The sequence below is a fragment of the Cydia fagiglandana genome, chromosome 7 (assembly GCF_963556715.1).
Source record: "Cydia fagiglandana chromosome 7, ilCydFagi1.1, whole genome shotgun sequence".
Lineage (NCBI taxonomy): Eukaryota > Metazoa > Arthropoda > Insecta > Lepidoptera > Tortricidae > Cydia > Cydia fagiglandana.
In genome coordinates this window covers 21,084,899-21,206,794 of record NC_085938.1, presented here as the reverse complement: position 1 = coordinate 21,206,794, position 121,896 = coordinate 21,084,899, and the positions used below count along the sequence as shown (strand labels likewise).

Genomic DNA, 121,896 nt, shown 5'->3' with positions numbered 1-121,896 from the left:
TACTATACATATGTATTACCTAAGTACTAATATTAAATTAAACGAGTTTTAGTGGTAGGAACCTAGGAAGGAACCTTGAAGTGCGCCGTAACTTCTTTACTGCGAAAGCCTAGATTTTGGACACTTGTGCTTATTAAAATAAACCCAAAGTAGTCTGGATTTGTGGGCGTATCATACTAATCTGTGGGTTAACCGTGCCTTTAAAGGTCTTCATTGTACATTAGTTGTCAGAGCTTACGGTTCTTAATAAACATAGGTATCACTCGCACACCTCTCGTCGAAACGCAGCCGTAAGGTATAGTTCCTAGTTTTGTAACTGTGCCCGAGCTAATCCTATTGTCTATTGTTAAGTAAAACCGCTCGTGCCACGTGCCACAACCACCTGCATAAAAACCTGCGTAATTCGGTTACTGAGTGCCGGCGAGTCGAACACTACAGAACCAGTCTAAAATGTGTCATTGAGATGCGTAACAAAGGCGCGTTATCGGAGAGCGCACCTACACTGGTTTTTTGAGCGGTGGACTAGCCCGCGCTCAGGTGCCAAATAGAATGAGTATGACCCTTTTTTGCAGGTAAGTAGCACGTGCGGTTTTACTTAACAATAGACAATAGGATTAGCCGCCGGGCTCTGTTACAAAACTACGCACTATAGAGTCAGCGTGCGCGGCACGCCACGTGCGAGCCGTGCCTTAAAGGTCTTAATTGTACATTAGTTGTCAGCGCGGTTCTTAACAAACACATCCTTCGCAACACATCCTATCACATCTCTGGTCGTAACGCAGCCTAAGTCGAGTTTCGCGTGGCGCTGAAGCATCTCGGCGGAGAGCGTGCGTGGCGGCGCGCCAAGTGCAAACCGTACTTATCTTAATTGTACATTAGCTGTCAGCGCTTAAGGTCGAGTTTCGCGTGGCGCTGCAGCATCTCGGCGGAGAGCGCGTGCGGTGCGGCGCGGCGCGAGGAGCGCGTCACGTGCGAGAGCTGCGTGCGCGCATCGTGCCCGTGCGCGTGCACGAAGTGCCCGTTGTGCCGGAGCGCGTTCATCTGCAACATACGCTGAGAAAATGAAATGGCTAGAAACAAAAATAATATAGAGATGAAACGGGGGAGGGGGCCAAATGACCAAACGAGATACACTTATAGAACTTTCAGTATTAGGTGTAGCAGAGAAAGCGGTATTATTGCTTGTCCTTGTCACAGTCGCACTTTTTGTTTGTTCCCCACCATAAATTTAGTAAATATATGGTGGGCAAGGGAATGCAATCACGCACTAAGATTGGCGATTCGAGATCTCGCACGAAAAATCTGAATCGAGATAGGGTGTTTCGAGATCTCGACCGTCACACTTTCGAGATCGAGATTAAACTCGACGGGATCGAGATTTGACAAAATAATTAAAAATGTGTTATTTTGAGTAAAAATCTCTAAGAATTCCGTATATATTACTTATTTAGAGTACCTACGTCATGTTTTATTTTGAAGATCTTCAAATTAATCAGCATTTAATAAAAAAACTACTATTATTAAAAAAAAACTAATAATATGTATGTAGCTCTAATTTGCATGTAATTATGAAAAAGTGGTATTAATTATTTTAAATTTTACAAAATTGTAAGCAGAGGCAGTAACATGGTCAGTTGATATTTTTGACAAGCACTCAGCAACTTAGAAAAAAAAGTAGGGTAAGCGAGCAAACATCATAAATAATTGTGACTGGGTATGTTAAGTTCGTCCGATTTTTCCGCACAGAGCGCGCCTCATTGCTTTTATCGTCAGCTAAAGCCGGCCGTATACAATAGTACTGCCTGAACAACATGAACCTAAGGTCAAAAAGATTACTCAAAACAAAGTAATTCACACGGATCATTCATTCAATCTCGTTCGAGATCTCGAAAATATTAATCAAGATCTCGACCGAGATTGCTAAAATCGAGATTTCGTGTCAACGAGATTGAATCTCGAAAATTCGTGCGAGATCTCGCGAGATCTTGAAATTGCGAGATCGAGATTGCATTCCCTATGGGCAACAAATAACCCGATTGAATTACGTAGATTGTTTTTGGTATATTGTCAGGAAAGTTAAAACGTGTAAATATTGTCGCAATGCGTATGATGTCTTGTCCCTCACGGAGGCACGCGTATACCACTTCTATAGGATGATACCTTCTACGGAAATAAATAAGTTTTTGCTGTCTACAACCGACTACCGAGTGACTTGGCTCGGAGGGAGCCTGCACAGTTCGTTGTTAAAATCAAAGAAGTCAACTAGGTTAACATAAATTGATATAATTAAATTTATTAAAAGTAAATATATAACATGCGTTTATATTGACTACCTATAAGACACTTATTTGAAAACAAATTAATACTTGGTTAAAACAACCAAGAACGTTTAGCAATAATTGCTTGTTTGTCAATTACAAAGTGTTGGTTGTATTTGTATTCGACTAAATAAATTTTAACGAAGCCAAATTGGTACTTTAATTGCTAGAGCTTATTTTTTCCGTGTATATTATGAGGATAATACTTCACACCATTACAAACACACCATTTTTTGATGCTTATAATTTAAAAAAAAAAGCATCTATTAGCTAAGATAATACTTTTTCTGACCGGAAAGTGTCGTCGTTACCTGGTTAAAATAGCAAATAATAATATAAATTGGTATTATTAAATCTGTGACCAGTGCCCACGTTTCAAAAGTGCCCGTGTTTCAATAAAGTTAGTTTCAATTGTTCAGGCAAAGGTCTGTTATATTCAATTCCATTTTCCTCGAATTATTTAATGTAATGTTTCCCGCATTATTTAATTTGAAACTCGGAAACATGTTTAAATTATTTTGATTGCCTCATACAATAACTTGCGTTTTGTTTATAACTTTATCATAAACAACGTGACAATAGAGTGCTTACTGGCTTTACAGTAGAATTGACACATGAGGCAATGATGTTCTCGCTTGATTATATTGTTTAATTTAATTTTAGTTTTGGACACTTGGAGACCTTATACATCTCTAAGTATTTATTTTTTATTTAATTTGGTTTTTATTTTTGATTGTACATACCTATATTTTGAATGTTTCTGACACTTAGAGACCTTTACATCTCTAAGTCAACTTAGGCTAGTAATTATGATTAGATTAGATTCATTTATTTCTTATTCTAAATATACATTAAATTTCACATGTCAAAATAGAATGCATTTCACAAAAAGATCGTCACAACAAAAATATCAATGTGAAGCTATACTGCCTTTTTATGTAACATATGAGCACAAAATGCCGTGTCTTACAGCTACATGTTATTACTATTTTAATATTTATATAGGCCGGTAGCTTGAACATGTCATGCTCGCTTAAAAGTCTTTGCTTACGGTGGCGTCGTTGATCGGGTCGCCACTTTCCCGAATGAAGGTTGAGGGAGGCGATGGCTGAGATACGCGTCATACTCGTGAACGGGTGCTGTTTGTGGAGACTGGTCTGTTTAAGCTAACACGAGCTATTATACTAAGTAACTTTATTTTTATTAATTAATTACAGTGAGACGCCTCATTCTGCTCTCGTATGTTTCTTTTCTCTTAATGAAATGAATGTATTAATTATACAGAATATTGACTCTTGGAGACCCTATACATATCTAAGGATAACTTGATAAACTATATAATCTTATAGTTCTGACACCTAGAGAAGAGACATTTACACCTCTAAATATTATAGTTTTTTTTGTGTGTTTTGTATCTGTATTTTGTATGTAATTCGACATTAAGATACCATATATGTACATCTCTTAGTAATTGTAATACGTTAGATTGAATTGTTAGTTTTATTTTATAAAATTGTTGATGTTATTATTTTTGCTTGTATGTAAATTCAATGTTGACGTGTAAAAGTGCCCTTGTGGCCTATTTGCTGAATAAATGTTGATGTTTGATGTTTGTTTGATGTTTACGAAGGCTGCCCTAAAAAGATCGGGAATTGAAGAGAATTTGCATTCAAATTAAATAAAAGTATGTATTTTTATTATTTTTCAAAGTATTCTCCCTTCAATTCCTTCAAACCAGTTTTTAAAGCAGTTGTTATTAAACTCTGAAGTGGAGGTCGACTGCTTCTTTTTGGCGTCTGAAAACGCTAACCAGTCTAATCACGCAACTTATGATTGGTTTTCGGGAATGTAAAACATCGTGGGGATTTAAATCGGGGCGGTATAGAGGAAAAAATTGTTGTCCATCGTATTTTCTCGGAAACGGTCGTATTCTTGTCACGCATCGTCAGTACTTTTTATACTGAGATTGACTGAAATAGCAAGACACATTCGTACGTTTCCGTGAAAATTCAATGGAAAATAATTATCGAACGAGCGAGCAAAGCGAAGCGAAGTTCTTACATTCGACTTGGGACACGCGGCCGGCTAGCGGCACGTCCCGGCATTTCGATGTTTTTAAGCTGAACTGTCAGAGGATAGTTTGATACTCAAGAACTTAAGTAAAACCATTTTGAATTAGCAAGACAAAAATAAAATAATATAAACATAATATAGGGATTTGACATTTGACAGGAAGTATTTCAGCTTAGCACAGATACAGTTTATTTTAATTTCTATGGTGACTTAAATGCAGGGGAGGGACAATCGTATATAAAGCCCTTTATTCGAAAAAAACAACGGGTTGCACTCCGGGAGTGCCGACAGAAGTGAAAACTCAATGACTAGTCCAAAATGTCTACAGCACTGTATGTATAATTGACCCATTGTAAAGTTACCTACCGTAACAAAAATTGTAAAGTTACCTTGCAGACCTCGCATCTAAATATATTTGGTCATGATATTTTGAGTTTTATTCACCAGTACTAGAGTTCACTTTTATTAGAGATTTCATCAAGATGTAGCTTTATTGAATTATATTTGAGTGATATAAAGTTAGAATGTAACTGTGAGATCCTCGTATTTCAGCCCGTACAAGATTAGAACATTGAGCTTTATTGCATATAATAAAAGTCCAGTTTTAAATAATTGACCTGATTATGATACGTTATGCCTAAAGTTCTTTGGTGAATAACATTGTCCGTGACACATGACGTCAGCGTTACGTTACGCGTTACGCTGAATCGAGTTTATCATTTTTTCCCCACCTCAAAAAGTGCTCAACGCCGCTAAAGAAGTTTTCACTTCAATAAAGATTGTAAAGATTCCATTCTGGTTTTGACATGCCTGATCATCAGCTTCTAGTTTTATAGGTTATTGAAAACCCTTTAGCTTTGAGAACCCTACCGTAAATTAATTCTTGTTCTGCGATTAAATCTTGCAATACTTCCGACATTTTGATGTTTAGCCTTTGAAAATTTACTGAAATTTCAACTTGAAACTCGGAATCTCTTCTCTTAGGAAGTTTTGAAACTTACGAAAACTACGAAAAATTGGCTACATATACCCATGGTATAATATACCCATATTATAATAGCTCACGACGGGAGGAATCTAAAGAAAAGTGTAACAATTTTGTTTGTTTGTTGAGTTGGAGGTAGGTTTAGGTACAGGTGAGTGAGGTGATGATAAAAGTATTTCATCAAAATGTTTAATTTACTGCCTTAAGGGCCTATTTTAGATTTAAGCTAGTTATTAATTTATTCAGTATTTGTACTGAGGTACCTCTGTATATTAAAATTGATGCTTTCGAATATTTTAGATTATTTATTGCTGTTCTCTGATATTCTTCGATATTAATGTATTATCCTGTGAGTTCAATTAAAATGATTAACATTTGGCGTTTTGGCTACTGTACATTTGTAGCTTTATATTTGTATGTTTATTCATTAGTAATGATATATCTATATAAATAATCGTGAACCGCTTTGACGGTAGACCTAAATGAAATTATGCTCAATCGAAAGAGCTTGAAAAAATATCACTTTTGAATCGAGAACATGTATCCGCAAAATTCGTATTGTCGAGTATTTTGCATTTAAAAGTGAAAAAATTTCGACAAAGAATGCAAATGTTCAATTTGTTGATTGTCATTTGACAGCGTTTGTTGCGTTTAGAAACTGCAAACATGCTTACAAGTTAGGTTGGTCGTTTTTTTTTTTTTAATAAAAAGCAAGACGAATATTACTGTTTATTTGATGACTCCGGTATGTATAATGGTTATTATTTGCATTAAGTTTCGTTTCATATGGATATGTATACCGGTATAATTATTACATAATTTTTTTTAAGCCAGAACGTGCGATAGTCTGTTACGGCTTTTAAGACGATAGCAACACTGCCTAGACGTCAACGACGGCTGTTATTCGAAAATACTTTATCCGGTACTCCAGACGTGATAAAAACCTGTTAAATAGTGTATTGTGTGTGTTACCAATAAAAAATAGTCACCGAACATAGTGCAAAGTGCAAACGCCATCGTAACGTAACGAGATTTGAACTTCAAAGCGTTCCATGGGAGTATTGTGTTTAGTATTCAAAAATTCGACCTATGCCGCCGTGGCCCGGTGGCAGAATGGCACAGGCACCTGCTGCGATAGCAGAGGACGCTGCTTTGATTCCAGCCTGGGGCACTGGAGGCCTTGGTCACTTTTTAGGGTTCCATACCCAAAGGGTAAAAACGGGACCCTATTAAATACTAAGACTCTGCTGTCCGTCTGTCTGTCACCAGGCTGTATCTCAAGATCTCATGAACCATGATAACTAGATTAACTAGACAGTTTAAATTTTCACAAATGATGTATTTCTGTTGCCGCTATAACAACAAATGCTAAAAACAAATTAAATAAATATTTAAGCGGGGCCAATGCAATGCTAGGCTGGATATGACCGATGAAATGAGTAAATTTTTATTAATATGTTTTAATATGACATGTTGGTGGCAAACAAGCATACAAGGCTGTTAATGCCGATGGTAAGTGGGAGTTTAGACTAGACCTCTGCTTCTCCAAGGGACTCGCATTGCTGACCGGTTACAAATCTATTACACTCTTAAAACATTTAAGCGGGGCCACTGCAATGCTAGGCTGGATATGACCGATGAAATTAGTAAATTTTTATTAATATGTTTTAATATGACATGTTGGTGGCAAACAAGCATACAAGGCTGTTAATGCCGATGGTAAGTGGGAGTTTAGACTAGACCTCTGCTTCTCCAAGGGACTCACATTGCTGACCGGTTACAAATCTATTACACTCTTAAAATATTTAAGCGGGGCCAATGCAATGGTAGGCTGGATATGACCGATGAAATGAGTAAATTTTTATTAATATGTTTTTATATGATTGGCCGGTTTTTCTTAGTAGGTATATGACATTTATTTCAGATGTACTTCATTGTCCGTCTGTCTGTCTCATGAACCGTGATAGGCCTAGGCAGTTGAAATTTTCACAGATGATGTATTTCTGTTGCCGCTATAACAACAAATACTAAAAAGTATGGAACCCTTCGTGCGCGAGTCCGAACCGCACTTGGCCGGTTTTTCTTACAATAGTAGGTATATGACATTTAAGGCTCCGTCACACAGGCGCGTTTGGCGTCGAGCGTGTAGAAAGCCTATTTAAAAAAAAACGACTACTGTCACTGCTCTGCAAAGAGGATAATAATCACTATCTGCAGTGGCGGATTTGCAGTCTTTGCCGCCCTAGGCCCCAGGCCTTGTAGCCGCCCCTTGCTCAGCATCAGCACCCATCATATTGACTACATTTAAGTAGATCAGGCAACGAAAAGGTATAGAGGGAAATGCTTGAGACACATTTTTAAATTATAGTTAGACCGTAAAAAGTCTGCAGAGATTTTGTTAGCCCACGCAGTGCAAGTGTCATTTTAAACGTCAAACTTCTATGAAATTATGACGTATAAATAACACTTACACTGCGTGATGGGCTATCAAATCCGCTGCAGACTTTTATTGGTATGACTATAGTAACTTTTTTGGACTCGTTAGGAGGTGAACATATCAAAAGTCCCCTTGAGCGGGGGTAGGGGGGTTGGGTTTGAAGGTCACATTTTTTGGTTTTTCGCTTATTATATGTATCTAAGAAACCAAACGTCCTTGTGACATGATCATAGGAACATAGGTTTTACGAAAAAAATTAGCAATTTACTTATTAATTTTAAGTGACAGTTTTACCAATAACATTGACTTTTTGTGTACCTACAAAAACATTCAACATTTTTTTTGCTTATTTTCTTGAAAACTGCTAAACTATTTATCCTAAAATTATAAAAAAAAAATGAGATTCTTACAATGAGCCCTTTAATTTGATATATAACACGATATAGTTTGAAAAACTTTACTCTTAAATTTACTCATTTACCCTCCAAAATGGCCTCCATATTTAAAATTCATTTATTTACGTTACACGTCCATCTTTGGGTCACAAACTTACATATGTGTGCCAAATTTCAACTTAATTGGTCCAGCAGTTTCGGAGAAAATAGGCTGTGACAGACGGACAGCCAGACGCACGAGTGATCCTATAAGGATTCCGTTTTTTTCCTTTTGAGGTACGGAACCCTATAAACGGGGAACAAGGTGCGAAGGCGTCAACAATCTGCGAAATCGACATCAAGCCCCCTCCAGACTATGCGCGTGAATCGCGGGCGAAGCCGGCAACGCGAGTGTGGAGTCGATTTCGCTGTCTGCGAAAATCGACACCACACTCGCGTTCGCGGCTTCGCGCCGCGATTCGCGCACGAGTGTGGAGGGGGCTTCACAGTCGCGTTCGCGGCTTCGCGCACTAGTGTGGAGGGCCCTCAAGATATCGTAAAAATTGTAGCTTGTAGCAAATTTAACCAAATTTCATTTTGTATAATGATCATGTCGTTAGAACACATAGTTTCCGAATCGAACTAGAACCGACATATGAACATATAAGCGAAAAACTATAAGTCAAAAGTGATTCAAGCATTTTCCTCTATAGGTACCTTTTTATGAGAATTCGTTGCCTGGCCTAATTTTGAGTTATTTTTGTTATCATCAGCGAATTTTTTGCCACATTTTGCCGCCCCTAATATCTCGCCGCCCTAGGCCCGGGCCTACTGTGCCTTATGGGAAATCCGCCACTGACTATCTGTGTAAGATGACAGATGCATTATTGATGGGAATTAAAACTTATTTTTCAGTTTAAATGTTTGTGACTACAATACTAACGATGACACGGCACCAACGCGTAAAACAAATATATAAACCTATGCCAAAAATCGTGAGTATCTTCAAACCACATAATTGTTTCAACTTTCATTATTGTTTTGTTGTTGATACATAATTTCTCACATAATTTTGTTACTTGGACAAACCTTGCCACAATTGTTGGTTTATGACAATAGTTCCCATTGTATTCCATATGTGAGACCCATTACATGTTACAAAGTTCATAGCTGATAGCGCTGAACGTCTCTTTGGAAGTACTTAAATACATAGAAAACATCCATGACTCGGTAACAAATATCTCGGCTCATCACACAAATAAATGCCCTTACCAGGATTCAAACCCAAGACCTTTGGCTTTATAGGTAAGGTCACCACCCACTAGACCAGACGGGACACAAATTTTATATACAGTATACTCAGTTGTATTTATACATTTCAGAATGGAAGGAAGAACCTTGAAGGAATGTGCTTGACAAACTAAAGCGAGATGAAAGTGAAGTTAAGTCACAAAAGTAATTCAAAGAAACTCTTGAGTTTAAGAACCAGTTGACTCCACTCTGATTATATGATCCAGTGTGAACCAGTGCGAACAACTACAGTGTATGGTGGACATATTTGATATTTGTGTTTTAGACTAACTTCAAAGAATCAAACTTGAGGCTTATCAGTGAATTGAATGAAGCTAATTTTTTAATAATAAGTGATCTGAGTGATGTGAGTGGATGCCGAAGACTGGGCAAAGTGGAGAAGACTGAGCAGGAAAGCAGACCCCGGTGCTAGGCCGGGAAAACACAAGGTTTAAGAAGAAGTAATCTCTGGAGTCAATGTAAGTTGAATATAAGATTAATATATATATATATATATATATATATATATATATATATAGTATATATAAAAAGATATATTTTATGCTGATTCAAATAAAAGTGTAAAATAATAACTTCAGAGTTTGACTTAAATAAATCGTCAGGTGACAACTAAAACAAAATTAATTACTGCTACAATTTCAGAGTCATAGTGAAGCTTAGTACATAGTACCAAAACAAGGTTGATTTTTAGATTCTGCACCCAAAGGCTAAAAACGGGACCCCTATTACCACATTACTAAGGGTCCAGTCTCATTTCTACAGATTCCTATCACAGATTACCAATTCTACAGATTTTCAATTTTACAGATTCCCAAATCTACATAATTTCAATTTTACAGAAGCTTAATTCTACATAATCCCAATTCTACATAATTTCAATTTTACCTTAGGGGTGGCCAGGTGGAACGCTGGGCCTTCAGTAAGAAGTGCATATACTTGGAAAAATTCGACCTATGCCGCTGGGGTCCGGTGGCCAAATGGCACAGGCACCAGCGGCTATAGCAGAGGATGCTGTTTCGATTCCAGCCTGGGGCACTGGAGCTCTTGGTCACTTTTTAGAGTTCCATACCCAAAGGGTAAAAACGGGACCCTATTACTAAGACTCCGCTGTCCGTCTGTCCGTCCGTCTGTCTGTATTTCATGATCTTATGAACCGTGATAACTAGACAGTTGAAATTTTCACAAATGATGTATTTCTGTTGCCGCTATACATACTAACAAATTAAATAAAAAAAATATTTCAGACCCAATATATATTAAAGCCAATACTAGGCTGTATATGACCGATGAAATGAGTAAGTTTTTATTAATATGTTTTAAATGCCATGTTGGTGGCAAACAAGCATACAAGGCTATTAGTCACTAGAAAGACTAGATCTCTGCTGTGTTACAAATCTATACACTTTATTAGGGTTCCGTACCCGAAGGGTAAAAACAAGACCCTACTATTACTAAGACTCCTCTATCCGTCTGTCTGTAGGTTGTATCTCATGAACCGTGATAGCTAGACAGTTATAACAACAAATAAGTACTAAAAACGGAATAAAATAAATAAAGTGGGGCTCCCATGCAACAAACGTATTTTTTTGCCGTTTTGTGCGTAATGGCACGAAACCTTTCGTGCGCGAGTCCGACTCGCACTTGGCCGGTCTTTCTTAGTAGGTATATGACATTTATTTCAGTTTACTTCACTGTTCGTCTGTCTGTCTGTCACCAGGCTGTATCTCATGAACCGTGATATGTAAGTAGCAACAGAAATACATAATCTGTGAAAATTTCAACTGTCTAGCTATCACGGTTCGTGAGATACAGCCTGGTGACAGACGGACGGACGGACGGACAGCGAAGTCTTAGTAATAGGGTCCCGTTTTACCCTTTGGGTACGGAACCCTAAAAAACCTAACGTGGGTTAGATTAGGTTTTTTAGGGTTCCGTACCCAAAGGGTAAAACGTCCGTCCATCCGTCCGTCTGTCCGTCTGTCTGTCACCAGGCTGTATCTCACGAACCGTGATAGCTAGACAGTTGAAATTTTCACAGATGTTTTATTTCTGTTGCCGCTATAACAACAAATACTAAAAACAAAATAACATAAAGATTTAAATGGGGCTCCCATACAACAAACGTGATTTTTGACCAAAGTTAAGCAACGTCGGGAGTGGTCAGTACTTGGATGGGTGACCGTTTTTTATTTAGCTTTTTTTTGTCTTTTTTTTTGCATTATGGCACGGAACCCTTCGTGCGCGAGTCCGACTCGCACTTGCCCGGTTTTTTATTACATACATATTTGTTTTAAGATATATCGGAATAGTACGTTTAGAGTTAAACTGGTGTACTGCCATCTCGCCGAAATATTTTTCGCCTAATTTCACTTCCCAACTAACTTATTGCAGTACTTTTAGTTGGCAAACCAATGCTTAGCATATTATTATTTAGCATAATTTTTATTTGACTACAATTTTATTTAGCAGATGTTCATTTTACCACGATTTATTTAGAAAAATAGTCACTAAGCAAATGTTTTATTATACCTAACTATTTATTGTTACATAACGTTTGCCAAAATTGAAACTTCGCATACTTTTTATTTGATCACAATTTTATTTAGTAGATGTTCATTTTACCAAAATTCTTTAAGACAAATAGTCACTGAGCAAATGTTTCAACTTAGCTAACTCTTAATTGTCAAAAAACGTTTGCTTTATTTATACTTACTTTTCATAATATATTTTGATGGCTATTTGACCTGTTGGTGGCTTTTTTTTTAACAAACGTATCTACATATTTCCATGGACGGGTGCCACTACGCTAATAGATTTGATGACTGTACCAACATGTTTTAGGTTAGATGACTGCAATCCTCAAGAAAACGAACTGTTGCCAGAAAAGTGGGTTAGGTTAGGTTAGAACTGCGACCCCACGAAAACAAACTGTTGCCTCAAAGGTGGGTTAGGTTAGAACTGCGACCCCCGAGAAAACGAACTGTTGCCAGAAAAGTGGGTTAGGTTACGTTAGAACTGCGATCCCACGAAAACAAACTGTTGCCAGAAAAGTGGGTTAGGTTAGGTTAGAACTGCGACCCCACGAAAACAAACTGTTACTTGAAAGGTGGGTTAGGTTAGGTTAGAACTGCGACCCCCGAGAAAACGAACTGTTGCCAGAAAAGTGGGTTAGGTTAGGTTAGAACTGCGACCCCACGAAAACAAACTGTTGCCTGAAAGGTGGGTTAGGTTAGAACTGCGACCCCCAAGAAAACGAACTGTTGCCAGAAAAGTGGGTTAGGTTAGGTTAGAACTGCAACCTCGAAGAAAACGAACTGTTGCCAGAAAAGTGGCTTAGGTTAGGTTAGAACTGCGTCCCCACGAAAACAAACTGTTGCCTGAAAGGTGGGTTAGGTTAGATTAGAACTGCGACCCCCAAGAAAACGAACTGTTGGCAGAAAAGTGGGTTAGGTTAGGTTAGAACTGCGACCCTACGAAAACAAACTGTTGCCTGAAAGGTGGGTTAGGTTAGGTTAGAACTGCCACCCCCAAGAAAACGAACTGTTGCCAGAAAAGTGGGTTAGGTTAGATTAGAACTGCAACCCCCAAGAAAACGAACTGTTGCCAGAAAAGTGGGTTAGGTTAGGTTAGAACAGCAAGTCAGGCCGACGTTACTCTACCTCGGCGTCTTGCTTGACAGCAAGTGGAACTTTAAGGCTCACTTTGAGCGCTTAGCACCCAAATTACTGCGCGCGGCGGCGGCCTTTGGGCGTATACTGCCCAACCTGGGAGGGCCCAGGGCCTCATGCCGCCGCTTATACACGGGTGTGTTGCGCTCAATGGCACTTTACGGTGCCCCAGTATGGGCGGATTCCCTCAACAGCCACAACATTGCCCAACTGCGACGACCGCAGAGGGTAATGGCGCTGAGGGTAATCAGAGGATACCGGACAGTGAGCGCGGCAGCCGCGTGCGTGCTGGCCGGTTCTCTGCCCTGGGACCTGGACGCGAGGGCGTTCGCGGCGCTGTACCAGTGGCGCGGAGAGGCGCGAGCCCGGGGTGACCCGAAAGCACCTCAGGAGGTGGCGAAGCGGCGCACCGAGCTGCTAAAAGACGCGACGGAGATATGGGTGCAGCGGCTCGAACGGCCGAGGGCTGGCACCCGCACTGTAGAGGCGGTGCGCCCTGTCCTTCGGGACTGGGTTGAAAGACGCTCCGGTGTCCTTACTTTCAGACTAACGCAGGTACTGTCGGGGCATGGCTGCTTCGGCAGCTACCTGCACAAGGTTGCCCAGAGGGAACCGACACCGGAGTGTCACCAATGCGGAGCCGACGTAGACTCGGCCCAACACACACTGGCTGAGTGCCCAGTTTTTGGCGAGGAACGGGAGGCGTTGGTCGCCCAGGTAGGTCAAGACCTTTCGCTGCCAGCCGTAGTTCAGGCCATGCTGGGCAGCGAAAGTGCGTGGGAGACTGTGCTCACGTTCTGCGAGCACGTCATGGGAGACAAGGAGGCGGCCGAGCGCGAACGGGAAGTCCGGGCCGAGGCTGACCCAATGCGCCGCCGCCGCATAGGCCGCAGACGTGCCGCTCACGAGCGGAACCTGCCGCCCTGATGAGAGCCAGCGGGCGGCGGACATGGGGGCGTCCCCGCCCATGACGCTGGCTCCCGAGATGGTATGCGCAACCTCGTGTTCCGGAAGCGCTTCCACAGGGAAGATCACTAAAAAAATAGGGGTATGGATCCTAGTCAGGATAGCCGCTGCGGGGTCGCGGACGCATTGCGCGAGCTTCCCCGTAACCCCGCAACCATAGCGGCGAGAGGACACCATGGGGTTTAGTGGGTAGTGGGGCCTCTTTACAGCCCTGAGTCCCACATAATCGTCCGGGTTTCTCCCAGGCCCGGCGGTATGCGTAGACGCATTCCCCATGTAAAAAAAAAAAAGGTTAGAACAGCAACCCCCAAGAAAACGAGCTGTTGCCAGAAAAGTGGGTTAGGTTAGGTCAGAACTGCGACCCCACGAAAACAAACTGTTGCCTGAAAGGTGGGTTAGGTTAGGTTAGAACTGCGACCCCCAAGAAAACGAACTGTTGCCAGAAAAGTGGGTTAGGTTAGGTAAGAATTGCGACCCCACGAAAACAAACTGTTGCCAGAAATGTAGTAAACAAAATTACTACCTCCATCATTGAACTGCACATCTCGAAAAAACTACCTACGTAACGAAATAAAATGCTACTCTAATTTGTACCATGAGTAGTTGAGTACTATATTATTAGGGTATTTAGTAGTATGCATCACAATATTAGGCGAAAAATAATTTATGCCTATCAATACATTCGACATAACAATAAAAGACATTTTGAAACATGACCAACTAAATATTTTGCCATACAATAATATTGTAAATAATCATTTGCGACATGTTATATATGCGAAACATTGGTTTGCCATCTGATAGTTTTGCCAAATGATACTATGGGAAAAATAGTTTGGGAAGTGATAATTTGCTGCCACATATTAGTAAACCGAAGTCTTAAAGTAAATAATTACTCAATTCAAAATTAGTACCTATTATTATAATTTATTTTACCCGAGCGAAGCCGGGTTTTCATCTAGTAAATTTAAATTTACATGTTGTTTATACTTAAACCGCTGAAGAAGGTGAAACGATTGTCCATTTATCCTGTCTTTGGGAAAATATTTATTGTACCCCTTTTCTGCAAATAAATTCTATACACATTCAATATTACAATTTATATTGCCTATCACTCTGAATTTTCTATATTGCTTTCCTAAATACATTTTAGGCCCTTCAGAAATATCAATTCACAAGTTGTTGTAGACAAAAATTGTTATTTTACGTTTGAGGAGCTGAATCAATCATTGCATTTAAAGCCCCTCGGCAAAGCCTGAAAAGATTCTATTTGGACCTAATATAGTGATGCCCACTACACTTACATATTATGATGATAATAATGTGCGTAAATGAATCATCACGCTCCGCGATTGTTGTGCCATTTAGGGTCCTAGCTAAATTGGTTGTTCAATACTTACTATAGAATTTCCAATTTAGTAAGGACCCAAATGGCATACCTAACAATCCCGTGTGGTGATTGTACATTGTATTCATAATCAAATAAAATGTTAGTAGGTAACTGTTGTTGTTGTGTTGTTGTTGTTGTTGTTGGTAGGTAATGTTGGTAGGTAAATGTTGGTAGGTAGGTCATGTCAACGACTAAAACTTCAATAAATTGTTTTTAGAAACGCTAAGCAATCCTTCGTCCTTTTATTGACGGAAATGATTTTATGTATTCAAAATAAAATTTGTTGCGTCATTGACAATATTTTCGGCCATTTTTATGGTAATGGTTTATAATTGCGAAATATTGTGTTCTTCCTTATACTGGTGACATTCAACGACTTTCAATGTATGGAGTCTCCTTCCAGTCAAATGAATTAGTACCACTTTATATCCGCAACATGGCGGAGGCTTAATAAAATCTTGTCACGGTCTAAAAGGCACCTTGTATTCTTCGTCTGACTTTATGCTTAGCTGACGAAATCACACTCAATTTTATTCTTGGTGAAACTCCAAATACTTACATTTTATTGGCCATGTCAGATAAGTGATCGGGATCGGTTTAGCATAAAAATTCGTTCTAAATTCAAAGTCTGAAAAGAACGATGTGTAAACATTAATTCTACTTCGCCTTTTTTGGCAATAGACGAAGAACATTTGTCTAAATTCCAACTGTAAATGTTATCTGTCTATGCTTTGGATCGACAAACAAAACAAACTTTGTATTATTAATCTCCTTTATTCACCATTCTTCTTAGGCTAGGTTTTTATAATATTTTATAATGTACTATTATTACTTGTTTGTCCTTTCCACATCTCGGGACCATGGAATCCCGGACTTTTGAGAGGCGTACGTGGGGCCGAAGCCAACAGCGCAGAGGCCCTTTAAGACACTTTAATCTAAAAGCAAGGGATACACGTGGCGGATACCATCCCCGAACGCACAATGTGATACATCCGGAGATGGTCCCCGCCAGGTGCAAAGACTATTGCAGTGCAGCACTTTTGTGCTGCGATGGGAACTAAGGTCATGGGCTATAGATTTGAAAGTTGGATGGACTGGATAATGGGCTATGGGAGAGACTAGCGGACACCTGCCGTGACAATCAGTCTCAAAATTGTAAATGACAGGTGGTGACTCGCCAACTCATTGAGTGGGCCCCGCAATGGCCGCACGCACAGTGCGACAACAGGGCAACACTTTGGAGTGGCTGTAAGGTTGTCGAGAGGTGAGTCTGCGGTAGCCAGATCCCGGTATTCCGTTCAGCAGGCCGCCGGCGTTATGACATTTTACACTTCCAACCTGGAGCATAGGTCCCGCTCTTGCGACTCCACTCTGGCCGGCCAATTAAGGCAAGCACAGAGGTGAGGGCCAGATGACAGGGCCCTCTGGAATAGGGGTCCGCGGTGTCGCCACTCACCGTCAGCTCGCCACAAGCTGCCCCCGCGGGGGTATTATTACTATTATTAGATTGTCCCATTAAAATTAAGTAATAAATCAAAGAACGGAATAGATCGTACATAATAATACCGGTATTTTTGTATGGACCAAATACCGGTTTCCGACCCCTGTCAACGGCATTCACATTTGCTGGGACGTCAGTCTTTCCGTGACCGTAGCTGGTGCAACTCAGCTAAAACGTCGGACTTTAAGGTAAAAACAATGAAATCGTATCGCGGTAGAGCCGTTTGTGTAATTAAATATGTCGCTTCAGAAAGTCAAAGAGGTATCGCCTCCAGTCGCTGTCGGTGGAGCCTCACCTCTTAAAATTGGGTATTAATTAATTTAGTTAGTTACCTGAAGATAGCACCGCTTATGAGGCTCGTGATAGAGCTCGTAGTCACTGGACGAGCCCTCGGGCTTCTGCGTGCAGCGCCACTGGAACAAAAATATTTACCTTAAAAGAGGGCTTAAAGTGCTCCCGATGACGCTACTCGTTATGGAGCGGTGGAGCCGGCGATATCTGAGGTTAATATTTTTTTATGTTTAGGTACTAAGTCAAGTTTGGTGTCATCAACTAACTCTAAGAAGTAGACCATACCAAATTTATTTTCATCTTAATCGATTCAGCGGTTATTGATCCCTTAAATCCCCACAAGACACTACATCTACAAGGGCTAGAGGCGCGGCGCCAGGAGAAGTTAAATTGGGATTCGGATATATACATAGGATGTATACGTGGGTACTTAAACTAATAACGCATAGACAGATAGTCCCCATACGGTGAACCTGCCAAAAGTGAAGCCGAAACACGATGGATGTGTGCGTGCGATGCTCGTGTTTTACGCTCAGCAAACACACATATATACAAAATATGTTGCCAGTATTCATTTACATCTCTCAAAGTAGGGGATTTTTAACAACATCCACACTTGGTTATTAATAATTAGAAAGTGTGTAGATTCGACTTTGTAGCAAAAGCTTTTTGTTTATTTTGGGATTTATTGCATTTCTGTACTTTGTGAAATAAGGTTTAAATAAATAGCTGATAATTTTTTACTATTTTATTTTTATTCAACAAAATAAATGTGCATAAAATAATAAGCATACATTTAAATATGACAGAGCATATTCGACTGTGTTTAGTCGGTTTCCAATGTTTCCATATTGCGTAATTCCGATTTAGTCTAATTTTTTCCTTCCATCTCGCAGACAGCAGATCAGTCAGAAAACTGAAACGAACATTACACATAATAAAAATAAGAAAAAAACTAAATACCTAAATAATTAACTTAATTATAATTTTCTACAATTATACAATGAAATTCAATTGAGCGTATTTATTTTAGAATGTAGACGTCATGTCCCATTTGGAGGAAAAAATATTCACTACACTGGCAACATTTAGGAGAAATGGCAGCTGACGAAAATTTGGATTTTTGTATTTACGATTATGTAAAAATATCACCTTAAACTCGGTACTTACGCGTGAAATGTAATATCGGGCGGTTTGTTGTTATTATATGATGTGTTGTGACACCCATTCACTGTACAGTCGACGTCAAAGAGATCTTTACGACTAACGTTACAAAAAAATATTTACACGACTTTATTGTCATAGCATTTAGGTCGTGTAAACATTTTTTTGGTACTTTGGCTGTAAATTTCTCTTTGACGTCGACTGTACAAACAACCATCTTTCCTGTAGTTTTTGATTTTTAAACGGGAGGTGTACACACACCGATTTGACTTTGAGTACTGCGACGGCCGTTCGAATACGACGATACGAGTGTGACGTGACGTCGCACTTGAAATGGCTTCACTAGGGGTGTACGGACTAGGAATCTATGCCTTATAAATCTATGCGTGGGTAATTAATATTTAGTAGTAGTAGTAGTAGTAAAATACTTTATTGTACAAAAAGAAACATAAAACATGAAAGAACACACATAATTAGTACAAAGGCGAACTTATCCCTTATTTATTTTGTGGAATTGAATTTACCTGTACAGCTGTACAGCTCTAGAGCTAATTCGTAATTTAATTTAAAAATTTAAAATATTCAAACGATCTGATATCAGCACGATATCAGTATTGTATATCGCTCGAATACTCATACCCATAATAAGGCAACACCAATCGGATTGAGTGTAATGAATGGGCCTCCTGTCGAGATTGTTATCTTATTATTTGTGAAGACGAATTCCCAGAAAGCGGCGTAATAGAAGAAAATAAAAAGTAAGTATGTCGCGACGCGCGAAACTAGCGAGGGCAGGCGTGGCTCACTCCGAGATTTCGTCGCTTTGCTACAGGTAGCTAAAAGTACATCAGTTCGACCCCAATTTTGGGGTTTGCCATAAGCCGCACGTGGCGCTGTCGCCACCTAGCGGTCATATCTGTGCTGATCGTGACAGACCCGTTTAGTTAGAGAGTGAGTCTTCTGAACGGTAGTACTATTATTTATTCTGTGGCGAGGGTTGATATGGCCGTCAACTTTTATCAACATTTTGCTTGTCATCCCTCGGCTATATCACTAGCTATTTTATACTAAAATTATTTTGCTATGGTATGCAGGGTATCGGCATGAATACAATTGAAAATAAATGAAAATTAGACATGTTTTCATTATTTTGTTCTACCTATACAACTTTAACCTTTTAAGGTTTTGATTGTCGTCTGCTCTTGCAAATAAAGTACCTATAGTTTTCGTGAGATTTTTTTAAAGAAGTTGCCCTTGATTATTCATCGCATGGTTAAAACGTGTATAAATTCAATATAAACTTAGAGCTTTTATTATGAAAACCGATTCTGATTTACTAACAATTTGTTGCGAGTTTGAGCTTGTATAGGACCTTGATTATCGGTCACGCTGATTGGTGTGAGCGAAAAGCACTAGGAAGTCGTTCCATTAGACATCTCGCTCGCGCTTGTTCGTGCGCGTGAGATGCATTACGGGCCGTGTCAAGGACGTGTCATAACAAGACCAAAACAATAACAAATTTATTTAGAGATGGGCCGAATATTCGGAATGCTCGTATTCGGCCGAATTATTCAGTTAAAATGCCGAATATTCGTCAAATATTTTTTATTAATTATTTGTCCCGTTGCAACTCTCTTCCATCAGGTTACGTTTTCCCGTACCTAGTCATTAAGACGTTGAATTTATAGGATGTTTTGATTATTTGGATGACATACGAATATTTACGAATGTTAAGTATCCAAATAATCAATTGTGCAATGGCGAGCAATAGCGAGTCCCTTCAAGTCTCTTTTTTAACTAAAAAAATAATTGAAGAAATATTCGTATGCTCCTGTCAAAAATTTGTCATTTATATTGCAATCATAATAAATACATGTTTAAGTTGAATATATATGGAGCAGATCGGATCTGCTCCTAAGCATACCAAAGGTTAAAGTGCTAAACTTAGAAAAAATGTCTTCAAACAATTTTACGAATTTGCCGAATACGAATTCGGCAAATTCCAAATGTAAAATGCCATTTAACAGATTCCATCAGGGACCGTTACCGGTATTCTGACTACAGGTTATTATTGAGGTATAACCGGTGTAATTTGAATTTGGGTATTTATATCACTTAAGCTCCGAATAGAGGTATTCGAATACCGGTATTCAATAGTGTTATCGGTTTAGCCAATTGACAACAAATACCACTATTTGATAGTTTACTCCTAAAGCTATTACCGGTAATAAGTAAGTGCCAATACCGGTTGTAGTAGTACCACGATTCGTTCCTTCGCTACTCGTCAAGGACGTTGTCCGGCCCGCTTGTAAAGTTGTAAATACTTAAGATTCGGATTTTAGAATGCCCGTTTTCATGTTGCTGGTGAAATTAGCTGTTAGGTGATGATTTTGACGAATACATTTTTAATAGCGTTCATTTGATTCTTTTAATTGTTTTTTAATTGTTGATTTAATTGTATTTTATTATGTATGTAGTTTATAATCTCAAAGATATGAGCGCCGATTAGACGTGCGCGCCGCCGCCATAAGGAGTACGCGCGCCGCCGCCATAAGGAGTACGCGCGCCGCCGCCGCCGCCGGTAGTTTAACATTCGCGCCGAATATTTTTTTATAAGACAGTATTATCCATCGTTAAAATATGTAATAGGTTATAGTCCGATAAGAAATAGTTGAAAATTATTGCGGGCGCCACTTCCTACGTAACTCTCACATTTTTGACGTAAAATACTTACTTAAAAATGGCAATAATTACGTACTTACGGAATTTTTCTGGTTATATAATTGAATTTCTACTATTTTATGTCGCACCAACACCATACTAAGTCATTATTTGTCTTATTACAACGTAATGAACCAAATAGATAAAAAAATATTATTACGGATTTTTTTTCCTGTGCGTTCATCAAGACATCAAGAGACGGACCCGATTTCATTTAAGAAAGTTCTTACGAAAATATTGATAAAATTACATGCATTATTGTATACCATTGTTCAGATGTTGCTGCATCCTACGATACCCCGCTAAGTTTGATTTAATGTTAATAAAATGACGCCAATGACTGGTAAAATTTTACCACCTACGAGCTATAAACTTTTTGGAAAAATATAAAAATAGTAGGTTTTACTTTAGTTCATAACATAAGTTGACATTATCAGTAAGTGTATTTGTAATTAAAAGCAATTATTCTATATTAATTTTAAAAAAAACATGATATTGACAAAAAAAAACCTTATGCATATAAAGTACTGTATATTCGGCAACGTCCAAAATACTAGACGTCTTTTCATTATGCAGCGTATCTTTTTATTTACACCGAACCTGGCAACATCCAACATATTTGTCATACCTATGTTTTTTTCGAAACTATTATAAATAGATTTTTTTCATGATTTTTCTACAATAAATAACCACATACCTAATAAGATAATAACACCGAAAAAATGATACTAACACAGTTTTTTAAGATTTTTTTCCCTTGTCGATTTTAGGGTTAAGCATGACTTTTCATTATACGTCTTAATATTGAAAAGTTGAAAAATTCCACGCCGCCGCCGTGGATTTTTTGGTGGCGCGCCGTTGCCCAATTATTTTCGACCGGCGCGCACGTCTAGCGCCGCCCGATAGGCATTTAGCCGGCGACGGTTCGCCGGTCAAAATTGGTTGGCGGTGGCGGCGAATCGGCGGCGTAGCCTTGAAAACTTGGTTTATGCGAAGAGAATTCAAACCTTTTAATTTCAAGGATTATTTATTGAATTATGGTAGGAAAAAAGTTTTTCATGCCATGAACTGTAGATAAGCAGCACAATGAACATCTTTATATTGTGAGGTTACTGTTAATTGAATTTATCACTAATTCACTACACCTTATAAAACAAAGTCTCCCGCCGCGTCTGTCTGTAACTATATGAATGTATGTTCACGATGAACTCAAAACCTACTCAACTGATTTTCATGCGGATTTCAGCTATCAATAGAAAGATTTTTGAGGAAGCTTTAGTTTAGGTGTACAATTTGTTAAGGTTTTGTGTTATCCGTGCGAAGTCAGTGCGGGTAGCTATAGTCAAATATAATAGTTATTATATGTACGTATCGCCAGGAGAGGTGAATGATTACACACACTGCTCGCACAGAGTACCTACTAATCGCAAAAATAGTATGAATGAATCAATGAGTGAATGCGACTTAAACGTACGATATTAAAAGCCTATAAAAAAAACCTTCAAGAAACTTTTTTACAGTTGATATCAACTTGATATTGGTACGAAATACGGAAGCCTAAAAAGAATATTAATTTCAAAATCTCACTGTCATTACATGATTTTGTTGTTGTGTGCGTGACTTCAACTATCGTGCTCATACCTTTACATTCAATTGTTGAGGATATGTTCTGGAATAGACGTATTAGGTTAGACTCCATATCACCTATTTCTTATTCATTGACATTGCCTGGCTACCGAATCGCTAACTACTGCCACATGTTTAGCTTAAGCATAGACAAGAGAAAGCATGCAGTCTAATATATATTAGCCAAAAAAGTTATATATCCGAACTTAATATAAGGTGCTAACAAATTAGCTACCAATATTTTTACAGCTGATAACACTCGACTCCTGGAGTATATTTAAGTATGAAACATTTAGGTTTTATGATGTTCTTTGAGAAAATTGGAAAACAAATTTGCTACGTAAAAACACCCTGTTAATGAGATAATTAAATGAGACCTCTTTTTAACTGGCCACTTCACGTTGATAAATGAAATGACACGTTGATGATAATGACATTTAACACAAACAATTGTTGGCAAAACAGAAAGTGTTAAACATCTTGTCAGTTAAATCATAGACAATTATAGTAAGCATAGAGTGCTCACTCCATACATCAGTTTTGGTACCAAAAAGACTATTATTTTCGTAATTGACATTTAGCATCGAGTAGCGGAATTATCAGTACCGTTACTTGATACTAGATGTCTCAAATGTCGCGACTCACGAAAATTGTATTGAACAACTATTTACAACTAATATTAAAGCAGAAGGAGTTGAAAATAAGTTCCAGTTAATCCTTGTTTAATATTCGCTGAAAGTTGTTGAGCATTAGACTTTTCGGTCGGTGCAACATCTATTGTCAAGTAGCAGTACTGATAATTCCGTTACTCGATACTAATGTTGACTACGAAAAGAATAGTATTTTTGGTACCAAAACTGATGTGTGGAGTGAGCATGAGCACTCTATGTATTTTTTCTTTATGTGGTTAAATGCACGTAATGATTATTTTTAATTAATTTTATTAATATAATTTTAATTTATTTTTTAGTCGGTAAATAAAACAAAAATATAATATGAAAAGTTTTCTTGATTTCTATTTAAAGTCAACTGTTTTTATATAAAGTACCATCTCTTAAAATATCGATACCTACAGCTTGGCAAAAAAGAGTAGAAATTAAAAAGTGGCAACATTGTAGTGTCGTCCCTTTCAAATCAATTTATATAAGAAAACGGGACGACACTACAGTGTTGCCACTTTTTAATTTCTACTCTTTTTTGCCAAGCTGTAATTTGTTAGCACCTTATATAAAAGCAATAAATTCCCGATCAAACTAATCTGCATAGCATTTGCAACGACAACGTGTGTAAATATCATCGTTAATGTCAAATTTCTATGAAAATATGACGTTTATATTATAATAACACTCCCTCACTTTGTTCTGTTCAAATCGGTGCAAAGTTAGCTTAGACAGACTCTAGTATCTAACAGGTCACGCCGATGCCACGGCGATAGCGCAGTGTCGGCAGCGGCGACGCGAAAATTTTGGCGGCGGCGGCGGCGCGAAAATTTTGATGGCGGCGGCGGCGCGCCGGCGCGGCGCTCATATTTCATATGGAAATGTTTTCTGGGGTTAATTCTTTTCATTAATTCATTCATTAACCTCGTGCTTTGAAACGGTCGCAATTTCGAACCACTTGCTACGCTCGTGGTTAAATTATGAAATATTTCGCTTGTACTGCGATCAATATTAGCATGAGGACTTAACAACAACTTTAACCTCTTGTCGCAAAGTTTTTGGTTACTCTTTGATCAAGTGCAATGAATACCGGTATTAAATACGATAACCATTACCGGTATACTGAATACCTGTTATTATTGAGGTATTAATGAATACCGGTATTTCATTATGTCAATTAGTGTAGTTTAGCGATAAAGACAAAAACGGAATGACAGCAATACCTCTAATTCGAATATAGGTATAACATTTTAACCGGTATTCGTTTGACAGTTTATATACAGGTATTTAATAAAACCGGTTATACGGTCCCTGGATTCCATACAACTATAAAAAATACCATACCCATAATATTATAATGAATGTATGGACAAGTACGAACAAATACACGCGCGAATGATAACAAAATGGCATTAAATATTTAGATATTTTTGACGTCAAAATGCAAGTTCGAACTGGCCTCTTTGTTAATTAAAAATAGGGGCTCCGCCAATTCTTGTGATTCGTCGCCGGGTCTTACATAAACCAGCCTTGAAAAAGGCCGGGACGCCGGGATAATTGGAAACTACAAGTAGAAAGATAGGGTACATGCGTCTTCTATTAATCAAATTGTCGGCGCGATTCGGGAAATGAATTAGAGACTCGGCTCGATTCGGGAAATGAATTAGACACTCACTAGATATGAAATAGTAAAGATATGTGACGTTCCACTGCAAAAGGTACCTTATGGCGGCTGGCGCCGCGATTCGGGAAATGAATTAGAGATTCACTAGATATGAATTAGTGAAGATGTGTGACGTTCCACTGAAAAAGGTACCTTATGGCGGCCGGCGCTGAAGTCGCATAGCGCCTCAATAATATTGGAGCGGCGTTAATAATAGCGTAAGCGCCAACCGCCTTAAGGTATCTTTACCCGTGGGACGTCACATCTTTACCATATCGTATCTAGTTAATCTCTAATTCATTTCCCGAATCGCGCCGACTAACTAGATACGATATAGTATAGATATGTGTAATCATATCTAGTTAATCTCTAACGGCGCGATTCGAACTTTAAGATATCGCGCCGTTAGACATTCACTAGATATGAAATATTCATATTTATTATTAATAATGTACACATTCCACGACAAAAGGTACCTTATGGCAGCTGGCGCTTACGCTTATTATTAACGCCGCTCCAATATTCAGTCGGGGTAATGGTACCTTTCGCAGTGGAACGTCACATATCTTTACTATATCTTATCTAGTGCATCTCTTATTCATTTCCCGAATCGCGCCGTAAGTCATTTCCCGAATCGAGCCGTGAGACTAGGACTTGGCGATGGATATATCGAAGCTCAGTATTATTTTGACGTCAAAACGGTTCACATGACTGACACATCTGACACGTATGACAGTTATCCCATCTCCATAAATATTATAAATATACCCCGCCCACAGCAGCTTTCAATACACAATACACAATTTACTGCTATAAAAAAATAAAGATATTATAGATAACATAAAGATAAAAAATTGTTTATTCAAGTAGGCATATTACAATGCGCTTATGAACGTTAAATAAACCTTTACCGGCTCCAACCGTACACCTCTGCCCCAAGAAGATTTAAATCCCCCCTCAATTGGAGGAGGGTATCCCAATATGGGACCGGCAACAAACTCGGCGGGACATATATTTTCAAAACATTATTGCATCTTATAATTAACATGCATTACGAGTAATTAAGAAAAAAAAAATACAATGTAAATTACTATAGAATTCATGCAATTACACTCAGTGAGTACATAACTTTATATAATTTGATGTAAAAAATAAACATAAAGGTACATGTATACATGATGTCATATATAATATAGATATATATAATGTCATTTAACTTTGATTGGCTAAAATAAAATTCTAGTTACTTTACTTATTTAATGGCATCCTAATAATTGCACTATATTCCTTCTAGTATAGTTAATTGGGTGGTTAAGGCTACCCAGCCTTACCCTACTCATGACAGGGTATCGGAGGTCTACAATCGAGTTCCCGAAACCCCGCCAACAAAGCGCGCGGCGGAACACAGTAGGGTTTATTTATAGTATGTATAGTGAGAATGCGTTCTAGATGTATCAGTTACTTCGGCAAGCAATATCCGTCGTTTAGTTCAGCTGTAGGGTTGATAGTTTGCGCCACGCCTGGCACTGACGTTTAATTTATCGCCCAAGGCCTCAAATCGGTCAGCCACTCCTTGTCCGGATCTTTTGTGTGCACTAACAGCTAACCATATGACACGGATAATAGAGTAGGAAGTATTTATTGTTTACCATGAGTTTAACGCGGCCTTAACCCTTAAATGCATAGTGTTGCCAAATGTCTACAAAGCATTAGACAGCTCACAGTTTTAAAATAAAAAGGCTTACGTTCTTGAACGCACCTCTATACCAAAAGTCAAGTAATAGGGTGATGATTTAATGGTTAAATTTACGCATTATTTTTAATTTATAAAAATTACATCCGTTTTAAGACGAAAAGTCGGCAAGCTTGGAAAAATCCACAAGTTGATAATTTTTAGTATGTGATTTGATTTTGAACGGTTTTTTCGGGGTATGTAATCGGGGTATGTGTCCAAAATTATAAATAAAAACATGGTTGGTATGTAATTATTTTATATTTAAAAACTTTATCATAGGAATATCACAAATAGTGTAACTTTCTAATGGTAGTAAAAAAATCATATATCTATTACTGAAAATTACATTTTTACTTAAATATGATTTAGCCAATTCAACTTCTAACACTGATTTCGACGCAGTGAAAATCGAAGTTATATTTTTTTTACAATTTTTCCTAGAATCAGCAAACAATTATGTTATGTGATACATATATTAATTTCCATTTAAGGATTAAACGCTAGCGACTGCCTCAACTAAAACGCAGTGCATCATAACTACTTGCACTAATGTTAGTACGAGAGAGGCATTATGAGCTAGGTTTGCGCTATTTAGTGAATATGTCAGTCTCAAACTCGTGGTAAGGATAAAGATGTGGGTCCTATACCTCTCGCGTCTACTGATGTTCCCTATGACAGTTCATTTTTAATATGGAGTAGCTGTCACGTAAGATGTTTGAAGACATTTTTTTTCAAGTTTAGCACATTTTATATCGCTAGTCTTTGAAGACATTTTTTTGAAGTTTAGCATTTTTTATATCGCTATTCTCATTAAAAAAAGGATATCGGGTATATTTGTATTCACGTCACATTAAGCTGGAAACAAATTATCGGACGCGGCTGACGGACGCGGCTGACGGGCGCGACATAAAAGTGTGCACAGTTGTTCGGGACGTGGCTTGCGGACGCGCAACAACGCTTATTTTTGTAATCCTTTAATTTGAGATTATACAGTAATTCCTTGTTGCGAACACACTCGATAATTCTTTCCTCCATTTTTACCGTACGCACGTCCAAGCTCTCGCGTAGTCCGCGTCCTTCTGGCGCAGCGACGCGTCCCGCACCCCGTGCATACTACTGCATACCGTCCGCGGACGTTTTCGGCTGACAGGAACATCCAGCGCGCCAGATTTCTGTCGGACGTCCGAAGGCTCAAGGTCAGCACAAGGTTACGTCCACGGCTTACCTCCGATAGTTTGCACAGTTCAGTGTACATTCATTATCTAGATACCTATAAGTCGCGGCTGTGAGCCGCGTCCGTCAGCCGCGTCCGATAATTTGTTTCCAGCTTTACTCGTAATATTCAATTAAATCGTTCTGACGATTGAGTACATAAGATTTTCAATAAGCGTTTCTCCGGTCCGGGGATGTATCGCAAGTAAACAAACGCAGTAATTTGGTCTCATTTCCCATTTCCTTTATATTTCCTCTTCCTCGATTTAGATGTGTATTGATACTGTATTCCAATCACATTAGAGTAACCGAGAGTTCGACTCAGCCGGCTAGTGAAATAGAAATCACGACAAATGTTGTTTTTATAATAAACTCTAGTTAAATACTTAGATCTAAAATAATTTACTCCAATTAAGGCGAAATTAGAGTAATAGAGATAGATGCCCGCAATTTGCGAACTTCGATTTTTGCCAGCCTCGATTTCAATCAGCGTATAAGCATATAAGCATTGCCATACAACGTCGCAATGCAGACCTTCTGAGCACACTTCTTATTGGCAGCGATTATCCGATATTTAACACATTCAGGGCCAAGAACCCGACAGTCGGGTACACTGGTCGTAGCGACTACACACATGTAGCGAAACCGTAGCTTCGCGCTACGAGCGTAACCCGTAGCAATTAGTAGCAATGAATATGTAAAGTTTATAAATATTTTACATTTCAAATCATCATTTAAAAAACCATTATACCAGCCAACATAAAGAAACAACTCAAAATTTGCATCAAATTGCTTTGCTTTTACTTGTGGATAAAATGCAACTTCCTCATTCGTTTTTGCAGTATAAAGACAGCTTTTAGGAGCTGGTGTGGTAAAAATATATTGGTTTGTATTTTGTGAACGCCGAAATACTGCGATATAAATTTTAGTAAACGAACAAACCTTATTAGGGATATTACAAAAAAATGTATATTTAAAAATATTTTTATTAAAAAAAATACTTATCTACTGGTTGGTTTGAAGCAAAAGCTCGCCTACGCATGATACACTAATGCTGAATAGCAATGCTCCAAACATATCCTGATTACTAGAAATAATAACAAACCAAACATATGTTTGCGGCTTTCCAAAAATAAGAGAAATAACATTGCACTTTTATTTACGTGTGTTTATTTCACTTGCCAATTTACCTTTAGTTAAAATTATTATATAATTGTGACGTCACTACCGGTCAGTCCACCTCGCCTGACGAACATAGAAATGGTCAGGATTGGAGGGCTGATTATCTAATAAAAGACCTTGCAAATTCCTCCAAATGTCCTCATTGAAGCGACGATTAACTTTATTATCTGAGCAGCCTTAGGAGTAACATCATAACAGCCTGTCCTTACAAAAGTATCCTAAAAAGAGAATTATTGTTATTTGTACCACCATCGGGTGCTACGTACTACTAATATTACCAAAATAACTAAAGTGCTGATGGTTTGAAAAGTGAGATGTATCTATAAAGTTATAAATAAACGATAAATATGAGTATTTTACAAGGAATTTTCTTTTCTACACCGAAGACCTCAGCCTTCCCTACTATAGGTACAAATTACCACGAATAGCGCTCAAAAATTAGCTGAGCGCTAACATAATATGTATTATAGTACCTTCAAAGCTGTGGGCAAGGTATCAATAACGCCTTTGTCTGGACAAATCCCCATTAGGGCACAAAGAGAAATATACCTGTCGAATCGTGGGCGTAAACAATACGTACAGAGATAAATTCACATCCAAAATCTGGGTTTAATCCGGTGTTACAAACCGTAATTATAATGGGATTGGCCATTATGTCATTGATATTATCAATGGTAAAGTACCTATGCAGATAAACGAAATTACTCGTATTTATTTCAGTAAAATTATATTCTAACACTTTATTGAAAAATGAAAACTTTACATTTATACATTATATGGGTACATAGGTTAAAATATATAGTAAAATAAGAGTATGAATACCGTAATTAACTATTACAATAAATATAAACGAATATCTATCAGTTCTGTCGCGATAATCCCGTTTCTCGGAAAGATATTGACGCATTTTCGTACAAAAACCATTACGATTACGATATAAATGATTTGATTACATCATTTAGATATATGTACATAAATATTTCATATTTCTCGGTAAAAGGAATTGAAAAAATTCTCATTGATAGGTTGCTTTTACACCATGGATGAAAATTTTGATAGGATTTAGTTTTAAGGGATTGTAGAGGGAAATTGTATTTCAAACATAATACTGTAACGTTTCTTTTTGTTAAATACGTGACTCCGACCAGATATTTAAATTTTAATCAGGCAGGCGTACCAGAAATTTCTATTAAGCTCACACCTCACACCCACGTCCACAATTAGATGATCTAATACAGGTAACTACTATACTAGTTTCCTATTCCTAGTTTGATATCGACATATGGTTTTGTACAATTGATATTCTTGTTTAACACACTCGGAATAAAGTCCATATTTAAAATATCCTACCCAATCGTTTGATTCTTATAATATAAACTTTAATATTATTGAGCTAAGGTTGAAAATCTAAACAGGGACGAAGGTGCACTGATACATCAGGGGCCAAATTCGACATGTACAACCTTGGAGGATATAACCAACAGAGACGCCATGTCTAAAATTTTCCGTACAAAATAGTCTGCCGTTTTTTGCGGGGGAGGGGCACATCAAATGTATAGGTACGTCATGTCAGATAAACGTCAGTCCATACATATGGTTGACATGAGGTTGACCATTGGCCGCCTATTTCCGACAGAGGGGAACGCCTGTTAATGGCGGCTCCATTGTTAATTACTCCGAGTGTACAACTGTCAGATTTCGCATCCACGTCAAATCAACAGTTGATTTTATTCCATACTGAGTGTTGATTCCATCAACGGTGGATAATATTATTTGGTACAACCAAAACTCAACTCTAAGCTAAGGGTGGTTCGGTTTGGTTTGCTTGTCACCCTAACTGTGGATTGTTAATGTCAAATTTTGACATTGTACGTATTCGAGAACTTATGATTTTTCCCACATCAACGGGAGATCAACACGATACGTCAAACGTCGCTTGTCGAATAGGGGTCATTAAGCAATAATTTGATCGTCGGGCTTGCTGCAAACTGCTGTGGTCAATTTTGAAACGTTCCGCACGATTTGAGAGTTACGAAGTTCGTGTTTAGTCGCCCCGGGCCCCAAAATAGGATCGGTGGCAATCTATATCAGCAGGTGCATTACGAGTACGAGCATTTATACATTTTCGACTTAAAAAAAAGTTTTTTGTCAAAATAAATTGTTCTTTGATATAAGCTTTTCTTTCAACAGCTAGGCAACAAACACAAACATAATAAGGTTGGCTTGTTTTATCGTAGAGCACCTTTGGCCACCTCTGGTGTCCATCATCAAATCAGCTCGATGGCACCATATTCCCTGTCACCCAACTTGAGGAAACAATGGGAAACGGGTCTAATTTAGCTTGCAAGATTTGACCCGAACATACATACATCCACATGCAAACATTCAAGAAGCTGGAAAAGACGGGGCCACATGACACACATAATATATCACTATTTGCCGTAAAATTGGTATGGTGGCAGACACTTCTGCCACAAAGCAGCTGCCGCGTGGACCGCTTTAAGTTTCTTGTCATCATGCCCACTATAGGGTTTAATTTTTAACAAGCATAAATGTCTGCGAACGATGCTATTAAGCTTAGGATAAATTTAAAAGTGGAAAAATTACTGCATCTTTCTTAATAGCATCGTTCGAAGACGTTTTTGCTTGTTAAACATTAAATGTTAAATTAAATTAGTATGGGTAGCACATCGTAACTGGTAAAATTCCAATATGACTTGGAACTCCGGTAGCCTTTTAAGAAGTCTAACACTCTTGACTTGCGGTAGATGTCGCTAGGGTCCCCTTGACCCATAATACGGTGGAAAGATTTGCTGGCTGTGGATGAGGTCTTGGTGGCTCAGATGGCAGAGCGAGTATCGATCAGATGGAGTATCGATCCAGAGGCCGTGAGTTCAAGTCTCACCCAAGACAGTAATTTTTCCACTTTTAGAATTCTACACTATAGGGTTGATCATGGAAGTTTACTACAAAACTGTATTTACCGTAAACTTAGTTTGCTGGCAGACGCTCCTGCCGCACAGAAGCTTCCTCGCCGAGCGCTGGAAGTTTCTCGTCATCATACAGTACACTATGGGGTTGATCGCGGAATTCGCGTGTCCTGCATCAAATTACATCAAATTAATCATAAAAAAAGCAGTGGTGGCCGAGTGTATATGACGTCTGACTTTCAATCCGGAGGTCGCGGGTTCAAATCCTGGCTCGTACCAATGAGTTTTTCGGAACTTATGTACAAAATATCATTTGATATTTACCACTAGCTTTTCGGTGAAGGAAAACATCGTGAGGAAACCTGCATACATCTGCGAAGAAATTCAAAGGTGTATGTGAAGTCCCCAATCCGCATTGGGCTAGCGTGGCGACTATAGCCCAAGCCCTCTCGCGCATGAGAGGAGGCCTGTGCTCAGCAGTGGGACGTATAAAGGCTGAAATGATGATGATGATTGTAGTATACGTGCGAAAGAGATGCGTATATCTGTCGTCTCCTGCGCACGAACACGGACTCTGCGCGTCTGCAAGCGCGCAGTCGCATGTGAGACGAGGAAGCTGAGTCGCGTCACGTAGCGTAGCTGAGGAGCCGATATTCATTATTGTGTAGTGGAACTAGTGGATACAGTGTAGGTAATAACAAACACCAGAATGATGAATCATAAATACTTAATTGGGGACAATTTTACACAAATTGACGCAGTCCTAAAGCAAGGTGTGTACAAAAATATACTTATAATTTGATACAACTGTTTATTGTTACAAATATTTTAAAAAAGATCGACCAAACCGTTAGCCAGGGTAAACGCCGAACATGTCTTCCATAGTATGAAAAATAACATATTTTCAGAGCAAATTACGCAAATTAGGGAGCACTTTTGAATAACCATGCCTTGGAAATTATGTTAAGAATTTAAAAGTTTGTCAACCAAAATTAAATTGATTAAGTCTTCAAGAGGAGAAAACGAAGTAACTTAAATAAGGAATTTTAAATGTCATTTTATACTAGACATACAATTTTGAAGACTCAAACTTGCTTTTACGCGCTAACTTTTTAATAGCGCTTTAAGTAAGTCCAGCGGGTGAGCGGGGGTTAACGAAAAATTTTATGAGCAAAGCGAACTGCCGCGGACACATGCGATGGATTTTACCCGCGTGCACCTGTGTCAGCTAGCGGCACCTAGCGGACACTCGGACAGGACACCCAGGATCGGCAAATCTCTGAAGTTAGCATCTATAGGCTGCGGTGGTCGCTAATCATCAGTAACGCCGTATAAAATAGCGGCCATCATAAATATAACTCACCTAATAGTAAAGCGTAAGGCAGGAACATACTGAGGTCCTTGGCGTTGACCACGTACATATCCAGCAGCAGCTGCATGATGTTGTATGGGAGCCAGCAAAGAGCGAATAGGACGGCAAGCAGCAGTAGTATCCACGCCACTCTCTTCCTCTCTTTCATTAGCCTAAGGCCCTGGGTACAAAAAAATATATTGAGGGAGCATTGTTGAAACCAGAATGCTTACAGAATATAATAAAAATCTCGGAATACTAACGTAACGTGCTTTGCATTTGTTAAACAAAAAAGAAAAAAGGTTCTCTAAATCGTTGCCGAAGGCGAATACGGTCTAATGAATGAATTTCATTTTACGATTACGACTTAATGAGTTTTCTAAAGTACATCTCCCCAGAGAAAATCTTTTTAATATTGTAAGCTTACTGGTATTATATAATGTAATAGGTATTAGCTATGATGCCACTGGAAGGGCAACCCCACACTAGTCGGCGTCGGCGTCTAGTATGCGCTATGGAAAATGGCGTCGCAGCGCAGTTGCGCCAACGTTGAGTCAAGCCGAGCAGCGATAGAGTTGACTAGACACCGACACTTAGGGGACGCTACTGTGGAGTGGCCCTAAATGTTGCATTGAGGCCTTTTTAGGGTTCCGTACCTCAAAAGGAAAAAACGGAACCCTTATAGGATCACTCGTGCGTCTGTCTGTCCGTCCGTCTGTCACAGCCAATTTGCTCCAAAACTACTGGACCAATTATTAGGGTTCTGTACCTCAAAAGGAAAAAACGGAACCCTTATAGGATCACTCGTGCGTCTGTCTGTCCGTCCGTCTGTCACAGCCAATTAGCTCCAAAACTACTGGACCAATTAAGTTGAAATTTGGTACACATATGTAAGTCTGTGACCCAAAGACGGATATGTAACGTAAACAAATAAATTTTAAACATAGGGGCTACTTTTGGGGGGTAAACCATAAAATTAAAAATCAAAGTTTTGCAAACTATATCGTGTTGCATATCAAACGAAAGAGCTCATTGTGAGAATCTCAATTGTATTTTTTTTTAATTTACGATAAAAATTTTAGAAGTTATTCAAGAAAATAGACAAAAAATGACCATTCCCCCCCCTCTATCTCCGAAACTACTAAGTCTAAAATTCTGAAAAAAATACACAAAATAGTCCTTTACCTAAAGATGACAGGAAAACCTATTAGAAATCTAGAGTCAAGCGTGAGTCGGATTTAAGAACAAAAATGCGGTCTAGGTTTTTTTAGGGACACAGCCGCAATGGTTTAAGTGAAACGTGATGTAGACAGCTATTGCGAAGGCCCTAGGCCGATATCCGCATAAGGCCGAAGATCCGGAGCTTCCCGAAGAGGCGTGCCTTTAGCTTCAAGCGTGAGTCGGACTGAAGATAAAAAATGCGGCTAGGCTGTATCTGGCACACAGCCGCAATGGTAATACTTGTAGTACTGATTGATTGGGTTACTACTTACTAGGTATTGTCACGTGTTTTAAAAAGCACTATACAGGGTGGCCAAAAAATAAAGTAAGTGAATTCCCGTTGCCGACGTGCAACCCCGAAATAGCGAAGAAAAATTTGGCTGTTTCATACGTTTTGGCTGGTCCGTTTTCTATGGGAGGATACATTTTTTTCGCGATTTTGGGTCCCATAGTAAATGTTGCTCAGTAGGTACGAGTATAATCCCAAACCCTCCCTGGCTACGGGAATGCACGTATTTTTGGCCACCCTGTAGGTATTAACTCTCTTCGGCCTTCGATTTTAAAACACTTGCGGAAGTTGTAGGAAGCGCGACCCGTCGGACGCTCCGAGTGTTCAGCTCTACGCGGAGCTCGGTCTTCAGTCTTCGCATTTAGACACTTGTACTCTTGTTCGGCATTTAATTTCCTATCTAAGCTACTTTGTATATTTGCAGAGATATAAGCCACCACGCCAGAAAACTTCATCTTACATGTGTTGAAAACTTGATCGACTCATTCGGGTTTTTCAAGACGTTTCACTCACGTCATGTTACACGTACAAAAAAAAACTGTCGAAAATTGTGAGATGTACGGAACCCTTGAAACGCGAGTCCGACTCGCAGTTGACCAGTTTTTTAATATGGTCTCTGGTTATTGTTGCAGTTGCTATGCGCGGTGGGATAGCGGCGCACCCATTGCAGAAGACAAAAAGGATTAAAAAAACCGGGCAAGTGCGAGTCGGACTCGCGCACGAAGGGTTCCGTACCATAATGCAAAAATAAAAAACAAAAAAAAAGCAAAAAAAACGGTCACCCATCCAAGTACTGACCACTCCCGACCCGACGTTGCTTAACTTTGGTCAAAAATCACGTTTGTTGTATGGGAGCCCCATTTAAATCTTTATTTTATTCTGTTTTTAGTATTTGTTGTTATAGCGGCAACAGAAATACATCATCTGTGAAAATTTCAACTGTCTAGCTATCACGGTTCGTGAGATACAGCCTGGTGACAGACGGACGGACGGACGGACGGACAGCGAAGACTTAGTAATAGGGTCCCGTTTTACCCTTTGGGTACGGAACCCTAAAAAAGATGCTGTATAAACTGACCTGTTGCATACTGACATTTCCCTCGTCAATGTCAAACGGCGGCTTCACGGAGCACAGCGTCCGGCCCATGAACGCGTATGATAGTATCGTTATTGAGCCTGCAACAAAAAACAGTACAATTATTACATTGATAAAGGAAACCCCCCCTTTTTTTTTGACTTTGGGAAAATGCTTTTACGCATCCCGTCTCGAAGGGAGCAAGACGGGTATGACGGACTAAAGGGCGAGACCTACTACCGTCTAAAAACCCAACGAGTGCCACTCCGCCTATAACGGAGCGGCGCAGGATCGCGGTGAGCATTCAACTGTGACGCTCCAGCGGTAAAGGAAACCCCCTACGCTATATGACAAAAAACCCTTTTAATGCCAAAAATGCCTTACATCATTTTGGAAAAGAGCTGATACTCTTCAATCTGCTTGATTGATTTATATTAAACATAGCCAAGAACCATCGAAAGGAAACTCGTTCTCACGTTAAAAAAATCGCATCGAATACAGTCATGGACATGATATATTCCTTGGTTTATATCGATGAATACTCCATCTGTTGGAGAGCTACGATGCCTCAGACATGGGACATTGGCGTCGAACATACAACACCCCTCTTTTTGCGGCAGGGGTTATAAATATGTATTTCGAAATATCAAGCCAATTCGATTGTAACCTGGCATCGGAATACTTGAATAATGTTATTTATTTATCATGCATTGCGCTCTTAATTGTACATTGTAATGGCGATGGACCGGCGAGGCGTACGATAACTAAATAACATGATTCAAAATATTTCAACATCAGTCTGATGTCAGTGCACGTTCGAATTGGCCTTTATAATTATCTTTCACGTCAAATGATGGTCCACATGATAATTCATTTTTATATGGAGTAATTGTCACGTAAAATGTTTTTAGATATTTATTGAAAGCTTAGTAAACAACAACATTTAAGTAGGTAGGTACCTATTAATAATACGGCGAGAACATGTTTATTTCATGAGTTATTTTTATGTAAATGAAGCTAACCTATAAGAGACTTAAGGGAACTTTTATAGGGACCAAAATTCTACGCGAGAGGTATAAATAAAGGAAAAGTAACGTACTTTACAGTTTGATTCCGTTTTGGCGCTCAGACTAATACAAAAAATAAAATAAATATTATAAGACAATTTTACACATGCAGATTGTCCAAGTTCCACAGTAAGCTCAGGCTTGTGTTGTGTGTACTAGACCCCGATATATAATAAATACTTATTTGTAGGTATATAAAACACCCATAACACAGGAACAAATATTTGTGTTAAACACAAATAAAAGCCTTTACCAGGATTCAAACCCTGGACCTCCTGCTTCATTACCGAAAAGGGTAGTAGTAGTAGGCCGTCGTATTTAGATATATTATCATACCTGTATAAGTGTGTACATACATGTGATTTCAAAATGAAACCAAATTGAGATTAATTTGGCATTCATTTCCTCTTAATGATAATTTTACGAGCGAAATTATCATGTAATCTAGTATTTCTCGTCAAAATTGATATTCCTGCGATATACTTTAATTATGGTTTATTAAAGCCTGACCTGTAATATATATGATCATTGTCAAGAGAGCGCTGTTATTCTCATTGTATACGGCGACAGTTCAGTATAGTATGAAAAAAATAGTGTCAGTTAAATTCCGCAACATGTGATCATTATACACGGTGTAACATGAGGAAACCGAATAATTTTAACAGCGTGTTCCTGATCATATTTAGAGACAAAAATGTCCTATAAACTTTTTTGAAATTCACCTTGTTAAAACAAGTTTTTATTGTTACATAGTGTAAAAGGCCTTTTTGGTGGTGGTGTAGCTGCTATGGGACGTAGTCTAAATATCCTGATTGATAGATGTCAAAAAGTGACAAGTAACACTTTGCAAAAAGTAGGTTTTATGAAAAAAATTTATAAATCTGTTTTAAGTGACAAGTTTACAAATAATATTTATTTTTTATGTACAAATACATTCAAAAAATTGATAAAACAAAACAAAATTTTTTTGGCGAAATTGACCTAAAATATTCGGTTTCCTCATGTTACACCGTGTATATATTGCTTAGGTTTTAGATGTATATTGTTCATGTAAGGAAACCCGCATCCTCCTCTCAAAACCTCCACTCAAATATGTCATTATAATACGGGAAAGTTTAGACAGGGCCAAATACTTTAGATTCCCAACGGACAAAATGCTCCCGGGCACGGGATATTTGGTGACTTGTTCACATTTATCTGCACCATCATTCTTGTAAGGTAAACGTTCCTAAAGGACATAAACAGGAATATAAAACTAAAACTAACTACAATTAAAATAACTAAAACTGAAAATTAAAAAAAATACCTATCAAATACCTATATTATAAAAACGAAAGTAACTCTGTCTGTCTGTTACCGGGTCTCTATTATTTCCCATAATATGTATATTGTTTGTCCGCATTTTCGTTAGTCATAATTTGGTGATTCTCAGAAACGCTTAACTTTTCAGGATTGCCATAAAACAAATCTAACCTAACCGATCTATAGGATAACCTCACGAAAATCCTTACGAAAAAGTTAACGATTTCAGAATTAAGACTAATGACAATCTGACAATCATTAATTATGTTAAACAAAGGGATCCGGTCTCTCACATACCTCTTCACGCTTAAACTGCTGAATCGACTTCGAAAAGGTATGGTTGGAGATAGTTTCAAGGCCAGGGATGAATAGAAATATTAATAAAAAATATAAATTTCGGCTTCAGATAATTTAATTTCAATGATCGTGTTATTCTAATGCTAATGAACATAACCGGAGAAACGCGCAATACGCGCAACATAAACATCATAAACAGAACTCAAAGTACTAAAACATCAATTAACTGAGGGGCCGATTCGGATTTTGAAATAGATATCTATTAGATATCTTTTAGATATCACCAAGATACGATAACGATATTTTTAAAATCTAACCTGTCAAATTTGACATTTGCGCGATTCTGGAGATACTCTTGAACGATTTCCACAGGATATGACTTAGAGATCCATTTCACATCTAATAGATATCTTACTCTATATAATAATGATAATTTCATTTCAATGATCGTGTTATTCTAATGCTGAACATAACCGGAGAAACGCGCAATACGCGCAACATAAACATCATAAACAGAACTCAAAGTACTAAAACATTAATTAACTGAGGGGCCGATTCAGATTTTGAAATATATATCTATTAGACATCTTTTAGATATCACCAAGATACGATAACGATATGTTTAAAATCTAACCTGTCAAATTTGACATTTGCGCGATTCTGGAGATACTCTTGAACGATTTCCACAGGATATGACTTAGAGATCCATTTCACATCTAATAGATATCTTACTCTATATAACGTAAAAGTGACATTGGTTGACTGAATTGCGCTGCAAAAGAGAACTAGATGATATCTAAACTATAACGTATCTAGAATGGATCTAGTACGTGTCGTCTCTTGTGAAAATCTTGAAGTTCGAATACGGCAGTGAGAGTATGAAACAGCTACCATCACACACGACGCTCACTGAACGTGATTGCAAGGACATTGCCACCATTGAGTTATAATAACTACGTCGTTGCTAACAATAGTTCAATGATTGCTACAGCGTTATCTTATCTTATCTTATCTTATTGTTTTCGGGGGCCCTTGCGGATACACTTCGACCCATAGGGATCTTTTGTGCAGTTACCCCCTAGAAGAGATCCGTCAACTACTCAAGAGCTTTTCCCACCATATCCATGTGTCGGATGATGGAGCTCATGGGTAGCGTTTTAAAGTCCTTTGGTTCCAGGTATCCTGCTCCAAAGTCCTTCATTCTTTGTCTGGCGAGGGCGTGACATTCACACATTAAGTGTCTTACTGTCTCTTCCTCTTCGCCACACATACGACAATCGGTGTTGTCAGAGTGTCCCATCTTGGCCAGAAATCCTTTGACCCCGTAGTGGCCAGTAAACACCCCCGTTATGATTTGGAGTTGTCTTTTGCTAAGTTTCCAAAGCTTTTTGCTCCAGCCGGAGTCTATTCCTTGCATAAAGAGCTTTGCATGCTTTAGACCCGTCAGACTATCCCATTCTTCCTGGTGTTTAGTCTTGGTATGGTCTTTAATAGCCGTTGTGATGGTTCCCTGTGAGAGCCCCACGAATGGTTCCGGACCTATAAGGTTACTTACAGATCCGGCTCTGGCGAGTTCATCTGCATTTTCATTGCCTATGAATCCCTCGTGCCCTGGGATCCATACCAGTTGCACCCTGTTTTGCCTTCCAAGCTGGTTCAGAGCTTGGACGCCATTATATACCAGTCTAGAGTCCACTCTGGGAGCTTCGAGCGCTTTGAGAGCGGCCTGACTGTCGCTGAGTATATAGATATTCTTCCCTTGGGTTCGCCTAACTATATTCTCATGAACACAGGCAATTATAGCGAATGTCTCGGCTTGGAAGACAGTGGCGTAATTGCCCATGCTTATGCTACTACTAAAGTCATTTGCATAAATGCCTGCCCCCGTACCAGATTCTGTCTTAGACCCATCTGTGTACCATATAATGTCGTTTACATCAGAGATTGGTGCTTCAAGACCTTCGGTCCACTCAGCCCTTGTTGGAATTTTAACGTTAAAATTCTTATGGAACACAAACTTGGGTTGCATCTTATCGCAGCCCATGTCCGTAATCCTTTCCATGAAATTGTCGCATTCCATGTTTGTGTGTTTGGTCTTTGGCTTGCTATCGCTCCAGAGTCCTGTTAGGGTCAACCTGTGTAGCGATTTCCGCGCCTCAGATTGTATCACTAGGTGTAGCGGCGAGAGGTCTAGCAGTACCTCCATCGCCGCTGTTGGCGTCGTTCTAAACGCACCAGTAATAGCCATGCATGCCGTTCTTTGTATTTTCATAAGGGCATCCCTGCATGTGCTCTTTAGTGTCCTTGGCCACCATGCCAGGCATCCGTACAAGATGATAGGCCTTACCATCATGGTATAGATCCATCTTAGTACCTTTGGGTTTAGACCCCACGTTTTGCCATAAGCCGATCTACACATTCCAAACACTCTAAGTGCCTTGGTGGTTGTTAGTTCGACATGCTTTCTCCAGTTCAGCTCTTTATCTAGTGTAACGCCTAGATATTTCACTTCATTGGACATTTCCAGTACCCTTCCATAAAGCTTCAGCTGCTTCATGCCATTAAGGGTCTTTTTCCTGGTAAACGGTATTACTACTGTTTTGCCTGGGTTTATGGAGAGTTGATGACAGTTGCACCATCTTTCCACTTGCTTCAGTGCTTTATTCATGATTTCCGATACTGTTCCCGGGAATTTCCCGTTTACAAGAATCACTAAATCATCTGCGTACCCTACCGTATGTATTGGGCCTTTGTTTAGTTCTTCCAACAGTGAGTTAACTACCAGACTCCAGAGAGTTGGTGAGAGAACCCCACCCTGTGGACAACCCTTCGTAGCCGTAGCTAATATTTCATCTCCCATAAGGGAGGATTTTATTAGTCGGCTATTTAGCATAGTACCAATCCATCTACAGATTGTTGGTTCTATGCCATGTTTAGATGCTGCAATATTGATTGCCTGATACGTGGTGCGGTCAAATGCCCCCTCCACGTCTATAAAAGTGGCCAGACATAGTTCTTTGTTCTCTATCGCCTGTTCCGCTCTGGTTGTCACCAGGTGTAGTGCCGTTTCAGTCGATTTACCCGGCTGATACGCACACTGCAATTGGTGCAGCGGATGCCTCTTAAGAGGACCATCCCTTATGTGTCTGTCTACCAGTTTCTCCAGTGTTTTGAGGAAAAACGATGACAGACTTATCGGCCTGTATGATTTGGCTTCTGTGTAATCTGCTTTGCCTGGTTTAGGCAAGTACGTTACCTTTACCATCCTCCACACACGCGGTACGTGTCCGAAGGCTATGCACGCTCTGTACAGTCTACCTAAGTGCGGTATTAGTACATTAGCGCCCTCTTGTAGTAGTATGGGGTAGATTCCATCTGGCCCCGGGGCTTTGTATGGTTGAAATGTGGATAGTGCCCATTGTATCTTATCGTGATCTACTACCTTTTTAGACGTGTCCCAGTTGTACCTGGTCGTGCTGATGGATTGTTCCATTGCACCGGTTGCTACATCGTCCGTTACGCTCTGATGTATTATCGAGCCTGGGAAGTGTGTGTCACACATAACTTTGAGGGTTTCTAGCCCCGTTTCAGTCATTCTTCCGTCACTTCTTCTGATGGAAGTGAGTGGAACTGACTTTGTTGCAGCTAGTGCCTTTGTAAGTCTCATGCCTTCCGGTATGGACCTGATTTGATCGCAATGGTTCATCCATGCTTTCCTTTTTGCTTTCCTCACAGCTTTGCTGTATTCCGTGAGTTTTCGCGCGTAATGCTCGAAGTCATTGGTCCTTTTAGCATCATTGAAGACAGCTCTGGTTTCCTTCCGGAGTTTTGCAATCTCCGGGTTCCACCAGGGCACCTTCTTCGCCAGGATTTTCTTTTCCGGGCAGTTGTTTGTCCAAGCTGTATAGACAGCTTGTGCTATTCTGTCTGTTTCAAGTTCTATGTCAATAATAGAGTTTAACTTGCCTTTAGGGTCTCCCAGTTCCACCTCCAGGTCACTTTTGAATGCTAACCAGTTGGTGTTCCTGGGATTCCGTTTGCGTATAGTTTCTAATTGGATTTTAGTCTTATACCTGAAGCATATATATCTGTGGTCCGATAAAGAAATCTCCCCAGAGACATGCCATGAGCTAATCTTATTACTCGCGTTGTTGGACGCTAGCGTTATATCAATAACCTCCCCCCGCCTTGCATTGACGAATGTCTACAAATACAGTACGTAGCGGCCCCCTTTTTTCTATATATTTCGTTAAATTTCAATAATCATGATTATTTAGCTGTGGCGCTAGTGTGCACGTTGAAGGGCTCTTAAAGAGAACGAGGTCATATTTCTCAGGGAATACAGATGACGGGAGCGCATTCCATTCCTTAGCCGTCCTTACCAAAAAAGACGAGGCAAATCGTTTTGTGCGGACAAATGGTGCGGGCTTAAGTTTATTGCAGCGGGAATAAGGGCCCCCCCACATCTAGCGTCTTTCGAGCGTCGGCGTCGACGTTCGGCCATAGAGTTGTAGACGCCGACGCTCGAAAGACGCTAGATGTGGGGGGGGGGGGGAGGGGCTAAAGGAACTCACCAGGAATAGCGTAGACGAGGGTGAAGCTGAACATGCCGAACTGTTTCCGCGCGTCCAGCTCCCCCCACTCCTCCGTGCAGAAGTGGACGTCTCTCGAAACTATCTACAACAAACACAAATATTAACCTTACAAATATTCAGTCAGGCGCGCCTAAGCCACACGTATCCTTTAGTGATCGCCAGTATCGTAAATATTACTAGGGTTTTCGTACTTATGTAAACTTCAACTTCACAATGCAGTGCCAACTTTGCCATGATAGTGTGAGTGATACCATTCGTTGTGGAGGCTGTGTAGGAAATGTAGGCTATTACTATGCGGGTATATCCGAAACTGACAACAGGATGCTCACCGCCAGCCGTAAAGCAGCATGGAGATGGGGATGCCCTATGTATGTAGGTGTAAACAAGGAGCCTCACGGCCACTAGAAAGCAGACTAGCGGATTTGGTACAGGACATAAAGAACATAAAAACTCCAACGATTTCTGTAGCAAAGTTGGATGAGGGCACTTCGCGGACATTTCTCTGACATGGGAAATGGAAAAGAAAATTCCGGGGTAAAGTAAGGGTTGCCTTACTTTTAACTTTCAAGTAGCCTATAAAATGAGATGTCCAAAAGGGACCAGTGGTTTCGACTGAACAATATTGAGATCAAAAGGTGTGCCACTTAAGAAAAACGAAAATCTTAGACTGTGTAAGTGAGGCGGTGAAATATACGGTAAACAAAGCTAGCATAGGTACATTACATATCTCGGGTCCCCGCATATTTATAACTCAATAAATCTGTGCATCGTATCCTGATGGAGGAGTTCTCTTGTTGGAATTACATTTTATTCTTTCTTTTCAATCTTCTTTAGTTAATTCGATTTAAAAATTAGTTACTCTGCCTTTGGCTTTTAATAGGTATAGTGCAATAGTGCTAACCACCAATAGTTTTTGTTAATCTGTATTTACTGGTGATAACCTGTAATTGGCTTTTTGTATCATATTTATAAAACCTATAGACATGTTGTTGGATCTCCGAATAGTAATAAATAAATAAATAAAATATTCACAAACATATCTTACAGTAAAAACCGGCCAAGTGAGGTTCGGCTACTCTGGTCGCCATGAGCAGTGGAATAAAGATGAACGTAGCGGCACACCACAGCAGTAGCAGCAGGACCGCTTGCGGCCAGCTCGGGAGCCGCAGCGCAGTAGGCGCGGCTTCTCAGTATGGAGCGAAACATATGGGGCCAATTAATGATTCACGGAAGTTTTGTTAATAAAATAACTCACCGAAACGTTCAAAAGGCCTTTAGTGATGACAGGTACAGCTTCTCTTTGCACAGTGGCCACCTTGAGCAGTGGAATGAAGATGAGCATGGCGGCACACCACAGCAGTAGCAACAGGAGTACCGCCTGCCGCCGGCTCGGGGGCCGCAGGCGCGGCTCGGGGGAGATGGAGAGCCAGCGGTCGACGGACATCGCCGCGATCGTGAATACGCTCGCTGCCACGGCTACACCTGTTGAAAAATAATTTGGCTAATGTAAAACATTCCCGCACCCAAAACCTCGGGGTATGGTCAATGGTCAAGTCATGAGTCATGTTCGATTATAATAATACAGGGTAATTTTTGGACCGTTAGCCATATTGTGCGAGCCGATTAGGTAGGTCATACTGAAGACTTTTTCTATGGGACCGACCCCAAAATCCCAAAAAAAAAATTGTCCTTCACATAGAAAACGTCGACATCCACTCGACCAAAATGTATGAAAATTTTTTGTCATTTCGGAGCTAGTCCCATAGAAAAAGTTGTTCAGTATGGCCTATCTGATCACCTCGCACAATATGGCTAACGATAGTAAGGATCCAAAAAATTAATGACCCTGTAGAATACTATTATTGAATAAATATTATCTTATCTTTATCCTTTATCTTTATCCTTTATTCTATTTTGTTCGATTCGATTTGTGAGATTCTGTTTTGTACGAACGTTGTTACATCGTCTCAAAGCTTTCACATTGAATACATCACAAGTCTGCATGCATTGAGTAGGTACATAAGCGCATTTACACTCGTAACATCTTTGTTACATTTACATAAGCATGTTTGCGGCATACATTTACATCCACAGCAAAAGACGAAATGTACGCTTGTATTTCGAGTTTTAGTGCACAACCGTTCGTAGTTTCAAGCAAATTGTTTGAGAATATTTGCGTTGACGGAAATAGAGTCGGACCAATATAATTCTGCATAGTGTTACTTACCAGATACACATTTTGAATGACCTGTCAAAATTCCTGATTAGCGAATATTTAAATATCATTTTGATATACAATACATACCTTATGCTTGAATTGCCCTCCTTATCCTATCTGTATTTTTACGTAAATTTAAATTTATCTCAGGTTTAATAAGGGCAGCCGGGCAGCCGCGCACAAAATGAATAAGCGTGGGTATGATGATATGAGTAAAAGTATGATCGAGTTATTCATGAGTCTTTTTGATTAGGTAAGACTTCTGTAGGGTTCGGGTCTCTGATGTAACTCGATCTACGCCCTTGGCCTTTGATCACAGACCACCTCAAATACTAGATAGCCCATACGACAATCGCGGACACCAGCACATAAGCGCTCCTGTACCGATTTAGTATGTGTGCGCGATGATTTCAGTTAAGCAAATACCTACGACCACTAGTGTAAATTAGGAATATTTATAAAAAATTACCTTTAGAGTGTAACTCTAGGTAGATACAGCATAAAATGGTGTAAAATAAAACTAAGTTGTCTTGCTCGGATAGTAGTATTTTACAAGTAAAGTTGCACCGAGTGGTAACCTTGTGCTCTTTGTAAATGCTTCATATAAAAAAATAAAACGTTTATTCACAAATCTTGCTAACAACCACTTACAACTAAAATAATAGGTACATACATTCTGCCAAACCACAGATTGCGGTGTCTGTGTCTGTGTAGTCTGTGACTGTGATATAATTTTATACGTTGCCCTTTCGCTAAACAAATCCGAAGTAATCAGTCCAATTGTCGTTTGATATTCAATATTTCTTTTTTATATTAACAAACTCATTCTCTGTGATGTTTTTCTTATACGACGTCGGTACAAGTCACTCGTTATTTTGTCTAAGTCTTCTAGAAATAGATTTTCGCTGAAATCATCTCGGATATGGGTATGTTTGGTATCAATACATGCAGTATTATGCCTTGAACACAAAAATATGAATTACAAGCGCGAAAATGATGGGTAGTATCTGTGACGTCATAAAGTCTGTGGTGCAAAGAAAAATTCTTTTTTCTTTTAAAGATACCATATTCGGGTGGCAAAAAAAAACATATATATATGTAAAATATATGTTTTTGTTATGAAACGTAGTAGATCTATTCTTATTGTCTCTAAAATATGTTCATAATTTGTGTATGACTATTTATTTCTGAACAAATAATAATAATAATAAAAAGACGAAAGGGATGTGACGACCCCATCGCCCGCTGGTTTTACCAGTGCAATCAGTCAACGCAGGGCAGCTTGTGGCGAGCTGTTGGGGATTAGCGACCTCACGTACCCGAGTGCTCCTGGGGAGTTCTGTTACCCGCAAGGAGGGTGGGTGGGACAGGATTCTCTGCCTCTGGCTTGCCTTAGCCGGCCGGCCAGAGTGGAGTCGTTAGAGCTATAAGCTCCAGGGGTGGAAGTGAAATATGCATAAGACGCAAGTTGGCACAGTGGCTGTTAACAGCCACTGGGTAGAAAGCGGCGCACACCTCTCGACACCCCTGAGCCGCTCACACCGGTGTTGCCCTTGAGCCATCCTAGATGTCGCTTTTTGTGGGGGCCCATCTTGTGAGGGCGAGTCACCGTCTGCCGGAAATAAATTGCATACCGTTTTATTAGGCAGGCGTCCGGTTTTTTACCCCATAGCTCAGTACTTAGTCCATCGCTTTCACCCAATAACCTAGTTCATTTTAGATTTCATCAACTCTCAATAGCCCTTACACCCTGGCGGGTGCTGCCTCTGCGTGCGTCCCATGACACGGGTAAGGGCAGCATCCGCTCGGTGTACCCCTTACATTTCATTAAAGTGTCAAAAGGGCCTCTACGTGTTGGCTTCGGCTCCGCGCACGCCTCCCAAAGGTCCGGAACACAATTGTTCCGTGATGGGAAAGACAAAAAAAGAAAAAAAAAGACGAAAAATAAATAAAATTAAATAATAATAAAAACTCACTATTTGGTCCAGTTGGTCTAACAAATTAGAAGAAAACGTCCAAAAATGCAGATTGCAGAGTTGATTTTAAACTGCTCTAGATTGAAAACAACTGAATGGATTATTTCAAAATACTTTTATTTTAAAATACCAAGTGCCTGTGAAGACGTATATTATATCCTCTTTATAATGTTCAATTATGGATGTCAATTGCAGCTACACGTCAATTTCTTTAATAAAATGAGTGATGACCTTGACATAGTATGACAGACCTTGCATGTAGTTGGCGATCTTGCAGACGGTCTCGCCGTAGAACCAGACCAGCGTGACCGCCTTGCTGAGCTGCAGCGGCATGCACACGCCCGTCACCAGCAGGTCCGCCGTCGACAGGTTCACCAGGAAGATGTTTGTTACGCTGTTGACAATAAACATCACTCATTATCATCCTAATAAAGCACTACACGATACGCGCAAGGATTTTTGATGTTCAAAAATCCTTATTTTGCATTCTGCAAAAAGATGGTCAGAGTAGAATAAGGGTGATGTTCCGATATCAACTGCATTCAGCATCTGTTGCGGTCAATATTGTCGTTGCTGTATTTGTGTAAAAAGTGTGTGAAGGAATAAATATCATAATCGCGGCAGTGATGCGGCGTTGAACGTCACTCATTTTATCAAGAAAATTTACAGCGGATTTTATTTATCACGCCGCAACAGTAGAACAACAGTGCAACTGCAGTTCACATCCGAAAGTCACCATAAACCACCCTGTGAGACAATCGGAGACTATACGCTACACTAATTAAAGGGTCCCGCCCGTTACCAGACCCCTGCACTCTCTGGTCATATCAGGCGGCCTGCCGTCCCAGGCCAATAACGTCTACACATACACACTAGCCGTCGAGAGTCGTCAGTTTTCGCCCCAAGACCACGAACTGTCCGACCGATATCTGTCGACGCATACAGGCGTATTCGGGAAACGAGATAATTGCAAGATTAGAGACGAACTAGAGATTTTGGGGATTTTAATTAGATATTGACTAGATGTGACTTGGATATCTAAGTCATAACTTGTGGAAATCGTTCAAGAGGACGTCCAGAATCGCGGAAACGTCAAATTTGACATATCTACCTTACAAATATCTTTAAATTGTCAATATCGTAACTTCTTGATGTCTAATTAGCGGAGTCAGTTATGAAGTTGACCCAAATTTTTTTTATTAAGCTATGAGCTTCATCGCATATGATCTTTGAGTAATTCTAAGCATTTCAAGCCTGGGAGGCAATAAGGGGAGGGGGGGTACAAAGATGGCCGCCACCCGTCATCATTCAAAAAAATCTGTTCTGGTCCTGGTGGCTACTAGGGCAAGTTTGGTATCATTTTCGTAAAAACCGGAGACGTAGAATTCATTGCTGATATTTGTTTTTTTTAGCTTCATAGTAATTTTACAAGAAAAATGTAAAAAGATGAAAATTTAGGATGGAGGTTTTTGCTTTGAGAGCTAATAACTTTTGTATAGTGGCCAAAAATATCATATAAAAAATACTATAATAAAGCGTAATTCATGCAGATTCTAAACATATACACGTTGAGTAATATCCTACTGCAAAAAGATGGTGAAAAAATTATTAAATGACCGCAGCGCGGGTAGTTGGACTTTCGTTTATCTTGCGGACCGTCGTTTATCTTACAATATGATCGAGTACGAGTATCTACGTAGGTATGCTTACTTTGCTAGATTTTATGATGACGAATAAAATACTTTCATCCAGACATAATTCATCATACAGACATAATTTTATGCACTTTAATTTTAATGCACTTGCAACGATTTGAGTGGGGCCTAGTGTTATTTGACCGGTGTTTTCTGTAAGGTGGAGGTAAGTACGTACTTTCCCAGTTGGGCTCTGCTGGGATAGATCTGGAATGACATTCGCTGTGCTGTGCCCTACCACACAAAGCGAGATGACATTCACAGTGCCCATACCTCTCTTTTGAACGTAGTTTAAGGATATACTCGGGTCCAAAATTGGGTCCGAGAAATAACTATTATGAATGAAATTATTCTAATGAAATAGCGCTCTTATTTTTGCTGATAATACTGAAACACTATTTATGAGAGAAATTGTACTACTTAGGAAGAGGCAAAATATTTATTTTCACGATAATTTTCATGCTATAACTCACTTTAAGTAATTTTACTTGTTGTTTTTAATAAATAACTTCAACCGGCACATAACATTCATTTGGATCTGATTTGGTTTGATTTTGTTTGATATTTTACATTTAATATTTGCTTCAGGTTGGTGTGATGAAAAATTCTGTGTTTCACTCGGCGGCAAATTTTGTTTAACCCTCGTTCTTTGAAACCCTTACAACGCTCAAGATTCCATTTTTCGAACCACTCACTACGCTCGTGGTACAATTTTGAAATCTTTCGCTTGATCGGGTATCAATATTAGCACGAGCGGTTAAACAACAACTTTGCCCCCTTGTAAAACAAATAACTATTATGCTGAGAGCTTACATTTAGAAATCATAACAGCTATGTATATTTGTCATACTAATATAGGTTATGCAAGTATGACTTGGTGACAAACCAACGAAGCCCCGCCTCGCGGCGATATTTCTAGCTCACCGCTGGGCGAGTAACTATAAATATCGCCGTGTCTCTTTTATTTACACGGGAGTGCTTATCTTTTGTTCGTGTTTATAGCCGATAGCTCATAGCTTACTAGCTCGCGGTGGGGCCAGTGCCTATCGAACCTAACTTAACCCAACCTGAAATTGCGGTTGTACATGATCTTATTTGTTAAGCGAGCCGCCCTCCTCTTTAGACATGGGGATACCTGTGTGTATTTTTTTAACCTATACCAGAATTATGTCTGTCTACTGGAAACTGCGGACATTAAATATACAGAAAGCATTTTATTCGTCATCATAAAATCTAGCAAAGTAAGCATAGTTACCTACGTAGATACTCGTACTCGACCATTTTGTAAGATAAACGACGGTCCGCAAGATAAACGAAAGTCCAACTACCCGCGCTGCGATCATTTAATAATTTTTTCACCATCTTTTTGCAGTAGGATATTACTAAACATGTATATGTTTAGAAGCTGCATGAATTGCGCTTTATTATAGTATTTTTTGTATGATACTTTTGGCCACTATACAAAAGTTATTAGCTCTCAAAGCAAAAACCTCCATCCCAAATTTTTATCTTTTTACGTTTTTCTTCCAAAATTACTATGAAACTGAAAAAAACAAATATCAGCAATGAATTCCACGTCTTCGGTTTATACGAAAATGATACCAAACTTGCCCTAGTAGCCACCAAGACCAGAACAGATTTTTTTTAATGATGACGGGTGGCGGCCATCTTTGTACTCCGCCCTCCTCGACTAGACGCACGCTTCTTCTCGCCTCCGAGGCTAGAAATGCTTAGAATTACTCAGAGATCATATGTGATGAAGCTCATAGCTTAATAAAAAAAATTTGGGTCATATATGGCAGCGATCCGTAACTGACTCCAGTAAATAGGTATCTAATTCATTTTCCGAAACGATCCGATACTCTCGGTTAGTATTAGGCGTCAAGTCAAAACCTGAAATGGAACTGTCAGTCGGCCCGATTCGAACTTTGAGATATGTCAGTTAATAGATCTGGAAATGATATAGATTAGATATGTCACATCTAATCCATGTTGTTACTGAATCTATTAATTGACATATCTTAAAGTTCGAATCGGGCAGTGAGTGTGACCTTATGCGATTAACTGACTGACTAATATCATGAAGCGAAGCTCAACCCAACCTAGCCGAAGGTCAAAAGATTATTAAAGGGTTGGAATCTCTCATATATTACCTAGCCTTGAAATTCTTCAAATACCCTAGTATTATGAAACCTATTTGGAAGTAGGTATTTTGACGCTCATATAAATCCAATATGCTTTAAATGAGATGTCCTTATGTAAATATATTATTGGTAGGTTACCAATATTTACACATACTGAAATTGTTATTTTGTTACATATTTACATAGTGGCTAACAGAATCAATTTCAATATAAAGGGATCGATTCATGAGCAATCAGCAACAGTACATCTAATTTGCTTCTTTGAAAACTTGGTAGTAAACTTCGAAGTAAACCGATACGCCCCGACCGAGAATATGACGCTACTTTCTGGGTAGATTACCTCACGATAGATCTATTTAACCCTAATGATTTAAAACGTTTTTGGTCAAAATATCTAGGAAGATATGTAGGTAGACAGATAAAAATATATACAGGCTGGTTAAACAGGTTCAACAAAAGATACTTAAGAGTCGCTACCGTGGGCCATCCTGTTTTTACTCGCTCATTAAATTGTATCTCATGTATAAAAGTGTTTTTGCTACCATAAATATGAATTTGTTACTGTATCTTCAAACCTATTTGGTAATCGTAGCTTTGTTAATTTTAGCTTTATATTCTTTATATTGTTACTTAGCGCTATATTATATTGTACATTTATCAGTAGGTAACATAGTAATCTGTGAGATGTTGATCTTTTACTTTATTAATTTTTAATGTACTCTATTTCTGTATCTAAACCCTGTATGTTACTTAAATATTTTATGTCCCAAATAAAAAAATATTAAACATGATAGTCCAGTCCGGGTAGCCAGAAACGACTATACATATTTTTGACTTTTGACGAATTGAAGAGACAAATTGCGTGATTGGTGGATAAGCCCGATTGTGCTCTATCGAATGTGCGGTGGTGATCAATTTATCTTGTTAGCAAACTTGTTTTATTAAGCGTGTTTTTCGGTACATTATGTTTCAGAAGTGCTTTTACACGCTGTTTTACTCACTAATATTCGGAAATTTACGTGAATATATATCTCACTTTTATATATTCAATTATTCATGTCGCCGAGGGCTTGGCAGATGTAAATTAAAGCCGACCTTTGTTTTATTTTGTTACGCCACGGCTTCAAACGTTAAATGCAGGGTGACCTGATTTTATTATTTAATTTGTAAGTGAAATTCGATGGAGAGGAAGAATCAGAAAAATTTATTTGCAGTTTGGCAATTTTACTGGAAAATAATGTGAGATTTACAATACTTTGTTGCCTTTTGTAAATCCGTACAATAGTATAGAGCAGCATTTCTCAAACTATGCAGAGCGAATATTACCTATAGGTATGCATTATACTTATGCCAAATGGTGAAATTTATCACGTGGGTCACAGCCCAGTAAGCTTTAGGGACCACTGATACAAAGGATGATCCATGTTACAACGGTCCGGATTCAGTTCACACCCGACTGACCCGACCCAAGTCGAGGCGTTCGACACTTTACATTTTCTATAGAAGTTACTTCCGAGCTTCGGCGGTGATCACGTAACGATGGAAAACGGAGTTATTGGCTTAGATTATTTATTTCATGAAAGGGAAGTATGAACGTTTTTAAAATTTTCTAACAAAATCATTCGCATAATTGAATAACACTGCTCACGGTCGAAATTAATTTTATGATTAATTAGAAAACCATATCAATTGTTAAAACAGAATCTATTAATTTTTATTCATCGCGTAAAATCGGGTTATGAAACTTGTGAAAATTCCAGTAACCGTTTACGTGCGCAGTAATTAGTCATTTTCACCGAGCCGGCATTCCAAACACGATCCATGCGCGAGTCGAATGATGTGGAATGATTAGCCTAGCCAACGAGACGATCATACATCGACAAATGAAAAGAAATAATATTTTTTTGTTAAAATTTAATATTTGATTCAAGCTTTTATAGTTGACTGCACTTTTCTTTCAACAGGTAACTATTATATCAAGATAACACAAAAAAAAACAAACACAATCCAGTTGCGTTGTTTTATACAGAAAATTCTCAAGTGTGCTAATTGATTTTTTGGCAACCGTATTGAAAGAAGCGGTACGAGTTTTCATAAACCCCGCTCTCTGAACCTACGGCACCTTAAAACAAGCATTTTTTTCCATATTACTTCGCTACCTTGGTTATTCCAAAAAGCTCGATTCACTCGATTGCCCCAACAGCCAATGATAACACGGTCCGAAGCGGCGTGATTGATAGATTATAATTTCTTGGGAGCGCCAGTCATTCTGTGATTGGCCATAAATTCAACAAGTCAGGATCAGTCTACGCAGGATTATCGGACAGATATTTTCCGTACAGGAATTTAGGTAATTTGACAGGTCTGTGGCCGGAATCCGAAGTTTTCGGTAATGAATACTGAAATACTTATGTACTTTAGAGTATGCGGTGGTATTTTAGGGATTAATGATGACGGATTATTACTCACCTTTCAACCTTTGGTTTAATTAACGAATAACAATTTTCACGTGCCGCGATTTTGACACAACTTGTTTGTTTATTGGAGAAGTGGCAGCCTCAAGGGCCCTTGCCAAAATACAGTAATAGATCACAAGTAAAATATTTCATTATACAAAGTATTAATGCATGATGTACGGTGATAGGCCTCCACGATGCACTGGAGGATAGCTGGAGCAGCAGTACAAAGCGTAATGGCGGCCGATACCACGAACCGCCGAATGATGTCCAAGAATTGGTTACTTATTCGTATTGCCAGAAGAATTCTTCATTAACTGCACCCGTCACACTTGCTATTCACTGCATAATATGCTATCTAAATTATAAATTAAACAGCAAAATGTAAAAAATAAATAAAAATGTCTGGAGCACGATCCGTCATGTTCTAAGGATCATTCGAAAGTCCTCCGACACAACTTGGCTCCTGTTAACTGAATTACAACATTTACAACTAACACGTGTCAGCTGTGTGTTGCTATAGTTTACCTTTGTACCAGTTGTAAACCATAGACTTTCAAAGTTGTTTATACCTCAGTAAACTCAATTTAAATGTCAACATTTCTAAAATCAGCCCAGTGGCCAGAACCGGGGCTGCCCTAGTAAGTTTTTCTATGCGTTTTTGGTTTGTAACGCGTTTATAATGTTTTTTCAATTTTTTAATGGCTGCACACATCCACATTAGTTCACTGCATAAGCTAACACAACCACAACAACAGCATTAACTAGCAAAAACCTCTATGTATGGGCCTTAGAAGCCTGAAAATAAATGCTTTGATTGATTGATTGATTGAAAAACAAAATAAAATATTCTAAATGCTTACGCCGAAGAATTTTGAAGTTCAACCGGAAACCCGATTGAGGACCAGCAATCTAATACCCACTGACAGTTCTGGAGTTACAAGCGTCAAATAACGCGCCTAAAATAATACAACCTCCAAATTTAGAACTCAGTTATCCGATTACGTATTTTAGATTACAATGTTGTTTGTTACCAATCAGGCAATCAGATCTTTCTATTTTCAATATCTAATTCAATTACCTATCAATTTACTTATGTAGTTCCAAGAATTCAGCTATAAAATACCCGGCTCACGGTTCAGTCACCAAACTCAAACGTTTCGAAAGACTAGACCTATTAAAAATTTAAATGAAGGTACAAAATACTGCGTTTCTCTGTAGCCACTACGCAGTTATAACAGGTAGTATTTTGTTTACAAGGGCAAAGATGTTGTTTGTTCGGAGCAAGTGAAATACTCCAAGATTGAATCATAAGCTTACGCTTGAGTGGTTCAATAAGTGGAAACTTGAGTGCTGTGAGAGATTCAAGGCACCGAATGATGATGATGATGACTTAGATGATTACTATACTATTATTACTGACATTAAAAATGAGATATATCATTGTATGTATAATGAGTTTCTTAAAATATCCATTTGAATAACTTTGGTTCGTTTTATTTTTCGTCTTCAAAGCAAATACAAACGTTCTTATTATGTGACGGCTGCCTCTTCCAGATATTCAAATGACTGCTCGTTGTTTTGACAGAAATGACGAGTGTTCCAATTTTAAATAAATAAAATACCAGTTTCTAGCGTAGAGTCTGTACGGAAAGAGAACAGTCGTGGAATGTATGGGGCCCTATACAATATACATTCGACTGTTCTAATCTTTTCGAATTGGGCAGGTCCTAGGTACCAGTCATCACAACACTTTCCTCTAGGCTAGGGCATCAGACAAAAAAATAAAATCTTGTGGCGTGGCGTAACTAGTTGGCGTATTATGGATGGCTATATTCACGTGATAAAATAACTGTCACTTTTTAACACTGCGGGATTGAAAGTGACGGACAACGTTTTATAACGCTGTCACGTAGACAAGAACGTCCATCTGAACTAAGTTAACTGATGGTGACATTCCATTTCTAACCGCAGCTGCACTACCGGTACTGAACGCGTCGCTGTCATTGGCAATTTCCATAGTAATTTGAACAGTATTGCAGCTGCAGTTGGAAATGGAATGTCACTCTAAAGGGTAACTTTCGGATGTCAACGTAAGCCTCTCGTCATTTTTTTTGTATTTTGCTCATTAATGTTGTTTAAAGTGTTATATTGATAGTCTGTGTGTATTGGGCCCCACACATTCCACGACTCTTGTCTTTCCGCATAGCTTTTTATGCAGTAGGTAAACCGATGGAAGTGTGTATTAAGTACATTGATAATCTCGAATTGCGTTTGACTATTCTTTTATTTATATTACAAATAAAGCTTAAATATAATGGTTAGTATTATCAAAGTATTATACACTATAATAAAATTATAATATAAAAATTACATATTTTGTGTTGTAAAAAGTAATGAAATAAATGCATTTGTACCTATTTGTTTAAATTAATTAAAATTGGAAAAAAGTGAAGTAAAATCAATCAATCAATCAAATTTTATTTGCTATAAATAAGCACAGTTGCATGCATGCAAATTAATACAGTTCATTTCGGTTATAATAATCAAACAAAAAACCTACAATAATAAACACAATGAAGGAAAGCAGCCATTTCTTTTCTTAAAACTGAACTGATATCATATTGAAAGTTTTATTTTACGCCCAAGTCAAAACAAGGCATATTGTAACATGGCTCCAGATGTGACCTAGTAAAGGTGAGAGTTATTCCTAGAAATTGGTATGTCACTACAACAGACTTGTTATTGTTTTGCTACACAAGTGAATCTTGTACTCGTAACAGGAGCAATATAATGTTACCTACTAGGTATACAGACTATACAAGTATACAGTTTAAGAAGTGGTATAAGTTCTTCAAGTTAGATTGTCTAAAGTCCCCAGGCTTCCTTGGCTGGCCCAAAAACCTGTATAAACCTAAAGGTTGTCGAAGACTTATCAACGTCCTCGTCACGTCACGGTGTGTGGGAATCTTTACTAATACTCGCCCACGTTCAAATTAGCCAATCTCCGAGCGTGTATAAATATTTACATAGCTGATGAAAACGTGATTGACGTGCCAACACTGCATGATCAGTCGAGATAATGGGTCGCCAGAAATACGGAGACGCTTGGCCGATGAATTAGTGCCTGCCGTACGGTGCGAAAGTACTAAATAAGTAAGTACCTAGTAAGTACCGTAGGGTCTAAAGAAAAAAGTGCATTAGGTACCGTTTCGAAATACTAACAACTCTTCTTGGGTTATTTCAACTCAGAATCACGAGAACTATTGATTAAAGCAAAGAAAAAAGTGTTCCCAGTATTTCATTTGGTCATAGTCAAATATTTTATTGAGTTTTATATGTACATTTGATGCTTATTTTAAAGCTTAAAGCTAAGTACATTTTCAACATGAACCCTGAGAGGGTGTAGAACCCTGGTTGACAGAAATAGTCCAGAAAGGGAAGCAGTTATTAAAATAAACTAAAATTAAATTAAAATATTTTGACGAAGAAGAGTATTAAGTATCTTTTAACGTACCTATACGAAACATTTTAACGTTCTGGAATTTTGGTATACAGGGCCAATATCGGATGTTAATAGGTACTAGTAGGTATTGAGAATCGCCCGACATTGAATGGCCCTAGTCCCTATAAACGGGGGTCAACAATAAATGGTTTCCAAGATTTAAGTAATAACATGGTAAGGCTCACGGTCTTACCCGTAGTAGGTACTAATTAATTTAAACAATTTTCAAATGTAATTTCTTTTGTTCCGTTCGATTTTAAAACAAAAGGAATTTCAGTCTAAATTTAATTTATTATTTTTCACTTATTTTCAAATGATTGGTGGGTCTTAGGAGAATATGTTTTTAATTGTTTTTAAAAATGCCATGCTGTTAAAAATGAACATCAATAATTATGTATGAAACTAATGGTAACATTCCATTTCTAACCGCAGCTGCACTACCGGTACTGAACGCGTCGCTGTCATTGTCAATTTCCATAGTAAAATTGACAGTAGTAGTAGTGCAGCTGTCGTTGGAAATGGAATGTTACCCTAAGGGTTATTTTATGAAAATATCTTTATTTCAGGCAACTAGCGGCCTTTAGAACTGGAATATATTTAAAATTTACAAAGCACTTTATTTTAGCGATGGTTTTTACGCAGCCCCGCAGTGTCAGGGAGCCGGCCGCGGAACCGCCGGGGCTTGACACGACCCTTCAGTTCAGTCGGAACGCTTACCACAAAAGAATTAAACTTCGCATTGTATCCAAATTCCAACTTCGCGACCCTCAGGACGAATCCGGATTTCATTCGTACATACTTTACGATGTCTCCGTCCTTCCTAAGGAAAAATTGGATTGCGCGTTTCCGGGTGGTTACCACATGAAACAAACGTTGATTGCGCGTTTCCTGGTTATTACTACACAAAACAGCGTCTTGGGATAATGTCCCTCGTTACATACAATAGATACAAATACTTAAATATAATTGAAAAGATCTATAACTCAGGAAGAAGTATTCGTGGATAACACACAAGTAACTTAGGTAGGATTAGCAATGTACAAATTGCAGAACATTCCCAAAAAGCGGAAACGTTCTCGAGAATGTTCTCAGAACATTCCTGCAACATGGAAATTATTGTTTAAACAAGAGAATATACTTGAAATAAAGTTTAAATAGGCATAACTTAAAACTAAATGTTATTATGCATATATTATTGTCTATTACAGTTAGCTATTTTGTTGATGTGATAAGTTTACCAATAAGTTGCTTAAATTCTCACTGTATTTCAGAGAACATTTCGACTTACGACAATTTTTTCCAAAAAATTTTTTTTGTTTCATTAGAATCTAGAGGCCTCTGTCTCCCGCCATGCCAAATATCAGCGCGCTCGGACCAACTTGAAAAAAAAAAAAATCGGCCATTTTGATTTTTTTTAATGCAGTTTATTATGTCTCGGGGCCCTCTATGACATTTGGTCGAGCACCCCCCACCTATCACGCACCGTTTAAAAGTTGCCATACAAAATAAAAGTGGCCAGTTTTCCCGCAATTGTAGCATTTTTCCAAAAAAAATTTTTTCATACGTATCTAGGGGACCCCGAGATTCCGTGACCAAAATTTCAGCGCGCTAGGACAAAATTAAAAAAGTAAAAAAAAAGTCGGCTATATTGAAAAAAAAATGGCGGCGTCAAAAACTGCCAGGGTCCGTCTATGACATTTGGTCGAGCACCCCCCACCTAAGTCTGACCGTTTGGCCGGGCCGTCATACATTTTTCTGACCGGAAGCGGACGACCAAAAGTCGGAATTTTCTGGGGGTAAGGACTACACCTAAACTATCGTGAATGTTCATGGTATAAACTACGATAAATAAATAAATTCTCGTCCTCGAGAACATTCTCAGAAGTTACCGAGAATTTCTCATGTGGAAAGTTTCGCAACTTTGGAAAGTTCTCGTGCGTGCATTGCTAGGTAGGATATACTTTCTGGGTATCGCTATGATAATTATCTATGTTCTACGAAATAGTTGGAGGAAGTATTCATGGAAAATACACAAATAACTTAGGCAGATACTTCTTACTTATAACTCTAAAAATAATCTGTGGCCTATGAAATAGTGCTCTCTTGTATGTGAATATTTTGGGATAAGTATAATCAGATCCCACCAAAAACATTCTGTAAAAAACTAGCCAAGTCTCGATGGAGCTGCTTGTTTATCTCTAAAAAGTAATGAAATCTAGACAAAGTCGTGCCAAGTCTAAGGTTCCTTACTGCAATTTCTTTATTATTATAGTTAATGTTGTGTGACTTGGCCGTTGAAGGGTACAAAACCAGGTGCTCCATGACACCATTGCACCAATCTGTCGCCAGAACCGCTACCCATTGACGATGGAAAATTGCCACTTGGAAAACGTTGATTCAATAACCAGTCAATTGTAGGCTTGATAAAGCTGCGTATTTCAATAATACTTATGTATGGGCGAGCCTGAAACAAACACTTCTTTTTGGTGCAATGGCAGATTGGTGCAATGGTGTCATGAAGCACCTGGTTTTGTACCCTTGTGTACCCTTCAACGGCCAAGTCACACAACATTAACTATAATAATAAAGAAATCGCAGTAAGGAACCTTAGACTTGGCACGACTTTGTCTAGATTTCATTACTTTTTAGAGATAAACAAGCAGCTCCATCGAGACTTGGCTAGTTTTTTACAGAATGTTTTTGGTGGGATTTCACATCTTTTTGTAGAAACGTGGGCATATTGATTTATTTTATTAGATTTTCTTATTTAACACATTTTTTTTCTTTTTAGGAGTAGTTTTTTTATTATTACAAATCTTTCTTTTCTTTTTTTCCGGTTCTGATTATTGAACACTAGCAACAGTTTTTCGTATTGCCCATTCATTAAATCTAATAATTAAATAATAATCAGTAATCCGTCACTAATCATCATATAATGACTTGGCAACCGCACATAATGCTTTACTCGTACCGTACTCGTAAATACTTATGTGTAATGCTCAAACTGCAATTAGCGCTAGCGTTATGTTCAATTATTTTTAATAGGTGACGATGATCCTTTTGTCATTATGCAGCCGTGCGATGGCCAAGTCATTAATACGTATTACAAATTAAAGATATCTTATTGATACGGTTTTAACACCCCCTGGCACTGATTAAAATAACCGACTTGGTTTCACATTACATCTCAAAACTTTTTTGTAGTAGGGTCAGTAAGGTCATTTAGCATGCACTTTAGTCTCAGGCGATGCCGCTTGGCACGATTGTTCCTTAGGTCAAACAAAGTTGATCTGGCCCGGTAGACAGGAGATCGTACCATGCAGACCCCCCAAAAAGGGGGGGTGAAAGGGTCGGCTCCCCAGGTCCAATCTATGCTATATTCCTTCCTAGTCTTAGCAACTAGGTCAAGTTATATATCATTTTCGTATAAATTAGGGACGAGAAATTCATTTTTGAAAGAATTATTATGCCTTTCCATACAAAAAAATGATTTTCGTATAAAACATGAAAATGTTATGTAATTTTTTGTGACAATTTTGGATGGTACAATCACAGTGTGACGATTTGCACTAAATAAAAAATTGGACGATGTAGCCCATGTATTCTTTATTCTGGAAAATATCACTTTAAAGTAGGCATTCATACATTTTTTTGTAGTAAAAAAATAATATATAGCGCGTGGCGGTAACGATTTCCATACAAATGGAACTATGCCCAAAGTCAAAGATTAAAAATGTTTACTAAAACACTGAATTTGGCATTTTAAAAGTTTAAATATAATGTTTGAATAATTTTTCCATGCGTTTTTGGCCTTTTTTGGTACAAATTTGTTGTTTTTATTTTTCTTCTATACAAACTTTCTCCCCCCGATTTCCCCCCTTAAGGGTAGATATTTTTAAATTTGTTTTTAAAACTAACTTATACCTTTTGTAATTAATCGATCTTCAAACTTTCAGGTTAAAATTTTCAGTAGTTTGGGATCTACATGTGTTTGAGCTAAAGACATTTTATTTCATAACATCCCATACATTATAATATCTAACAAAACTCTGCTTACTTCCAGACATCATACAATCTAAACCCCTGAAGATATAAAGCTGAAAATTTCAACATCAATTAAATGCAACAGGTTTAAGTTTAAGATAAAATAAAATTTTATAAAATCAACGATTAAGGGGGCCAAATAGGGGGGAGAAAGCTTGTTTGGAAGAAACATCAAACATCAAACATCAAACATCAACAAAAAAAAAACAACAAATTTGTACCAAAAAAAAAGCAAAAACGCATGGAAAAATTATTAAAACATTATATATAAACTTTTAAAATGTCAAATTCAGTGTTTTAGTTAACATTTTTAATCTTTGATTTTGGGCATAGTTCCATTTGTATGGAAATCGTTACCGCCACGCGCTATAATTTATTTTTTTATTACATAAAAATGTATGAATGCCTACTTTAAAGTGTTATTTTCCAAAATAAAGAATACATGGGCTACATCGTCCAATTTTTTATCTAGTGCAAATCGCCACACTGTGATTGTAACATTCAAAATTCTCACAAATAATTACATAACATTTTCACGTTTTGTACAAAAATATTTTTTTTTGTATGGAAAGGCATAATAATTATTTCAAAAATGAATTCCTCGCCCCTAATTTATACGAAAATGATATATAACTTGCCCTAGTTGCTAAGACTAGGAAGGAATATAGCATAGATTGGACCTGGGAGCCGACCCTTTCACCCCCCTCCCCCTTTTGGGGGGTCTGCATGGTACGATCTCCTGGCTACCGGGCCAGATCAACTTTGTTTGACCTAAGGAACAATCGTGCCAAGCGGCATCGCCTGAGACTAAAGTGCATGCACTTCCATATATTTGTGTTCCTTACTAACCCTACTATTGTAGTAAAAGCGTTGCGAGACTTGCACCTTTTTACATGTAATGTTTTTGATGGGATCTCATCTCTTTTTGCAGGCAGTCCTTCTTTTCGGGTACTCATACCCATACTATGTATACACATATCATAACTAAACATATCTTCATTCATACTCACATCGTACATCGTAGTGTACCTTTACTTTACTTTACCTACTATTTGTAGGAACTGCAACAGTAACTTTGTAATATCATATATTTATATGGGATTACAAACTTACTTATGCAGTTCTTAGATCTTTAAAACGTGACTGATATTGCAATATTTTTAGGTTTTCCCTTTATGTGGCCATTAAACCCTAACTCTGTACCAAATTTCAGCTCTCTGAGTTTATGGGAAGTACTAGTTCTATTCTGATGATCATGAGTGAGTTTCATGAATGCGAAACTTTGCTTTCGCTTAACTTCGGAACTAAATGACCTACAGACTTGAAATTTTAGATTTTAAGTATATGATTATAGCTTACTGGATGACCAAAATTTCTGCGTTCTGGTCTTATCCAGAGGTTCTCAAATAGGGGCCTGAAAATGCGGCGAAATGGTTCCAGTAAAGGATGGTATGGTACGGCAGTGTTTGCTTCGCGCTCGACTTGGCGGGGGCACTGCCGTGCCCCCCGATTAACAAAAAAGGTAAGGTAGATTTAGATGTATTAGGTATTATGCAAGCAAATATGCGAATTCTAAAAACACGAACTCTTCTCATAGTATAACATTTTAAACTCTTGCGTCTTGTACACATCATATTTTGATGATATGATGATATTATATTATATGACGGGTCTACCACGTTTAAATTTCATTATTTCATCTGCTGGATTCCAGTGTAGAGACTGTGGTCACGAATGACTGACGTCCCAGCAAAATGTCAACGGATATGTAGTTAAACAACACTAAAACACCCGAAGTTAGTTTATATCCTACACTTAATTTTGTTATCCCAGGCCCTTGAAAAGTTGTTGGGTTACCTTGTTAACGACTTGTTTTATATACAGTTTTGACACATACTCCAAGTTAGTTCAAAACCGGACGGTTGTTACTCATATCATATAATACATAATCTAAGTAGGTCGCCAAGTTAAGTAGGGTTCAAATTGGCAAAGTTGTGGTCAAAGTGCCGCTGTGGGGGGACCGGACGTGCAACTCCGGAAATATGTATAACTAAATATGTATAACTAAGGTTTATATTACGTTTATTCACGACAGTGTTGATTTTAAAAGTTCACTGGTGTACAGTCGACGCCAAATATTTGTTTACATTTTACGCCTTATTACAATGGAGTAGGTAAGGTGCAAAAGTGTAAACATATATCTTAATGACGTCGACTGTACATGTAGTTTAATGTATTCAAGTCGGTAATTATTGAACCATATCTTGCTCTGTAGGTATATGCCAGAAAGGATTAAGTTCACTCTTAATTAGTAAATTGCATTAATTTTAGGTTAGGGTTTTTACAAAATTTAAAAAAATAAAATAATGACACCTACAAAACAATACAAAGTACCTACATATAAACACATTATAAAAAACCTAATCTAAGATGCTGCCAGCGGCGCGGCGGTGCAGAGCCCAAGCTGCCGGTGGTTGGGACGTAGAAAGAGGAACCCTATAATGGTCATTTAGACTAATTTAGAGCAGCGGTCAGCCACGTTTTAACAGCTAAGGACCAGATAGCAGTTAACTAAGTTGAAGTAAGCCGCACTTTGTTAATATTTGTGTCTTTATCAGACATTGTCGTTTCGTTTGTCAATATTATATACAAAATGCCTGTTGCCCACCGCTAATTTAGAGTAATAGCCGAGTAGGTAATAATAGGGGTGGCCCTATTTATAGGTACCTATTATATGTCTTGTAATCCATTATTCATAGAAATAGATTCGATAATCCGTTCGACCTTCAAGATAGTTTTAACGACTTTTTACTATGTGGTCATTTCCGTGTTTTGCGGTAAACCTAACAATTGCTTTTATATTGTGAAGTGAAGTGGTCAAGAAGAAAACTTAACGCTATATCGCGTCATTTTGTGACTTGAGACCTATTTTATTTACACAATAGCTACCTAGGAAACCCGAGCAGAATATAATGGAAATGACCCAGCAGAAACTAATCTCACAACAAACAAAACTTCCGGCGCGGAATTCATTTGCCGAATACAAAAGAAAATTCCACGTCTCAATATTTCCTTTGACCTGGTGTCAGGGCGCGGAACCGGTATTTTTTAAAAACCGGTTTCAAGGGTTCCGCACATTAAGTACCTACCCAATTTTTAACAATGTAGTTTTTTATGTGGAATGTGAATGAAATGTCTTTAAAAACCCGTAGTGGACGGATCAAAAACTAAAGTATTTAAGTCCGACTCACGCCTGACTGCACATTTCTAAGAGGTTTTCCTACTGTGATTATAGGTAAAGAATATTTCGTGTAATTTTTTTCAAAATTTTAGGCCCAGTAGTTTCGGAGATAAAGGGGGGGGGAAGGTTGGAGACAGACAGACGCACGAGTGGGTATAAGGGTTCCGTCTTTCCCTTTTGAGGTACGGAAGATAACAAAAAGAGAATTAACAAAAATGTCTAATTATCATTTATTTTCTATTGTAGGGTGTATTCGGGTAATACCGAATGTCGGATAGTTCCGAAAATCACATGAAAATCACCCTAAATTCCATCATAATAAAAGTCTCTTTTCGGAATTATCCGACAGTTTTCGACATTCGGAATAACCCGAGTAAACCCTAATAATATCGTTACCCTGCATACCATAGCAGTATAATATGTATTAGTATTAAAGAGCTAGTGATATAGCCGAGGGATCTGACAAGCAACTTGTAAACAGAAATATATTTTTAGAATATAATAGAAAAATATATTTATTTGTCGTAAAAACATTGTACACAAAAACAAACACGTACTTAGGTAGTTAATTAATCACAAATAGCTAATTAATCACTAATATCTACCTACACCAAACACGAGTAGGATGCCGATGAGTAGGACACGCGTGGATAAGCAGTCTATTAGATGCGGCACTGGGTTTCAGGGCATATCTACTAAATTAAAAAAAATAAAACAGAACAAAACAGAAACATCTCTGTTAGGTACTGTTTACAGGGTGTATGTAATCGTTAAGTGTAGCCAGGCGATAATTCCGTAAATATAACAGATATCAGAAATTTCAAATTTATATCGAAAGTGCGTTACCCAATGAGTAAAATTACATTAATAACTTTTTTTAAATAGAAGCAGAAATATCGCAAACATTATCTTCAAACCCACCCGTACATTTAGTAGGCGACGCCGACGACTCACCCCTCAAAGAACGTCGGTGTCGTAAGAGATAAAACTGCTTGAGAATCATTATTTGTGATAATAAACTGTACTAAAATGTCGCAGTAAATGTTTTCCGGAAAATTGACAAATTTGTAGCTGACAATTATTGTGTGCTACATTAAATTGTAATAATAATTATACATATACGTAGAATTGTACCTACAATTTAACAAGTCTCTAAACGTGTGTCGCACCCTCTTGCTACAGTTGCTACTATACGAATACTAATAATTGTAGTATATTTTATCATATTTAGCGATTCCAACTCTTTGTATATATTACCTACCACGAAATATTTAGTTTAAGTAGCAGTGATAGTGATCCTAGGTGTCATGAATTTCATATAAATATAATTATAATGTAATTCTTGCGTATTGCGTATAAAAATAACTTCAACATTAAAGAAGCAAAATAAATTGTTATATATGTATGTGTAGTTGTAACATTACAAGTTTTCGCTTAATATATTTACAAATTAACAATTCTACAATTATGTAGCTGTCGTGACATACCTTTATTCTTTGTGATACGCTTTCACAAAACCGGGCAAGTGCTAGTCGGACTCGCGCACGAAGGGTTCCGTACCATAATGCAAAAAAAAAAAAACGGTCACCCATCCAAGTACTGACCACTCCCGACGTTGCTTAACTTTGGTCAAAAATCACGTTTGTTGTATGGGAGCCCCATTTAAATCTTTATTTTATTCTGTTTTTAGTATTTGTTGTTATAGCGGCAACAGAAATACATAATCTGTGAAAATTTCAACTGTCTAGCTATCACGGTTCGTGAGATACAGCCTGGTGACAGACGGACGGACAGCGAAGTCTTAGTAATAGGGTCCCGTTTTACCCTTTGGGTACGGAACCCTAAAAATGACATATTTGTATACTGCAGACTTGTAACGAATACATATTTGTAATTATTGTGGTACATTTTTTGTTTACAATTTAACAATTGTGTCGAATTGTACACTTGTAAAGTTTTGTGGGATAGGGCACTGCACTACTGTTCATTTTACTATGGAAATTGATAATGAACAGCGACGCGTTCAGTACCGGTAGTGCAGTTGCGGTTAGAAATGGAATGTTACCAGTTTCGCGAGTCGCGCCATATTTTTTCTTCGTAATTTATATTTGTATTTCCGAAGAATGTGGTATTTCGGCTATTCCGTGGGAATCTGCCGAATCCTACGCCGGAATAGGCGACGCTACAGAAAACTGTTTCGCCAAAATGATTTTATTTAGCTTTTAAGATTTTTATTATTGTATGTATGTTAGTTTGTGATGTATGAAGGCTATGGGCCTTAGTTGCCTGAAAATAAATGTTTTAAATTAAATTTAATTATATGGCTTTACAAGCCCGCTTAATTTTTTTACAGTGGCATAGCACAAGTTATATTCAAATAATAAACAAAATATTTATTATCATAATTATATAACAAACTTAATACAAGTGCCTAAAAAATAAATTAACTAAAACTAAACCTAACAAAAAAAATAAACTTCCCTAAAACCTACCTTCTAAGCCTAGGCCCCTCGGCAAGGTGCCCATCGCGCAGGCAGCATTCCCGCGCTGTATAGCGATAGCAATCCTTTGCGCGAGAAAGCTGCCCGCGCGAGAGTCCCCTGTTGCCTCCCTTAACCGCTTACCTAGCTCCTTAAGGAGCCCACGCGCTCCTCTACCCCACGGTCCGAGTGTCTCGACGCCAAAAGCTACGAACTCGTAGTTGGCGCCGAGACAGCTGTATTTATGGGCCTTAGCTCGCTCTCGGGCGTCCGCCGCTGCCCCGGCATTTCTGCTCGTTGCTTGGATGTAGGACGCTGCCAACGTGTCGGCGCAGGTAGCGTCCCACACCAGCGCGCGGCCCATTCTCCATGGGATTAACGACATCCCGTCCGGGCGCTTGCCATCGTCCCGCGCGATCCGGGGCTCCAGAGCTGCGGGGACGCCGGCACTGACAAGAGCCCTTCTGAGGATGTCGTTGAGGGCAGCGTGGCGAGACAGGCGGCCGGCGCCCGAGGAGCAGGAAAGGCCATGGTGGCCAAGCCGGTCCACTTGGGCCCCACAAGAAGCGCAAGTGTGGTCTGTGCATATGTCGATTCCGAGCCGGAGACCAGCGGCTATGCGCAAGGTACCCGGGTCAATTAAAGTCCCCGCGTTGGGCGAGGGATAGGCGTGAAGCCAGTGATATTCATATATTTCATTATCTACCTAAATAGCATAATTTAGCGCTGCTATGTATGCCGACAGTCTTGGTATTGAATGCCTTGAAAAGATTAACATAAATATTGGCTTCATTTCAAATGCTGTTGTTCGCCCGTTTTCAATCCGACTGCCATTGTTTTCGCTAGTATTTATACCATCGCCCACACTGACAGTTTGTAAACCTTATTACAAAAGGCATAAGGTCCACGGATCGACAGTTAAGTAAGAGTTTTGCTGTGTTTAGCTGTCGGCAGATGGTTTTATTTATTTACATTAGTATTAGTATTTTCTCTGGCATTGTGCTTTGGGGGCCTTTTAGATCTCTAATGTATAATTAAGCATAGACACTAACTACATCTAATATAAGTATATTAAGTATATTAAATTGTAGAGACGGACCATTTGCAATAACAACTCCTTAGACTGACTATACCACGTTACGATGACAAACAAGCATACGGTCCGTCTGATGGCAAGCGGGTACTACGTCAATGGATGCCTGCAACTCAAAAATATCACATGTGCGTTGGGTACCCTTTAGAAACCCTAAAGTATACTCCTTTTTTGAAGAACTTTATACTTAGAGAGAGAGAGAGAGGATATTAAATAAATAGAATTATAGGTACTAAGAAAAGTCTGCAACGTTTTGATAGCATACGCAGTGCAAGTGTTATTTATACGTCATAATTTTATAGAAGTTTGACGTTTAAAATACCTAACATTTGCTCTGTGTAACTGTGTGTGCTGTCAAAATCGTTGCAGACTTGTCATAATGTAACTTCTAAAAATATTTCGCAGTGTTGTTGTAAGCGCAATTTGCAGTAAATGCCAACATTTCAATCCGAATACAAATCGGATTACGGTAAATCCGAACCATTGGCACATTCAACAGGGATATAGATGAAATCCTTATAAATGGCCTCGAACACACGGCACACACAGTATACGCAGACATATATATACTCGTATCGACCTATCGACGGAGCAAGGAAACCTAATAAGTAGTTCAAAGGAGTCAATATAAATATAATTTTCTTTATTTCCCTTTTTCTGCGTCAAAGGAAGCATTAAGATATAAAGTAAATCTGTCTATACAGTCAACTAGTTATTGCTGAGATATTTGAACATGTTACATTTAAAAAATGTACCCATATAATATTAAGTATAATTTCGCGCCCTTTTCTCCCTTTGGGTACCGGATTTAATTCGACAACGTACGGTATACCAAATTGTCAATGTACGTTTTATCTATATGTATATTCGTATGGTATAACCGGCTGACGATATTTTTTATTCACAAAACGGGTTTTTATGGTAACAGTATCAATATAATTTTGTATGAATTGTATACTTAATTTATCATTATTGACTGGGTATATATCTGCGGCCGCAACTAATGCCTCAAGATTCGATACATGGCTCAATATGCAATAGCTAAAGCTCATTCCTGGAGCAATATAAAATATGTAGTAGCAGAACTTCGTCGCGAGACTTGAATCTTTTTACATGTAATGTTTTGATGGGATTTGATTTATCCGATCCCTTATTGTTGACTGGTCCTACATTTTGTTGTCTGAACGTTTGTTGTTTTGTTTCAGGTTCGATTGTTTATTGTCATTCAATATTTTAATTTATTTGCCGTTGTCTGTGTTTTTGATATTGACTGATGATTGATGAACGATTTTATCGAGGGACAAAGGAATATGGAAATAGGCATTTAAACGGGAGCTTTTGAACGGACTTTGATCTTTGTCTGATTATTTTAACAATGGTAGGTATTGTTAGCTACAGAGCTAAATGGAAATTAACAGCTCTTTCATTGATTGAATCATCTTTTCATTCGTTAAAATTATATCTTCATTATAATGAGCAGATATTTGGTGGTAGGCCTAGATGTTCTGATAAAGAAATAAAAAGAGATACCTAAGTAGGTACTTGTTTGATTCTTACAGGAAAATAAACTAAATATAAACCAAACAATAAATTAAACCAGATGCGCGATCTACGCTCGCACTTACGATCATCATATCAGTTTTATTATTATTTTGTTATTAGTCTTCCGATACTGTACAGCGCCATACAGTGTGGGAACGCTGCCAGCATAATAAGAACTTTTGGGCCAGGCAAGGCCACTCCTGTCGGCAATTCATAATAAAAGTAAAACTACTCCGATCCATAAATATCCCGTTTTTACAAGCTTTTATTTATAGGCCAAGTAATAAGAAGGTATAGAGGGAAAAGCTAGGAACAGAATTTTTGACTCCGTAACTTTGTTTGGACTAGTTAGGAGGTGAACATATCAAAAGTCCCCGGCCGTAGCCCCGGTGCTGGTGCTTGAATAGTTTTTGAGATATCCGCTCTTGAAAGTTTATTTAGGGCTTTCAATTTTATCTTGATATCTACATTAGTGAAGCTGCTAGGCCGAGTTTGGTATCATTTTCGTATAAATCGGAGGTGCTGAATTCATTTTTGGTATCACATTGATACCATTCCTAAGAAAAAACATATAAACTTTAAACAAATAACTTTATTTTTAAATTCCTCTTCACGCTTAAACCGCTCAACCGATTTAATTGAAATTTGGTATACAGATATTTCAAGTCCCAAGACAGGACATAAGATACTTTTAACTCAATAATCATGCTTTATGGTTGTGAAATGTCCCAGATACCGCTGGAGTGACGAAGCCCAAAAAGACCTGTCTGCCCTCGGAATACCCAACTGGCGTGAAGTGGCGCAGAATAGGGCAGAATGGCGCTCTCTTGTGTCAGACGCCAAGATCCTCTTTGGGTCACTGAGCCAGTGATGTATGTATGTATGTATGGTTGTGAAATGGAGTATGGGGGGAATTCAACTTCATCGACGAAACTGAATTCCTGAGGTTAATACTGCTTAAGGTAAGGTTTGAAGTCATGTTTGGTATCATTTTCATCTAAATCACAGATGTATACCATCCTAAATTTCATCTAAGCCGGTTCAGCGGTTATTGATTCCCCATACAAACTTCCACCCCACTTTTCAGACCCTTAAAAGATGCTTTTGGTTATAAAAACTATCCTATGTCCTGTGTCGAGACTGAAACTATTTCTATACCAAATTTCAACCAAATTGGTTCAGCGGTTTAAGCGTGAAGAGGGATTTAAAAAAATATTTTTTTGTAAATTTTGGTTTTACTTTGAAATAGTGTCAATGTGATACCATAAATGAATTCAGCGCCCCCGATTTATACGAAATTGATACCAAACATGGCCTAACAGCTTCACTGATGTAGATATCAAGGTAACATTTATTTTATTTTTTATTTTTATTTTTTTTTATTTTTATTTTATTCATTTTAGGGATAACAAACAGCTATACAATACAGACAATACAGTGTTACATTTAGAGTAGAATTAAAATTAACTTAATGCATAACCAACGACATTATCCACGGAGTACAACAAAATTATGCAATGGTTGGCACAAAAAAGGGAAACTGATAATTATTTGATGTACATTGTAGGTACCTACTTATTTAAACAGGTCAAAATTATGTGCTAAGTTAGTGACGTCATGCCTTATAAATATAACAAAAATATGTAATGAAAAAGTTTGCTTATATCAGATGCAGATACAAAGCTTTAAATCCCAAAATAAACTTTCAAGAGCGGGTATCTCAAAAACTATTCAATATATCGAAAAACTTGACTGGATAAAACTTGTAACTAATTTTATCAGCTTTCGGTTTGTCTTAGTAGTCATGTCGCTAAGACGCAAAGTTTCCAAGATATCAATGAAAAACCGAAAAATTCGACCTTCTTACCCCCCTCTACCCCCTAGCACCGGGGCTACAGCCGGGGACTTTTGATATGTTCACCTCCTAACTAGTCCAAACAAAGTTACGGAGTCAAAAATTGTGTTCCTAGCATTTCCCTCTACAACGTTTTTTGAGCATCCATTTCCTGACCTATTAGTTTCACCTGACCGTTGTCTGTCTGTCAGGTCTGTCTGCCTGTCTGTGTGTAATCAAATCTTGCAAGTTAAATTTGATCCACTTCCCGGTTTCCGATTGAGCTGAAATTTTGTATGCTTGTATAAATCGGATGACAATGCAATATTATGGTACCATCGAGCTTATCTGGTGATGGAGACAGGAGGTGGCCATAGGAACTCTGTGATGAAACAACGTAACCTAATTGTGTTAGGAGTTTTTAGAAATGTCTCGATGAGTATCAGTTGTATGTCGTAAGAAAAGTACAGTCAGCGATAAAAGCGTACAAAAATGAAATTTTTGAAAAAACTTAATCTTGTTTGAGTATCAAGTTCTGAAAAAAATAAGTACACCACTCTTAACTGACAGTTCGTAAACCTTATTACAAAAGGCATAAGGTCCACCGATGGACAGTTAAGAATGTTAAGAGTGTTGCTGTTTGTACAGCGTAAAAACTTATTCATAAAACTTTACGGGCCTGATTTAGTTAAAATTATGCTATATCCCTTTCTTACAAGTACATAAGTCATAATTTTTTACTGATAAGGACAAACGATTATTAGCAAGTTGAGGTTTGTAGCGCGTTTATGAATAAGGGGGTATGTGTCGGAGGCATTCGGATGTCTACTTTATATTTAGTTCAGATTTATATTTTATTTATACAATTTTACAACTGCCGTTATGCCATGCGTAGCTGGCATGGGTAATAAACAGTGACGTGGGACGGCCATCAATCTGAACCGTACAGCAATTCGGATGAAGCCTCTGATGGAATCACGTACGCCTTTTAAAATGAAGAAAGGTCGCTGAGCATGAGGAATTTAGTACACTGACCGGCCTGTTCCAATCTCTATCGCACGCGTGTAATATATTGCTGCCGCCGGCGGTCAATGACACTGTGCCAGCGGGAGGTCAATATATAATAAAATTAAGCGCGCACCCCAGCTACATACATCACCATTGCTAGTAGCTCGGTACTTAGGTATCTTAGTGATGGTGTGTAAAAGTCTGTGACAACCCTACTGTGTTCAGCCCCTTTCCATAATGGGTCATCTACTTAGCATATTAGAAGAACGTATTATGTATAACATTTCTTCTAACAAACTTTACTACTATTTAATTGTCAGCTGGCTGACGGGATAAGCCTTATTATCCGATAAGGTGACAGTCCATTTCCAACGACAGCTGCATTACTGTTCATTTTACTATGGACATTGACATGTGGCGTCTCCTCTAGCTGTCACTGCCAACGCCGTGCCACAATATTCTAACAGATGGCGTTAGGAAGCTAAGAACGCACAAACTACTAAGAAGATACTACGTCTAGTCCTCACGATGTTTTTCCTTCACCGAAAAGCTAGTGGTAAATATCAAATGATATTTCGTACATAAGTTCCGAAAAACTCATTGGTACGAGCCAGGATTTGAACCCGCGACCTCCGGATTGAAAGTCAGACGTCATATCCACTCGGCCACCACTGCTTGTGCATGTTAATGGATTAAAAAAGTGCCAACTAAAATATATGCATATTAAACAGGCTGAAAAAACGGCAAAATTAGACGTTAAAATACCTTTGTGTATATTAAACGTATTGATTTTATAAAAATAAGCATAGAAGAATTTTGAGATTTTTGTTTTTCTAAACCTACGTCTACAGTGGCGCCAAATGGTGAGCACAATAAACGGTAGCTCCCTTTACAAACTGTTTCGCAATATTGACGTAGAGTTTTCAATGGCTTCTCGTAATTTAAATGGAGTTTGTTTTGCACTACAATGGGCTACGATTTCATTCGGTTAAATTTTTTTCCTGTTGTTATCTGACTTTTGTCAATATTTTGTTGGAATTCATAATACTTATACCTACCGATGTGAACTGAAATTTCCACATGGAATTAATTTCAGCTAAATTACAATAATAATATTGGACTAGTCTTGATGGCTGCCTTTATAGGAATGACGATCGTTGGCCGATCCGCACCCCGTTCCATCTGACAGCAAGATCAGATTCTAAATTCAAATAGACTGACTTGCCAGACACTGATCAAAAAGGCTGTAAGCTGTAAAGCTTTACAGAACCTACCATGTAGCTTATTTATTCATCGTATGGTTTCGTTACATGTCACTGGATACAAAAACTTTATTATGCTAGCAACTTATAATTAAAATTTCGCCCTATTCAGCTAAGCAGCCGCTTATAGAGGTGGCCATAGGAACTCTGTGCTAAAACAACGCAATCTAATTGTGTTTAGGTTTGTTAAAATTGTCTTGATGACTATAAGTCGCCTGTTGAAAGAAAAGTACAGTCGGCGATAGAACCTTGTATCAAAAATGAAATTTTTGACAAAAAACATATTAAAAGATTCACCCATATTCGCTTGAAATAACATAAAAACATCTTATAAAACTTACTTTTTAGTGTAGTTGCACTTCACAGCAACAACGATGAGCAGTACGTTAGCTGCGAGCGACAGCAATATGACTGGCACGTAAAGCGCGATCAGCACAGGCTCCGGCCGGAACAAGATGTCCAGCTCGTCCAGCTGCCCGTCCAGCACGTCCAGCAGCGACGAGTTGCGCTCCAGCGCCAGCCCTATCAGTGACACGTTGGACACCATCTTTGGTTTGTCATTTTTCACTACACTTGCACTATCGTTTAGACACTTTGTATGAATGTTGCATTTTCATAGTTGTTGTTACTTTTCACTTCAATTGGACACTTGGTTCTGCGATACTCGAAATTGCTACAAAAAATGGAATGCTGACAAGGTACCTACTGGTCAAAAATATCCCATCAAAAACATACAAGTAGATTATTTTAGTCCGTGCGAGAGGATATTAAACAGGCAGTTCAAAGAAATCGATCGCCGTATCGCAAACGCCTGGAAGAGCTTCTGGTTCTTGAAGACGCTAATGAAGGGTAACCTTCCACTCTCTTTAAAGCGCAAACTAATCGACATGTGTATCCTGCCTATCCTCACCTACGGCGCCCCAACATGGTCTCAAACTGAAGCTGAAAAGTCTAGACTCAAGGTTTGCCAAAGAGCAATGGAACGCAGCATACTGGGTGTTCGTAGAACCGACCGTGTTAGAAACACCGAACTGCGTTCCAAAACCGGCATTGTGGATGTGGGCAGGAAGGCCGCCAAGCTAAAGTGGGACTGGGCAGGGCACATCTGCCGAATGCACCCGGAGCGCTGGACCAAATTAGCTACAGACTGGGTCCCACAGGACGGATCTCGGGGCAGAGGAAGACCAAAACGGAGATGGCGGGACGACCTTGACACGTTTTGTAAAGAGTGGCGGGAGTATGCATCGGATAGGACCAAATGGCGGGAAAGAGGGGAGGCCTTTGCCCAGCAGTGGGACACTCCTACAGGCTAATAAAAAAAAAAAACCTAATGACTTAGTAGTACACACACGACCTACATTTGCAAACAATATTTACTTGAGTTTGAGGTTTTTTCTATATTTTGTTTTTAATTTTCTCCTATTTATATAAGAGTTCTAAGATTAAACAACATCTGCACTAAAAGTTTTATCTTAATATAACTTTCCCTGAGAGATATTTTAACCCGCCGTTCAAAATATCATCTTGTTTACACCGAGTAAAGGCCAGTGGCACCAACAACAATTAGCGGACTGATCAACGTCACTCACTCACTCAGAAGTGAACTGTGAAACTTCCCACAACGTCCTGTCTTGACAGTGACACTCACAAAATTAAGACGAATCGATTGACGTAAAAATCATTAAAATCGGCCCACGTATTTGCTGTCGCATAAAATAAGCCGCTGTTATAATAGTACCTACACAAGAATTTACGAACGAGTGTGAATTATAGCCCGAAGCCGAAGGCGAGTGCTTAATTAACACGAGTTCGTAATTTCTGTATCGCCCGTGACACACACGTTTTTCTAGAAAAAAAGGAAAATACACAAAACTTCTGCCTTATTTTGTACGTACCTACATTAGGAGCCCTCAGTGAAATTTTACGGACCGCATCGCCAAGCAAGTGTGATGAAAAATACATTAAATACGGGACTAGATCGAAATTCAGGATTCATGGACCGCATCGCCTACATGTAATAACACCTTTTACGAGCAAGTGAGACGAAAAAATCGTTCACGCTCTCATTTTCGTTGCTAGAATTTGTAATACAAACAAATTAGAACGAGTAGGAAGTTTTACATACAAAACTTCTCTTCGCTCTTTTTACTTTGTATGTATGGAAAATTAATCATGTCGTTTTAAAATAGGGCGTAAGTCCGAGTGGCCTCGTGTGATAAGACTCTTTTTTTTTCATTTATGATAATTATAAAGTTTCATGTTTCTCAACTGCTTAGCCAAAAATGTCTTGTTTACAGCTAGAGTTCGGACTAAATGCACAACAAAGGTATGTTATTGTACACAATGATATGTTACATTAAAGTTATTTTTTTACCCCCTTAGAGTGAAATTCCATTTCCAACTGCAGCTGCAATACTGTTCATTTTACTATGGAAACGTCAAAGCGCTAAAAACTTGAATTAGCTAACAATCGTTTATCTTTATCTGACATTTTGTCTTATGTATTTGTAAGAAAGGGATAAAACATAATTTAACTGAATTAAGTAAGTATATTATAGCAATATGTATATTTGAAATATGTAAAATTTATGTTTTATATTAAATTTTTCGTACTTTAAATTTTCTTGCACCTATTACTGCTTGTTATCTGTTTGGCCCGAGGGTTAACTGGTACAGAATGCCTTCTGGCATTAAGTTCGTCTTTTGTACAGTTTATACTGTGCAACAAAGTTCGAATAAATAAATAAATTAGGCCCGTAAAGTTATATGTATAATGTAGGTAGTTTGATCCAACTGACTTTCAGCCGTATTCGAACAATGAGATACGTCAAATACTAGATATTGAAACGATATGGATTAGATATGTCAGTGTCAAACAAGTGTCAAAATTGACATTTCTTCAAACAAAAACGTCACTTTTGACACCTGTTTGACACTGACATATCAAATCCATATCGTTTCAATATCTCACTATTCTGTTCTGTTTCTGTTTGACGTATCTCATTATTCGAATACGGCTGTTTTTTAAGTGCTGTAACTGCATGCATGCGTGCATTGCTACTCCATTGACCTACTGTTTTACCAACACTGGCACTAATTGTTCGTTAATTGCAATGTGATTGACATACGATAAACATAATAATACGGAAGGATCGACACTGGGCTTACGTGGGTGGAACTAGACTATTAGTGCTGATTCAAGAATCAAAGATTGCTAAGGATAATACAGGGTGTTTGGTACATCGTTTGCCAAATTAAAATGGCAGATTGATTGAGTCATTTGCTATGTTCTCAGGCCTAGAAATTTTTAATTTTTTGCAAATATTTTTTTTCACTTCTATGACAGTTTCAAATTTTTACTTGCGTAGTAGTAAAAAAAACCATGGCCAATTTTGTTTTTCTTGGCATGAGAAGATAGCTAATGACTCAAGCTATCTGCCGTTTTAATTTGGCAAACGATGTACCAAACAACCTGTATTTATGTAGTGTACATTCAAATTTCTGACCCATTTTGTTCCTTGTCGCAGTGACAATCAATATGAAAGTCGCTTTAGATTAGATTTCACATTATTGTCACTGCGACAAAGTACGAAATGGGTAGGAAATTAAATTATTCGACTATAACTATACCGGGTGGCCCTATAACGAGAGCAATAAATATGTATGTAATCATACTGACCAACATTTGTTCAGAGAGTTTTAAAAATATCTTGTATATTCATTTTTAGTACACAGTCATTAAAGTTTAGTCTGCGCAATGTTTTGACAAGCAACGTCAATTACAATGATGATAGCGTACTCTGAAGATTTAATTACATATTTTATTTATAAACGAATAAGACAATAAAAAGACAAATAAATAACTTATGAAAGTTATGAACTAAATATGTCTATGAACAAAACTAAATTAAAATTAAGAACCTGAATATATTTAAAATTAAACAAAAAATATAAAAACTACTGAAAGAGGCCTCCACGCGCTACTCCCAGCGCAAAGGTGCCCATCACACTCCCTACGTTACCGCGTTGAATTGCGATGGACAGCCTTTGCACCAGGAATATCCCAGAGCGCGGGTCGAGGCCCCTTTCTTGCAGGCGGCGACCTACTTCCCTAAGGAAACTTTTAATTATTAATTTATATGAAAAATGGGAAGCCTAAAGACTTGTTAAACAAAAGTTTTATTGTTTGAGGAGTAAAATATATGTATGTATAATGTTTTAATTGTTTTCTCATGTTACAAAACCGTTCCGGTATATCGTTCGTTTATGAAAGTTAATTACTTTTCCGCTTCTAACTCTAAAGAAATCGAAAAAAGTCAAACGAAGGGATCGTTGCGTTTATATACATCAAACTAATAATACATAATTCTTACAAATCTTTCACTACACAAAATAACTGTGCCTAACATAGGTAAATCGAAATACGTAGTTTTTATTAAATAGGTATGTATGTGGGTGTGTGTAATTATTCAATTTGTGTGTTTTATTGACAGTAAAATAAATTGCTAACTTAAGAAGATGAATATAATATAGGCAGGGATAAATAAGTAGATGTATTCATTCAAATTGAAACGAAACTCAATAAAATGTGAAAGCAGAAAAAAGCAATATCCTAAAGTAGGCACAATAACATGCCAATTGGAACTTAGGTACCTACACTGACATTAGAATTATATTGTAATCATATTATTTAATTTATTGTGCGTGTCGCCCACGCCTATATAAGTAAGGACAATAACGAGCGAAATGCGAGATATTTGAATGGCACCAATTACTTACATGTCAGTCTGATATCAGTGTACGTCCTAATTGGCCTAGGTGTCGTAGGAATTATCAGTTTTCTAGGAAAATGTAACAGATTTACTGAATGTTTATGAAAGGTTGCCTCGTTGTTATACTTTCTTCCATTCGTTAGACCGGCAACACAGACAAGACCTCCACCAGACTCAGCATAGTCGCGCTAACCCCTCTGCCACGCATACGGTAATTTTACTCCATGTTCGAGTTGAAAGTGTCTTTGTGTGACGTCCGTCTCTTTGAACGGACCAATCACGGCACGGGACTTCGCTCACCTCGTCCCGCGCACCCCCGCATTTTTAGCATCATCGTTTGCATGAAATAATTGCTCTAAACTCGGCCTTGAGGTTTCCTGGTCTATGACCGGCAATGATATGAGACTTGACGATTCTCATTAGCTTCTGTCAAAACCGAATGGATAGGTACATGCATGAAAAATAACCAAATCAAATTCAAATGAACGTTACTAAATATTTAACATTCAAATACATCACATAAAAATCAATAAGGTAATATTCTTTAATGTTTAGGTATTCAATAATAGTAGGTATTGTAAAAGCAATTATAATTTTTAAAAATTATACGAAGGTTCTATATTACATCATAAATTTATCGACATTGACTTATACTAAATTTTATGTTTAACAAATGATAATCCCACGCCGACGTCTCTAAAAACTTTTAACGAGCAGTCCTCCCTACCTATATCGGGTGTGGCCTGTAATATGAGCAAAAAATTAAACTGTGGGCTGTACTCCTCATACTGACCAACATTTGTTCAGCAGCTTTTAAAAATGACCTGTGGTTTGATTTTTAATACACTGTAAAGTTTATTCTAAGACGCAATGTATTGCGAATTTTGTTATGTTTAAGGCGTGACAAGCAACGTCAATCACAATGATATGGCGTGGCGATGGCGTCCATTGAAGGTCATATTTATTTTGTATGAAAAACAGTGTCACCGCTGAGCTGGCTGAACAAAAGTGTCACCGTTTGAGCAGTACAATCTATGTTTTAATTATTTGCTCGTATTACAGGCCACGCCCGGTATACTTACCCATGCCGTAATCGGCAACGGCGCTCTGGCTGAGATAACTACCGGATAACGATATCCCTTAACTAATCTATAGAAATACTTCAAAAGCCGTTCCGGAAACTCTTTAGCCCCATTTATTATTCAATGTTCCTTTCATCAGATATCTAATTGCCTGTTCAGCTCGCAATCAAATCAGTTCTAAACCCTGGGAGCCTATTCAGAGTTTCAGGTGGTATTAGAAAGGATCATATCCATTACGATTGATAACACGAAATTACTATTTGAACAGACCTTCTGGTCATTGTATTATTCTATTCTATTAATAGCCAGTTTAAAAATCGAAAACTGGCGTTATGCTAGCTATAATAATAACAAATGATAACAATACCACATTGCTGAGAATTTATCAAGGGCTCTTCCCTTTTGGGGGGGAGGTTATCGCCCGTGACCTAAGAATATTTCTAAAGAATATTAGAATAAATATTATTTACTTTTTACTAGCGTAACGCAATTGATAGTGGAAGAAATCGAAATGATTTATTTGATCTGAACACAATACTAAAATTAAACACATAAATCAAGATAAGTACAATGAGCAAACAACAAAATGGTTCGCATTATTCATCATGTACCTATCGTGGTATCTTGTGTTATGAAGTAAGTATGTACGTTTTTGACTGAATTGGTATCGTTTATCTCTGAAACGTTTCTTAGGATCGTTTATACATAATAAAATTGTAAACTCTCGTCAGTTTATGATCTCGCTAGTTAAATTATAAACTGATAGCAGTTATAGTTCGTTTTTCTTAGCATTAGAAAGAACTTGGAAGAAGGTAAGCGATCTTGACATATCTTTTAATTGAAAAACGCTTTTTTAAAAATCAATAACTATTACATTATGAAAGCAGAAGAATCTAAATGATCGTATTAGATTCATAATTTTTACATATTTGCCGTAGGTAACTTATTTTTAAAATGTGTTTTTCGATTAAAAGACACATCAAGATTGTTTACCTTATTTCTAATGCTAAAAACACGAACTATAGATTACAAACTAACGTAACCTAACCTACGTTAGATTATAAACTAACGTGTGCAGAACTTAGCCACCCTGTAAGTATAAGTATGTTATAGTTTGTAGATTTCTAGTAAGCGCCGACGGCTAATCTTTTGTCTATTGCTAAGTAAAACCGCTCGTGGCACGTGCCACAACCACCTGCTTAAAAATCGTTCGTTCACTTTACCCGGGTAATTGACTTACAACTCCTATGGAAATCGCAATAAGATTCAAAATGAAATAATGGATACATATTTTGTTAGGATGTGTGTGGTCCGTTCAACTCGCCGGCACTCAGTACTACGGTTATTGAGTGCCGGCGAGTCGAATGCTACAGAATCAGTCTAAAATGTGTCACCGAGATGCGTAACAAAGGCGCGTTATCGGAGATCGCACCTACACTGGTTTTTTGAGAGTTGGATTAGCCCGCGCTCAGGTGCCAAATATAATAATTAAGACCCTTTTTTGCAGGTAAGTAGCACGTGCGGTTTTACTTAACAATAGACAAAGGATTAGCCGTCGGGGCCTATTAGAAATCTACAAACTATACAATGTATATGTACAATTGTACCTACATACATACAGGTTGGCCCAAAAATACGTTGTAAAAAATATTAGGAGCATTATAATAGAACAATCATATAACTAAAATAAAACGTATATTATTATGTTAGTGTGTCGTTTTCAACGAGTAGCAAATATTTATCCTCTCCTGGAGCTCATATGGCCAAAAATGACAATATTATTGATAATCTCAAAGGGTAAACAAGTTTCAGCCGGGTGAAGTGAAACGCATTAACTTTTTGTTTACCTACACTACACTACTGTGTTGTCTACTTCTACTAAAATAAGGAAAAACAAAAAACCACGAAATGAAATTTTATTTAACTAGTTGTGCAATAAAAAAATAAATCTTATACGTTTAAATAAGCAGTTCTTGTGTATATTTAATATATTATATTTATACACTTCGGGGCTCTCGAAAACGACTCTAACAATTTCGATGTATCGGCGGCGAAAAATCGATCTAGTTAGGTCTTATTTCTGGGAAAACGACAATTGTACACAGATCGACCTAGTCCCAAAGTAAGCCCAATAATGCTTGTGTTTGTTAGGTACCCACATGATGAAAGTTCAATAACGACGATAGATATAATAATATATGATAATATTGATAATATCCTGAATTCAAAATTTTCCCGTATACCGAGTACCGCCAAACCTTGCAATTACTTATTCAGATCACCGAACTATGCAAAATAGGTAGCTTAATTAACTCCATTGTTTACCTAAGTATATGTGACATTGTGACTCGTTTAGTAAAATTTGGCATTTAAGATAAGGGCTATGTATCTTTTTAACTTTTAGTACCTAAAGCGGTTGATTATGTGTTATTATCAGAGTGCGATTAAAAAGTTTAAAGTGAGAAAACTGCACGTAATTTACGTTTTAATCGTAATTTCTGTTTGCTTTATCTTGATTTCTTAAAACAGGGCCTTATTTTAGAAATTGAATAGTTTTAAAATTCAAGAGAAGGTATTGTGTTTATATAAGTATGTATTTGCGTTATTAATTAAAAGTATAGGAAATATTTAAGTTTTAGCTAAAGTATTTTAGTAGCGTATCCCCTAATAACAGGTATTTATAAAGTCAATATTAACTATAAACTTCTTAAATTTATGTAGTTTACTGCAACCAGCAACTGCATTGCGTATCGGAAATTGCAATCAATAAACCTGCAATAAATTTACTAACACAAACGTGTAACCACTTTTTACAAATGTAAATACAATGTTACATGACAATTCACTCCCGATCGCGAACATAGAACGAAAGCCACGAACGAAAGTTGACGCAATGGTAAACACGCCCGCTTTTCGTCGCTGTCTGAGATCAACTGAACACGCTGGGCGATGAGAATGTTTTCGCTTCATCTTGCAATTGCAAACAGGGATGTCGAAATTTGATTCCGCACAGTTAAAAAAAAAGGATTGAGTGTGAATTCGTTTAACTCGTGCACCGAGGGTTCCGTAAAATGTTTCAATTATCTTGGTAGTTCTCGAGATATTTGACGATGTGACAGGCTGAGAGATGGACAGAGTGGGAAATATGTATTTCTCATTGGTAGGTACGAAATTAACCCTCATAATACTTCGTGACTTTTAAAAATCTGCGACGACAATTTTCGCTATTATTTACTATTCGTAGTATAATATCATCAGTGTCAGTAGTGTTTCCGCTTTTAGACTATAGTTAAAAGTATTATGTTATACTTCTTATTGCACTCACCTTTACATTTTGCTGCTTGACCCTATGGTTGACTGGTAGAGAATGCTATGAGGCATTAAGTCCGCCATTTGTAGGTACATATACATATTCAAATAACGATGCCTTATCACAACTCGATCAGTTTTTATCAGAGTTTAATTCATTTGTCCAACCCACTAGGTACAAATTAACAAAAAAAGTTTTAATTAGCCAGCCTACACCTGTTTCTAATTTCAATGCTTCTTCGTAGTTGGCAGTCTCTAACTAAATTAACAACCTTATGTAGGTAAATGCAAAGCCTTCGCGCTCCTTAATTAAAATCAGCAATTAAAAGTTCGACGAGGTTGTGTAATACTGTTTTTAGGGCATTTTTTTGAGTGATAGAGAAAAGTGGGGTAAAAGCGGGACCTTTGTTGTGAACCGGGATTGTTTATTATTTCTATTATTTGTTCCTCCATTTTGGGTTTCACGGGCCTATAAATCCTGGTCTTTTGATAGGCTCGCGTGGGATATAGATCCAACACGTAGAGGCCCCTTGGAGAGCTTTAATGTCATGTAGAACGCCTGCTGGAACCCGTTCACAGGTGGAACAATAGACATCCATGAACCGGTCGCAGCAGGCATTGGGACTATTGTAGAAAGAGTGAACAGTATACCGGTCTATTGATTAAAGTTTGGGTGGACAATGGGACTAGGCTATTGTAGAGAGGTCGGACACTACCGTATGATAAATAGATTTTCGCATCTACCTTATTATGCCTAAGTGGTTTTCATTCATGAATGAGGTAAGCACTCGAAGCTTTTTTATTTTCTTTACAGTTTAAAGATGAACTTTAAGCCAGCAAGTCAATGGCAGTAAGTAATTAAGAGATTTTTTGACCTTTACCCGTACCTATATTTCAAGTCTCCGATTTCTCTGAATTTGTTTTCCATTAGTTAGTTGCTAGAGCTGTATCCGACTTTAAACCTTCCTTTATTGGTCTACAGCAAATAAACAGCTTGTTTACAAACGGTATCATGCTAACGTTCTACAAGCTATTTCAAAGTCGTACGATCTCTTTTCGTATGGTGGAACGATGGCATAAGTTCGTCTCGGAGGCGCGAATTGAAAGCGAAGTTAACGTGCGTATTATACAATCTTGTTAAGAGGGCGTCGAGGAGGGTAAATTTTCAGATTCTGTCAAATTACCCCATTTCACACACAAACGCAGCTCACACACACTACCTCAATTTACTGGGACAGGTCAGTGACCCCTAATGTTTTTTTAAAGGTGCTGTTTCGAGTTTAGTGTTAACTACGGACCTTCTTTGAGGAATTTAAACTGTCAAAGCTTTCCTTTGTGAGAAGACAGAGAAAAATCACTTTTTATATATAGCTTTCCTTGTTTGTTCATGTCATGTCATAGGTATGTGACGTATTAGGTAATTAATTATTTTCGTTGTTGACTTTTATTTGTATTAAGATAGGTACAAACGGCGATGCTCTTAACTGTCCATCGGTGGACCTTATGCCTTTTGTAATAAGGTTTACGAACTGTCAGTTAACAGTGTGGTCATGGGCGATGGTATGCGGTTTGTAAACATAGTCCGAATTTACCTACTCGAAAAAAGTGGACTATATCTAAAATGATCCCCTCATTAGTTATAGGGCTTGTAATATTTTTTTACAACTAAAGACGCTTATTATATTTCACTTATAACTTAATTGATAATAAGGCTTTAAAAACCTCTAATAAAATTCAGGTACTACATATACTTGGTCAAGCAGATCTTGTCAGTAGAAAAAGGCGGCAAATTTGAAAAATGTAGGCGCGAAGGGATAGCGTCTCATAGAAAATTTAAATTTCGCGCCTTTTTCTACTGACAAGATTTGCTTGACCATCTATATGTACTACATTTATACTTTTGTAAGTCAGTAAGTGATGCTTATCGGGAAATCAAAGAACTCATAATTACCTATATAAAAATAATTAAATTTACTATTTCGTCTCACGTTCAATAAGGCCCGGGGCCGGGCCTTGTCACCCGCACAGACAGAGGGCCTTTTTAGCCCAAGTACAAGTTCAAGAATAACAGAGAATATAGTAAGGATAATTTAGTTTATTTATCTCAATTATACAATTTTCACACAGGTAAAATGTACATACATTTCAGCGTGTAGGTACTTATCATCTAACGATCGTTTTTGTTATAAAAAAATATTTATTTATTACACTGTGGTAAACATGAGAACAATATGTTATAATCTAGTTCCTTTTTATCCTATTCAGTTCACATACATTGTTCGTGGGTAATAAGGCCTACAAAATTTCCCTTTAGGCCTTATTATCCTTTATCTGGAATTAATTACGCCTTAAATTTAAAATGGTATACAGGGTGGAAAGATAAGTCGGGCCCTGGAGGGAGCCTTAAATCCTTAAGCTGGCTCATTTTACTTAAAGGAGACATTCCTTTATTTTTAAAAAGAAACAAAACTGCATTAAAAGTATTTTTCTTTTTTTATTCAATTTGGCTTGTCAAACGAAATCTTAAGTACTAAATATTAGATTTTATGGATATTTTGTACGACAGACGAGTGTAAGACCTAATGTTTCTTGGAGAAATGTTATCATTAACATTAACTGTATCGACTAGTAGAATAAACTTGCGAGTTTTTATTTTTTGGAATTTTTAGTCGGTTCGAGTCCCGGGCGAGGCAAGCGAGTTTTAGAAAATCTTTGAATGCAGTTTTGTTTCTTTTTAAAAATAAGGTATAATTAAGGTAATTTCCCTCCAGGGCCCGACTTATCTTTCCACCCTGTATATTAAATTAAGGCCTAGATTCATTTGATTGTTGGCATTTTGTTTTATAGTTTCATGTGATCCACGATGACGCGCTGATTTGGTAAATCTAACCTTTAATAACATGGCAATACAAGTCAAGGCACGCGTTTTCGTGAATGACACGATCTATACTTTGCATTTGTAATAGGTACAAGATTGTAATATAGAGTGTTTGTTACCTAACTTACTGAAACAATCGATTCCAGGTATAAGACAATTTATTCTCAGAAGAATATACATACCTATACAAACTTCACTTTTAGAATTGATTTAAATTGTACTACATCGCAAAAGCTTAGTTTGTGTTTCGTAACGATAATTGTGTTAATAGTGTTAATACCTTACCTACCTTACGATGCTCCGCAAACTCCTGCATCTTTTAATACCACTGCCTTTTGTTATCGTTGTAACTTTTGAAAATGTACAGTCTCCCACGAAAACGATCTGATAAACATTTTTAATGTTATAAACCTACAGAGTTGGGATGGCAGTAAGGCTGTCGTTCATACTACTTTATACGGGCCCGACACTATCATGAATGACAAGACTTATCATAACATTCCAACGTTTGGTCCAGTTCGGTCATGACATTACAAAATCTCCTCAGTGAGGAGGCCTCAAACACTTATCAGTATTTTACAGTACTGCTTACAGCTATTTAATTGTTATGTTAACTACTATTCTTGAATGCTGGGCCTTGTTACCCGTCGGGCCTTATATTCCTCACCTAACTTTAACCTTAAATTTCTCTGTTGCCTTTAAGAGGAAAAATAGGAAAAGCCTGATTCGTTGTAGTCTAGTTATCTGGCTTTCGAAATCACTCGGTTTTATAGCTTGAGCATCGATTTTTTTATATAAATTTTACTAAACGCTGACACTCGTTCATCTCATTTTAGGTACAACTTTGCATAAGTGTATTTATTATATTGTAAAAGATTTCAGATTTTCAAGGGTGATTCGTTGTAAACACACTCTTTGGGATAATAATGACATTTATTATAATTTTTTTTATCAAGAGATGTGAACGCTAGCGACTAAACGGTGACTGCCTTTTCCGCTGATTTTGCTCGACACAAACGATTTATAAACGGCAACTAAGCCACTAGTATTGGGTTGCCTATGATCATTTTTCCGTGAATGTACTCGTAAACCTCTATCCGTTAGTATGCGATTCATTAATGGACGCACCATCGGGATACTGTTCTTTAACAGGTAATGTTAATAATCAGTGAACATCTTTAATTACGCTCAAATGCTTAAGTTTCAGTACAGGTAAAAGTACATATGAGCTGTACTTTTAATTGTTAGTACAATCGGCATCAAATAGATAGTGACGGCCAAAGTGACCAAATATAGCTATAGGATCTAAATGTGGACGAATAAGGCCAGGTGAAGCATATAAGGCCCACCTTTATTTTAACTGAAATAGTTATATTAATAATCAGGATATTATTAACAAATCAATTCAATATAGATTTCTCATTTGTTCATGTTTCTTCATATACCAAAATAGTTATATAAATATTCCAGCGCTTTTGAAAAATACACGTTTTATAAAAAAAACCGGGCAAATGCGAGTCGGACTCGCGCACGAAGGGTTCCGTACCATAATGCAAAAAAAAACAAAAAAAAAGCAAAAAAAAAAAACGGTCACCCATCCAAGTACTGACCACTCCCGACGTTGCATAACTTTGGTCTAAAATCACGTTTGTTGTATGGGAGCCCCATTTAAATCTTTATTTTATTCTGTTTTTAGTATTTGTTGTTATAGCGGCAACAGAAATATATCATCTGTGAAAATTTCAACTGTCACTAGCTATCACGGTTCGTGAGATACAGCCTGGTGACAGATAGACGGACGGACGGCAGGACGGACAGCGAAGTCTTAGTAATAGGGTCCCGTTTTACCCTTTGGGTACGGAACCCTAAAAACCATACCATGTTGGTTCGGAACCGGGCCTTGTTACTTGCACTGACAGTTGAACACTGACTTGAACAGAAGTTCAAGAATAACAGAAAATATTACCGGGCCTTATTAGCTTTTATCATGAATTAATTTCATCTTCAATTTAAAATGGTCTATAGTAAAATACGGCCTACATGAGTAATGGAAAAACAAATTGTATTTTATTTAGAAAGTACTTATATGTTGTTCATAATCTTCAGTAAGCTGACTTCTAAGAGTCTATCTATTATAATTAATGTAGATTGACAGTTTACTTAGCAAATTGTACTTTTATACCTTTAGGTTTTATGTCGGAAGTATTTCAGCCAATTTGTACTGAAACAAGCATTTGAGCGTAATTAATGATGTTTATTGATTGTTAATCTTAAATATACCTATTATGTAGGGCACTTAAATTATTTTAGCGGACCGAGCGGATATGTATGTTTGTAGACCACTTATTTATTTAAATAATTAAATTGTAATTCATTCAAAAAAAGGTTATTAAATGAGGGATATAGATACCTCACCTACCTTATTACAAAGCATTACAAAAATGTCCAAAGGCCAAAGCCACGCTGATAAGACATAAGACCTCATAAATACCTATAAATAAACGTTCACTGAAAAAACTTTAAGGCATTTCTGAAAAGTAATTATTTTTCGTTACTGAGTTATCGTTTTGCACCGAATATCAATGAAATAAAAGCACGTTGTTATTTGATAGATACATTTATATAAACATCGTCACATGAAACCAATATAGGTACTCGTAAACCATACCACTGCGATGGAAATATCGTTCTTTCAACTGATAATATAGCCACAAAAACTCGCTGAGACTGCAGGTCGAGTCTTGGTTTCAATTTCTTGATGATATATCATTGAATTAACTTTCAAAGCACGTGATAGCTCAGAATAGCAACAAAACTGGATGAAACTAAAATTTTTATTGCTGATATTATGTGAACAACATTGCTTCGTCTTCATAAATAAAATTTTAATAATTTATATTGTTTACGTTAAAATGTGAAGAAATTTGTTGATAAATTGTCTATCTAGTATATTGACATTATGTCATATATGTTTTTAAAATGACGTAATATGAATGCCAGCACAATGAAAATTTATTCCAATAAGATAAAACAAATCTTCAAACTTTTTTAATTTTTAGTGAATTAGGAAGAAACTAATTACGCTGATTTGGTTGTGTTTGTATATATTTTAAATAATTTGTTATATTTTTAAAGTATTATGACTTATGAATAAAAACAAATCAAAATTTTAATGACTCTGGATCTCCGTGTGACATTATTCATTTACCCTATTTATTTTGAACAGTTTTTCACTGGTATCATCATTCGTATACGGACATGAATTTCTGTCAATATATATGCCAAATTGAACTGTCAATTTGGAAAAAGCATGTACGCGTCCGCTTCCAACGGCCCACAGCGGGCATCTGAGGAGAAGGAGAATTTGACAGATATGGCGGATGTATGGAAATTTTACGAAAGTTTACGTTTACGATTGAATTTCTCTGTAGCCTTTAAGAGGAAAAATAGGAAAAGCCTGATTCGTTGTAGTCTAGTTATCTGGCTTTCGAAATCACTCGATTTTGTAGCATGAGCATCGATTTTTTTATACAAATTTTACTAAACGCTGACACTCGTTCATCACGTTTTAGGTACAACTTTGCATGAGTGTATTTATTATATTGTAAAAGATTTCAAATTTTCAAGGGTGATTCGTTGTAAACACACTCTTTGGGATAATAATGATATTTATTATAATTTTTTTTATCAAGCGATGTGGACGCTAGCGACTAAACGGTGACTGCCTTTTTCGCTGATTTTGCACGACGCAGTCTTAAATACTGTCATTGTAATTTGTGATGCGTAAAGTGGAAGCTTTTTTCGGGGACATTACCCGGTGGATGAACTTTTGAAACGATACTTAGAATTTAAGGAAAAGTATTTTCAAACGAGCAGACGATAATTACCTTCCGTCGCCCATGGACACCTTTTCTTGAAGGTTTGATGATCGTATCAGCCCAAAAGTCTGGTCAAATATCATTTTTCTAATAAGTAGTAGGTAAGCGCAGTGATGTGAATGATGAGTAAATAAATTGCTATAACATTAAGAAACTGACTTTCTCCGGAAATGCAAAAAGAGTGTGTTCAATCAGTAACTATTTTTATACAGCGGAAGTAGGTATACTTCGGTTTATTTGTTCTAAGACAGAATAGTGTGGGTCTTCGTTGCATATAAAACAAAGCGTATTTTCGTGGAGCGTGAAGAATGCTGTATAATGAGGTTTTACGCGAAGGTCCATGCCAAACAGATTTTTCCATATTCTCGCGCGGCGATCCGAGTTTTTTTAGGAAATGTTTAACTATTTTCCATGCTTTGAATAATGTAAAGGTACTTTTTGGCAAATAAGTTTGAACTAAAATAAATATGTAAAGAAATAACTGATTTGCAAGACCGAAGTGATCCCATAAGTGTTCCGTAAACAAAGTTTTGTACGGAACACTAAAAATGACCAAGCCCTCCGAGCCCGGAATCGAACCGGCGGTGTCTCCAGCTTACGCGGCTAATGCTCTGACCACCATGCCAACCCTCCAGTGGCAATATTTAATAAATTAATTGTTCCCTAGTTGTAAAAATTAATTTTGACATGTGATGAAGACGAATCGTTTTTCATATTTCTCACCGCACCTCGAAGGGTAACTGTATAGTAATTGGGCACTCCTTGCAAATCAGAAAGTAACAATCCAATTGAAACCTTATTATTAAGAGTGGCCAATTACTAAATATATTATACACTGTTCAATAACTATAGCAGTCACCCTAGTAGCTATAAAGTTTGTAGATACAATAAACTTTTTTCAAGTTTGTAATAACTCTAATAACGAACGTGTTGTGTTTAATGAACTCTACAGTCTTGGCAGAATTTTGCATACTACATATTAACTAACGGCGAGTACCTATTTTTATAAATAAAACCACATCTATCGAATTAGGAACTAAATTTCAATGCTGCTTAAAAGCGGTTTCTTCAGGATCGTGACTGGGAATGAAAATAGATGAATTTTGATAAAAATAGATATCGGAAATTAAAAAAGACAATATGACGTTCTCACGTTCCTTTTAAAGTATTTTTAAGCAAGATAAAAAAAGATTGACATTCAATCTAATCTTTATTTCATGTATCTGGGAGACCGCGAGCTCTGCTCGGAAAAAATATAAAAAGTCTCAAAATTGCGCGTTTTCACAGATGACCTAGCTAGATCGATTTTTCGCCCCCGAAAACCCCCATACAGCAAGTTTCATCGAAATCGTTAGAGCCGTTTCCGAGATCCCCGAAATATATATGTATAAATAAATAAATATATATACAAGAATTTCTCGTTTAAAGTAGGTATATTCAATTATTTCTGTTCTTAAATCAAACTTTCATTTCTTAACTACCGCTCCACTATGAAAGTGGAAAAGCTAGGTATTTGAAGTAAACATTAAACAAAAACCTTAATTCCATTGGCACTCACGGAAACCCACTTGATGTTTATTTTTTGTTGCCTTAATTACGTTTTAATGCCTTTTATTAAAAACTTTTTCATTTGTAGTCATTTCACTCGTTCATTATTTTTACCAAAGCATTAATTAAAATACTTAATAACACTTCTGTAGGTGTTATTAACATGAAACTCATGAAAGGATTCATGTGGTACCTACCGGTGGGGCCTTGGCTTAAGTTAGCTTTCATTTGTAACTAAGTCTTATTAAGCTAGTCCCGGTGCAGTGGATTTCATCTAGTGAAAAAGATAATATTTAAGGTATCTGCACAAAAAAAGTTCTTAAGTTTGCTTAACTTAATAAATAAATACTAAAAATTTAAAAAAAACCATGTCGTATAAGGGCCCCCCCACATCTGGCGTTTTTCGAGCGTCGGCGTCTGTCGGCGTCGGTCCAGCGCTATGGAAAATGACGTCGCTGCGCAGTTGCGTCGACGCCGCGTCGACGTTGCGTCGACGTCGGCCATAGAATTTTAGACGCCGACGCTCGAAAGACGCCAGATGTGGCCCCCCACACGAAACGACGAATAAATTACTTAATTGGCATTCCAGAACCTCATGCTAACGTAGACAAGGACGCCTAGGAAAATGATATCTAAATGATGATGTTATCATTCGCCCGCGCATCTCGCTTGCTTCAATGCAGTTATGTAGGCGAAATGCACGCGCGAATGATAATTAAAAGATATCGTTTGATATAATTTTGTTGTCAAAGTGTACGTTCGAATTCGCCTTAAGGTCACTAGCATTTGAACAAATTTGAACTTAACTAGCCGCGCCGCGTCTTGAATACTTAACAACTTGGTTTATGAAAAAAAGGTTTGCTTGCGGTAAGGTTCAGTAGCCCGAAGTCGTATCAAAATAAGTTCAAAACCTGAACAAAATGTTGAATTATTTTAACAGCCTTTTAGCTTAATCGGAAAGTGCTGAGTTTGAATCCAGGTAAAGTCATTTAATTCAGTGTTTATAACGAACATTTGTTCCTGAGTTATGGATGTTATCTATGTATTCACGTATGTATTTATCTATCTAATTATGTATGCCGTCGCCTAGAGCCCATAGTACAAGCTTTAGGTAACTTAGTTTGGGGCTAGGTCAAGCAGATGTGTAGAATTTTTCCCACATATTTATTTTGAATCGACTTCTAGCTCAATTTTGATCATCCCTCGGACTAAGCGCTATCAATTTTGTATTGCTTTTTCCCCTTATATTTTATTAAAATTTCAGCTCACAATGCGTTCACAGCTTCACCAGACGCTTTCCAAGAAATTAAACACCTTCTGCGAATACTGTACGCTTCACGGCGCGTATTACCTGAAGAAAGGGAAATTCACTGTCGTACTATGGAGCGGCATAATTGTCGCTGGCTTTGCGCTGTGGGGCGTGCTGGGGCACATGATCTACCAGAAGTACAGTTCCGACCCCATCGTCACTGTGGTAAATAAATATTTTGTATATTAGAAGCTTTTATTTAACTTGCAATGTTTGTTTGTGTCAAATCTCTTAGATTACATCCACTTGTTATTATAAGATTGAGCTGAAACTTCACATACATAAATGAAGGTTGGGTGCCAATGCAATGTTATGGTACATTCAGTTCACTAACATAAGTAAGTATCCCCTTTTTTATACAATTAGTATGGCAACTTGGGTACTTAAGTTGGGGCACCGAACGTATCATCGAGCTGACCTCATGATGGATACCGGAGGTGACCATAGGAACTCTATGATAAAATAACGCAACCTCATTGTCTTTGGGTTTGTTAGAATGGTATCGATGAGTATAAGTTGACTGTTGAAAGAAAAGTACAGTAGGCTATAAAAGCTTGCATCCACAATGAAATTATTGACAAGAAACTTTTCTCGTTTTATTTTTTAGGTGGAGTCCACCTACTACGGGACTGACCAGATTGCCTTCCCTTCATTCATGATTTGCGACACCTTGCCACTGTATGGACCTAAAACTGGGAACGTATCTCTTATATTGTAGGTGTAATATAATTTAACAAAATAATATTTTATTATTACAATCGTGATATTATTTTTGTTGATTTTCGGGAGTAGGTGATTGAAAATCTTGATTAAGTATTATCAAAATTCCTCAAAATACTTTCTTTAGTCGCTGCAACTATCATCTGCAAAGATGCTGTGGCCAATGATGATGATGATTATCAAAATTGTACAAGTAATATCTGGGACCTCGAGCTATGCTCGGAAAACATAATTAATATAAAATCTCAAAAATGCGTGTTTTCCAGGAGATTAGACCTAGCTAGATCGATTATTGCCCCCGAAAACCCCCAGAGCCGTTTCCGAAATCCCTGAAATATATATAACTATACCTATAAATAAATAAAAAAGAATTATTCGTTTAAAGGTATTAGATAGATAACACTTTTTCTACTATAAGTACAACCCAAATAATTAAATAAAGCAAGTAAACAAAGTAAGTCGTGTTAAATGACGTGTAAAGCTTGTTATCAATAAAAAATGAAATAAAAAAGAAATAAAATTAATATCCCTGTATTCCCTTAAGATAAAAGGACAGAATAAAACCCATCAACGATTTTATTTTTAATGAAAGATAATCCTTTGGTTTTTGTCCTTTTGGTGCCCAACTTCGTCCAATGAAAATATTAATTTACAAATTTTACCAAGAAAGCTATCCTTCAAACTCACAACAATATGAGCTGAATGATAATGAGGTAAGAAAAATAAAATTCGAAAATAATATATTTTCGCCAACCGTCCCTAATTTTGCCTTGTCGTTTAAATAAAATATCTTTGACATAAATCTAGGCCGAGCTGTTTGAGGTATCAAATTAAACTATTAAAATTAAAATTAAAATTGTAAAATTATATTAAAACATCGAATTTAAAATGTCGTGAGACATACTAGCATTAAAATAATCGCCTATTCAATTATTAATTCCAAATCCTAATTGCTGAATTTGCCCATGAATTTCATGATAAATAAGCGGAATTATGATTTATTTACCGATAAGGCGAAGGTATGTATTGAAAGCGAATTTCGGGGTACTTGTTTTTGCCAACATTGATAACAGGCCCGTATTAAGGTCTCTGCCCACTACACCGTATCATACCATGACCGTGCTATGAACGTGTCAGACAAGAAAAATATTCTTTGTATGAAAAAGTATGAGACTATGCCCACTAGCCCGTTCCGTCACCGAAACGGTGCCGAAACGCTCCGTGCATGGCACGCAACGTTGCCAGAATGGTGCGTGCAGGCGGCGAAACGGTGGGCATACGGGTTTTAACCGCGTATGGTGACCGTTCTAAGCCCGTTATAAACGCGTTGCTATATTTCTTGCTCGCTCTTACCAGTCTGATAACTATTCTCTCGCTCTTTCTGACGAGTATTGCTCTCGCGAATAAAACGCGGATGCTACGGGGATGATGCGCGGTTACTACGGGCACTAAACCCGTTATGTACTATGTGGACACGGTGTAGTGGGCATTATAGGCCGTATCGCGTTACATTCCGTGCCTGATACGTTCATAGCACGGTCATGTGGGCAGAGACCTTTATACACATGGGAAGGGTACTATTTACACAGTCACTGACCGAAAACAACCTTATCCAGGCCGTATCTGATTGAATACGAGTAAGATCCGTCTTTGGCAACATCCGCACGTGAAGATATGAAGGTTCCGTACTGGTATAAATAAGGGTAATAGGTACGGGTATTACGTACATTGTGAATGGGTCATTCACTATAATTAGACCCAAAATTCCATATTATATATTAGATATTGCCAGACCCTTATTCGCATTAAGACTCCTTTTCTATTAGAAATTTAATAAATATTGCACAACCATACCCTAAGTAGGTACCTCGTTTTTTAGGGTTCCGTACCTCAAAAGGAAAAAACGGAACCCTTATAGGATCACTCGTGCGTCTGTCTGTCTGTCTGTCTGTCCGTCTGTCACAGCCGATTTTCTCCGGAACTACTGGACCAATCAAGTTGAAGTACATATATGTAAGTTTATGACCCAAATACGGACATGTAACGTAAACAAATCAATTTTAAACATGGGGGGCACTTTTGGGGGGTAAATAAAAAATGAAAAAAGTAAATTTTTCTAACTACATCATGTTACATATCAAATGAAAGAGCTTATTATAAGGATCTCAAATATATATTTTTTATAATTTTCGAATAAACAGTTTACAAGTTATTCAAGAAAATAGACAAAAAATGACCATTCCCCCCCCCTTATCTCCGAAACTAATAAGTCTAAAATTTTGAAAAAAATACATAAAATAGGTCTATACCTATAGATGTCAGGAAAACCTATTAGAAATGTACAGTCAAGCGTGAGTCGGACTTAATTACAGTTTTTGATCCGACCCCTACGGATTTTTTAACGAAATTTCACTCACGTTTCACATAAAAAATACATTGTTAACAGTGCCGGATTACTTAGAGTAGTAGTTTTCTTAGAGTAATTGGTGATAATTTTCTGATAAGATAATCATTTTAAATATTTATCGGTCTGACCTACTTACGAGTAATTGTAAGGTAAAAATTTTTTTTTATACCACATCGGTGGCAAATAAGCATACGGCCCGCCTGATGGTAAGCAGTCACCGTAGCCTATGGACGCCTGCAACTCCAGAGGTAATTAAAAATAATGTTTAAAAAAAATGTTAAATTGAGAGCTAGCTTAAAGTTTTTTGTACTCGTCGACTTTAATGGTTGAATAATAAAGACTTTGTAACCAATAAGCAAAACAAGCACGTGCTTAGGGCACCACGTTCAGGGGGGGCACCAAAATGCCAGGTTGAAAAAGGTGAACAAATTTTAAAATTAGGGACAGACACATCGTTTTCACCACACGATTTTTTTTAGCTGTCCAAAAGCTAATTTGCAAAAATAATGGCGCGTAATTCTTTGGGAAACAATCGGTAGCAGTAGAAGAGTCGTGATGACATGCATAGATTCGATTTCAACCCACTCTTTTGCGGTTCAGCGTTAGGTCTTATGCGAGGCCTTCTGCCTTACGGCAAAGTTGATCTTCTGCCTTAATTACACTTGGGCGTGGATCCAAATCCAAGCTTTTCTCTTTCGCAGCTGGGCCTACTGCCTTTCTCACACTTCGCCAATTCAATTCCAAGTTCTGCTCTCTTGCATATTTTATGCATGAAAACAACCTCGCTGAGACCCTTAAATATCGAGCCCTATGCGAAGCTAGGCTGATAGAAAACTGTCCCATCCCTTCTCTGTATGAAATCCTGGATTCGCGCCTGGTTGGGACTAAAAGTAAAATTGCGTTTTTTAATATATCGAAAAAATTTTGCGCTCGCTTCGCTCGCGTTTTCAATATCTTTATAAGGTATGATAAAGGTGACGTTCGGGTGGCGACTGCAGCAACATTACTCTGTTGCAACGTTACTGCTGCAGTACTGCCAACTTCCGTGATAAAATGATGTGACTGATTTCCATACTAAAAGTAAAAATGTACAACTGTCTATCATATTGCGTTTTTATATCGAAAAATTTCCGCGCTCGGTTCGCTCGCGTTTCTATTACTTTCTAAGCTATGATAAAGGTGACATTCGGGTGGCGACTGCAACAGCATTAGGTACTCTGTTGCAACATTACTGCTGCGGCACTGTCAATTTTCGTGATAAAATGATGTGACTGATTTCCATTCTCAGCTGTAATGCGGCAATGAACTTCTCTCAATTTACCAAAACAATCAATGTAGGTAATCTTGATGACCCTAGGGAGAGGGGGCACCTAGAAATGCTTAGGGCATCAAAATATCTTACTCCGGCACTGATTGTTAAAAATTGTGTAATATACGGAACCCTTGGAACGCGAGTCCGACTCGCACTTGGCCGGTTTTTTTAGCATTAGAAAAAGGGTAAGGAATCTTGACGTGTCTTTTTATTGAAAATCGTTTATGAAAAAAAACTTACAGCTATAAAATATATAAAACTTACGAGTATATATCAAGGATAGAGTCAGACAAAGAAAAGTCTGCAGCGGATTTGATAGCCCGCGCAGTGCCCTTGTTATTTTAAACGTCAAACTTCTATGAAATTATGACGTAAAACTAATACTTACACTGCGGCTGCATGGGCTATCAAATCCGCTGCAGACTTTTCTTGGTCCGACTCTATATATTTTTTGGTTTCATAAGTAATAATTCCTTAGTAGTAGTAATAATTACTATTTATTTAAAATCTCCTAGATGGCGCGGTTGCACGGACGAGGGGGTAAACGGAAAATATTATGAGCAGCGCTGACTGGCGCGGACGCGTGCGCCGGGTTTTGGGCAATGGCGCCACCCAGCGGACTCCCTAATAGATGATACCTAATTGTTTTAGATACAGCCGAGGTTATGGTGCCAGTGAGATAAACGACTATTTTGACAGTTTTTTTGACATTCTTGATGTTCAATATACTCCGCCAATGCATGTCCGGAAAATGCATGCTCTTCTGCAAGACCTGGGCTTTACTCTGGAAATTATACTTGAAATGGTAAACATCTTTTACATTTTAATAACAAAACTTCCGTGAGACACAGACATATTATTAATATATTAGGAACGGGTCACTCACGTATTTTATGTCGAAAAACGCTCGACATGTTTCCCTCCGTACCGAGGAGTGTCATCAGGAGCTGCGCCTAGTCATCGGGCGCGGAGAGCTGCGGCCCGCAGTCTGCGCCGGTCCGTCACCGTAAACGCAAGCTCCTGATGACACTCCTCGGTACGGAGTGAAACATGTCGAGCGTTTTTCGACTTAAAATACGTGAGTGACCCATTCTTAATATATTTAATATCTTTTACATTACACAGTCTCCTAGCTTAGTCGTTAGTGACCCTACCTACCATGCGCGATGCAGTCCCGGGATACAGTTCCGTAAATTGCCTATTTAATTTGTAGCAGTACCTATGTTCCAATTTTCAACAGCTGTATTCAGGAGGCACAGTACCTCAGTATCGGTGGGTACTGTGTCTCCTGAATACAGCTTTTCGTATTTTCCAGTCCGCTAACCTTTCGTTTTGGTATCGTCACGCGGCCGTTAGGGGCCGTTATGAAACAAAGGTGGTCACGGTTTTTCATTTGTGGTGTGCCTCTTTTGTACTCATGAAATGTTCATATAATATAAGTACGTGATGGCTTCCCTTTTCACACACACTCAATTATCATTATGCGTAAGCGTCATTCTAGATCTGTGTTTGAAACTAAAGAATTTCGTGCATTAACCTGGCTGTTCCTATCTTTATAGCAATTGCTGTCCGGCTTATGATGCCGGCGGTCAATGCCACTGTGCTAGCGAGACATCAATATAATTATGAGCGTGCGATAGAGATAGGAACAGGCGGGTCAGTGAACGAGTTATTCGTGGTTACCGTCCTAACTTTAGCATCTGTTGACAGTTTAAGAAGCCATGTGACGTGTTGTTGGTGAAGTGCCGATGGTGGTCAACGGAGTTCAAGTGTTCGGAGATGTTCCTCGAGGTGGTCACCGCCGTCGGGAACTGCTGTCAACTTGACATGGCTCATTTCAAGTAAGTTGAGATATTCTTTAAAACCAACGTATGTTGACAACTCGCATATAACCAAACGGAGTAGCCATTAACTGGCGTTTCTCTCTGTCGAAAATAGGCGGCCAATGGTCAATAATGATGACAGGTTAAAATACATCAAATTGTGTGAAAATATTTTCTAACAATATTCAGAGAGGGAAATTGGGACTATGTTTGTAGCAGGGGTCGTCTTTTATCCTCTTTATCGATGAAGTAACTTTGACTGTTTCCAGACGTTTCGCTCCCAGTAACACAAAGTTTGTTCCCGGCAAGACGGTATCCCAAGGACTCGAGCTTACTGTGAACGGTATCAAAGAATATGCGAATGGAACTGTACGCGTTGGACCAGTGTTGGTAAGTGCTAGTACCTACATATATATATATTATATATAAGTATATAGGTATGTATATGTATTACTCCTAGCCTATCCACTATACCTACCTTACAAAAGAAATTCCCCCGCCGCGTCTGTCTGTGTGTTTGTTCGCGATAAACTCAAAAACAACTGGACGGATTTTCATGCGGTTTTCACCTATCAAGAGATTCTTGGGAAAGGTTTAGGTGTATACATAATTTGTTAAGGTTTAGTATAACCCGTGCGAAGCTGGGGCGGACCGCTAGTCAGTTATACTTCTCACTACTGGGCATTAAAACTATCAAATCAAATCAAATACAATAATTCAGCCAGCTAAAGTCCATAGATAGACCTTACAAACTAACATAATTAGGCGTAAATTGAAGGTTTGATGGTATGTGCCAACTTTATTTAGCATTAATGTAAACTGCAAAAATGTCGTATAAAGACTTATTATTTCAGTTTCAGTTTCATTTATTTTGTTAAACATAGGTTACATGAAAGATGGTAGGTACATAAATATACATTGGCCTCTATGCTTTACCCACTATGCAGGTGTACAAAATTGTCTCGTGCGGTTTCATCTTTGTTTTATTTTCAGATGTACATTTTCGACCCCGACAACAAGGTCACCGTGATAGACAGCCCCATTACCCTCGCTCCAACCAGCTATTTCGATGTGGACATCGAGATCTTTGCCATCGATTCCTCTCCAGAGGTCAAAGCCCTGCCTCTGAAGACCAGGAAATGCTCCTTAAGTACAGTAAGTAGAACATACCCAAACTACGTGACCCTTTATTATAAAAAAAAATCTAACATTCCATTCATTCATTCATTTCATTCATTTCTGGCATTAAGTCCGCCTTTTGTACTATAAGATTTTTCTTTTGTGCAATAAAGATTAAATAAATGAATAACATAATGGCTTAAAATATTTTTGCAAACAGAATTTCCTTGCTTTACGCCCTCTTATAGTCCGACAAAAACCTGCCCGTTCTGTTATATTTTTGACGCAAAATGCTCTAGTTTTGTCATCAAGAAATAAATTCTAAGAGCAGATAAAAAAAAAGATACGCAAGATACCTATACCTACATACAAATGTATTACGAGTAAGATTCATAACAGTATTATTTCCCAAGGACCAATCCATCGGAGCCAGTTTTTACCAAAAATGCATTTCAACGCTGCTAATGAGAAAACTCGCGAATGTGTGCAAATGTCTCCCATTTCTTTGTTCAGGTAAGAATATTCTATCACTGACTTCTTTCATCATCATCATCATCATCTCAGCCATAAGACGTCCACTGCTGAACATAGGCCTCCCCCTTTTGGGGGGTGTATGCCATAATCGCCACGCTTGGCAGGCGGGTTGGCGATCGCAGTCGAGTACACCGAATTTGAGGGACGCTGCTGCCCGTCCACCGGTGGTCTTGGACGTAGTTTAAGGACATACCCGGGTCCGGGCATACTGACTTCTTTAGTTTGTGATAACCCTCGAGACCATTAAAAAAGAAAAATAAATTTAATCACGTACATTCTGTCAGCATTTATACTATTTACCCCAACTCACTTCACGACTAATATTTTTATAGGTATATAGTTATAAGTGCTTGTTGCTAGGCCTACATGAATAAAGGGATGCTGATACGCAATAATGTGTCAACCGAGATTCATTTTGCAATAAGATATCGACTCAAAAAAAATACGCTTACAGTAGTTGATAGTTTATTGAAAAATTTATATGGGTTGACACATTTTTGCTAAACACCATCCAATTTTAAGTATATTATGTGAACTATTTGAACTTTGATGATGTAAACCTTCGAGCAACACCGGCTTCCGACACGTCGGAAGGGAGGGGCCCAAGCGATACCTCACCGTACAAATCTTTCTGCCATTTTTCGCGGGGGGAAAGGTGCACACAGACGCACTTCTCACACACTTACATACAAAATCCAATCTGTAATGACGACACAAATACATAGAAAATGACGCACGTCAAAGACAAATCTTGCAAACCTCGATCTCTTTTTGTGTACGGACGAGTGACTAGTGTCACAACACGCACACTAACACATTTTCGTTGAAGTATGTCATTGTATTCTGAGAGATGAGAAGTCGGATTTGTCGCTCGACCGATACGCAATTTGTACTGAGCGAGCAAAATCGATAAATCCAACAATTACTTGAGACTAAAATATAATAATTGTATTTAAATGTAATTTAACGTATGATATGTAAAAAAAAATATTACATGTGAAATGTAACACTTTCTTTTTGTAAATTTGATGTCCCCGACCTCTTTTTATAACAAAAAACCGAGCAAACAGGCATTTTTGTGCAGCAGTGTTCACGCGCGCGTCTGGACTCGGTCTAGTGAAAAATCCAAGTGCAACTAGTTTTATTACCCGCGCTAGATTAAATTGACGTGCTAATCTTGTACCTCGGCAGAGGGGAAATAGTGCGAATGCCGCCTCCCTTCCGTGTTGCTCGAAGATGTAAACACTTCCTTCTTTTTGGCAAACTGTATAAAACTGTAATAAGACGTATGCTAGAGTTTAACTTTCTAACTTTTCGTTTCATTTAGGCGTTCTAAAATTAAGTAATCTATTTCTATTAGAATAAAAAATATCTCGCTGACTGAAAATCAGCGCTGCGCGGTCAATTTGCAACGAAATGGCTGACGCAGCATATACTGAGCCCGTATCTCGTAATCTCTCTTTTTTGTGTGTGGCAATAAATGTTTTCTTCTTCTTAATCTTATTTTTAGCTGAAGACTTGTCCGTAGAAGACTACCCGAATTGTACTTGGGAGAGATACTTATGTATAATACCACAACAGGGTAAGTAAGGGTTAATCTGTGTAAAATTGTCCTATAATATTAATTCGTTAAAAATTTAATAATGAAAAAAGCGACCCGTCGTTATGTAGTTCACATCGTTATTTATCGACGAAGTGATAAATTAAAAATACCGCTTCCGGCAAGTCATCAGGGAAAAGCAGTGAATTTTTGAAGTGTTGCTTTAAATTAAAAATTAATAATGGATTGTTTAAAATGCATAGCGGTCAAAGAAGAAGAAGATAATGTGAAAACGGTTAGCTTGAATGAGTTTACTGATATCGAATTTGAACTTGTTGTGACTCATACTAACACTAAGCTTAATATACAGTGTAACTCACGTATTTTAGTCATTCGAGCGACATGTTTTGGAGAGCCTATTTAGGTCTCCTTTTTCAAGCACGAATAGTAAGAGTAGCGATCATGACGGCCGCGCTTGCGTCGGTCCGCCAACGCGTGTTGATGCTTCTCAGTATGGAACGAAACATGTCGAGCAAGTTTATAAAGTCAAAGTCAAAGTTTTAACATATCTTACTTTACTTTAACAGAAGTCACTTTAGCGGACATGCACTCTCTCATTCGCATGAACGACTGCTACCCGAGCTGTGACTACGTGGAGTACGACCCGAAAGTGGAATTCGTACGAAAATTGAAAAAGTAAGTTAGCTCACAGGGTGTAACGAAAATAGCGGGGATTCGTTTCAAGGCATATTCGGTATATAGTGTTCTGATTAGGAAAAAATAGGGAGAAAAAATTATTTTGTGGCAATAAATGCTTGGTCTTTTTATGGAGAGTTGGCTGATTTGGACGACCTTGAAAAATATGACGCTACATAATTTTCTCATGTGGTCGTCCACTTTCACCTTAAACGTTTTTGGTTCCAGCTCCAAGAACACGAACTACACCAAGATAGCAGTCCACTACGCATCTAGGACCTGCATGAAGTACAGGAGACAGATCATCTACACCTGGGACCAGATGTTAGGTACAAATCTGGGGCCCTAGTGAAAAAGGGTACAAGTCTCGCGCAGCTTAGGTTTAAATATCATCATCATCCTGTCCTGGCCGGTTTCGGCCTCGGCAACTGTGTATGTACTGGCTAGTGAGAGCGACGATTGTGAGCTCTCAGGTGACTGACGTAGCCTATTTTTGCAGTAAATGTAGGTACGTCCATTCCACACTCGCTGCAGTTTAGCACTTCGACAAAATTGAAGTTTATAACCTCAGGTGGTCGGGCCTTTAACTCGTCATGCTTCGCGTCGAGTCCCACTCGCCTCTGCTCTTCAAAGGCGTGCACTTGTGTACTCATTGTATTACATAATTATGCTCCCATACAACAAATGTAATTTCTTTGTAGTTTTTAGCGTAGGTAATGGTAGGGGAACCTTCGTGTGCGAGTCCGACTCGATCTTAGCCAGTTTTTTTAAATAACGGTTTTCAGAATAGATACATTAATTTTAAATTTAATATAGCTTAATTTGTTCACAGCTAACCTCGGTGGAATATTCGGTCTCTGCTTGGGCGGCTCATTTATAAGTCTCATAGAAATTGTATGGTTCCTCGTAGACATCCTCGTCACCACTATCAACAGTGATAAGCCGAAAAAAAAGAAAGTCATTACTGTTAACGAAAAAGATAAGAAACACGGCAGAGACGAAAATGGCTATTATAAGTTTACAAATTAATTTGCTCGTTGGCACTTTAAGAGGATAGTGGAGGACCGTTTATTCACAGTAGTCCCCATTTCCCTCTCTGGAATTGACATCATGGAAAATATTTTTATACAATTTGATGTAGGATACCAAAGTTATGGCCCGTTTGACTTTTTTCAGTTTTTTATTATTAATAATTATTAAGTACCTATCTATAAAACGTAGGAGCAAACATCTAATTTTGTACAAGTAATAAATAACAAACGAAGGGACATACATAGCTCTACATCAAATTGTGTAAAAATGTTTTCTTTGATGTTAATATCTAGAAAGGAATATACGGACTACATGTGTATGGAAAGGCGTCACGCGTGTTGCGGATTTACCTACATCATTATATCGGCACTACTTTGAAAAGATCTCGTATCTCACACTGCTACTCAAAGTTGAAAGACAGTAACCACAAAATAGATAAGTACAGAAGTCAATCACATGTATGTACTTTACTTTTCATACCTACGCTCGGCGGTCGCTCTAGGGTTGCGATTGTTGCGAACTATGACTTATGCACAAAAAACTATCGTGGTAGTGGCACTCGTATCTATCATATCGTATCTCGTATTTAGTTGTTTGATTTATTGTTGAGGATGAAACGGGAAGAATGGAAATATAGATTAATAATAACATTAATAACTCAAATAGGAATTGTCATTCATTCATTGTTATATTACAAATTTGCCACAGAAAATATCTTGCGATGATTCCGAGATTGGCAAAATACACGATTATTATATTTTTAAGTGTAATAAATTCGCATTCTCATGTACAATGTAATAAATTCGCATACGCATTCTCTCTGAAACCACTGGTAGCTTAAAAAACGACAATTCACCGTTTAATGTTGAATTTAAACAACCGTCCACTGTACAGTTATAATAACTTTTTGTTTTGTTTCTCCATTATTGCACAAAAAAGTTCACAGACGCGTGTCTCTAGTGGATGGCACTCGCGCTCGCACTGGTCCCAACTGGTCCGAGATATCGTGTCCGTGAGCAGTGTCTATGTGTGCGTTGCTCGAGCGCGCTTTGTATGTAGGTTGATTTCTGTACCTATCTGTTTTGTGCAGTAACTTTGTATGCATCCCGTACATACTCGTAGATACCACATTTTTCTTTTGATTGATAGAACAAGTTACGAGTTTTCTTCAAAGTACCTAGTGCCGATATGTACCTCTCGCGTCGCCTCTATGACAGTTCAAATCTGTTTTGGTCGGGTTTAAAGTAAACAAATAATTGAATAAATATGTTTTTATTTTAACTTAAGCTAATTCACAATTATTTTATATGATAGTTAAAATATTTCTAACAATGTGTTTGTTATAATTAGAATAGTGTCATAATAAAAAGTAATGGATTATCCCTTGTCTTCTTATTTGTTGTCACACCTTGCGTAAGTAGGTAGTTAAAAATATTGGACAAATCGAATTAGAGTCCGATTCAGATTTCATCTGTTACAGTTTATTTATTTTATTTTTATAAGCCCTTGGACATCGCTCACGCTGATTGGTGCATGCAAAATGGAGAACAAGTCGTTCGTGAAATGCGCGCCAAGCACCAATTATTCTTTTATGTATCGGGATTCGAACCCGGGACCATTTGATTGGCTTCATAGGCAAGGTCATAGCAGACTAGGCCAAACCAGTCGTAATCTGTCAGTTTAAAAAAGCGGCCAATGTGAAAAATGTAGGCGTGAAGGTTCGAACTCCCAGTCAAATTTCGCTCCTTTTCTGCTAATAGGTTTTCCAGACTAAATTTATTAACATCGTTTAACAACGTTATTGAGCGGTATTTGTCGAAACAAAGGCTTCATTACACTTCCGACAGTTGATTGGGTTAAGACCAGATGAATGGGTTTTAAAAGAGGAGATTTAGCTCTGTTTTAGGGTAACATTTGAATTCAGAGATTACCAGCGTCATTGCTGCTTTGCAGTTTGCAGTTTGTTATATGCTGCTGAGTGTGTGATGTTGCAAGTGTCATAAAACTGGGCTCCAACATTTATTTTGATAAGACATTTATATTCAATTTGACTGCGGTAATTTGTGCAATAATGACCTGTTATATTTATAATACTGATCAATGTGACTAACGTAATGTGGTCATAGTCATAGGGGCTATTTCGTCCACTAGCGTTGTTCTCGAACAACGAACAACATTGATAATTTCGTCAACAAAGCAGCGATTGCTTTTAGTTTCAGCAATCAAAAGCGAATGGTTTATTATCCTATGCTTGAAAATCAAAGAAATAAATATACGCTTGTGGACGGAATGGGCCCTATGACGGAATTAGCCACATTGACCTTACGAGTATACATAATTTATAAGTATGTCTCGGTAGCTCAGTTGGGGATTGGCTGATGATCCAGACTCATGAGTTCGAGTCTTGACCGAGACATTTAATTTCTCCAATTTTCATTTATTTCTAAGCTTAGCTTCGTTTAAAAGAGGTTTCTGCTTAATACGAAAATGATCATAAAAAAAACAACGGGTTGCACTCCGGGAGTGCCGGCAGAAGTGAAAACTCAATGCCATTGTAACTCAAAATATTAATAACAGCGCCGCCTAGTGCAAAATGTCTGCAGCACTATGTATTATTGAGGTTAACGCCATCTAGCGTTATTTCGTCGCATTACTTGAAACCCCTAAGTACATCACTGTGAGTACTAGAGTTATATTAGTACCAGTTTGAGAGAAACTCACTAGATGGCATTTAAATAAAAAAAGAAAAACTCAATGACTTTGTAACAGTGTCCGTCAGACTTGACGTTACGTCTAACGTCTTACGCTCTCGCGAGTTTAACATTTTTTCCCCATCACAAAAAATGCTCAGTGCCGCTAAAGAAGTTTTCACTTCAAAAACAGTGTACTTTGCTGTTTTATTTATACATTTTATAAGTACCCAGGTAGTTTCAATTTAAACGGGAAAGGCTCTAACAGGCCATTGCGTACGTGCACCTGATATGAAAACGAAATCTGAATTATGTCAGTCAGTCAGGTATAAGCAAAGATATATATAACTCCGTATAAGATAAAGTCTAAGAAAAAAACGTGCCTCGGAAATCAAGAAAAAGTCAATTCTCTCATAAAAAAAAAAAGAAATCATAGAAAAAGTCAATTTTCTCAGTTATTCTCGAATAGATGGCGCACACACCTTTGGCCTATTCTCGGCTAGATGGCGTTGACGACACCGTTTGATATTTAACAATTTTAACACATATCAGTGAAAGAACATGGGTCAGTATGGAACAATAAAAATTAAAAATATTTTTCCGTAAACATATTTTGATTAATTTATACATTTTCAATTTTATTTCAAGTTTTAATCGTGTGATAGATGGCAGTAAATGTACCGTGACTACAAAATCTACTTTGGCAATAGCTCTCTATACTATCTATTCTCTTTGGTATAAGTATCATTCATGCGAGCATTTCGCTCGGACTTGTCCGCACATGTACCTATTAGCACGAGCGAAACGCACAAACGAACGATAACTAACTGACATCATTCAAATATCGTTTTGATGTCAGGTGCACGTTCGAATTGGTCTGCAAGTAAACGGAAATGATCTCTGAGAAAATAAGAAGAATTCCAAGAGCATTTTTATATTTACCTTGAAGAGCACGCTATTAAAGAGCTACGCTATTGTAACAGGCTATATTGGTGTTATGGTTTTTAAGAGCTATGGACTATCAGTGGTACTCAGGGTTCGTGGGTCTAACGCTCTATTGTCACACTACACGTCTGTGATATTCCTAAAAATCTATTTAATAACTAAAATTAATTTTAGACAGGGAGAATGAGAAGTAATGGGCGCCAGCACGCTGTAAGGCGTACAGAAAGGTAAAAATAAGATGAGGAAAAGAAAACTATTGTTTAAGCTCGAGATAATTAAATATAATATCAATGTTTCACACGAAAACAGTGGTATGGTTAGCAATACAGAAAATAAGCTTATGCTATTATTATACTAAGAACACTATGCTATCGGACTGGTTACGCAGTCTCATTTAAAGTTTATTATGTCTATACACTAATTATGCACTGAGCACTTGAAGTTTATTAAGAGGCCACTATTGCGTGAAGCTAATTAAAGTCTATTGATTAGTAGCACACCTAAATCACGTGTCACGCCAGAGGCGCATAGGTGGCAGCCAAAAGCCGCGGTGACACGTGCCGAAACCATCAGCCACGTGTCCAAGTGACCGCCTATCTACCACGCCCGCGTCGCGATGCGCAACAAAAATCACGAGCTCGAGAGAGCCAATAACAAATTAGATCTGACCACACCTGAGTCACGTGTCCGTAGCAGAAGCCGGTGAAGCCGTGGCTACGCACTGCCCCAGAGGCGCGCAGGGGAACAGCCAAGAGTCGCGGTGACACGCGGTGATACCGTCAGCCACGTGTCCAGGTGGCTGCCTGTCCGCTTCGCCAACGTCGCGCTGAGCAGCACGAAGCTCCAGCCCAAGGCCCACAGCAACGCCCAACGCCGACACGTGCCCGAAGAAAAAGCCCAGGGTAGGGACCGGCATTAAAGCTAAAGGGAAAAAAAAACCACATATTGAAACCCAATATCAAAAAAAAGGATTGATTCTCCACTGAAATTAACTGGACAATTACTAAACTAACACACCGTTCTGGCATTTACAGGAAAACCTACAAATTGGCCATGCGGTCATCCGACACACATGGGCAAGGACGAAAAAAGGTTACATTTCCTACAACAAAATCGCAAATGCTTACCCGGATTTCAAGTGAAGCGATTGATGCTACACTGCTGACATTTATAAAAAAATATTTATTTAAGAATTCCCTACAGGAATTTGCTGTAGGACGCCATATTGTGCTGTTTGCTGTAACAAAGAAATGTAAAATCAGTAAAGACGAACGTTATAAAAAACCGGGCTATATTTCTATAAAGATTTGCGCTGTGGCTTACCTCGCTACAAAAAGTGAAGATGTATTTCCATATTTTACTGGGATGGCTCCCGTACAAAGCGACCAGAGAATATCTGCACCAGCTTCCTCACATGGCTGCGGAAATCTCAGTGACTTGATCTCGTTCGACAATCCATTTCCTCTCTTGTTATTTTTTTTTTCTTATCTATGAACCCACGCGCAGAGCCAAGGAATTTTGCCAGGCATTGCAAACAATGTCCCAAACAATATTTGAAAATTATCATATTATAAGACCAACGATACCGAGTACTAATATTTTTGAGGAACTAAACCTAAATATTTCAACCATTAAAGAAAATATTTAATATTAAATAGGAACCATAAAGTTTTCTAGACCAACAGCTCGCGACCAAGTGTAGAAGTGCCTCGCTGTGCGAATAGATGGCGCTGAAGACAATCTCGTTCGGCCTGTTTTGTTACAATGTCGCTGTGAGTATGGAACTAAAAAAAAGGAATTGCTTTAGTTACGTTTGAAACGTAACAAAGTCCTTTCATTTATTTCAGACATAAGCCCATATCGTCCTATTATTGCAAATACCTATTAAGTGACTTTATGACGAAAGTGGTTTTATTAGACCTTTAGAATTAATTTTTCAAGCTTTACAAACTGGTAAAACCCATTTTTTGATACTACCTTTCGTTCCGAAGATAGCTCGAGCGTAAGGCAACATTATGTAGGTACTGGAAGAAATTGGTATGTGTATGATAACACAATGATTCATGTGTTCTCCTCCAAGTAAAAACTGTTAACAGGTTTTAATGTGTTTTTGCATAATCATTTTATGAAATTATAACCGTTGTATATCCTAAAAGCAGGGCTCGGAACCGGTATTTTTTAAAACCTCGAAATAGCCCGATATTTTGAATTATGATATGCTTTGTACGTAGGACTGAGTCATGTATTTAACTATTTAGGTAACAACGTCGTATCATTAGATTGTCCCACTAAAAATGAAATAATAAACCAAAGAACGAAACCGAACGTAATAATATTTTTGTATGGAGCAAATACCGGTTTCCGACCTCTGCCTAAAAGAAGCTTCCTTACATTACATTTAACTTCTTTGTAATCGTATCCGATCAAATATTGTCTATATTTGATCGGACAGTGTGAAAACGCTGTAAGTAGAAAAAATATTGTTTAATCAATATCTATACCTACAGGTAACTTTTGAACGGCTTCTCAAATACTGGGTTTTATTATCTTACGAATTACTAAGAATTTATTTTACCTACAAATACTCTTTATTGCATACCTCAAAAAAGAAAACAATACAGAAGAAAACAGAAATACAAGCAGAGGTAAACAACAGGCGGTCTTATATATTTGAGACAAATAAGTACCTACTTTTTTAATTTATTAAATTTTTGAATTTTACAGAATGTATTACATAGGAATTTTAAAACTTAAATAATTACCTACTTACAAAAAAATTTAAAAGTCTACTAAGTACCTACCGTAAAATGTACCAACTGGGTAATTGTGGTCCTACACAATTACTAGGTACCTATATATATACGGAAACTATGTCACTTTCTCATTCAAGTGTACTGTACGATATGATAGTACTACTGTCTACTTTAAATCGGAAAATATCAACATACTTACCACAACATTATAATTATAATTAAAATTTAATTTCCATTTCGGAGCAATTTTACAGCAAAAAGTAGGTACATTTCCCAAAGGGGGCCGAAAAACGAAAATGGAAGAAGCTTGTTAACAATAGCATGAAAATACTTTCAAGGCCGACCTTCAGTTATGAAAAAACCTACCTACAGTCGAGTTCATAATATGTATATATTTCTTAACTCCAATCCATTGCAATAAGGTTTTAAAAATGCATACATATTTATGAATGCGATCGTACCTACCTACTTAGTTGCGCCGCCCTTTGCAAACACTATCATTTCTTGATAACTCGATACTTTATGTGCTTTATAAATGGTATAAGAAATTTTAATGATGTCCCAAATAAGGAAGCTGATTCTGTTTCATGAATTTGAAATGGTTTCCATTTTATTTTGACACGACCTTGATCGTGAGCACCAATCAGCGTTAGTGGCACACGAAATGCAAACAGTCATCTCACTGCAGGGTTGCGTAATGCATCGCAACCATAATGTAACCATAATTTTACATAAATATGTATGGGCCATTAGTTGCTTGAAATAAAGATTTTCATTCATTCATTCATTCATAAGGGCACTATTCGATGTCTGACAAGAGATTAAAAATGACTCCACGTGTATTGTGTCAAGCAACCTGTACCTGTAATCCGCAAGAGGTTTGACTAGAATTTTATTTTAGCCAATCAGAACTTTTATTAAGGTACCAATTACTACTATTTTAATAGCGGGTAATATTCAATGCTGATACATACGTCAGTCAGTCAGATCAGTCAGATTTGCATCTTTTGAAGTCAAAATGTACCAAGAGCTTTGATAAGTACCTATATTATGTCGCTATATTAAGGCGTGCTTTTTCCGTAGGAGCTAAGCGAACCAGTTTTTTGAATCCATTAGAAATATAAGAAACAATGTTTTAAAATTATGAAAAAAATATATCTTATACTTAAGGATCTGGCAGATACGTTTTGGATCTCAAAAACATGATTAGATAAACTTTGCTCGATAGAAAAAAATTCCAAAGTTACGCCTTTTTTTAACAATAAATCCAAACCATATCTACAATACAAACTTTTTAGACTTGTTTTTTACACAAATGTATAGGTAATAAGATAATCTAGACGTTTTGGATCATATTCAATACCTACTATGTTTCAATACCTACTAAATCCGCAAGCGCAATCACTCGCGAACGCACTTACGCCCTCTTCAGTCGCGCGGCAGCGCTTGTAGAGGACGGACCTGTGTCAGTGTGTTCCGCGCGGTCACGTGATTTTACCATTTACAAACAATGGGAAACAAAGCATATGAAACGTAAGAAAAAGTCACTAAGTGCTATAAAAACACACTTTCTGATAACAGAAGCATCTAATACTTTACGAGGTGGTTGAAAGCGCCTAGCTTTACTACATCAACAGTTAAAATATTTCAGTATTTTCACTAGGTCAGCAACCAATTTCAATGTAGGTAAATAATATTATATTCCTAGATAATATAATTGTGAGTATGTAAGTATGATATATTTACAGTATTTCACCTTTACTGATATACCTACGTCCGATCTGCAAAATGATTATATTCCTTCGTGCTCTTTGACTCCTTTGAAAATCAGAAATTATTTATTTGGATTGACACAGTATGGGGATGTTACAATATATGTATAGTGTTACGCTTTTAGTATGAGGATGCCGAAGGCGCCCGGCTTTGGATCGCATGCAACGTGCCAGGCCCGTCAAGCGTGCAAATTCATCATCATAATCATAAATTTATATAAATATAAAATGTCAAATTGAATTAATTGAAAAAATTACCATAATAAGCATATCGCAATACAATTATTTAAGAACTAAATACATATCACTAATTTTAATATTTGACCACGGTCGACATGAATTAAATATAATTGAGAGTTCCAAGTGCCTACAGGCAGTTCATCTTGTGCTTGGTTGTACATATTAGTCTTGTTCGAGAAACTGAACACGGTGAAAAATAGAGATAATACTCCTAAAAATACGTGTGATACCTCATTAGATTCGTCATAATGCCTAGAAAAATGTATTCGAAGCGTGTAGTAGCACACACAAAATATCAAAAGTTATAAGCAAAAAAAGGGGGGAAAGTAGAGATCTTTAATTTCCCCAATATCTCAAAAAGTATTCATATTACGGTGCGAGATGGGTGGGGGGTGCTCGACCAAATGTCATAGAGGGCCCCAAGACAAAACAAAATACATTTAAATTTTTTCAAAATGGCCGACTTTTTTTATTTTTTTTCAAGTTGTTCCGAGCGCGCTGAGATTTGGCATGGCGGAAGATAGAGGCCCCTAAATTCCTATGAAAAAATTTTTTTGGAAAAAATCCAAGATGGCGGAAATAATGGTCATTTTAATTTTGTATGGCAACTTTTAAACGGTGCGAGATGGGTGGGGGGTGCTCGACCAAATGTCATAGAGGGCTCCAAGACAAAACAAACTGCATTTAAAAAAAATCACACAGGGCGACTTTTTTTTTAATTTTTTTCATGTTGGTCCGAGTGCGCTGAGATTTGGCATGCGGTGAGCTTGGAGGCCCAAGATTACTATGTGAAAAAAAAATTGGAAAAATCCAAAATGGCGGCGGACACAGGCCAAATTCAAATTTCCAAGTAGGTTAGGCGAGCCCGAAGGAGGCTGAAGGCCGACCCCGCGGAGGGTCGTCAGGCCCGGAGCTTTATCTCGAATGTCCAAGCATGCTCCACCCCCAGTAATTTTGGGCGAGGCCGAAAGTCGAGCTGCGGGAATGACGAACAAAGCAAAATCCTATACAAAAGTTTATAGGATTATTAAGCGATTTGTTAACCCGCGCGAGGCCGGGGCGGGTCGATAGTAATAAATAAACATAAAGCATACGCTAGACTGAATAAAAATATAAAAGTTTCACTAAAATTTACTGGATTGTACAGTCAGCAGCAGAAATAGCTACGGGGCCTAGTAATCAAAATGATGACACGGAAATGTCAAGATAATAAGGTCTGTGTCGATCATTTTGAACATGTTATTCTGCTTATCTATATCTGCTGCTGCCTGTACTGGTTTTAGAGTCTGGCTAATTTAGGTAGAACTAGAGTTTAGCTAAGAAAGGTAGAAGAAATTAATTTGACTGAACCATATCTGGTAGAAAAAGAAAATGATTGATGTTTTAAACCTGTTCAAGGACGTGGAACAGTATATATTAATTCGGCGTCCTTGAACAGGTTTTCAACAACAATCAGTTAATTATTTAATAGATATTTGGAAGAAACAAAACATAATATTGAAAATAATTTGTTACATTACGGTATGTCCGTGTGGCGTAAAGCCAGTGGACTGTAGTTTTTTAAGTTAGTTCCTTCGCTACACTATACTGCTTTACCAGATTGTAGAAGGGCTTACCGGGATTTTGTGGTCTGCAGCTGGCAGAGGCCTCGGCGGGTGGATTGCTCGCTGCTGGCTTCCTCGTTATTTCAAGGCACTGTTTTATGGTATATTTTGCGAATTCAGATATCCTTTCTGTCGCGATGTTTTGGTGACACTGACACCGTTAGTTATTACTTTTTAGACCATTGCTTGTGTGTCGCCGGCCAGTAGCCTCGCTACCTCAAGTAAATCAGTATAGCAGTAGGTATTAAGGATTAATACTAAACACCCCCCACCGAAAGCACTATGTGGCTTTTTCATAATATGAAAAAAGTTAAAAGTTAGACCAAATCAAAATCGTTGCAGACTTATCTTTGTCTAGCTCTGCCAATCAATTCAATTCCATCATCCGCTCCTCCATCTGACCTTTAACTGAGTTTTCCCTAAGCCCGATAAAAAAAAAATTAAATTATTTTTTTTGTGAGTACCTCTTATAATGAAGGATATTTTTGCTGAGTATCAACATCCTACTAGTGACAGTTTTTGACTTATGATTTTATTATTATTTTTCTTTAATGTATTGTTTTTCGGGATGTATTCAAGCGATTTGCTGAAATTTATTGAATAGTGTTCTTTATTTAGGTATGCCTTGATACTCAAAAACCGAATACCATTTGTCATATAAAAAAAAATTACTCTCTACTCAACCGGTGTTTTACAATGTAGTATACAAACTCTTCGATTATGTTTGCGTTTTCTTATCAGGTTGTCGTATTTAAGAGTAAAATGCTAATCTCTCACCCCGATTGATTAAGGTTCTACCTACCTACCTACCTACCTTACCTACCTACCTACCTACCTACCTACCTACCTACCTACCTTACCTACCTACCTACTTACCTTACCTACCTACCTACCTACCTACCTACCTACCTACTTACCTACCTACCTACCTACCTACCTACCTACCTACCTACCTACCTACCTACCTACCTACCTACCTACCTACCTACCTTACCTACCTACCTACCTACCTACCTACCTACCTACCTACCTACCTACCTACCTACCTACCTACCTTACCTACCTACCTACCTACCTACCTATACCTTACCTTTATATGAACAATACCTTACCTTAATTGACCGTCACCTTAAAATGTTTATTTCCTTTCGGTACTTTAATTCTACTACGCTGCCATTAAATTAAAACGTTGTTACCGATCACTAAATAATAAGTACACATGGCTCTGTAAAAATAATAATTCTAAATATAATGATCAGAAACACGTAATGCAAAAAATATATACATATACAATAAAAACTATAAAAACGTGACCCTTGCACGGTATGGTTAAAATACTGCCATCATAAGATCCTTATACTGTGACCCGTTTGCTATCGCCGCCGCGCACAGCGCGCGCTCACGTGCTCGTCGAGCGGATCGGGACGCGCGGGCGGGGCTTCACGGTTTGCCGCGCACCTCACCCCCTCAGATTCGTTGATGAGTCGAATCATATCGCCTTAATGCAATTCGCTTGCACTTAGTGCACGTCCCTGCAACAACTGTTCATTGCATACAACACACTGCACAGTTGAACAGCTGAACAGTTGTTGTTGTTGCAGTTGTTAGAATCTACAATGCACATACGATGCGTGATAAGTTGACTCAATGTTGTACCAAATATAAAATGTTAATCAGAATTAGCCTCTAGGTAAACGGGGTGTCTCCTTGAATGATAACATTAATAAATCACTGACAGTGATTAATGAACCACTTTCAAGGTGGCGTTTAAATTTAAAAAGGAAATGTTCAAACTTAGAAAATTAGATAATTTTACTGAAGACGCCTCATTAGGTCGTCTCTGTCATTATTACTACAAAATGCTGAAACACTTAAGGTGCAGTAGGATTAGAAAACGAGTTTTAAAAAAGTCGTAGCGCTTTTTTGGATCACGATACGGTTGCTATACATTTAATAAGCAATCTTGAGGCCTTTCTTGAGGGACTGTTTCGATTCGAATCCAGTTCTTGACTTTCGCTCGATAGAAAATAATCACGTAGGTTTAAAATTCACTTTGAAAATTTGTAACAAATTTTGCACAAAAGCCTAAAATATGATAGATCGTTTTATTTATTTTACGATAAAAAATACACTGTAAATTTGAATCAATGTCAAAATTATGTTAATGGTGTGTATGTAGTATATGAAAATAGCGTCTGAAATCGGAAATAATTACCATTAATGTTTTTTCCATTAGAAAGAACTCCACAGATGTAAGCGTGCAGATTTTATCAAGCTTTTTAATAATAATAATATAATTATCTAATGTAGCATGGTCAAAATAGTATTGTTTACTTTAAAATTTTACCGCAACACTTGCCAGAGCATGAAGCGTCAAAACGCGCTTCCTTCATCTTCGGGACTGACAGGCGGGGGAAAAAGATAATTTAATATCCCAAAATATCATGTACGTATGTAGCTGCCTAAATATAAAAACGCCTGTGACAGGCAGATGCAGACACCGAGGTGATCCCATAAGTGTCGTTTTATACCTTTTTTATTAGGATCATTGAGTATATTTCTGCCGTACACAGTAACTGGCAATTTTCCGATGATTGGTTTTTTCTTGATGAACACTGATTGGTGCACGCAATGTGACGCAATACACCGAGAGTCGTGTACCTATATGTTTTATCATGACAATATCATAGCTTAACAAATTGTTAAGTTAGAATAACGCTCTAGTTATTAGTTAATGTAGTTAATATGACATATATATTTAAGTTTGTAATATACCTAAGTATATTTTTTAAGTACTTAATTACATATAGTAGTGTGACTAAAACACAACTAAACAAAACGACATTTATCTTTGACTTTGATAAGTAATTTTAATTAAAGTTGCTTCTGTATTTTTTTACATTAACTACGAACATTGTATTGAGAAATCAAATAAACTAAACTAAACTTAAATATTTATTAAAATAATTTGATACGTCTCCTAAGTTGTTATTTCTTATCACTGCAAATATTTTACAATTACAGTTCAGAATGTGAATGGTGACTTTAATTCACGAGAAAAACTTTCATGCAGTAGCTATTAAAGCAATAACAAAAGCTAATCTACTTTTTATTCAATACCTATTGGGCGTTTTCACAAATCGTTGTTCATACGAAAAAGTCGTGTCCCATGACTTCCTTAGCTATTTTCTTGAATATTACCCAGACGTATGATAAAATGTTATACTTTTCAATTAAACAACTCATTAGGCTTTTTATTGGTCCTAAAATAACGCATTTAGCATTGCAAAATTTTAAATAAAACCGAAAAACCTTAAAAAAGTAGTCCAATTTTGACGTGTCCCATACTACCCAGGCAAAGATCAGAGTAAGAAAAAAATATTATTCCAAGACTATTTCAAAGTAACGGCTATTTTTCTGATCAACAATAAACTAATCCTCAATTCTAAACCTTAAACTCGAGTAGTACAGTACAAATTTAATTAAAAACAACGTATTTTGTCCTGTCCTGCAGAATAGCGTACAGCGGAATTTCCATACTACGCCACCGCAGTTTTAAAGGCTTAGCAACATTTTTTTAAACAAATACGATCTGATTTTGAATTATGGCAACATTTTAAGGCAATAGCAGCCGCCATTTTGTTGAAAACTACGGCAGTTGATGCGCATTATGAGTTTAGAGTGGTCGCGTGGCATTCAGTCAAAAACAAAACTTCCAATACGACGCCTGATTTTAATAAGGTAAGATAATCCTCTACTTAAAACTTTTTAATTTGTTGAACTTGTTATTTATTCGTTATTCCGAATAAATAACACATTCAATTGAAGATCTAATAGATAATTTGCAATTTACATTTTAATGTTGCGTTGTCGTTAATACGTTACCTCCATTACGCCACCATAGCGTGAATGGAAATAAAAAGTGACGTAATGGAATTGTTAGGGTCGTTTCATAACGAAGCTAATTTGCTAAAGGTAATAAATTTATATATTGTGTGCGTATTATAACCTCGTCAGACCCACTGTACAATGTAAAATTACAAGATGTACAGTCACCATCATAACATCGGAGCTGTGGAGGTGGTCACAAGTCACAAATAAAATAATTCTGGTAGTTAACTTTATTTTTTGAAAATGCAAAGCAGTATGAACATTGCCTTATAATTCCTAAACGCCATTTTGTGTTCTAGCTTACGCCACTGGGCCGACTGGCCTAATATGTCCTGCTATGGCTGTGATGTTTCTTAAGATATTATATACAATATTCTAACGATTTTAAGATGTTAATTTGTAAAAGTTATTTAACTTTTTTATGTATCAGAGATTTATTAATATTTCATTAAAATATTAGTCATTTGTCAAGCTGTAGACAATAATATATAGTAAAAAGTACTGAAAAGTAGCGTAAGGGAAAGTTTTTTGATAAAAACGGGGTTGTTTTGTTTTATTTAGAAGACGTTTATATTTTTTTTTGAAAGATTCTTTTGTTTATATTTTTATGAATAAAAATTAAAACACTTTAACCCTTCCTGTATTTTTTTTATCAATCGCAAAATCAGTGACGTAATGGAACCTTGACCTAGCCTGACACGAGATTAATTGCGATTATTTACTGGAATTGTTAATATATCTCAATAAATTTAGTATTTTTATGCACCTCAAACATTAAACTATCTAATTAGCTACACCATAAAATAATTTAAAATATTTCCCAAAGTGGAATTCCACATACGTCACCAACAACGCTTTGTGAAAACGCTCTATTGAATAAGACTTAAAACGGTGACCCTCGACTGGCGTGGCTCACTCCGCGATTTCGTCGCGTCGCAACATGTAGCTAGACTACAAGTACACCCGTCCCACACCAATTTTGGTGGCTAGCCATATGGCCTATGCCTAGCGGTCATATCTGTCCTAATCGTAACAGACTCGTTTTGTTAGAGAGTGAATCTTCTGTACATAGTACTATTATTTATTCTGTGCCCTTGATACGTATAAGAAGCGATTAAAAGGATCCAAATGGGTTGAAACTCTGCCAAGAATTGTTTTTTAGATAGCATCTTGCGAACTCTTTGATGGCCTTTTCTGATTTGCAAAGCAGATTCATAGAATGAGTGAGTAAAACCGAGTCCCTCTTCGTAATTTAACTCTACCCGATATCTAGTTGACGAATGTAACTTTAAAGTGCCGTTCGGATTCCTACAGTAATGCAGGCGACAGCATTACTCCAGCAAAAAGTATTGCAGCGCGGCAATATTGCCAACTGGAGGATTACGCATATGTTAAAATCGATGTTGTTGCCCGGATGTTTGACTTTTGACTGCAATGTCGTGCCGCAATTTTGCAGCATTACTACTTGTACAGTTTGGAACCGAACGATGCATTAAGCATAAAATATAGAATGTAAATACGTTGCGAAATGGAAAAAATATTTTATTACTAAATTAAATGTAAATACGTACAGAAATTTACGTTACATTACGTTGCTATATTACATATTACTTGACTGAGTGAGTACTTGAGGTAGTACCATCCACATTACTTTATATACTTCCGAATTAAATATTTTATTTCATTTCGTTCGTAATATATGTATTATTGAACTTACGTACTCATCCAACCAAAATGTCTCGGTTTACTTATTCCAAAATCTAATCTCGTTGTTATTAAAACCGTTTAGGAGATTATAGCCTACATTTCGAGTTTATTACTAGCATTTTATTACCTATCATACTAGCGAGTCGCTCCGGCTCCGCACGGGATACACAAAACCCTAGCAAATTGAAATTATACACCTATAAACCATCCTCAAAAATCACTCTATTGATAGGTAAAAACGCCATGAAAAATCTGTTCAGCAGTTTTTGAGTTTATCACGAACATACATACATACACATAGACAACCACGGCGGGGGGACTTTGTTTGATAAAATGTAATGATATTGTTCCTAGATTTGGAAGTAGGTACTGGTAAGTATAGAGTTGCCGAACGTTTAAGAATTATCCCTGACATGTCAGGATTATCGGTTCTTTTTCAGGATTGCGGTGGGACTTGGCAAGTATAAGGGTACTTTAAAAACTTCAACTATAATCCCTAGGAGCTAGCTAAAAGTGTGGAGTTGGTTTGGCAGAAGAATTTACTTAAAGGTTATGCTGACTTTTATCTTCTAAAGATAGCGACGGAATATACAAAGACGCAGTATTTGGTCCCCTTTTTGACTTCCTAAAACGCCCCTATATCATAGCATATGACTGACAATTATCTGAGATATATTACTCAACATTATCCCTTCTCCATTAATATTTAGGTATACCCCGCTCGCAGCTATGAATATTAATACAATATCCCGCAATAAAAAAAGTTGTGAATAAAGTTCTACATGTCAAACATCCTACGCGGCTTAACAATAATGGTTCTTCTTGTATTTTGTTAGCTCTAGATAACCTGAAATATGGGTACTTAAGAAGTTAGGAGCCCTAATTCTGAAAACTCATTAAGGAACTTCAGAGTTTCTTTAACATAACAATAAGCTAAAAGTTTGCGGCGGCCTTTGTGCTCAATCCTATCAATCATCAGTTATTGGCACCCGTCAATTATTTATTATACTTAGAACTGCGGCTTTCATTTTCAATAATTTTCTACTGCTTTATTATCTTGCATGCTGTGAAATAATTTATGCACAGTCAACAATCGACGGCTTAAGCGTGAAGATGTTACAGACAGAGTTACTTTTGGATATTTTAATATTAGTGAGGATTTAATTTTGGGTCTCTATTGTTTCCCAAATAGTTTTAAGTCATAATGTATTGTTTGTCCGAATTTTCGTTAGTCATAATTGGTTTTTCTCAGAAACGCGTAACTTTTCAGGATTGCCATAAAACAAACCTAACCTAACCTAACCCATCTACGGCATAACCTTACGAAAATCCTGAAAAGTTAACGGTTTCAGTTTTATGACTAACGATAATATGGCAAACAATACATTATGACTTAAAACTTTATGGGAAACAAAGGGACCCCTTTAATTTTATTTAATTCTCTATGGGCACCTTTGCGTCGGGGGCAGCCCAGGACTTGCTTAAGTAGACACCTGTTTTATACTTATTTAGTTTATATTTGTTTGTATTTAAGTTTAGTTTTATGTTTAGTTTATGTATTATTTTAATTATGAAATAAATGAGTCTACTTATATTCTCTATTTTTATGCTCAGCACAGTCATGTCTGAGTGATAACTCGAATTATTAATTGTGTATCTTACTGAAGCATATTTTATATCTCTCTTTAATTAAATTCAATTTACATTCAGTACATAAATAGATTGACATGATGATGATAGGTAGCACAAAGTACTTGTTAATTATAAAACTTGTATTCAGTTTGTTAATTAATAATGCGAATGGATCCTTTGAAACTTCACTCTTTCATGCTACCTTTTCTCTGTTTGTATCTTATACAATACACCTCTTACTATGCGAACTAAAAATACTTACTTACTACTAGGTACTCGCTTACTAGTCGCGGGCTAAAAATATATCCATCCCTCATTCGTGAATCAAAGCATTTGTGTTGCATCTCTTTCCTATGGCTTACGACGCAACCTAACTATGCAAATCCAAATCACGAAATAGCTAACTAGAGTTAGACCAAGAAAAGTCTGCAGTGATTTTGATTTATGATAGCCCACGCAGTGCAAATGTTATTAATACATTATTATTTCATAGAAGCTTAAAATTACACTTGCACTGTGCGGGCTATCAAAATCTCTGCAGACATTCCTTGGTCTAACTCTATTTACTACATATCTAATACCTATGTAGGATGATGAATCCTACGACTTGCGTAGGTACAAAATTTGATACAAACAAATACAAATATTTATTGATAACACCAATGTTACATGTCAAAATTTTAATTCCCATACTAAAATATAAGATGTTTCCAAAATGTTTGTGTTCATGTCAAGATTTCGCAATTTTGGAAACATTCCCATGCTTACTCCGCAGGACGCGATTTACTTATACCTACTGTTTT

General features: G+C 37.7%; 2 protein-coding genes across 2 annotated transcripts; one reads left to right on the top strand and one right to left on the bottom strand.

Moving 5' to 3' along the window:
- Positions 1 to 869: 869 nt before the first annotated feature.
- Positions 870 to 74,474, bottom strand: LOC134666143 (neuropeptide FF receptor 1-like). The gene is made up of 9 exons (XM_063523299.1): positions 74,242 to 74,474; positions 47,849 to 47,991; positions 44,659 to 44,885; positions 43,383 to 43,485; positions 36,146 to 36,243; positions 33,570 to 33,738; positions 32,261 to 32,376; positions 17,356 to 17,436; positions 870 to 1,041 (listed from the first exon to the last, which is right to left on the bottom strand). The coding sequence occupies exons 1-9, from the start codon at positions 74,445 to 74,447 to the stop codon at positions 883 to 885; spliced, it is 1,302 nt and encodes a 433-aa protein (XP_063379369.1). The 5' UTR covers positions 74,448 to 74,474; the 3' UTR covers positions 870 to 882.
- Positions 74,475 to 74,787: 313 nt separating this feature from the next.
- Positions 74,788 to 103,863, top strand: LOC134666259 (sodium channel protein Nach-like). Its single transcript, XM_063523412.1, has 12 exons — positions 74,788 to 75,051; positions 92,650 to 92,841; positions 93,284 to 93,390; positions 97,767 to 97,920; positions 98,826 to 98,956; positions 99,208 to 99,328; positions 99,932 to 100,093; positions 100,471 to 100,570; positions 102,102 to 102,173; positions 102,719 to 102,827; positions 103,056 to 103,156; positions 103,660 to 103,863. The coding sequence occupies exons 1-12, from the start codon at positions 74,788 to 74,790 to the stop codon at positions 103,854 to 103,856; spliced, it is 1,710 nt and encodes a 569-aa protein (XP_063379482.1). The 3' UTR covers positions 103,857 to 103,863.
- Positions 103,864 to 121,896: the final 18,033 nt, after the last annotated feature.

Coding starts and splice junctions, on each gene's coding strand:
- LOC134666143 (XM_063523299.1), bottom strand. CDS start 74,447: ATGGTGTCCAACGTGTCACTGATAGGGCTGGCGCTGGAGCGCAACTCG. Junction 33,739..36,145: donor GAAATGTCAGTATGCAACAG/GTCAGTTTATAC, acceptor TTTTGTACCCAG/GGCCTTAGGCTAATGAAAGA. Junction 1,042..17,355: donor ATAAGCGGTGCTATCTTCAG/GTAACTAACTAA, acceptor CGTATGTTGCAG/ATGAACGCGCTCCGGCACAA.
- LOC134666259 (XM_063523412.1), top strand. CDS start 74,788: ATGTGTATCCTGCCTATCCTCACCTACGGCGCCCCAACATGGTCTCAA. Junction 98,957..99,207: donor CTTGACATGGCTCATTTCAA/GTAAGTTGAGAT, acceptor GACTGTTTCCAG/ACGTTTCGCTCCCAGTAACA. Junction 103,157..103,659: donor CACCTGGGACCAGATGTTAG/GTACAAATCTGG, acceptor ATTTGTTCACAG/CTAACCTCGGTGGAATATTC.